At 37.0% G+C, this 124,186-nt stretch overlaps 4 protein-coding genes across 4 annotated transcripts; 1 reads left to right on the forward strand and 3 right to left on the reverse strand.

Annotated features, from left to right (window-relative positions):
• Positions 1–8,746: 8,746 nt before the first annotated feature.
• On the reverse strand, positions 8,747–80,206 carry LOC139716238 (uncharacterized). Its single transcript, XM_071627802.1, has 17 exons — positions 80,182–80,206; positions 53,096–53,218; positions 52,325–52,444; positions 47,282–47,401; positions 42,054–42,173; positions 39,382–39,498; positions 29,868–29,978; positions 22,653–22,772; positions 19,928–20,109; positions 19,218–19,437; positions 18,371–18,481; positions 17,183–17,373; positions 15,559–15,681; positions 14,448–14,559; positions 11,511–11,607; positions 10,880–10,979; positions 8,747–8,851 (listed from the first exon to the last, which is right to left on the reverse strand). Exons 1-17 carry the CDS (start codon positions 80,204–80,206, stop codon positions 8,747–8,749), a joined length of 2,097 nt encoding a protein of 698 aa, XP_071483903.1.
• A 13,469-nt stretch (positions 80,207–93,675) lies between these two features.
• On the reverse strand, positions 93,676–97,339 carry LOC139716239 (G-protein coupled receptor moody-like). Its single transcript, XM_071627804.1, has 2 exons — positions 96,584–97,339; positions 93,676–94,047 (listed from the first exon to the last, which is right to left on the reverse strand). Exons 1-2 carry the CDS (start codon positions 97,337–97,339, stop codon positions 93,676–93,678), a joined length of 1,128 nt encoding a protein of 375 aa, XP_071483905.1.
• A 10,825-nt stretch (positions 97,340–108,164) lies between these two features.
• LOC139716240 (G-protein coupled receptor moody-like) lies at positions 108,165–111,650 on the reverse strand. Its single transcript, XM_071627805.1, has 2 exons — positions 110,895–111,650; positions 108,165–108,536 (listed from the first exon to the last, which is right to left on the reverse strand). Exons 1-2 carry the CDS (start codon positions 111,648–111,650, stop codon positions 108,165–108,167), a joined length of 1,128 nt encoding a protein of 375 aa, XP_071483906.1.
• A 6,322-nt stretch (positions 111,651–117,972) lies between these two features.
• Positions 117,973–118,923, forward strand: LOC139716241 (carbohydrate sulfotransferase 11-like). The gene has a single exon (XM_071627806.1). The coding sequence runs from the start codon at positions 117,973–117,975 to the stop codon at positions 118,921–118,923; it is 951 nt and encodes a 316-aa protein (XP_071483907.1).
• Positions 118,924–124,186: the final 5,263 nt, after the last annotated feature.

A 124,186-nucleotide genomic window follows, 5' to 3' on the forward strand; every position in this document is an offset into this window, starting at 1 on the left:
TATGTAATGATTATTATTATTTATTTTCACAGAATATTAAAAGAACAATTAAGGCTGATTAGAATAATAGGGATAACAATCATTCTAAATGTAATAATGGAAATGATTGCAAGAGACATCATTTATCAATATTTTGGTCATCATTTTTATTGTTATCGTTATCATCACTGTCTTCATTTAACGTCATTATCACTGTTGTTACTACTACTGGAATAACTACTGCAGTCAACCTTACCTTTATGTTGACCTCACATTGGCTAAGTTGAAGAAAAATTCTACCCCACCAGATGGATATAAACATGTTTTCATTATCAGTATTGTGGAAGTCAAACCTCCCTTTAAGGAATGAAATCTTAAAATATCATCCAGAAATACCCTACGAATAGATCACTTCCTTATCATGACAACATTAAAATCTCAATAATAATACTTATAATAATCAAAATGACATACATATGGTGAAATACTAGAATATTAAACATTAAGATAATATTATTATAGAATATTAAAGTTTGAAATCGATGGTCTCAAACTACTTTGCATTTAATGGGCAAACGATTGATGTCACACTTTGTATATATATGGACCTTACAAGTTTTGCTTGTTATTGTATAGCAAAATCTACCCTCCATAATACAACTCGATACCTAAAGTAGAGGCAGAACTTGTTTCAATTACTTTCTCTATATCAGTTTTAGTTGAAGGTCAGTGTAGTCTAGTTTTAAGTTCCTTGTGTTTATTGTTTTTCATATCCTGAAACAGAACATACTGGATTTTTTTTTTTTTTTTTATCAATTTCACTGGTCAAGAACAGTCTAATAAGGTCCTCTATGAAGGATTTTTATTTGTTAAGGTAACTTCACAACAGGTCCAACAAATGTTATTTTCCAACAATCATGAAATCTTTTTAAATTGAGATTTCCATCCCCACCATTCTTTTTATCAGGTCTGTTACCTCTTTTGAAATGAATGTAATAGTACACATCCCTATAAAACTGAATGTACATGTACTAAAACATAAACTCTGTGGTCTAATTCGATTCCAACCATTGCTTTTCTTGAGGAAGGTTGATAGTAAACATTGACAAGTTAGTTCTATTCACGAAAGAATACAGTAGTTTAGAGTGCAACAAGAATGTGTACATGTCACATATACATGTTTTTACACTGCAAATAAATTGTCAAAAACATATCAATCTCTTTACACTATAGAAGACCTATATTTCACCGAGATTGTCAAAGTATAAACAAAATAATGATTATTTAACCAAACCCAAGATAACTGTGATTATTGAATACTTATATGCTAATTTCTTGAGGTTCACAAAGGTACCAACACAAAATTTGTCATGCTCTTTAAACAGGCAATAAAAAGTCTTGGGGAAAATGATGAAATTGTACACAGCTTGCAGTATTTCAGCAAAAGATACCATATGAATTCTCTTTAAAGCATAAAAATAAATAAATATCATAAGCTCTACCTTTTATGACTTCATAAACTACATAGACTTGTATACTTATACATCACATGACTGAGTAGACATATGTGTCTCTGAAAGGTCTAGTGGAAAATTATGGTACATATGTATTTATTAGAATCCCTATTCTGAGATGTGAAGTTCAAGGCATGAATAACAAAAATACTGTAAAACGTGATATTTTTGCGGCATAAGATTTTCGTGAATTAGAGCCAGCGGCCTTTTTCGCGGCACTAAATTTTTGCGAGTTGCCTCTAACATTCAATGCACAGAGTGTGGACAAGAATTTCACATGCATTTTAAATTTCACAAATCTTAGCTCTTGCGTTTTACAGTACATAGAAAACTCAGGAGCACACCAGCACTACAGGTGTATGAAATTCATCAGCTCATATCTTCTATTCTAACACTAGCTGACATAGAAAACTCAGCAGTACACCTGCATTAAGTGCATGCCGTTTGTCGACTCATATCCTTTGCTCGTACTTATAATATTGTAGAAAACTCAACGGCACAACTGTATTAAAGGTGTACTATATGAAGAGTTTGTTCGCAAAAACCGATAAGTCCATTTTTTAAGATTTTGAAGTACGGTCTCTGTCATAAAGTACAAAATAATACCTTTTAAATGATATATTGTTCACTACATTATAAAGGTACATTTTTGAAGATATGGTCAAAGGAAGCAAAAATTTTCTTATTATTCTCTTTATTTTTCTTGAACTTTAATAGCAAATATCAGAGCGGAGCGTGAACATGCACCCGCACATGCTCCTGAACATCTGCTAAATTTTTGTCGAAACTCAACATTAAGCCAGTCAAATCTGTGGACATTGGGCTAGTGACATATACGTTAACCCTCTTGGAATATATTGAAGCTGATTTTGGACCACCATCTCGAATTTTGAGGTATATTTTGGAACCTTCTCAATCCTGTCACGATGGTTTGGACCCGAGCAACCGCCCCTACGGACCCTAACTCTAATCCGGACCGACTCACTGGGGGAAACACGAAGAACACCGATAGCACCAACAGCACGTCCTCTTCTGGTCCGCCATTGCTGACCACTGGTGCAAGACCAGACATTCAACCTATTGTGGAAGCTATCATCTCAGCTTTCACTGACCAGCGGCTGATGGAAGAGCGATTAGCACCTGCCCTGGGCCCCGCTCTTGCCCCAGCCTTACACAGTTGCTTCATGATAGAGCTTGAAAAGAGAGATAGCCAGATCAAACAGCTTGAGAAGAATCTCAGCATTGCCGAATCCCGCATCGAGGAACTTGAGCAATACTCAAGACGAAACTGCCTTGTCATTCACGGAGTCAAAGAAACAACCGGCGAACGCACTGACCAACTGATCTGCGATCTCGCGAAGGGGAAGCTGAACGTCGACATCAAACCGGAGGACATCGACCGATCGCATAGGATAGGTGAGCGAGGAAGGAATGACAGAAAAGGACGGCCACTTCATCGCCCGATCATCGTCAAGTTCTGCGGCTACGGACCGAGGTCGTCAGTCTACGCCTCGAGATCCAAACTGAGGTCGACTGGCATCTACATTCACGAGAATCTGACAAGTGAACGACAGAGTCTCCTGAGAAAGGTGAAGCTGAAATACAACCAACATGATCACAAGGTATGGACCCAAGACGGAAAAATCAAAGTCAAAACAACCAACAGACTGTTCACGATAGCATCACATTCCGACTGGAAAGAACACTGCGAACGGTTTTTGAAGTAACTCACGCGACCCATATTACCATTTCTATGTTTCCTTACTCCGGCCTAATTTAACTTTAATTTATTCGATGTAAACATAGGAGGCTGTTGAGAATCCAGGCAAGTGAACTTTTGAACTCCTCTTGAACTTTTCTCTCTGTTATTCTTTTCAATTCTGCCTGCCTCCAATTCCGCAGGCGCGCTTGTGGTCACGGTGTTATGTAAGCATTTATTGTTGTATATGTTGTAATGAAGTGTTGTGTCTGTCTCTCCTGTGTACGATGGAATCAAATCAAACTAGTATGTTCATGTGGTAGGCAGTGTCATGTAAAATGTTCTGGTATTAACCTGGACTTGCACTCTATCCATTGGAAATGTGATTTTTGTATATTGAGTGAGCTTCCTTTCAATCATTACATCGACGATCAAGAATTTCAGAGCACTTTGTATTCATGTTTCCATGGCGACAGAAACTCTATTTCCCCAAATCTAAACTCTTATGTGTTTGATGCAGTGCAAATGAATGATTATCATGTTTCAGGTGATGATATGGAGACCCCATGTAATCATTATTTCAGTGACGATTTCAATAAGAATTTCTGTAATGTGAATACTGATGAATATTTTTCCATATTTCATTTAAATTCCAGAAGTTTATCCGCTAATTTTTCAAGTATTTCTGATTATATTTCAACGTTAGATCACAAGTTTTCGCTCTACGCGTTTACTGAAACCTGGTTCAAACCATTTGTTCCGTCTTTGTATAGTATACCTGGATATTCTTTTATTCACAAACCGCGACAAAACCGGAGAGGTGGTGGCGTCTGCATATATGTTGACAGCGCATTGACATATGATGAGAGAACTGATTTGTCTTTCTCAAATGATTTCGTTGATACCATATTCATAGAGGTGAAACAGAAACGCGATAAAAACATTATCGTGGGAGTTGTTTACAAGGCCCCGGACACTGATTCTAGTGCATTTAACGACTTGCTCGAAAATTGTATCTCTAACATAGCTAAAGAAAACAAATTTTGTTACATTGTTGGTGATTTTAATTATGATATATTGAAATATTCTACACATTCCGCCACTGGTGATTTCTTGAGCATAATGTATGAAAATTGTTTTAGGCCTTTGATTACTAAGCCCACTCGTTTAACTCAATCTTCCTACACCTGCATTGATAATATATTTACAAATGTCATGGATAAACCTATTATACCTGGGGTACTTTTCTCAGATATAACAGACCATCTACCGATCTTTCATATTACAAAGTCACATTGTGCTCAAGATACCCACTGCCCGAAAAGACATTGTAAACGGACCTTGAAAAAAATTGTGTGTGATGATCTCTTACGTGAATTGTATTCTAACAACTGGTCATGTGTCGAAAACTGTAAAGACCCCAATATTGCATATGAAGCTTTTATGAATGAATTTGAGTTCATGTGTGAAAAACATACGGTAGAATACAATGAGGCATTTAGGGGAAAGAAATACACTCCTAGGAAACCATGGATGACAAAAGGGATTATGTCATCAATTGCAAAAAAGCAGAGATTATATCGGAAACATATCACCTCCCCTTCCAAAAGAAATGAATTTTTGTACAAACAATTTAGAAATAGACTTAATAGACTTATTCGATTACGGAAGCAAGAGTATTACACACGTTTACTGGAACGAAACAAAAATGATATTTGTAAAACTTGGAAAGTTATCAATGAAATTCTGGGCAGACAAAGCAATGCCTCTAGATTGCCTCAACGTATTCTGAAGAGTCACAGATTAATAGAAGATGATAAAATGATTGCCAATATATTTAATTCTTATTTTGCATCAATAGGTTCTTGTATTTCAAAAAATGTCAACAAATCCTCAAACCATTTTTCAGATTATCTGGGCAATCAAGTAAATAAATCAGTTTTCTTTTTTCCTACTGATGAAAATGAAATCATCAAGGTCGTACAACGTTTAAAAAATACTTTGTCTGCTGGACATGATGATATAAGTGTTGTATTTATTAAGAAAACTGTTTTTGCAATTGCCAAGCCTCTTTCTATTATATTCAATTTATCGTTAACCACAGGTGTTGTACCAGATGCATTTAAGATCGCCAAAGTAATTCCAATTTATAAGAAAGGCGACAAACAAGCAATAGAAAATTACCGTCCTATTTCTCTTTTACCTGCATTTTCGAAAATCCTCGAACGCATTATCTATAATAGATTGTATGATCATTTGCTCCAGAACAAAATACTGGCCAAAGAACAGTTTGGATTTCGACCTTTATACTCAACTGAATTAGCTCTTTTACATACCCTCGAACAAATCCTTTCTTCACTCGACAACAAAGAAACCGTGATTGCCTTGTACGTTGATTTAAGTAAAGCTTTTGATTCGCTCGACCATAGCATTTTGCTGCACAAACTGGAACACTATGGTGTTAGAGGTGTACCCCTCAGTTGGTTCAGGAATTATCTGACAGATCGTAAGCAGTTCACATGTATTAATGGCACAAACTCTAGTACTTTACCTTTAACGTGTGGGGTCCCTCAAGGCAGTATTTTGGGCCCTCTTCTTTTTTTAATATACGCTAATGATATAATAAATACATCAAAGTTTTTACAATTCATTCTGTATGCAGATGACACAAATATATTGTTTTCACATAGAGATGTAAATACTCTGTATAGTACTGTCAACACTGAAATGATGTACGTTTGTGACTGGCTCCGAGCTAATAAGCTACAGATAAATGTTGATAAGACAAAATATATGATATTCCACTCTAACAGAAGTTTTCGGCAAGATGTTTCATTGGTTTCGTATTCAGAAATTAAGATAGATAATCGAATTATTGATCAAGTTGATAGTATTAATTATTTAGGAGTTATTATTGATGATAAATTGACTTGGACTAAACATATAAATAATATTCATGGGAAGATAAGTATCTCTATTGGTATAATGCATAAGCTTTGTTCAATACTGCCGAAACATACTCTTTTTATGTTGTATAATGCCTTTATCTTGCCTCATTTTGATTATTGTAGTCTCGTATGGTCTGGAACCAGCTTAACTAATTTGTGTCGTTTATTTGTTTTACAGAAAAAAGCAATTCGAATTTGTTCAAACGCCAACTCTCTTGACCACACCGCTCCACTTTTCAAAAAATTGAATACTCTCACTCTGTCTGACAGTGTCTTAGTCAAACTTGGTCTTTTTATGTATAAATACTCGAATGCAATTTTACCTGACATTTTTGATGGTTCTTTTACACTGAACTGTGCATTACATAACATTGAAATTCGAAATAAGGATAACATTGTGTTGCCATTTTGTCGCTTGAGCATAAAGCAAAAAAATTCTGTTTTATATAAAGGTGCTAAGTTTTGGAATAATTTGGATTCAATTTTTAAGAATGTATCCACTCAAAGTGCTTTTAAGTCTAGATATAAACAATATCTTTTAAATGCCTATTGAATTGTATCAGTCCATCTTTGTTAGTCTTGTTCTGTCTGTTTGTTTTATTTGTGTAATGTAGTAGTATGTCTTTTATTTCATCTTATTTGTCTATGTTATCTGTAACTGTCATTAAGTAATCTGAATGTAACTCTGAATTTGCATTTGCATGTATATTCTTATGTATCCAACTCTCCTAAAGGGGATCACTTGTCTCAAGCCTTTGGCTTTCTTTGTGAACTCCCCGACACATTTTACTCTGTATATATTTCCATTTTTATGATTATCAATAAAGTGAATTGAATGAATGAATGAAATATCTCCATTTGGCAAATATGGAATTATCGGTTTTTGCGAATAAACTCTTCATATTCTTCAGCTCATATACTTATACGTGTATAGTGAACTTAGCAGCACACCAGCATTAGAGGGGTACTGTATAATATTCATCAGCTCATATCATTTCTTCTTACTCTAATATCATAGAAAACTCAGCGGCACACCTGTATTTAAGTTGTATAACATTCATCAGCTCATATCATTTTGTTCTTACACTGATATGGAAAACTCAGTGGCACACCAGCATTACAGGTGTATAATGTTCATCTTCTCATATCATTTCTTCTTACTTTGATACACATTGTATGAGGTGAATTCACTTATGATACATAGGAAGACAGAGAGATGTATGAGAGTGAGCAACATTTTTGACAAGAAAGTGAGAAAACCTCACAAGTTGTTAAAATATAGTAAATTTGTACTGATTGTATATTCAACAAAATGATCACTGCCAGCAGTTGTACTAAAAAGCCTTTATTCTCTGGTTGATAACACATTAGCCTTCTCAAGTTAATATTACACAACCAATTACCATGACTACTGTAAAAAAGGAAAAAGCACAAAAATCCATGTTATGGTTTTGATATTATCATATTCTCAATATCTTATGTCCTCTTTATTACAAAACCTTAATGATGGTAAGCGTTAATGATGGTAAGAAAGCAGCCACCAGATAAAGCAAAGTTGGAGAATTGTTTTTTTTTTTTATTTATGTGTTCTCAGGCATGAAGTAGGATATGAATGTAAGCTCATTAAAGAAATTTAAAACAAGAATTTGTAAAAACCAAATGAAGAGTTTGTTCGCAAAAAACGATAAGTCCATTTTTGAAGATTTTGAAGTACGGTCTCTGTCAGAAAGTACAAAATAATACCTTTTAAATGATATATTGGTCACTACATATAAAGGTGCATTTTTGAAGTTATGGTCAAAAGAAGCAAAAATTTTCTTATTATTCTCTTTATTTTTCTTGACCTTTGATCGCAAATATCTCCATTTGGCAAATATGGACTTATCGGTTTTTGCAAACAAACTCTTCAAATGTTTAGCATTTTGTTACATTTGCAGAATTAAACATTTAGACACGAGCAGATACACTACATACATACACACAACATACATGTACATCAAGTAAGTATGTGTAGCTATCAGCATTATTGCCTTATTTTGCACTATTACAAGCTTTCATGTGAGCAACTGCACCATGGAAATATGGCAGCAGGTCACATAATAATACAAACTAATGATTAAGAAAAATTTGAAATCCTGCACACCCATGTGCATACCAGTAACTTTGGCACATCATATACCGTTATACATCATAAGGTGTGTTCAAAGCACTATTTTCAGGGTACAAAGTGTGAGTTGATGCATTTCACTAAATGGGCATCGATAGTATTATATGACATAAAGCTGCTTTCCCTACAGTTCCTCTAGACTGCTCAGCCTATTGAAACACCCTGTTTAAACAATGGTATATCCCAGGTACTATGTATACACTGACACCAATAAAATAGCATCAACCACAAAATTGTGGTCGATCCATTTCAGTAGAGGGATATTTGAGTCATCCACCCTGAGTCATGATATGCATATAATTTTCTCTACAGTGTCTTAGTAGTACTGTACTCCTGGACCATCTGACACACCTTATTTACATATTGGTATATTCCATATTTTATATACAGAGTAGAAGATGTGGGTTGATGCATTTCAGACCAGGGGTGTTTACACTCATCATGCGGGGGATAAAAATTCACCCTCAGCAGTCTCCTGAGATTGTTGATCAGGTTCAAGGTAGAGATAGTTGTCATCATTGAAGTCCGACATTTCAAGATAACCCTGTGGATAAACCAAACAAAAATGGATTTAAATAGAGTCTGAGCTCTTAAGCCTTACTAAATCATATATCAATTTTACTTGATTAGTATCATGCTTATAATCATAGAGCAACACTGAAAACAGTAATGCTGGTACAAATAATAGGCAAAATGTGACCCTGCACCTCAAAACCAACAAAAAGTCGCCAGACATGAATTTTTAGTTAAGACCATATTCTGAAAGAGCAGACTTTCAGCTTTAAAATGATCTATAACTCAAATCAAATGGACTCTCCTAACCTATCTAAATATTGGAAAGAAAGCACAAAAACTCAGGAAAAGTGTGAACTGAGAAAAGAGGCTCTAAAGTACAGTGTCTACTCAAGCGCTTAATCTTTACCAAACCGTGCTGGCTGTGTGATCAATGGGACAAAAAACAGGAAGTAAACCACCAGAGTAACAACAATGAAGGGATTATCAGATTAAACTGAAATTAAGCATGTCTCATTAACACATTCTGTCCATAACTAATCACAACTTTCAAAGCAGTAGCACTATCTTTTCAAAAGTTATTAGAGTTGAAAGTGAAGAGTGTAGACAAGGTTCTTCAGAAATGAAAAAGGGATTCTAAAGACACACCTAATCACACCATTCTACCAAAAATGTTCGAGATAAACTGCTAAAAAAACACACTTTCCTGCCCATTCTATGATACCAAATTTGAGCATAATGTAAAAGAAGACCTACTCTTTCAGAAAATATGAAAAAGTCAAGTTCGGCTAACTTGACCCATTTCACTTATTTTCAGTCCTCAAGCAAAATCAGTGTGTGCGACTTTATGTTCGTTTTGAGGTGCACGGTCACATATATCAATTTTACTTAATTAGTATCATACTTATAATCATCACTCTTATAGCAACACTAAAAACAGTAATGCTGGTACAAATAATAGGCAAAATGATTAAACTATGGACAAGCTATCTAATGAAGATGACAACATAAAAAGGAGAAAGGGGCAAAATGAGAAAACATTAAAACAATAAATGATGGAGAAAAAGAGAGGAGAAGCAAAGAAGATGAAGATATTTAAGTAAAGGATGAAAGAAGAGGAGGACAGAAGAAAATCAAGATCAAAATTACACATGATGAAGACTATGAATGAACATAGTAATGTTTTACAAATCATAGAAACTAAAAAATGAAGTTACTTCAGAGGAGAAGTAAGTCAAAGAAGAACAAGAAAATGGAAATTTAAGAAACACTAGAAAATATCAACATCTTTTTAGTGTTTTTTTTTTACTTACTTATACACAATGGTTTCTACTTAAGATTAGGAAATTTTGAATCACACCCTTATTTCAAATGCAGGAGAAAGCTTGAATGTGGCCCAAGACCTATGGAAACATTGTTACATGCAAACAGGATTTCAAATATTGAATAATGTATGATATAGGAAAAAGCATGCCAAGTAGGTTCTCTTATCTGGTTCAATGTTTAAAAAAAAAATATGCTAAACAGCTTTCTCACTATCATATCAAAACGGTAACACAACTTTTGCTCCTGAGACAATTGTTCCAGTCTTATTTTCTCGATCTTAGGGTTAAAGTTAGGGTTGTGATAGAGTTTCAGGGTCAGTTTGACGTGAGGATTAGGATTAGGGTTTGGGTAACGTCTGTGGGTAAAATTAATGCTTGGCTTCGCATGTAGAGATTTCATGGAAGCAACTATCACAGGAGCAAATGTCAACAGGGCAACAACTTAGACCTCGTATCTTCAAAATGTCAAATGTTGAGGAGAACAAAAAAAGGAAAAAACAGCAGAAAAAGCACAATATCAAGTGGGATAGCCTTTCATTCGACATGCCACGTTGGCTTCAGATTTAAGATTTAGACAGGATATCACGTAAATGATTATCTGACCATTAATCAAGAAAGTCATTTTCATCAAAATTTCAGATACCAAGATCTGAATTGTCACCCCAGCGACGAAATGTCATGGAAACCATCAAAACACTAAGAGAGAAGGGAAACACAAATCTCCATCTTTTTACCGCTGCATCTGCCAGCATGTTTTCCAGTCTGTTTCTCAGCTTGGCAAACGTTGGTCTGTCACTGGGTTCATGCAGCCAGCATTCCGTCATCATATCATAGCTTCAAACAACAAAAAGGAAGAGAGAAACTTTACAGAATTCCCAGCCCATTAGGGAAATTAGGGAAATCAATGAAAATTATTTTACATTTTTTTTCCAGCCAGGGAAAAGTCAGGGAATTTGATGAAAATGCCTCAAATCAGGAAAATGTCAGGGAATTTTGATTGGCCCAAAAATCGAAAGTAGCCAGCGAGTACGACTCTATTATATTTTGTTGCGTATCAAAACAACAGCCGTTGGATGAAACTGGATGAAAATTGGATGTGAAACTGGAAATGAGTGTATTCAGTAATGGCACTACAATCACTAATTCAACTACTTGAGACAAAATCAGGAAGTCCCAATTCGTGAAAAATTAGACTCGCTCTGCTATATATATGCTGTATACAGTAGACCTATATATTTCCTGATATATGTTCATCACTACATTTCTCTTTAGGGCAACGAAAATTTCAAAGTCAAATAAAAATTTAGTGTGAGACATGTGTTTGATTTTTTTTTCTTCAAAATCTCCATAGCAATTGATTCTTACATTTCCTGGCTGCAGTGATCTGGCTTCGGTAATCTGTATCCAACAGAGATCTCCTTGACTACCTGCTTGGAGGACATTCCAGGGTATGGATGAGAACCTGGAGAGAGCAAGAAGAGTACAAATCTTTCAAATATTTGAACTACTATGGGAGAAACTCTGATGACACCAAAGTAATACATTTCACATCAAACAAGACTTCGATAAAGATGATGGCGATGATGGCGATGATGGCATGATGATGATGATGATGATGGTGATGATGATCATGACGATGATGAAGAAGATGAAACTGCATTCACATAGCCCCATTTATCTGTAGAAACATTCAAAGGCGCCCAGCTCCCACAATGTGTCATACATCACTCACAAAGTTGCTGCAAAAGATAAGTCATCAGTTGATGTACTGAGGGTGTTGTCTACATTTGTTTCTAAACCTGTTGAATCTAAGGAGCAGAAAAAAAATCTAGCATCTTATTCCTGACACAAAGGGAGCACCGCATACAATTGTTGTTTCTTCTGACAGTGCATTTGTCCCATCAAAAAATAAACTCTTCTCAATCCATTTATTCTGGGAACCAAAGAGGCCCTGTGTTCACCCTGTTCTTTGCTAGAGACATATTGGACTGCAGGAACGGCACAGTGTTTTCAAAAGTGTGGGGGCCCACTTCCGGGTTTCATGAGCTAACAAAGTGATGACACCTTATGTATTCCTTTGTATGGTGCACAAAAAGTGTGGGGGCCCGAGCCCCCACGGCCCCCACGGCTGCGCCGGCCCTGTACTGTGTGTACAAAGCTATGAGGATCTCTTTGCCAATCAATGGCCACTCATAAGCACAATCTACAGTGAATCAACATGTTTCAGATTGATGCAATACAACAAATTAACTTATCCCTTTGAAGACTAGTGTAAAGGACACTTTGGCATGTGACTATGAGACACATGCCAGAGTACTGACAAAAAAGGTCATATTGATGGAAAAAAAGAAGATAATAGAATGAACATAAACTCATTTGCAATATGATAGATTATGTTACGTTTAATCATGTGAATGGACAGAGCCAAATTAAATATAAACTATTTAAATACACACAAATATATAAGGTTGTCCTCAATAGGCTATTGCTATTGTAGGAGGCAACACTGACACTGAGCAGTGATACTTTCACCAAGGACAGAGGCTATTGAAGTAAACAATCAACTGGTTTCCCTTTCAACAAGTATGGAGGTCAGTCATAATTATATATACATGCAGCAGGATGTAACTGTAATTTTCAAAGAAGTCCAGTAGATTACACATTGAGGACATGAAAACACTACACACTTTCCACTTTAATGGTATGAAAGCATTAACACAAATGTTTACAGCTTTGAGAAATGTCCCTACAGCTGCCAGTTTCGCTGTAAGCACTTATTATCTGAAGTTGCAACACTTTCATGCCTCTGATTTCTCACAGTGTTTTGATTCTGATCACAGTGGTGTTATGATAATCATTGGATGACTGCCAGCCTATCGTTTGCCACCTGCTCAAAACTAGTCCAAAGTATTCTCAGGCAGGTGTCTAAGTTAAAGGTGTTATACCAAAAGCAGCTCATCCTCCATACATTAAAGGCATGATTTGCCATTTGCAGATGAAACAAAAACCCAGCATTAGTGTATCAAAATAGTTCTAAAATGTGGGTTAAGCATGGAAACAATCAATGTAAAAATATGAACCACTATAACCGATGTTATAAGTATCGTTATATATACCAAATGTGAACAATAGTTATAATAGAAATGTTTCCAGACTAAACCATCTACAGTTATGGTTTAATGAGAAAAATAGTGATATTTCCTATTAGTTGGGCTTCATTGCAAAATTTTATATGGTAGGATGTTTTGTGATACAACTGACCTACACTTATGCATCACAAGTGATATATCTTGAACAATTTTTAAATTACTCCTCCCAAAGGTAAACAGGACCTTTAACACAATCAAGATAACTCACTGTGCTTGACAATATTAGGCTCAGTACTGTGCATCTCATCTATAAATCAGGTTTATTTGCCATATCCGACCCTTACATTGCCAGCAACCATGTCTTCCATTCTATTCTTGCAGTGCTTGATGAGCTCAATAAGCTTATACCAAGGAATGTCTGGAACCATCCTAAGTATTCCCATGTTGTAAGCATTGCTTTCCATGTGATTTTCAACCCTCTATTTTTCCTATGAGGGTTAGGTCCTCAAGATACTACATTTCTAAAAACATGTCCAAGAAAATTGACTTGTTTTGTAATAACTGCCTTGATAATCATTCACTCTCTAATTAAGACTGACTTAAAGACTACACATAAAAAAGTTTCATTGCTATCTTGTACTATTACTCTCTCTCTCTCTCTCTCTCTCTCTCTCTCTTTCTCTCTCTGGTTCTATTCTTGTGTTTTTATTCCCTTGTTTCATAGCTTGCCTGAAGTATCAAAGTCAAAAGTCAAAATGTTACGAAGATGGAACCTCACATCCTTCTCCAACAACCAGTATGATTTGTCATAATCAAACAAACACTTGACCAAATCTTCACTAATTTCCATCATTTTTAATTTCATGGACTCAAAGCGATTAAGAAATTATTCCCATCACTTCATACCAACCCAGAGATATTGTGATTAAAGGCCCTGAATGCATTTTCCAGGAGATGAATTTATTGTTGCTGAATTGTGACATGGAAATGATATTTAGATCACTTATTTGATGTTCCAATGATTAGGAAATTTGGTAGAATGTGGAAATCAAAATTCTGTCACCTTCTACATTCACATCCGTGTTCAGTGAAACTTCAGCCATCAAGATTGATCTACTTTATTGTTTGATCATTTAATAAATAGAATTATCAGGAAGAGTTTTCCCCTGATGATCACTTGGCCCTAAAGAAGAAATAGTGTCTGCTAGCTTACCCAGAGTTACAACCTCCCAGAGTAGAATTCCAAAGGACCAGACATCGCTCTGTGAGGTGTATGTGTTGTGAAGGAGTGACTCCGGTGACATCCATCTCACGGGAACTCGACCCTGGAAAAAAAAAAAGAACAACTATAATATACTGTGGTCAAACGAAACTTGGGTAATGATAATCTGGGGTCAACGAAATGAAATGAAATGAATTGGCAACTCTGCTCTATCTCTATAGTTCCCTAAACCGACCACAGGTCTCAAGGTATGACATTTCAAATGAAGAGTTTGACAGGGGCACATGAATGATGTGAGCAGTGCCTGCCTGTGTGAGCATAGCATTTAAATGTTGCAAAGAACCAGATTCTATGTGACAATATGGGAAAGAAACTACAGGCAAATAAATGGCATTTCACCACTGACAGTTTTTCATATTCCCATAATTAAAACTTCAGGATGTATGACAAGACAATAAAGTGTTGATGTTTTGACAAATGTTATGGTGACTAACATTTCACAAGTCATTTACTAATCCAATAGCCATGCACTGACCCCATCTTCAACCCTAAGTCATGACCACTGGTATAAACATTATACCCAACATCACCAGCATATCCCTTTAATAATCAACATCACAATCACATAATGGATCACAATACCGATGATCATCACTTTTATCGACTGAAACCATGGCCTACAAAAGCCAGAGTTCCCTTCTAGCGTCTCTTTCCACTGCAGGGTACCTAGGACTATTTCCATATGTTTGACTGCCCTCCAGAAGTCATCACCATTTGCACCGATACCAAAACAAAATTACAAGCATCGATCATTATCGTCAACATCAATAATACGTGCATCCCCATGACAACAGCCTTTACTTGCATCATCCACGTACACCACGCACAGACCTTCCCCTAGAGTCTCTCTTTGCTTTACCCTACCTAGGATTTTATCCTCCAGAAGTTATCACCATTTTCACCAATACCACAACCAAATATTACGAACATCATTATCATCAACATCAATAACACATGCATCACCATAACAACAGCAGCTATCCTTTCCGTCATCCACTTCACTCCCAAACCTTCCCCTCTCTCTCCTCACTGCAATGTGTACCTGAGACTTCATCTCATAAGTCTGACCGTCCTCCAGGTCTCTGGCCAGACCAAAGTCTGACACCTTGCACACCATCCCGTCTCCAAGGAGAACATTCCTGGTAGCTAGGTCTCTATGGATGCACTGAGAGGAAGAGATATAGGAAACAGAAGGAGTGAGGCATTAACCCATTGAGGATGATTTGATTTTGCTACAAATGAACACACATTTTATACAGACGCTTCCCTGAGTATCCTCAGGACTCATCCTCAACAGGTTAAAGGGATGATATGTGACCCTGCATCACAAAACCAACAAAATGTCATCAGACATGGTTTTTTATTCAAGGGTAGATTCTTAAAGAGCAAACTCTAAGCTTTAAAATGATGTATAATTCAATTTGAATGGACTCCCCTAACGTATCTGAATACTAGAAAGAAAGCACACACTCTGGAATAGTGTGAACTGAGAAAAGAGGCTCTGAAGTACAGGTTCTATTCAAGAGCTTAATATTTACCAAGCTTTGCTAGCTGTGCAATGAAAGGGACAAAACACAGGATGTAAACCACCGAAGCAAAAACAGTAAAGGGATTATCATGCAAATTAAGCTGAAATTAAACATGTTCTATCAACACATTTTGTCCATGGTTAATGCTAACTTTCAAAGCAGTAGAGTTATCATGTCAAAAGTTCAAAAAAAAAGTTCAAAAAACAAAATTCATCAAACAAACTATGAATTCCTCTTAGATGCATATGCTCTCTCATATTTCATAAGAGATTTCTCATTGTCTCACAAAAAAAGTTGGAAGCCTGAAGCTTTGATTCTGCTTCTCAACCAAGTACCTTCCCTTTATTAAGCATCTTTATATTTATCACAGATATTCACCGGTGGCAGAATAATCTTTCTTCAGGGAGATGGAGCTGCTCAAACCTAACTTCCAATAAAAAAAAGTTATTTCTTATACTGGTAGATGCATTAGAAATCAGGGACAAGGAAACATATAGAGACAGTTTGATATATTTCATATATTACTGCTTTCTTTACGATTGTTCAAGTCATTATTTTTGATGGGGAGCTAGCTTCTTCTTTTGTACATACATATGAGTTCATTCAACCAGATTAACAGACTGTCAAAAGAGAGGACATAGTGAAAAGTGGATTTGAAATCTTGAGGTTTAAATTGCTAAAGGTATCAAATTGATCTCTTTTTTGTAGCATTTTGGGGAAGGGAAAACTAATCTGGAAAACAGTGATACTATGGACCATAATACAGATAATCTGTGTAATATTTATCAAAATAATGATTGTTACAATTACAAATCCTCTCAGGAATAGAATGATCGAGGGCTGATATAATCTTCACTAATGGTAAGGTGCCTCTAACATATATGAACATTTTCAAAAATTAACACAGATCTGGGGGGTTTTCATCAAGTTAGTCAGCGCTGACAAGTTGTCAGTCTATGACAATAACCATAGTAATAGTCAGTGACCAGAGCATCTCAGCTAATCAAAAGCAAGGATTTTGCTGAAATTGACAGTGACTGACAACTTGTCAGCACTGACTAAATTGATGAAACATCCCCCTGTAATCCCAATACAGAGTGATCACAGCCAGGAGAAGTCAAAGGTCAAAACACTTACTGCTTTGGATGCAAGGTACTCCATTCCCCTTGCTATCTGGACTCCAAATGTCAAGAGGTCGTTTGGCGGGATTTTGGTCATCTTTCTCATGTTCTTGTACTCTGGAGCGCTAGATTCACCAGTCCTTATCTGACGCAGGTATCCCTGAAGGTTGCCATTTGGCAGGTATTCCATGATGAGGTACCATGGGTCTGAGAAGAGAATTCATAATGCTCAACATGATTTTCTCTTCTAAACCATGCATTTTTATGTCTCAAAAGACAAATGAACAATATAACAAGTCATATTATATTCCATTCTTCTTATTTCCTCTCCTCTGTTTATCAAAAGACTGTACTAATCACAAAAGCATAGTTATCTTTAATATGATAATAATTACAATTATAGTAGTAGTAATAGTAGTAGTAGTTGCAGTAGTGGTAGTAGTAGTAGTAGTAATAATAACTCATAATAATTATGATAATAATAATAATAACTTATTTTTCTTTAGTGCATATAATTACCTAAAAATTTATTTATGCCCTTTGCATAATTTCAGTCTTATTCATCTGCAAAGAGCCATATTTTCATAAATTTCTTAGCGTCAGTTTCATCCCTAAGTCTCTCTGGCAACTTATTACACAGAAAAGATGCTGCAACATATGAACAGTTTGTTTGCAAAAACCGGTATGTCCATATTTGTCAAATGGAGATATTTGCGATTAAAGGTCAAGAAAAATAAAGAGAATAATAAGAAAAATTTTGCTTCTTTTGACCATAACTTCAAAAATATACCTTTATATGTAGTGACCAATATACCATTTGAAAGGTATTATTTTGTACTCTATGACAGAGACCATACTTCAAAATCTTCAAAAATGGACTCATCGGTTTTTGCAAACAGACTCTTCATATAATTTCACTGACACATACATAAGAATCTTGCTTCAATCAACTTGATTCAAGAAGCCCTCCTAATAACTTTGTATAAATCAGGAAAAATATAAGATAAAAACTGCATCTACCTCTCTCTCTATCTCTCTCTGTTTTTCTATTTCTCTCACTCTCCTTTATTTCCATCTCTCTGTCTTTCCAGCTTTACTCTCTCTCTCTCTCTGACATTACAGCCATCTCCTGTTACACACTGCATATTACTAGCTGCTCCAACACACAAGAATTCTAATAGGATGGGACTTAAGCAACTGATACCTGACTCTGTGCAGCAGCCGAGGACGTTGACAATGTTGGGATGGGGATCAAGGTACATGTACAGACTCAGCTCTTTCGACAGGTCAGACTTGTCATTTTCTGTGGCAGTGGCTGTTAGAAACATATCATCAAACAGAAGAATCACTGTCAATGACAGATCGAGTCAAGATTTAGAAAACAATATCTGGATTCATTTCTTTCTAAATGGTAATATTTATTTGCGGTGTATCATCATGTTACCCATATATAATCAAAGACCGTAAGAGAAAGTTAAGAAAAATGCATGTAATGCCGACTTTGGCAATTCCATTACAGTTTTTCTTAACTTTGGATACCGTATTTCTTTAATATTTTCCTGCCAACTATAAGGTAATGAAGCTTAGCATTTGACAAATGCCAAATCTTCCCTTACCCCCCCCCCCCCCCCCCGAAAAAAAAGTAGGAAGAATCCTGGTCACAGGTTTGACATGGATCAAACTACGCCAAAACGGACAAAGACTGCTGAGAAAAATAAAGTACGACTAATCTTGAAATAACAAATACCCTTGCAATCATATTTCTGATGTTGTGAGGCAATTTTTTCTATACATATGCTCAGTATTAACCCGCTGAGAACGAGTCCCGGGTCTCGGGCAGGGGTCTATGGGAAATGTGTGTATTAGCAAACTCAGCCTGTCCTCAATGGGCTAACTGTCATCCTGTTGAGACATTGCTGCAATGATATATCAACACAATGCTCATGTTAACCTGGGTATGTGACCCCCTGAACTGTAAAGCACACTTCTATGGTCTGACGCAACAACTTCAAGCAGTGGATTAACTTATTATCCAAAGTAAGGCAGCACACCTTTCAGCATCTTAACTGCCACCATAGACTTGGTGTTTTGATTCACTATTCCCATGGCTTCAGCCTTGTAGACCTCGGCAAATGACCCGCTGCCCAGCTTGGTCAAGATGGTCAGCCGGTTGCGGGGGAATTCCACGTTCTGTCCCTTGCGGGCCTCGGACAGTCGCAGGTTGGGGATGGCAGGCTTCAGCTGAGGAGCTGGTGTGTAGTCATGTGATGCCTGTTGTCATGGGAACAGAGATTGACAGGTATATAATGGGTGTGTCCCTAGTACTATTGTTTGAATGGAAGACATTCTTTTACATTCCCTTATTAAAAAAATAAATAAAAATGCATCTGCAGCATAACTGCATACTTGCTCAAATATGCTGATGGAGATACGATATACATGTACTCAGTTACAATATTAGATTATGCAGACAAAGTTTTACCATTGTACGGCACACTGAATGTGTACTGTACTGCTGGTGTTTATTATATTATTTTCATTAGAACATCTCTCCATGAAAACAATATCAAAAATATTCCACCTTTTTAAACCCCACTCTGCCCCCCCCCCCCCCACACACACACACGCAGAAATAATAGACAACTACAATATCAAATCTAGTGCTTACACATTTGATCTGCAGCAGGTTGGGGTTGGTTTCAGCATACAGTCAGAAAAATATTTAAAGAAAACCATGTCTAGATTGAAAACATTTATTTACCCTCCTTTTCTGAACACCAGTCTCCAGGGCAAAAAGTTCCTTGTCTTGACTTTGCTGTTGTCGACGACAGCAGCAGCACGCGACCACGATGATGAGGACGATGATGACCACGGCTCCAGATGCTACTCCAGCAATGATGCCTATGGTGGTGGTGGACAGAGCAGTGCTTGCAGGTGGCACCTCTGGTAGGAAAAAAAAAACAATTAGAGTTCATGAAAAAAAAGGGTGGTCTGGAATCAAATAATTTTCTTTATCACATTCTATATTTGACATCTGCTGGTTAGGCATTGTGCTAATTGTCATTAGATTATCTATGTATACAACCAAGAACAGTCAATATAAAATGAACTAAAGAGGCATGCATAAATAAATGACAGAATTAGTTCAATATTGCGGTGAATGATTTATGAATCTATATTGTGATTCAAACGTGTCAAAATTTCTCAGAAAATAAAAGCTGCCTAGATCAGACATCTTATGACTGAAGATATCGATAGCTATGTCAAACATTTTTAGACATTTGTACCAGAGGCACTGGAGAATATCAGAGAAGAAAAATAATCTGATTAGTCAAAGTATCATTTTCTCAACTTCCTGAGAAGATAAACAATATTCTAGTGCTTTTCTATTTGGAATATATACAGAGATAATCATAAAACTAAAATAAGATGACATTATCATTAAAAAGAATGGTTTGGGGCACTGCATTTTGGTAGCTACTGGCTTCATATTTGGATCAGAATTTTCAAATATACGAAACTCACTCCAAGGGAAAAAGGAGAGAGAACAAGGTTTTCAAATTTGATATAAGGCACTAAAACATGCAGATACAGTAAGAACAGCATGGTATATTAAGGTGTCTATGTCATAGTGTGTGCATTTTTGTGTGTAGGACAAAGCTGCATCAAATAATATAATATTTTATATTTTTTAAAGAGCATTAGATGGTGGAGAGACAATGCAAGATAATGTGCATTTTAATCATGGAAAATTTGATACATTATCCACTGACATGTCACTTATGAAAGAAATAATATCTGGACTGAGAGCATTTGCAAGGTGTATAAAATATGAATGATCTTATTAAGATACACAAGGCATCAGTTTATGTTCATGTCAACTCAAAAGACAACATTAATATTTGATACCAAATAATCATAAAAGACAACACAAGAATAATTCATAGATTAATCACTCTAACATCAGCTAACTATGATATGAGACACTTTCTTTTTCTTCATAATAAGCAAAGACGTTTGTTTTCCAAAGTTAGAAAGCCTCTCACTTCAGGAAAAGGGCAGTTAAAACAACTAATATTGTTGCTACAGCGACCATTTTGAAGGTTAAAGGTGAAAAATGCTTGACAAGCTTGACATGCTAGACATACCTACACTATGTGACAAAAAGCTACGATATACCTCTGATACCATTGTTGCAACTATAAACTAAGTGAGGAATTAACCTAGAAGTTTCAGTATTAAATGAAAGAAGGATATTATTCAGCGGGGTGAAGGTTCAGGTGTGAGTTTCAGTATTGTTCCTTAACAGTAGAAGCCTTGAAAAGGTTTAAGCATGTGTATAGAAAACACAAAACACTTCCAACTTGATAATAGACATCTTGTCTAAAAGCTATTGAGAAATCACAGAATCAGCAGTTTCAAAGTGTATACTTTTTGGTCATGTAGCTTATAAAAGAACTGCAGGCTTTTCCCTTGGGAGAAGGATGTACCTCCAGATACATAAGAAAATTCATAACACTTCTGCAGCTACATCTTTCAGACAAATAGAAAAGAACAAACTACAAAATTCTATTCTTCTTTCTAGGTGCTCCTTTTGACTTAATGTGCATGCCATTAAAATTTACAGTAGTGCAATCTACAATCTGTTTTGCTTTATTTGTTTGTTGTTGTTGTTTTTTGCTTGTTTATTTTTGGCAGAAATTAAAACTTAATCTTACTAGAATTTCCTGATCTCGCAGAGGGAATATTTTTATCTAAATATTGAAAGAAGAAGAATGATATTATTGAATTAACCTTGAGCATGATATACGGTAACTTGAATCAACTGAACGTGCATGCCCCTATAATCAGCTTTTCATGGTCAAACCTGTGATAACATTGTGTGAGCCTGGGATCTCTTCTTTTTGAAGTCATGAATGCTAACATTTGGAGACATCAAAAAACAATAACAAAAATAAGGACATTTCATCTCCTTTACTATATATTTCTTTTGATTTCTACTACGTAAAGGGCTATTTGGCTAAATATCAAAAGCTTGACGATAAATTGTGCCCATTAATAATTTCAAATTGCATCACTGCTGTCTTCTTAACATTGTGTGTGTGTGTGTGTGTGTTTTTTTATTCTTTTAAATATTTTTTGCCTACATAGGTTTGGAGGGACACAAATGCTAAAGGTGATTTGTATTAATTGGAAATAAGTTTTTCATATTTCCTTCATTTTCCTGTGGGTGAATGTCACACTTCTGGTGTCTAAAAATAGGTAATGTTTAGTGTATTACGCACACTAGTGAAGACAGCAATCAAAATTTTGACCCAGATTTTATGTATACTATCAATTCTGCACATGATACAGATACTCACAACTTATTTCAAAACAATAAGGAATATGCCATTTTTCATCCTGTTCTAACACTCCCCCCCCCCCCCCCCCCCCGTATCACATCACAAAAACAAACAAATTGCATGAGTTTCGAACTAATTTACCATTTTCGCATGTATCTCCAGTAAAGTCTGCAGGGCAGTCACACTCAAAGCTTCCATCAGCGATATCAGTACAGATACCTCCATTAAGACAGGGGTCAGAGGAGCAGGGAGTAGGAAGCTCTTGAGACAACAGGAGGGAAACAATGAACAAAATGTTTTGCTTGAATAACACTTATGGGCATGAAATTCACACAATTGTAATAATGGCAGCACACTGGAAGACCCAGGATGACACACATGCACCTGTACAAAAGGGAATAAATTAATTGACTGATGCTGACATGCAAATCCTGTATGCTACAGTACCACAAAGACCCGACAAAATCAATATGATATTTGGCTGCAGAATAAACAAGTGTATGCTGTACCCATCAATAATAAAGTGAATGAGCATGTACACCAACAAAAGACAGTGAAAATGATGAATTTCCTTTTTACACTCAGGGATATGATGATATAGTTCCTGTAAATGCCACAAGGTTAATATACCGAATGCAAGGATTACTAAAAATGCCATCAAATGCCCATGAAATCACAGGTGTACAAGTCCCTCGACTGTGATCATGTAAATATGTGACCGTGCACCTCAAAACGAACAAAAAGTCGCACACACTGATTTTGCGTGAGGACTAAAAATAAGTGAAATGGGTCAACCTAGCCGAACTTGACTTTTTCATATTTTCTGAAAGAGCGGGTCTTCTTTTACATTATGCTAAAATTTGGTATCATAAAACGGGCAGGAAAGTGTGCTTTTTTAGCAGTTTATCTCGAACGTTTTTGGTAGAATAGTGTGGTTATGTGTGTCTTTAGAATCCTTTTTTATTTCTGAAAACCCTTGTCCACACTCTTCACTTTCAACTCTAGTAACTTTTGAAAGAATAGTGCTACTGCTTTGAAAGTTGCCATTGATTATAGACAGAATGTGTTAATGAGGCATGCTCAATTTCAGTTCAATCTGATAATCCCTTCATTGTTGTTACTCTGGTGGTTTACTTCCTGTTTTTGTCCCATTCATCGCACAGCCAGCACGGTTTAGTAAAGATTAAGCGCTTGAATAGACACTGCACTTCAGAGCCTCTTTTCTCAGTTCACACTTTTCCTGAGTTTGTGCTTTCTTTCAAGTATTTAGATAGGTTAGGAGAGTCCATTTGATTTGAGTTATACATCATTTTAAAGCTTAAAGTCTGCTCTTTCAGAATATGGACTTAACTAAAAATTCATGTCTGGCGACTTTTTGTTTGTTTTGAGGTGCACTGTCACATATAATGTTGACTGAGTTTGAAGAAAGGGACTTCATTCTATTTTTGTCATGTAGTATTACATAATATAAGAACAAGCAGAATATCGTACCACTTTAATATAATGATATACAAGTATACATATTTGTCTTTGGCAGACAGATTAACATTAAACAATCACCAACCTTACCACATTATGTACAAACCTGACACACAATTCACCCATTGCATGAATTTCTGTCTTAAAATTTATCAAAAGGAAAACAACAATAACCTTGAGGTGGCATCAATTGCATACTGTGGGTAGAATGGCATTCCAAACTGTTCTAAAAGATGGGAGAAGCTATCTTCACTTATTGTCAGATAAGCAAAGGATATATAGCGCTGCCCATATACACCCTCTACCCATAATTCACAGCATAATTAAAACTAATACTTGTACAGCTGTATATATCATGAAATATATAAGTCTCGATACAACTTTAAAGGGATAGTACAGTATTGGTGGAGATGAAAATTGGGCTTTTAACTTTTTGTGAGATACCAAGAAAACACTTATGATATAGTACAGAGCATGCCATTTTAAGAGGAATTCAAAGTTTATTCGATGAAAATCAGGTTTTGAATGACTGAAACATCCAAAAACAAAGTAAAACAAAGCGATCGTAATGAAGTGTGTACTTGGTCCCACACTTTATTAGAATCGCTCTTTTTTTTTTATATCTCAGCCATTTCAAAACCAACTTTCATCAAATAAACGGTGAATTCCTCATAGAATTACATGCTCTTTCATATTTCATGAGAGGTTTCTCATTATCTCACCGAAAAATGTTAGAAACCTGAAATCAGGCCTCAACCAAAACTATATGATCCCTTTAATGACACAGTGGATAGAAAATGTGTACTCAGCATTGCCAGCAAAAGAGAATGGATTGAATTTACAAAATATAGAGTTGAAAACGTAACAAAGATACAAATTTGTGTCCACAGGATCATGTGTCTTTTAGATATTATAGTCACTATATTCACTTATTGTCTCCTTAAAAGACATCCAAAGACATAACATAAAATAGTTTCCATGAAATTTGGTTCTCTAGTGTATCACCCCTCACCTTCTTCACAAAATGACCCCTCAAAGAAATCAGGACATTCACAAAAGATATCCTGGTTATTATCCAAGTGACAGGTACCATCATTCAGACAGGGAAAGCTCATGCAAGGATCCTCCTCTAACCATGGTGGATAAAGAAAATGAGAACTGACAATGAACAAAGCACTCCAATGGCACTGATGATGATAATAAAAATAGTAAATGCTAAATGGAGAAGGGATCCTCCTCTAACCATGGTGGAAAAAGAAAATGAGAACTGATAATGATCAAAGCATTCCAATGGCACTGATAATGATAATAAAAATAGTAAATGCTAAATGGAGAAGGGATCCTCCTCTAACCATGGTGGAAAAAGAAAATGAGAACTGATAATGATCAAAGCATTCCAATGGCACTGATAATGATAATAAAAATAGTAAATGCTAAATGGAGAAGGGATCCTCCTCTAACCATGGTGGAAAAAGAAAAAGAAAACTGACAATGAACAAAGCACTCCAATGGCACTGATGATGATAACGATAACTTTATCCTACTAAATACATGGGAATTAGGCCCTAGCCATGCATAACCTCTGCTACAATTCCCTGTAAACGACTGCTGACGAGACTAGTCAAAATGAGACAGTCAAAGAGATTTTCCCCAGATTTTCCTCCAAGTACTAGAGTGTGGAGGATGCATAGGCCCTAAACCCTAGCTGTACTATAGTTTTGTGAGCACACGGGGAGCACTGTAAGACGACAAGGTGGTAGGCTCACCCCTCATGCAAACATGCTAACAAATGAGCAACCGAGGAGCAGCCAAATCTAGAAGTGCATAATTGCTTAAAAGCTCAAAAGTTTAAATACGCGCTGTAACAAATGTTACTTCACTATGCAAAAATTCTGCCATTACTATAAAGTGGGTGATGGCAGCCCCCATGAAATCTCAGACACCATTGTATAGATCGCCCTCTCAGAGACTCCAACCACAAGCACCTTCTGATCGGGAGATTCTCCCGCCTGAAACCCCTAGCAAACGGGAGACTCCAACTTGATGTGCGCTTCGACCGCGCACATCACGAGCGCAAAGTCCCTTGCGGTCTAGGGTTCTAGATGTTCTCTCGCGCTATTTAAGGCTTATTTTTCGACATACAATGAAATTAACTAAGAAATCATTTCAAGCGGGAGAAATTAACTCTCAAGCAGGAGAACGGGAGATTCTGCAAAAATGGGCTTTCGGCGGGAGATCTCCCGTCGAAAGCGGGAGAGTTGGAGTCTCTGCCCTCTAGTGGTGGAGAAGAGAAAATGTCTTTGGAGGCAGTTCACTTAAGCATTGGGCGGTGCGTTTGCCTCCCAATGATAATCTCATCGGCAGCCATTAACCTTGCAATGATAGTCTCCTCGACAGCTTTTTACAGGGAATCGCAGCAAGGGGTTACAGTAAGAGGCTAGATGGAGACATGCAACGCAGGGGACTTACAGAATGATTGATACAAAGGAACTGATATGAGTATCAGACTAAAACAAATGGCAGACTATAGCTACGCATAACTCAAAGAAATTATCAAATTAATTACAAGACGGGATGAAATGTTAAACAAAAAGAAAAATGGAGAGAGTTGTTATTATCCAAAGTTTTGGACAAACCCCCCTGGTTAAGGGAAACATTAATTGCAATTCTGACAAAGACATCAACAACAACAATGTAAAATGTATTAATCCTTGTCAGCTGTTGAGGCATCAGGTCACAAAACAATAAGAGATGAGATATACAATATCAAAAGTGAAAATGTTTTCCAATGGAAAATAAGTCTCAAGAAGTATTATGAACAAGTGGTCCATAAGTGGTCCACTATCTTGCACTGTAAATGTGGAAATCTTTGTGGTACAATTATATAATTTTCGCACATTTCGCACTACTTTCAGCCAGCACAAATTCTGAAACCCCACGCAAATATCTTCACAATTTTCTCTGCAAATTTTGATCAGGTTGAATCTTGGGATTTATCAGTGGTACCTTCCTAGTAAGAGTGGGTGTGGGTGTTAGTGTGGGTGGTGTGTGTATATATGTGTGTGTGTGTGTGTTTGTGCGTGTGCATATGCCCTAGTATTCATTTAAGCACAAATGTGTGTAAATTACCAGGTATTTGCAGTTTCTGTTCAGGTCATATGGTCATATAGTTCAGAAGGTTGAAATGCTGTATGGTATTATTTTTTTGAACACCTAATGTGTCCAAATAATGTTGACATTATCGGTGTACATATGTCCATTGTCTGTACTCAAGTGCCTTAATTCAATGTGGACTTGAGTGTGGAGACAGATTTTCATTTTATTTTGTCATGTTATACTCAATAAATGTAAGAGCAAACACACACAAAAAATGGTACAAATAACCATTATACACATTTTGTGGGGCAGATGGATGCAAGCTAAGAGTTTCTGCCCCAAATTTATCAAAAGGAGAAAGAAAATAATAACATCTGTGAGGTAGTCAGAATGGGATCCCAACCTTAGAGACAAGAAGTTATATTTCTCAAATTATTGCCACAAACCAAGGACATCCTGATCTGCTTAAATGAATCCCCAAAAAGATGATAGTTTTTATATTTGCAACTTTTCACTAGCATTTACATTATCTACTTATCTATTTATCTATTTCATGATATAATTATGAAATCTTTGAAGTTTTTGGTGGTGGTAGAACTTTAGGTGGTAGAAGGCGCTTAACGGTGCACCAAGTATTCAGGGCCAAGCACATCCCCTAGAAAGAATATGTGGTGCACTGTTAAGCCTTCTACCACCCAAATATGTACTTTTAGCACCCCAACTAGCCTCTATTCTACAGGCAGTATGTACACAAATATGTGTGCTCATGAACAGCCTGACCCCCTGACCTGTACCCTCAAGCACGTAGTGATGAGCCCTTTCTGGGCAATGCGCAGTTTGTACTATATTGCAATCAAAAATGCACACAACTAGTATAAATTATGACAAATGCAGAAAAGAGCTCTCCACAATGTAGGCCCCATGAAGTTATGTTCTAGTTTGTAGTGTATGAATTCTATCACAGCAGTACGCAACTTGTAGGAACCACTGAAACCTTTTCATGCACAACATGACATTTATGTAATCACTAAGTGGAATTTCATTTACTGGGTAGTTTTATTCAGTGTACTAAGGGTACGTAAAGTACTGACTACTTGTAAAGGCTTGCATTTGATACATGGCTTGCAGGCCTGGCAAGAGCCATTGTACTGCATTGTCCACATACAATGCACTTACTATGCAAAAGTGTCTGATGGTCACCATGTGTGAACTGACCAAACTACATTTCATTTTAGTTTTGTTCAGTATATGAAGAGTTTGTTCGCAAAAACCAATAAGTCCATTTTTGAAGATTTTGAAGTACGGTCTCTGTCATAAAGTACAAAATAATACCTTTTAAATGATATATTGGTCACTACGTATAAAGGAACATTTTAGAAGTTGTGGTCAAAAGAAGCAAAAATTTTCTTATTATTTTCTTTATTATTCTTGACCTTTAATTGCAAATATCTCCATTTGGCAAATATGGACTTATCAGTCTTTGCGAACAAACTCTTCATATAAAACAGATATGCTTTTACTTGGGGAATGGTTGACATCCCTCAGGCAATAGTCTCAACCATGCACCAAAAAGAAGTCCATATTGGACGTATCTATGCAATAAGTGAGGTATCAATTGAAATATTACTAGTGTGTATATTTTCCCCTATCTAATGATAGACTTACTTTTGGTAATAAGATATGCTTGAAATACTGCTGAACCAGTGTAAAGATCAAACTCTTTAATAAATATGTATAACACATAACACACACACACACACACATATTGTAACCATAATGTATACACAAAATAGTTATAATGAGGTACATCATCCCTCACCATTTTCACAGTAAAGCCCGTCAAAGTAAATAGGACATTCGCAATAGGCTACCAGCAGGTCAACCAAGTAACAAGTACCACCATTTTGACAGGGAGAGCTCAGGCAGGGATCCTCCTCTAAACCATGGTGGAAAAAGAAAATGAGAACTGATAATATTTGGGGGATTCCAGTTGTACTGATGATGATGGAAGGCATACAATACAAATGGGAAAGTAACATTTTATCAGTTTTTTTAAGGAACTATTTTTTTTTTTGAAATGGTGTAAATAGATATGTGTTGTTGACTTAGAGATTCCTTTTTATTTCATAAAAAAAAATCCTTTACATACTATGAATCAGTGAGGAATGAATTGTACCTTAATCCATCAATCCCTTCATAGAGATTATCACCATTAAACATTATTCTATGTCCCATTCATGGCACAACATGTAACTTTATAGTGAGACTAAGCACATGGATAGACCCTAAACTTCAAAGTCTCTTATTTTTTCAGTAAAGTCTTTTCCAAAGTGTGTATGCTCTTTCCATTACATAGAGACGTTTATAGGAAAGTGCAGCTGAGTCGAATTACACATCATTCTAAAGCTTTAAGTCTCTGCCCATGAATAACATTATGTACGTCTGCTTGATTTCTTATTGGTTTTGCAAAACAGGAGAGTGTCATATAAAGAGTGTCATCACACAAACAAGGAATATATATCCATTCTTCTGAAATTGCAATTTTTACCACTAAACCTGCCAGGAAATCAGAAATTAAAGGATATTCTAAAAATAAATTCAGGACATTTTTTGGAAAGCACCAAGTCCATTATCAATTGAAAGATCATATTTTAACTATCTGATGGTAGAATTACTTTATAACATGTTTACAAATTGTGCATGATCCATTTTTTCATCATGTAATGCACACACATACATACATATATGAAATAGTTTTAATGAGGTTTTGCCATCTCTCACCCAGTTCACAGTAAAACCCGTAAAAGCCAATAGGACAATCACAATCGACTCCTTGAAAATCTACGTAACAGGTACCACCACTGACACAGGGAGAGTTCCTGCAGAGATCCTCTAACCATGGTGGAAAAAGAAACTGACAACTAATGGTATTTCAAGTACTCCAACTGTACTCTTAATAAAGGGAGGCATAACTACACAAATGGGAAATTAACACTTTACCAGTTTTTACAGAATTATTTTTCTGAAATGGTGTGTGTTGGTGACTTTTAAGAGATCCCTTTCATTTCATAAAAGCCCTTTACACACTGTTCACTCTGATAAGTTTTGAAAGTGCTACAGTATTAAAAGTTGGTATCAGGTACGAATGGAATGTGCTTAATCCTTGTAGCTGAATCTATCAATCACTTCACTGCATTTATCAAAGAGTTTTATATCCCTTTTTTGTTCCATTCACTGCAGAGCTTGCAACTTTGGTGAGACTAAGAACTTGAATAGACCCTAAACTTCACAGCCTCTTTTCTCAGTACTTTTCCAAAGTACGTATTTTCTTTCCATTAGGTTAGGAAGGTGCACTTGTATTGAATTATACATCATTTTAACGCTTAGTCTGCTTTTTTTTAGAATCTGCCTTCAATTTATCCATCTCTTGCCACTTTTGTCAGTTTTGAGATGTATGCTAACATATATGAAGAGTGTGATCACACAAACAAAGTATATCCGCTCTGGTCAATTTTCAATAATCACGACTAAACCTGCTCGGAAATCAAAGGAAAATAACTAGAAAATATACAGGGATATTCTAAAAATAACTTCAGGACATTCTTTGCTAGGCACCAAGTGCAGTATCAATTGAAAGATCATATTTTTCTCTATCTGATGGTAGAATTACTTTAAAGCAGATTTTAAAAATGGTGCATGATCCATTTTTTTAATCAAATAAATTCGTATAACATGCACGCATATACAGTGTGTCTCTAAAAAAAGTAAACCCAACTTCAACAGCAAATTTTCAGAAAACTATAAAATATTTGCACATTATTTTTTTATGGTTAGATAGTCCAATAAGTACTCTATCCAATGATACCACGTAGGTTATGTCATCCTCATGCATGACTGAGCATGATTCAACTTAGTGAAAGGGTGTGAAATCATCACTGTGGCAAGTTATTTCTTGCTATTGTCATGCATTCAGGGCATATTTGAAGTTAAATTTTTGTCACATGTTAGGCCTATGATTACATAACAACTTCAGCAAAGGTTGTTCCTGACACATTCACACTTCACATGCTTTCCAAACATGGTACAGTTGACATTTGAGCAGAGAGTATTCCTGGTAACTCGATACCAGGAAACAAGAAGTTTCGTGGAAGTTCAAGAGGCTTTTCGGGTGCAGTTCCCCGACAGGCAGCCTCCAACAAAAAGAGCCATCTGGTACAATGTGAGAAAGTATGCTGATCAGGGCGGACGTCCACTTGGGCGCGGACAAGCCCCGGAAGGGTTGCGGAAGCAAATTTTGTCATTTCGGCATCCTGTCCGCGACAGACGCGGAATAACTATGTTAATCGGCTTGTCCTGGGACATTCCTAGGACTGTCCGCGGACTGACTGCGGACATTCCTAGGAATCACTCCGAAAGAGCGCGAGATACCTCGGAATATGCTAATCGTAGCCGGGCAGTGCGGAAACATCTAGGATTACACCAGGAATGAACGCGGACAATCAGGATGCCTTCCGGACAACACAAGTTAGGCATGCGGACAAACTGCGGACAGTACCAGGAAAATGGAAAGGTATAAATTTGGCGCTGACTTTGACCTTTCCTCATTTGACTGCTCGCCGTCATTGATGCTCCTTGTTGTGCTTCTGCAGTAGCTGCTGATATTATATTGATATGATTGGTCAATATCATTTTATGAATGTGACCACCAAAAGTCGAAGAATAGGATTGTCTGCATGTCGGCTGACGACTCATCTTTTAAAAATATTTTTCTCATCTGGGAGAACAATCTTTTCTCTGCGTACAGTCACATGGATGATATTCGCAAACTTGTTGAACCATATATATATATATATATATATATATATATATAATATACATAAAAATGTAAATGTATATATATATATATATATATATATACATTTTGATAAGGTAGTCCACGTGTTGGCAAGATAAAAAGATAAGTAACAAAACTGCAACAAAGTTCATGCTGTATTCACCAACGGTTTGTTTCTTCACAAGAAATAAACCGTTGGTGAATACAGCATGAACTTTGTTGCAGTTTTGTTACTTATATATATATATACATTATATATATATAATTCTTTATTCCCTTTTTTTAGACCTGTGCTTTATCCATCGTGAAGTATATACATGTTTTGTCTGATACTTCTGCAGAGCATGCCAAAATGATCCTAATCATTAAATTTGTTTTTCTTTCTCTCATTTTTACCCTTGTGCATCTCTAACTCTCTCTTATTTTGATCACTTTTGAACATTTTGCAATGATTCAAGTCCGAGAAGTTTTTTTTTTTTCATGCTTAGAGCTTACTAGCCTATTGTCAATGAAGTGGAAAAATGGGGAAATATTTTAACCTACTTTAATTTACTTTTTTTTTGGGGGGGGGGGTTCAGCTGGGCTGTCAAATTGGACAATCGAGTTTATTTGCAACTACAACAAAAAGAGAAGATAAAATTATTAGGTAATAACAACTACGAAAATCATTCAGGTAAAGAATATTTCTGAAATGATCTGTGATGCTTAATGTGTACTTAAATATATACACTCAGCAAAAAAAAAAGACAGACAGAAATTTAACACTTTTTCAATTTCATAATTTACTGCTTTTTCTCTCATTTCACTCGAATTTTGAATTGACAGAAAATTCTTCATTTTCCTCCCTTATCTTTAGCTTTCATTGTTATTTTGGGCTTCAAAGATATTACATTGTAATGAGACCACAGGTATATCTTTGCGATTGAATTCATGCTTTTTAGTGTGATGAATTTGTCTTTTGTTCTAATATGTTGTATCATTAGAAAGCATTTACGTATGAATAACAACTTGTTCATGTTTATATAATACATTAACATTTAGCCAAAAATTCTATGCATCTTTTTTTTTTCTGAGTGTATTTCCACCTACTTTTGTGATTTTTCAGTTGGGCTGTCACATGGGACAACCTAGTTTGTTTGCAAATAAAATACGAAAACAACACAAAGGAAAATGTACCATAGTAAGTAATAGGAACCAGGAAAGTCACTCAGATGAAAAATAATTTCTGAAAAGATCAAATCAACATAAACTTACAAGGAAGTTAGGGGGCTGATTTCACTTCTTTCTGGTTGCTTTTGGCACAGTCTCTACTACCTTCTTCTTTGCCTTCTGCATGTTCTGGGACCGGAAATTCCTTAGATTTACCTGTTCTTCATCACTAGACGAATGGTGTGCCTGTGATGGGGATAATTGCATGGGGGCCTCGCCTCCCTTCTTGCTCATTTTGCGTTTCATTGGCCTGACGCTCGCGGAAAGTGTCGACATTTTCGTGTCTGGATCACAAAACTTCCGCATCGGTTCCGGACACTTGCATATATAGATCCGCATCGGCTCCGCGCTGTCCTAAAACATTCCTGGTGTCTTCCGCTTTCATTCGCGAAGCTTCCCCACACCGCGGGATTCTTTCCGGAGCGTGTGCGGAAGGAGCGGAAGGGTTCCGGACAAGCAGGACATCCTCAGGACAAGTCGCCGAAGGTGTCAGGAAGTTCATTTCCGCGTCCAAATTTTGGTCTCGATCAAAATTTGGACGCGGAAATTATTCTCTCTCCCGAAGGTGCGGAAACGCCTGGACATTTTAGGACAGTGAGCGGACACGTTCAGGAACGTGCGGACAGGTTGCCGAAGGAGTGCGGAATACCAAATTTGCATTCCGGGTCTTGTCCGCGTCTTGTCCGCGCCCTAGTGGACGCCTGGTCTCACGGAACTTGCCACAGTGATGATTTCACACCCATTCACTATTTATAAAGTTGAATCATGCTCAGTCATGCATGAGAGTTACATAACCTACGTGGTATCACTGGACAGAGGACTTATTGGACTATCTAACCATGAAAAAATAATATGTAAATATTTTATAGTTTTCTGAAAATTTGCCCTTGAAGTTGGGTTTACTTTTTTTAGAGACACACTGTATACATTTATGAGATAGTTGAATGAAGTTTTGCCATCTCTCACCATTCTCACAGTACAACCCAGAAAAGCCAACAAGACAAAAACAATAGAATCCCTGATCATAGATGAAACAGGTACCATCATTCAGACAGGGAGAGCTCAGGCAGGGATCCTCCTCTAACCATGGTGGAAAAAGAAAATGAGAACTGATAATGATCCACGCACTCCACTAGTACTGATGATGAGAATATGATTTATACAGGATGTTTTAGCAGCACACTGCAAATGCGCATTCTTGTTTGCTCCATTTTCACTGTGAAATACAAGAGATTATCAAGTGAAACGCACAGGCGAATGTATGAATTCCCCATTAGCTAGCGTTGTTAATGGCTTTGCAATGATACATCAAATGTTTCATTTCATTTCTTGCGCAAGTGCTCGCTGAGCATGATAACTAATAATCATTCACAGATGTCAGTGCAAGTCACTCATTTTTTTTTTTTTTAGCGCAGAGTTGACTTTATACATAGTAAAGTCCAGAACAGGTATGGTACTGTTTGATGGTTTAATATGCTTTCACTTAATAATGACTATGAAATAAATGATGATAATTGAATCGGATGGCTTTAATTCATGAATACCATGGAACACTGCACAAGTTACATGTAGGTCAAATATCGCACATATCGAAATGCAATTAATGTTGGCCTGAACTCAAGCATTAATAAGATTCCCTGGTTTCCCATTCATTGCCATCCGATACAATAAAAACAGGCAAAAGGACATGTTTACCTGCATAAACATGTGGATTAAGTAAATGCAGCAATATTAGTAGCCCACAGCAGTCAGAGTCTGAGAGAATTCAGACAATCTGTTCAAAAGTTATGAATTTTTGAAGTTTCTGCTCAGTCACTGTTGGATGAGAAGAATGCTATAGCTTGTGATGTCACATGTATATCATAGAACACTAAGAAGAAAATATAAAGGAAATTCAACATACTTTCATTTTTTTTTGCATATTAAATGAGCACTTGACTTCCCTCTTTCAGAAGGCAGGGGAATAACAGTATGAGCGTATCGTCAGCAGCCATTTATTTAAAAAGTGGATATTTTGGCGCGAGTAATTTTTTGTACTCGGCCAAGTAAGATAAATTTTGTGTCTGTGTCTTTGTTTCTGCGGAATCAAGACATTAAATACTGGAACAAAAGGCATGCAGAAATATTCCTGTGCTTTTATTTCCATGCCAGCTTCTGGTTGCGCAAAATGTGCAAGAATTTTCACACCACGAACATTTTCACTTTTACAGTACCTCGCAATGATATATACATAGTCGCACCGGCAGCCATTTGTGACCGTGCACCTAAAAACGAACATAAAGTTGCACACACTGATTTTGCGTGAGGACTGAAAATAAGTGAAATGGGTCAACCTAGCCGAACTTGACTTTTTCATGTTTTCTGAAAGACCGGGTCTTCTTATACATTATGCTAAAATTTGGTATCATAAAACGGGCAGGAAAGTGTGTTTTTTTTAGCAGTTTATCTCGAACATTTTTGGTAGAATAGTGTGATTAGGTGTGTCTTTAGAATCCCTTTTTCATTTCTGAAAAACCTTGTCCACACTCTTTACTTTCAACTCTAATAACTTTTGAAAGGATTGTGCTACTGCTTTGAAAGTTGGCATCAATTATGGACAGAATGTGTTAATGAGGCATGCTTAATTTCAGTTCAATCTGATAATCCCTTCATTGTTGTTACTCTGGTGGTTTACCCCCTGTTATTTGTCCCATTCATCGCACAGCCAGCACGGTTTGGTAAAGATTAAGCGCTTGAATAGACACTGTACTTCAGAGCCTCTTTTCTCAGTTCACACTTTTCTTGAGTTTGTGCTTTCTTTCCAATATTTAGATAGGTTAGGAGAGTCCATTTGATTTGAGAAATACATCATTTTAAAGCTTAAAGTCTGCTCTTTCAGAATATGGTCTTAACTAAAAATTCATGTCTAGCGACTTTTTGTTTGTTTTGAGGTGCAGGGTCACATTCACAGAGGACTGCACCTGTAAGGCACAGCTAGAGGCAAGATGGAGACATGCATAGTAGGGGACATACAGAATATTTTCCTGGTGCCATATTTCACCATATTTCACCACATTTCACCATATATTTCTGGTACACATAGCCCCATAAACAGTGTCTTTGCCATAACATTGTCATGACAATGAGAATGATAGGGGCATTAAGTTGCCTATAAAGCCACAGTGTTCAAGGCAACTTAGAGACCTTTTCAGTCTCTTCTGATGATATTATCTTGACCAGGTATATCATTTGTAATTTAAAATAAGTACTGTTAAAAGCATGCTCTGCATTAATCAGCATCATATGTAAATCAACGATAAATTGATCCAATGGTACCAGACTTAGTAGCCAAATTTAGCATTAACATGCTACGTTTGTATGATAAATTGGTATATTGGTGTTGTTATTGGTTGTTTTTTATGATATGGGATCCACTCTCTTTTCCATCTTCATCTTTACTTCTTTCCATTACAATAGCAAAGTCTGCATCATTCTTTTCTTCTTCTTTTTTTTTTGCTATGATATAACTTGTACATACATTGTATATGTTGTATGATATTCAATAATCTGTCCTTCCAAATTGTTTACATGTTGAATTGATTAATGTATCACCTTGAATTAGGTTGTTTTTTAATTGATGAAAAAATAATTAAATTAGAGGGAAATAGTTCAACAGAATGATTAATCCAAAGGACTTGACATGATAAAAAGAGGCATCCACACAGCACCAGATTAAAGCCCTACACCAAGCAAACAATACACAACTTAAGAAAATTATTCACTTATATTGAAATGAAGTCCTGATGAATGATGAATAGAAAGAAATGTGCACAGAATTGCTATTATCTTCAATTTCGGACAAATCCCATTGGTTATAAAGGTATTATTCTGACAATGATATCAACATTGAAAATATATCATGCATTTTGATAATAATCCAGTATTACCTGTTTAAACATCAGAATTTATAACAAAACAATATAAGAGATGGTATTCACAACATTGATTACAGAAACAATTAAGAGTTGAGAGTGTGTAATACACACTATTGGTTTAATGTCATTTGATCAGTGTAAACCAATTTGTGAAAGAAATTTCACTTCATAAAAATGCAAGGTTGACAAGAGAAATTACATTCCCAGAAGTGTTATGACGATGAGAAAACTTTACAAATTGTCCACTATCATGTGATCAAGTTTATTCAAACATTTAATCATTCAAAATGACATAAAATTGTACAAAATGTGAGCCATCCATGGGATTAAGTTAGTCAAATCACCGAAGAAGTGAGTAGCAACATCAAGAGCAGGGAAGGAAAATGGAGGGACAAATGATTGATTGAATGATTAAAGTGAGTGAAGGTAACAACTACAACTGGGACAATCCATCACAAAACAAGCAAAGAATCATTGACAAAAACTTAGTTAAGTTTTTCACAAGATTTCATATGAGATTATCAACTTTGAAATATTTATTCATCATAAAAAAATAAGGGTATTCCTAACCCACCAAAATAAATGATGCAAAATCAAATATTCAGGAATGCTTCTTTTAAGAATATATGAACAGTTTGTTCGCAAAAACCGTTAAGTCCATATTTGCCAAATGGAGATATTTGCGATTAATGGTTAAGAAAAATAAAGAGAATAATAAGAAAATTTTTGCTTCTTTTGACCATAACTTCAAAAATGTACCTTTATATGTAGTGACCAATATATCATTTAAAAGGTATCATTTTGTACTTTAAATTATGACAGAGACCGTACTTCAAAATCTTCAAAAATGGACTTATCGTTTTTTGCGGACAAACTCTTCATATGCTGAGCTTTCATTAAAGATAGAAAAAAGTTTATAGCCTTTGAAATACCTCAAAATGATTTGACTCAAATGGTATACTTCAAGACCTTCCGAAAAATCATCCCCCACCCACAAACACAAAAAAAAACACCCAACAACAACAACTTTTTTGATGGATAGGACTGGGAACAGGGTCACAGATTGATGAAACATTACAAATGAATGATATTAAACATAATGAATTATGGTGTATTTAAATGTGAAAGAGGCATGCACATGTCAGGAATATGTTAAGCATGAAAGTAATATCTATTATGACTAGCACTGAAATGAATATTGCCATGGATATACAGCAGTTTTGTATAATCATGGATAACGCACTCACACAACATACACAATATGACATTACAGGCGACAAGTATTTCAGAGATGGAATGAATGCTGTACTGTTACATCCTAGGAAACCAGAACCCACCTTGAAAAACTCAGTAAAGGCCTAGACTGTATTTTTGACAACAGAGGCATTCACCGTATGTCATTACTAAAGATTCACTGTTAGATTTCTTTCTTTCTTTCTTTCTTTTTACAGTGCAAGTCTATTACACTGCTACAAATCTGTAATTTCACAAACAATGAATTGAATAGATACTCCTATAAAAACTGATGAAACAAATTCATGGAAATTACAGGTATTTATGAACTAAAAATGAAGTTCAGTCATTTTGAGTGGTGAATAGCAGGCACTAACAGCGAGTAAAGATGCAATGAAATTTCATTTTTTTTTAAAGAAAATCAATAGACAAAAACAGAAAACATATATGTATGTACAGTGTGTAACACAACACTTTATAATGAAATCCCATTTGAAATGATTATTAGTGATTATTTTTAAAGGAGCACATCTTAATGAAAGTAGCAGATCAGAGCAAATTTGTTCTAAATTGAATGACTGAAGAAAAAAAGTGACCCATTTAATGTGAGTTTATCATCAACCGTGAATATTACATATGAAATGGCCATTTTGGACACACATCACCCCTTGCATGATACTATACTCAAAATGACCATGGATATAACTTGAAGGACTTGAGAAGTAAACATCGTTAAAAAGAAAAAAAAAACTTCCTTATCTTCAGGAGCAACCAAATATCCAACTTAATTGTTTATCTGTGCATTCTGAAATTCAACATTCTTTTATGATACTTTCAGTCATTTTGGTGTAAAGTACATCGTGTATTACTTCAAAATGGAAAATTGTGCTCTACAAATTGTAAATATCCTAATTAGTATCATTCTTTGAGAAGGGTCATAGGAATAATGTCACAGTTGCTACAAAGAAAGAAAAAAAATAGTAAATTTTTACAATCATAACAAAACTAAGGAATATTATAGCTTAGGTAATTTATATGCAAGAAAAGCAGGATTTACAGTGTAAACAAATGAAGTGCATAAAGGTCATGTGAAGAATGGGCTCACCTTCACACGTAGGTCCAACATAATCAGTGTTTGAGCAGTCACACTCAACACCAGTGGCCTCGTTTAGACATCTGCCACCATTGCGACATGGATTCATAGGCTGACAGGAGATGGGCACTGTAGGAAAAATAATGGGGTGATTTCAAAGTCAGTTAATTCCATTATTCTTACAGTCAGACCCTTTATTCTACACCATGTGATGTCGATCTGGGGCCTATTGCATTAACTTTTTACCCGAGGAAAAAAAAGAGAGTTTTTGCTGTGTAAAAGTCAATGGGGGAATCATGATAACCAGAATCTCAGTTATTACCAGAGTTTTTCTCAGGTTAAAGATCTTATGCAACAAGCCCCTGATGTACAGTGGTCAAAGCTTAATTGGCAGGGGTCAGGAGACCAGTTCTTATAACACTTCAGCAGAGCTCCCACTTTTAGTGGTGGCTGCCAGTGCGTGGCTTTGCAAATCATCCGACATGAAACCCAGTATGAGGGATTGCTTAGCCCATTGAGGACGGACTGATTAAGGTTTTGCTACAACACGCCTTTCCCATAGACACCTAGGCCCTAGCTACCAGATACTCAGGACTCGTCCTCAACAGGTTAACAAGAAAATAACCCTTCAAGTATTAAGGAGCTTAAAATCACCGTAATTACTTCATAACACATTGAAGATGAGTCCCAAGTAGACTCAGGCGAGTGCCTATGGGAAATGCGTGTTGTACATCGCAAAATCAGGCCATCCTCAATGGCTTAAGTTTTACCGAACAATTCTAGAATTACTGATAGACAATGGAATGGTTTCAGCCAAAATATGTCCCCATAATCCAGTCTGTAGTTCTGATTAAGCAGTGAAAATAACAAAGACAAATATCAAAATTTGTTGTCCACACTTTCTGGCTTCTTTCTCTCAGTTATCAGGTCAGCACTATACACTTTATGTGACTGAGGTGAAGGAAGAAAACTGAGGGTGACTTATATCAAATCCATATTACATATTATGTTATTATGGTGCATACGTTACCGTATGTTAATATGAGTGAGTTTCATTCGTACTCATATGTCTGTGGCGCACCTGTGATGTATTGAATGTTAATTTTGTTGCGATATCCAATGTACAAAGAATTTCCAGTGGACAATAAAAGTAATCAATCAATCAATCAATCAATTGTAAAAAAAAAAAGAAAGATATCTGAAGACATAAGAGTAGACTGCACAGGAGTAGAAGGAAAATGGATGTAGGCGTGTAGGATTGAGGGGGAGGTGTGCAGGGTGGACAGGGTAGAGAGGGTTGGTCAAAACCACGTCATGAAATAAAAAAAGACTGACAGGAGAGGTTCCTATAAAGTGAATATCAAAGGAATTCAAATCGAGCACTGAAATATTTTCAGGGCTAAAAATGCAATTTCTAATGGTGAAACAGTAAAGCTTTTTAACTTTCTTGTGATAGGGCATGTGGACTAAAGCAAAGTTGAAAAAAAAACAGAATTTTCCATGAGACTTGCAGTAATGTAGGTTTAGTTAAAACAAGCACTAAATACTGCCAAAAAAAAAAGAACATTTGCCATCTCTACCAGCCTGCTTTCTGCAACATTATAGTTGCTATGGTAACATCACAAACTCTCGCTGATGACCTATCAATTCCTGTCAACATCAAGACTTTTCAAAATTAATTAATTTCCTCTGCATGGTAGTCAGAAATGAAAATCACAGCCCAGATAACTGTCATAATATAGCTAGATTTAGAACACAAAGGAGATGATTTCGCACTGGTATTGCTTATCAGTCTCTCCATCATCTCCCTACTCCCTATCCCTGAATTGTGAGATGACTATCACCACTCTCCGCCCACTTTAACAACTCTAGCTGATTATCATCTTGGATCCCATACAAGGGAAAAGCCTTAATCATCAATTTACTGATGCCCCTCTCTCCTCTTGATCTGTTCATCCTCTGAGGTTGGAATGCCTACCACTGATGATCGGTGCTCTTGCTAATGAGTGGATCGGGTGAAAGGAATGAGTGACAGCGATGTGCATTAATATGTCACATCATTATCAACCCCATTTGCGTGTCTGACAATGCAAGCAAGCTTTAAATTTGCTCATGTCTGGCGAACAGTGTCCACACATGATGCTCATTTCACCTGTTTGCAATTCATAGGAATAGAGTTGTTTTAGATATAATTGCCACTATGATATTTCATTCTTATTCCACCTTGCAATCCTAGACCACCATAAGTACCAGTTGTTTTTAGATATCTCAGCCATTTCAAACCTTTACCAAACTTCTACATCTAATTCTTCTAAAAGAAATAGTATATTTTCAACATTTCATGGTTTTTAATCATCTCGCAAAATGTTATGTACTGAATCCCCATCTCAACCAAACTTACACCATCCCTTTAACACATTGAGGACAAGCTGGTTTTGCTATAACACATTTCTCATAGACACCTGCTCAAGTATACACAGGTCTAGTCTTCAACATCTTAACAAAATACTGTCCTGACCAGGGGCTTATCCAGGAATTCCATAAAGAGGTGGCACCTTTATAAAATTAAAGGGGGGGGGGGCATGCACCCCTCCCCCATTTTTTTTCTTTTTATTTCTTTTGTTTTAACAAAAAAAATAAACGGGGTGCGCTTCCCCCTGGATCTGCCACTGCTGACAACTCACCTTCACAGATGTCCCCTTCATACTGATCATTGCAGTCACATGTTACCCGCACTCCCTGGCCCTCATTGACACAACGTCCTCCGTGGAGGCATGGGCTTCCATCAGCACAGTTTTTATATCCTGTTGGAGAGACAGACAGGCAGACACATAATCAGACACAAAGACAGACAGACAGACAGATGGAGGCAAAGAGAAAGGGAGACAGACACAGAGGAGTAGAGAGATGAATAGAAATAGAAAAAGATACAGAGAAGATAGGTATATACAAGGAGAGAATAGAGAGAAGGGGGAGAGATAATATATAGAGAGAGAATGGGGAGAGATGAGAAGGGGAGATGTAGAGAGAGATGGGGAGATAGTGTATATTATATACATAGAGAGAAGTGGAGATATATGTATAGAGAGAGAAGGGGAGAGATACAAGAGAAGGGGGGAGAGACATATTCATAGTGAGGGGGAAAGATATAAAGAGACAGGGGGAGAGGGAGAGATAAAAGAGCAAGGATAATATATTCTGTCAATCCACCACTGTCAGTATTTCTTTTGTTATAAAGCGTAATTTTCACCCCCTGGTCACAGTTAACCCTTTCTGTGCCAGGGACTTTGAACAGTGTGTATAATAATATAGGGCTTTCTTAGTAATACCAACCAGCATTCACAGCTCACAAACGGTCGGAACCATGGGCAGATATCATAACGTTTTGAACTGCTTTCTATGATTCATGTCTGAATATAGAACTCCACATGAAGTAAGGCAGATATGGTCACTTTCCTTTCAAATCCATTGTTGATATGTATCAGCTTTGACATCTATCAAATACTATATGATCGTATTGAACAACTGATCTGAAAAATCAGACCTGCTGAACAGGTAAATCCAAACTTGTGATACATGTTTATTAGAGTACTAGTCTTCAGGGCACCATTTCATGAAAGTGTCAGCCCTGACAGGTCATCATTCTCTGACAATCGCCATAGTAACAGTCAGAGACCAAAGCTTCTCAGCCAATCAAAACCAAGGATTTTATTGAAATTGTCACTGACTGACAACTGGTCAGGAATGACAATTTTCGTGGGGTGAGAATGAGAAGGGTGTTGTTGCCACTGAACCCATCTAGTCTGGGTGCCAAAGCCACTTTTTGGGCCTAACCTTGTTTTACCGTCCACCCAATGTTTTTTGATGGTTTTTCCCTATTTCGGGGGTGCTGAATCCGAATCTGGATGATGCAACTCTTGCATCCTTGAGGGTTTTGAGATATTCAAGATGGCCGCCAAAATGGCCGCCAAAACCGGAAATTCCCACGTATTTCCTTCTAAATGGTGAGATATTGAAAACAATTAATGGATTTACCCTATTTCGGGGGGTGCTGAATCCGAATCTGGATGATGCAACTCTTGCATCCTTGAGGATTTTGAGATATTCAAGATGGCCGCCAAAATGGCCGCCAAAACCGAAAATTCCGACGTATTTCCTTCTAAATGGTGTGAAATTGGAAATAATTGAAGATTCTCCCTATTTGGAAGGTGCTGAATCCGAATCTGGATGATGCAACTCATGCATCCATGAAGTTTTTGAGATATTCAAGACGGCCGCCAAAATGGCTGTCAAAATGGCCGCCAACTAAAACCGGAAATTCCCATGTATTTCCTTCTGAATGGTGAGAAATTGAAAACAATTGATGGATCTACCCTATTTCTATGGTGTTAAATCCGAGTCTGGATGATGCAAACCTTGCATCCTTGAGGGTATTGAGATATTCAAGATGGCCGCCAAAATGGCCGCCAAAATGACCGCCAAAATGGCCGCCAATCAAAACCGGAAATATCTATGTATTAGCTTTTAAATGGTGAGAAATAGAAAACAGTTGATGGTTTTATTCTATTTCGAGGGTGTTGAATCCGAATCAGGATGATGCACCTCGAGATAGTCAAAATGGCCGCCAAAATGGCCGCCGAAACGGAAACTCCAATGTATTTCCTTCTTATAAATGGTGAGAAATTGATAGCAATTGATGGTTTTCGTCAATGGCACAGTTTGAACTTGCCGTATATACAGTGAAACCAGCTGTACTGGATATCTTTGAGTTGGTACGATACAAGTGTGCCAGCAATAATTAACCCTTCAAGACTACAGATGCGGTTGAATAATTGCAAGATTACACTGTTTCATCACATATAATGGATAAGTTTTGAACACTAACAATTAATGGACAAGACATGTTCATCTTAATCATATTGTGATAGTGATGTAGAGAAGTGTACTGAAATTACCCAACATTACCTGCCTTAATCCATGAGCATTTTTAATCTCTTTATCCATGAACACTCAAATTGGTTATTTGATTTATATTGGTGGTCTTGATGACATTGTTGAAGACACGAGTGGGACATTTTTATTGTTATGCTTCGATATTTTCTTCAATATGATGTAATATTACGTATGTTATGTATATATAATCTATTACAAACACACTCGAGGGGACGGACAAATCACAGGTAACGCGCCTTGGAAAAAAAAAACTAAATAAAAATCAAACGACAACATGGAAGGTAATAGTTGATAATCCAGTACTTACGAATATCATAATCGCTCAGAGTGCTTTTAAAATTACCCTTATTGATATCTACTATAGTGGTCATGGATGCAACCATTTCCAATGACCTAATCAGAATATGCGACAAGTTTCACAAGAATACGAGGCGAGACTCGCTAGAATACAAGACAAGTTTCAACACCAAATACCAACTTGCCATAATTTAATTTTACTCTATTGATAGCCGAAAAGGATTAACTTTACTTCTATGGAGCCATATTATTGGAGACCACAAGTATTATTTCATAACAATTATGCATAAAGACATTTTCAATCGTATCTTTCTTTGCGTTTGTACGTTTCAGTATGATGTCAATATCACTTCTTCTTTTTTCCAGTACGTGTTAAAGTTCCGTTTGAGACATGTCGGAATATCTCAGTATATTACAATACCATTGTGACTGTCATTTTGACTTTCAAAAAATTTTGGCTGATTTGACAAATTCGCTCAACTGAGTTGAATTCAAGAATACGAATTATTGCTTTTCACCCTGCATGGGTTTAATCTCCCGCTTCGCGTTGGAGCACAATACTTCACCATTTCAGTATATGAACACGTTAAGGAGTTTCCGTTCATACAGGACATTTATAGATGTCCGAAAACCTTCAAAGACCTTCAGCACCCTCGAAATAGGGTAAGACCATCAATTTATTTTAAAAATTTTACCATTAAGAAAAAATATATTGACATTGGAATTTCTGCCACTTATTTTGGCTGTCATCTTGGACGTCTAAAAACCCTAAAGAATGGACGAATTTCAACAACCAAGTTTCGAGGGTGCTGAATAGGGCCTAAAATTTGAATTTTTGACAGTTATTTTGGCGGTCATCTTGGACATCTCAAAACCCTTAAAAAAGAACACGACAGTTGCATCAACCAGGTTCGGATTCAGCACCCTCGAAATAGAGTGAAACCGCCACTTGTTTTCAATTTCACACCATTTAGAAGGTAATATAGGGCTCACATGGAAATTTTCGTTTTTGACGGCCATTTAGGGGCCATTCTGGCGGCCATCTTTATTATCTCAAACCCCTCAAGGAAGTAAGAGCTGTATACTGGAGCTTCAAATTCAGCAAACTCAAAATAGTGTAAAACCACCAACTGTTTTATATTTTACACAATTTAGAAGGAAATAGGGGTTCTACATTTCCGTTTTTCGCGGTCATTTTTGGCGACCATCTTTATCACCTCAAAACCCTTAAGGATGCAAGAGTTGTATCCTGAGCTTCGGATTCAGCACACTCAAAATAAGATAAAAACCACCAATTGCTTTCAAATTGTCACCATTTAGAAGGAAATACATGGGAACTTCCGTTTTGGGCGGCCATTTTAACGGCCATATATCTCAAAATCTTCAACAATGCAGGAGTTGCACCATCTAGTAGATTCTGATCCAGGGGGCACCCTCGAAATAGGGTAAAAGGAAATCAATTGTTTTCAATTTCTCACCATTTAGAAGGAAATACGTGGGAATTTTCGGTTTTGGCGGCCATTTTGGCGGCCATCTTGAATATCTCTAAAACTTCATGGATGCAAGAGTTGCATCATCCAGATTCGGATTCAGCACCCTCGAAATAGGATAAAACCATCAATTGTTTTCAACATCTCAACTTTTAGAAGGAAATCCGTGGGAATTTCCGGTTTTAATTGGCGGCCATTTTGGCGGTCATCTTGAATATCTCTAAAACTTCATGGATGCAAGAGTTGCATCATCCAGATTCGGATTCAGCACCCTCGAAATAGGGTAAAACCATCAATTGTTTTTAATTTCTCAACATTTAGAAGGAAATACGAGGGAATTTCCGGTTTTAATTGGCGGCCATTTTGGCGGCCATCTTGAATATCTCAAAAACTTCATGGATGCAAGAGTTGCATCATCCAGATTCGGATTCAGCACCCTCGAAATAGGGTAAAACCATCAATTGTTTTTAATTTCTCAACATTTAGAAGGAAAGACATGGGAATTTCCGGTTTTAATTGGCGGCCATTTTGGCGGCCATCTTGAATATCTCAAAAACTCCGTGGATGCAAGAGTTGCATCATCCAGATTCGGATTCAGCACCTTCCAAATAGGGAGAATCATCAATTCTTTTCAATTTCACACCATTTAGAAAGAAATACGTGGGAATTTTCGGTTTTGGCGGCCATTTTGGCAGCCATCTTGAATATCTCGAAACCCTCAAGGATGCAAGAGTTGCATCATCCGGATTCGGATTCAGCACCCTCGAAATAGGGTAAGACCATCAATTGTTTTCAATATCTCACCATTTAGAAGGAAATACGTGGGAATTTCCGGTTTTGGCGGCCATCTTGGCGGCCATCTTGAATATCTCAAAACCCTCAAGGATGCAAGAGTTGCATCATCCGGATTCGGATTCAGCACCCCCGAAATAGGGTAAAACCATCAAAAAACATTGGGTGGACGGTAAAACAAGGTTCAGCCTCTGGCACCCAGACTAATCGTGTTCAAGACAACTTAACGCCCTTCTCATTCTCAGCTGATGTTTTCATAAGACATTTCCCACCACATCATGGAATAAAGCCTGGAGGAGGGGGTTACATCTTCAGCCTTTTCAGTGCTGTGGACTTTGGACATTATGCATGCTATTTTCACACAAGGATTAACAACTCACTTTCACAGAATGCTCCTCTGAGGAAGGGCTCACAATCACAGTAAACTTGATCACTTGTTTCCTGGATACAGGATCCATTGTTGCACAGTCCCTCATAGCATGTATCGTAATTCCGCAAATCTATGGGAGCAAAAGAAGGCTACACATGTCATAGTCTGGGCTTGTCAAGAAATTGATGACTTGTATGGCCGCAATACCAACATTAAATGATAATGATGATGATGATGATGGTTAATGGTAATAGCAATGATGGCAATGAGTGACTAGTTTTAGACATGATTTTAGGCAGACAAGCTATTCAAGCAGATGATGTAATATTCATGTTTGAGATAATGGCCAGAATGTTCTTAGCGAATGACATACTAGTAAAAGCTCATCATAACGCGATGAAAGATACAGAGATTTTTTCATTGATGATGGCTGTTAATGAAACACAAATGAACAATTTTGTAGGCAGCAATGCAGCATGACATTCTGTTAGATCACAGTGGCTTTATATACTGTTTGAGAAAGTAATCCATTGAAGACAATCACCAGAAGGTTGGAGGTGGTGGAAAAGGAAGAAGGTTACCCATGGGAGTGCTGGGCTCAGGAACACAAATATTTTGTCCTTGAGAATGCCTGATTATGGACACATAGGTATGAACTATTTTGCAGGCACAGATACAACTTGCAAGTTCCATTAGACCATGGTGGGAAAAAAAGGCTTTATGTATAGTTTGAGAAATTCTTTCATGGAAAATACTCACCCAAAAGTTGCAAGTATCAGAAAAGGGATGACAGCACTTATAAAATTATTTGTTAAGGAAACAAAAAGTGTTTGTTACTGAAAAGGACTGATCACGAAACACAAAGGAAAAATTTTGCGGCTAATAATAAAACATTTTTTTAGATAGTTACCCAAAGAGTGAAAGGGGTGGAAAAAAGATAACAGAAATGTTTGTCTAAGAAACACAGCCTTATGTGAAAGATGGGGTGCTTATAAAACACAAAAGATGTAATTTAGAAAATGCTGAAAATGATGAAACATGAAGACCTTTAAGACCATGGAAAAAAAAAGGTTTTACAGCTTGAAATATATACCTTCATGGAAGACTACAATCCAAAGGTTAAAAATGGAACAAAATGGAGCATGGTATCCATTGCATTTTTGTAGTTAACAGTTTATCATTCCACATTTGTTTTTCTTAAGCTTTGTTAATCTAAAAATTAAATAAGGTTCCTTATTCCAAAAGTCCTGTATTCCATATTAGGTTCATTCTTCCAAAAATGAAGTAAGTGGAACTATTCTGATGTTTTGATAATCAGAAAGTAAAATGGGTTTCATTATTTCCTAACTATTGTTGATCAAAATATGAACAAAAAACATCTTATTTCAAGAAAGGTTCTGAAGGTACATGTACATTAATGCACACATTTTATTTCAGGCCCAGATTATATCATCCCAAACATTGTGCGTACTCACATTTACAAAATCTGCCACTACGGGCAGGTCGACATTTACAGCTCACAACACCATCACTAGACGTACAAGTTCCTCCATTCAAACAGGGGTCACTGTTACAAGGGTCCTCACTGACTGGAGCTGCCGGACCGACAGGACGGGGACAGGAAACGACAGTGATGATTAAGAGATGAAGGCAGACACAATTTTTTCATGGAGATGTAGGAATGAAGGTAGAAAAAAGACCTCATATCGACAGATAAGAACACCGGATTCTTGGTAGAGGAGATAGATTCCAACCATTTACTTACATGCTGTCAGGCTGGTTAACATTACCAACAGAAAGATGATCTCCATTTTGGAGAGGAAAATATTAGTGTGCTTGAGAGGATAAACTTCCAGGAATATCTAATATAATATTTTGTATTAAAAAAAAAAATATTGAAATTCTTAGGGATGTTATTTCCATGAATATTCTTTGCTTGCATTTATCAGACTGACATTTCTATGATGTCGCTGAATATTACCCATGGCAATCCACAGCTTCAAAATTGTTTTCTTATGAAGGTGCATCACTCTAATCATAGGTATGGGAGTTTAGCATAAAAGTCCTTTGACCTCTGAAACACATTTGAACTGGTTGGGCATACTCTTATTTTCATTGACTGCCATCAACAACCACCCATTCTTCACATCCACACATGAATTTGTTAATAGATGAACATATTATTGCCCAAATGCTGAGCTTCATCACACAACAGATGGTACAATGCATTGTGTAGTTTTCAATCTGTGTTGAAACCTTTTTCAGCAATGAAATGCTGCATTGGCTCACAATGACGCATCTTCAATGAATTAACCCGCTCCCCACGTGAACATGGTGGCCTGTGTACTAAGTCTATAGGGATTTCAGAATTCATTTTTGAATAGGTTATAATGTCATAATTGATGAGCATTATTTTCTGTATAGTCTGGGAACCCTTTTTCAGTGTTAGATGCCCTATAGGCAAGCAAGCATGTGAGGAAGAAGCACCACCAAAGAACGAGAAAGTTGTCAGTAGCAAGCAGACACATTGGTTGGTTGTTGGTACTGGTATCAGTGAGGCAGGTGCTTGGGAAGCCTCTGATAGCCTTCTAGATGTTGCGGAAGTAACACTTAGAAGTTGCAGCATAGTGGTAATAAATTGAGATGAATCAAGTAGAAATTAATGTTTGTTAATCAAAGAATGTTAATTGTTAGAGAGAAATGTGATACAGTATGACTGTCATCCCTGGGTGTCAAGCTAGAGGTTAAGTATGCATTAAAAGGTGTGGGTGATGAGTTGTGAGGCACAGAGAACCAATTCCAGGGATAGCAGAGCCTGAGATACTCCATGTTCCAGGCCAGTCAACCTTTATATAAACAAGTAGGTTGTTAATCGAGGCAAATTTTCATGGGCCCTATACATCACACATACAAATGTACTCACATTCACAAAACTTGCCGGTGAAGTCATTTCTGCAATAACAGGTCAACACACCACCAGTGGATATACAGGTTCCTCCATTCATACAGGGGTTACTGGTACAAGGATTTTCACCTACTGAAGCTGCCAGATTGCAAAGCCATGGAAAGCGAGAATGATAATAAGCAATGATGGCAGATACACTGGTTTATCAAAGCAGTGAAGGAATGCAAGTGAAATAGGAATTCAAAGCAATGAAGGAATGCAAGGGAAATAAGAAATAATGTCTACAGAAGAACTACATAAGAAAAAAGCATTCTGTGTAAAGGCAGCGAATGCAAATCTAATATTGGCAACTTGCTTGCTAATCTTTTGTAGATAAAAGAGAAAATCCAGTCCAAATATGAGTTAGTCTGATAAAAAAAGAGTAAAATTGGAAATGTTCAATGGTAAAAATTTGACTGAAATCTTTTGCCATTCAAGTCAGACCCTCATAAAGTTTGGATGCTCAAAGCAGACTTGAAGCAAGATAGTGGATACAAAGCATATTCAAAGAATAGAAAGTTCGTTGGTATAGCAAGCAGATACTGCAGCATGTCACCAAAAGCTGATAAAGGTCAGGTAAGTTTTTGGGATGTCTCAGGTCAGCCCTAATGATGTTGCGGAAACACTTGTGTGAAATTTGAAGGCATCCAGGAGAAAAAATGTTTTTACTAAAGTACTGAGGGCTGGAAGTACAGAACATCATGTCAGCAAGATTTTATCATTCAATGGAAGGCAATGAGGTTACAAACATAACATAGACTTCTGTGTATTCAGGGTTGATGGTGAATTGTGAGGAATCATATTTGCAGGGCAAGCATAGCCTCAAGATACAGAATTTCTATGACCTGTGGCAAGCAAAGCTTGTGCATACAATGATAGAAAGCAAGACATACATGCACAAATGTACATTCCAACATCTCTCACATACAAGATTCAGAGACTCCAACTCTCCCGTTTTCAATGGGAGATCTCCCGCCGAAAACCCATTTTTGCAAAATCTCCCGTTCTCCCGCTTGAGATTTAATTTCTCCTGCCCTGGCTCTGTGTCTCCCGTTGGAAAGGATTTCTTACTTATTGCTATTGTATGTTGAAAAAATAAGCCTTAGATAACACCAGAGAGCATCTAGAACCCTAGGAACTGGCGCTTCGTACACATCAAATTGGAGTCTCCCTTTTGCTAGGGGTTTCAGGCGGGAGAATCTCCAGATCAGAAGGTGCTCTGGGTTGGAGTCTCTGCAAGATTGTACAATGTACTCACATTCACAAAACGTGCCAGTGAAGTCATTTCTACAATAACAGGTCAACACACCACCAGTGGATATACAGGTTCCTCCATTCATACAGGGGTTACTGTCACAAGGATCTTCAGCTACTGAAGCTGCCAGTTTGCAAAGCAATGGGAAGCAAGAATGATGATGAACAATGATAGCAGAATGATGCAATTTTTCAAAGCAATGAAGTCAGGAATGCAGGTGAAATAAGAAATGATGTCTTCAGAAGAATCAAGAATTGTTGCATTCTTAGTAGAAGCTATGGATTCAAGTCGAGGACTCCCCTTGGTCAGTATACACTAGTACTTCTTCTGTTTTATAGTTGGACCCTTATTCAGTTTGGATGCTTAAAGGCAGACAAGCAAGCTTGTTGATTGGTAGAGCATACAATTGTATTCACAGAATAGAAAAGTTGTCACTATAACAATTAATAGATAGCATGAAACTGATTACCAATCAAGGTAAAGTCTTTGGGATGTCTCAGGTCAGCTTTACGGATGTTGCAGAAACACGGATATAGGTGAAATTTAAATGCGTTGAGGAGAAGAATTGTTTTTAATAGAAAATTCAGAGTTGGAAATAGGGAACATCATGTTGGCAAGATTTAACCATTTATGGAAGACAATAAAGTTATGAATGTTGCACACACTTCTGAGCAACATCAGGGATGGAAACTACTCAGGGTGGATGATATTGTGAAGCATCTATTTGCAGGGCAAGCATAGCCTCAAAATATAGAATTTCTATGATCTGCGGCAAGCAAAGCTTGTGTACATGATGATAGAAAGCAAGAAATACATGAACAAATTGTACATTCCACCATCTCTCACATACTCACATTCACAGAAAGTACCAGTGAAGTCATTTCTGCAGTAACAGCTCAACACACTACCAGTGGATATACAGGATCCCCCATTCATACAGGGGTGACTGTTACAGGGGTCCTCACCTACTGAAGCTGATGGATTGCAAAGCAATGGAAAGCAAGAATAATGATGAAAAATGACAGCAGATGTAATTTTTCAAAGCAATAAAGTCAGGAATGCAGGTGAAATGAGAAATGATGTCTAATGAAGAATTGACAACAAAGCATTCTGGGCAGAAACTATGAATTCAAGTGTAATACTTTCCTTTTCATCGAAGAAAATCTTTTGTCATTTAAGGCAGACACTCACTCAATTTTAATGCTTCAGGCAGACAAGCAAGCCAAATGTCACTGATTGCTAGTCAAGGTCAGGCAAGTCTTTGGGATGTTTCAGGTCAGCCCTATTGCAGAAACGCTTGTGTGAAATTTGAATACATGGAGGAGAACATTTGTTTTTGATAAAGTATTCAGAGTTGGAAGTAGGGAACATCAAGTCAGCAAGATGTAATCATTCATGGAAGACAAAGCTATGAATGTTGCACAGACTTCTGACCAACATCATGGACTGAAAAGTATTCAGGGCATATGATGGCTTATGAGAAATAATATTATCTTTACATGGCAAGCACAACCTCAATGTACAGAATTTCTACAATTTGGGGCAAAGCAAAGCTTGTGCATACAATGATAGAAGGCAAGAAATACATGAACAAATGTACATTCCACCATCTCTCACATACTCACATTCACATAAAGTACCAGTGAAGTCATTTCTGCAGTAACAGCTCAACACACTACCAGTGGATATACAGGATCCCCCATTCATACAGGGGTGACTGTTACAAGGGTCTTCTGAAGCTACTGAAGCTGCCAGATTGTGAAGCAATAGAAAGCAAGAATGCTGATGAGTGAAGATGGCAGATACAATAACATGCAGGGTTTTTTTTTTGTTTTCTTTGTTTTCTTTTCAAAGCAATGAATGAATGCAAGTGAAATAAGAAAAGATTTCTGCAGAAGATCTAAGAATAAAGCATTTTGGATTGAGGTAACAAATCCAAGTCTATTATTGTCCTTACTGTTAAGGGAAATCTTCTGCCATTAAATCAGACACTTCCACATCTCATACATACTCACATTTACAAAAACTGCCAAAGTGACAATAAGCAATACTGTAAAACGAGAAATGTTCACGTGCATTTCAATTTCGCGAATTTCGCGAGCATGAAGATTCGCGAAATTAAAATGCACGCGAAAGTTCTTTTGTACACTATTTGTGACCCTGCACCTCAAAACAAACAAAAAGTCGCCAGACATGCATTTTTAGTTAAGACCATATTCTGAAAGAGCACACTTTAAGCTTAAAAATGATGTATAACTCAAATCAAATGGACTCTCCTAACCTATCTAAATATTGGAAAGAAAGCACAAACTCAGGAAAAGTGTGAACTGAGAAAAGAGGCTTTGAAGTACAGTGTCTATTCAAGCGCTTAATCTTTTCCAAACCGTGCTGGCTGTGCGATGAATGGGACAAAAAACAGGGAGTAAACCACCAGAGCAACAACAATGAAGGGATTATGAGATTAATCTTAAATTAGGCATTCCTCATTGAAACATTCTGTTCATAATTAATGCCAACTTTCAAAGCAGTAGCACTATCCTTTCAAGTTATTAGAGTTGAAAGTGAAGAGTGTGGACAAGGTTTTTCAGAAATTAAAAAGGGATTCTAAAGACACACATAATCACACTATTTTACCAAATATGTTCGAGATAAACTGCTAAAAAACACACTTTTCTGTCCGTTTTATGATACAAAATTTTAGCATTATGTAAAAGAAGACCCGCTCTTTCAGAAAATATGAAAAAGTCAAGTTCGGCTAGGTTGACCCGTTTCACTTATTTTCAGTTCTCACACAAAATCAGTGTGTGCGACTTTATGTTTGTTTTGAGGTGCACTGTCACATTTATGCACTGAATGCCAGTGGCAGTTCGCGAAAATTTCATGCCGCAAAAAAGGCCGTCGGCTCCAATTCGCGAAAAATTCATGCCGCGAATATATCATGTTTTACAGTATAACAACAGTTTTGACAAAATGCAAGTGAAAGAAGGAACAATGCTTAGGTACTGATAGAACAAATCATTCTGGGTAGATATGATGAATGCACATCTAATGTTTGCTGAAGAAAGTTTTGCTGTCTGGGCTGGAACCTTTCAGTCCGACAATGCTTCTAAGGTACAGTACATGTAGGGCAGACAATTAAAGTCAAATGGACATGAGACACATTAAAATCATGGAAAAGATGTTGGTGGGAAGCACATGCCACTGATCACGATCTAGGTCTAGCAAGTCTTTGTGATGTCCCAAGACAGCTCTGAGGATGTTGCTAAAACATTTGTGTAAAATTTGAATACATTGAGGAGAAAAAAAAACAAAAAAGATTTTCAACAAATTGCAAAGAGTTCGGAGAGAGGAGCATCATGTCAGCAAGATTTCATCAATTTATGGAACTCAATGCAGTGATGAATGAACCTACTGTATAAACTTCTGAGCAACATCATGGATTGAAAATGGTAGGTGATGAATTGTGATGCAGACATTTGCCGGGTATTATTTGAAGGGTTTGTTTGCAAAAACCGATAAGTCCATTTTTGAAGATTTTGAAGTACGATCTTTGTCACAAAGTACAAAATAATACCTTTTAAATGATATATTGATCACTTCATATAAAGGTATTTTTTAATTTATGGTCAAAAGAAGCAAAAAATATCTTATTATTCTCTTTATTCTTCTTGACCTTTAATCGCAAATATCTCCATTTGGCAAATATGGACTTATCGGTTTTTGCAAACAAACTCTTCATTTGTATAAGCATATTCTCAAGATAGTTTATTTTTATGATTTTGGGGGCAAGTAAAGCTTGTGCAGGCCTTTGTTGGTGTTTATGCAAGGCCTACACTGCACATTCCATCATCACACATACTCACATTCACAAAATGTGCCAGTGAAGTCATTTCTGCAATAACAGCTCAACACACTACCACTGGATATACAGGTTCCTCCATTCTGACAGGGGTCACTGTTACATGGGTCTTCGCTGACCGATGCTGCCAGATCGCACAGGAGTAGGGAGCAGGAGTGGTGATGAGCAATGATGGCAGATGATATTTTTCAAAGCAATGAAGAATTTGCAGGAGAAAGAAGATATGATTTCTACAGATAAGAGCAAAGTATTCTGGGGCAAAAGCGCACGACTTCAACTCTAATGAAGAGTTTGTTTGCAAAAACCGATAAGTCCATATTTGCCAAATGGAGATATTTGCGATTAAAGGTCAGGAAAAATAAAGAGAATAATAAGACAATTTTTACTTCTTTTGACCATAACTTAAAGAATATACCTTTGTATGAAGTGACCAATATATAATTTAAAAGGTATTATAATTTTGTACTTTATGACAGAGATCGTACTTCAAAATCTTCAAAAATGGACTTATCGGTTTTTGCAAACAAACCCTTCGTATATATATATATATATATATATATATATATACATATACATATTTTTTTTTTGCAGAAGAAATTTTCTGCAGATATTCTGCAGATCCCCATTTCAGTTTGGTGGTGTCTGAAAAGTAGGCTAGGAGGCAGGCAAGCAAGTGGGTGTGAAGCAGTACTAAAAGACTAACAAAGATTATGATAGCCAGCAAAGGTTATGATGGTGATTATTGACATGTCAGGCAAGTCATTTGGATGTTTCAGATTAGCTTTAAATACAATGTATGGTGTGGAAACATTCACTGATCTAGGCGTGATCTTGAGAGCTGGTCGACATTTATAGGACAATGCTGTGATGAATGTTGTACAAGCTTCTGAACAACATCACAGATACAATATGGTGCAGCAATGAAATATGAGGCACATACAATATACAGAGTTGCATTTGCAGCTTGCAAGCAATTCAGCCAACATTTTACATTTGAAGAAAGGTTAGACACTTTTTTATACAGAAAAGGCTCCATTTTCATGGTTGCATGTGTGTGAGCTTACATCAAATTATGTACTAATTAATTACTTTCAAGAACCTGGAACATACAACTTTAATAGCGCTTTGTATCCAGTGGAAAAGGTACTCTAAGAATATCAACTATTATTTCATCTACATGTGAGGATGAAAAGTTATGCAGCAATGCTTTTTGTATAACATAGAGGATTTAGTGTAGACAAGTACATGTATGATATTCCCAACATCTCAACAACATGCATACATCTGTAAGTCTTTAAATACCAGCATGAATTATTTGGGTATCATCATTTTGCTACATGTACACTTTCATAAATGCAATAATATTGTTCTCATGTATGCATGCAATATACATTGTAAAATTTCCACAACGTATATACACCAGCGAAGAAGAAAATGTTCAACAAAAATGCACATTACACAATCCAAGACTGCCTTAAAAAAAGAACATAAATGTCTATATGTAATAATTCAGAGTCTATGATACTCCAACTGTATACACTATTAAGGCAGTATTCTTCACATTATAGGCCTATAGTACTACAAGTGCTGCATATTATTGGACCACTGAATGAACGCCTTCATACTCTCAGTAAACATATTAATCTGTTTGCTTTTTGAGTTTTATTTTTTATCCTACAGGTCTATTTATCTCCACATCAAACCAGACCGTTCTTCTGAGTCAGAAGAATACGATGTAGATCTTTATACTGTTTCTTACTAACTCAACGTTTGTGGGTTTCCTGCGACCACACCTACAATCAATCATTTAGTAACTGAAATTCTTTGTCCCTGGATCTATATCTCATTACCCAAACTCCTATTCCTTGAATGAAACAAATAAACTTATAGTCCGGGAGCCAGCGGGGGTCAGCCTAGCTGAAAAGGTTACCAATTTTTATGTGTATAGCAATTTAGTACATATGCCCCTGAGTATGGAAATGCACGTCTGGCTGGTCATCGGTGGTGGGTGTGGCCAGGAGGGCCACAAAAAGGACCCCCCAAAATTAGGCTAGCCTAGCTGGAAAAGTAACACCATGAAAACAACTGGAACTTGTTCGTTACACTTACAGGATAAATGAATGACCATTGCCAGACGTTTTAAGTGGTGGGGGGTAGCCGCCAGACGCTCTTAAAGGCCCAACTCCAGCTAGGCTAGCCTAGCTGAAAAAGTAACCTCATGAAAACCACTGGAACTTGTTCGTTACACTTACAGGATAAATGAATGACCATTGCCAGACGTTTTAAGTGGTGGGGGGTAGCCGCCAGACGCCCTTAAAGACCCAAAAATTTCCAGCTAGGCTAGCCTAGCTGAAAAAGTAACCTCATGAAACCTACTGGAACTTGTTCGTTACACTTACAGGATAAATGAATGACCATTGCCAGACGTTTTAAGTGGTGGGGGGTAGCCGCCAGACTCCCTTAAAGACCCAAATTTTTCCAGCTAGGCTAGCCTAGCTGAAAAAGTAACCTCATGAAACCTACTGGAACTTGTTCGTTACACTTACAGGATAAATGAATGACCATTGCCAGACGTTTTAAGTGGTGGGGGGTAGCCGCCAGACGCCCTTAAAGACCCAAATTTTTCCAGCTAGGCTAGCCTAGCTGAAAAAGTAACCTAATGTAACCCACTGGAACTTGTTCGTTACACTTACAGGATAAATGAATGACCGTTGCCAGACGTTTTAAATGGTGGTGGTGGGGGGGGGGGGGGGGGGGGTAGCCGCCAGACGCCCTCAAAGCACAGAACTCTTAGAGTTCTGTGCCTCAAAGACCCAATTTTTCCAGCTAGACTAGCCTATATAATTATAGCTGGAAAAATAACCTCTTGAAACCCACTGGAACTTGTTCTTGTGATACACTCAAAGGATAATTGAATGATTGTTGCCAGACAATAGCCGCCAGACACCCCAAATTTTACCAGCTATAAGGTTCACATATTTCAGAAATGATAGCAGTGTAATTCCATAACAATACCGCTTGCTTGCGAGTTCACCCGTCTATAATCTATGCATGCCTTATTCTTTTGTTCTGCTTCCTTGAGCCCCAACTCATGCATTCTTATGGTGACTCTCCCATGTCATCATCCTTGTTCATTGCAATTTGTTCTATTTTTTGAAAATATTCTTATTCTTCATCCCAATTATCACAAATTCTGAAACTCTGTCCTGAGTATAACTAATTCATAGTTGTACAAATGTAAAAATCTGAGAATCACCCGGAGGTCTCCTTTAATGGGGGAGTTTCTTGAGCGCACAGGGAAACATGCTTTGAAATATCAATAGGGCAAGTGTTGAGACGAAATACTGTAGAAATATGAGAATATACAGTGCTGTGGTTTTGGTAGAAGAAATAGGGTATCTGTATTTGTCCTCAGTGATAACCAAAAAACTTATTAGGAAAAAATGATAGACATCAAAAAAGAATTGCCCAACCAAACATGTCGGGATTTTTCTCAAACATCAGTGTTCTCATTTTCTTTGCAGTGTAAAACAAAAAAAAACAAAAAACAAAAAAACAGGGCCGGGTACAGTATCCGGATGGAAATTGGTGGGATGCGCGTAAACCCGCGGGTATTACAACATGCTGACGTGAAAAAAAAAAAAAAAAGACCAAAAACTACTTTCTTTCTGTGCCCTGGGGAGAAATATTCATCAATTGCATTTTGGAAATGTTGAAAATCACAACTTTTGATGAAATTGTCAGTATCTCTTCTTATATGAAGGCTTTTTTATAATTAAGTTTCTTTCCTCTATGACCACGATAAAACAAACCCCTGATGATTAAAACAAAAGACAATCAAAACTTGGCAAATGAACTCTTTGGACATTAGCAAAAGGGAATACATTAACAGTTTTTGCAAACACTTTATACAATTGTCTAATACTCCATCAAGCTCATAAAAAATACAATTCTACTGCAACAAGAAATCCATTCAGTAAGACTCGTCCTCGGTGCACATAGCTTAAAATGCCAACTTTTAAAAAATAATTCCCCAGCTCTTAAATTTACTTTAAAAAGGGGAAGTAAAGCTCAACACCTTTGGCCTATGACTTTTTAGGTACCGTATCACCTTACGGTTGAGGAGATGGGTAAAGAAAAATTATTAACGAAACAAAGCTTATAGGAACATGCTTCACATGACCTCACCGTTTTCTTCTCTTAAGAAAGAAACGAAATCTGAAAATTGTTCAAGAGTGTTTTTGAACATAGTACATTGCAAAAGCAGAAAAAAATCAGTGTTTTTAAGAAACATAACTCACAACAACAAGGAATTCCTGTCGTGTCTAGTATTGCACGTTTTTGGTTTGGAGGGTTTTGGATGCTAATATTTCAAGACAAGTTTATGCTCCGGCACTTCAATGAACTTAAATGTAAAGTAATGATCAACTCTCTTGCCAATAAACTAAACATTTGCTGTTCTTCAGTAAAGCATATGACAGAAACATATGAGAAACATGTCTAAAATTCATATGAATAAGCTCACAGCAACAACAAAAATATTATGTTATCTATAAACTAATACTGCATGTACTTAGTTTCGAGGGATTAAGATGCAAAATGTTATGACAAAAGCCCCTACGTGGCTACCAGCAATTAAACATCCTTCAACTTCTTTAGCAAATGAGCTCATGTGTATCATCTTCTTGTTGAGAAGACGAAGGTGAGTAATGATAAAATAACCAAACTATCAACTTTCCTTAACATGTTTTACATGAAATCATTATTGCCTTCTCGTAACGAATTTGAAAAAACCAGAACATCTGAAATTTTTCAAAATCGCTTCTTGATAACGATGAAAGCAAAGGAAACTTAGTGTTTGTAGCCACTATGACACGTGTCTACAGATCTGTCATGCTCATAAGAAACGTAACTCACAGGAATATAATTTTATACAGTAAGTACTTGGTTTGGAGGATTACAGATGCCAACTTTTCAAGAATAATACACCAGCACTGACATTAACTGATGAAAAAAAGGAATGCTCAGCTTCTTTATCCAATTAGCTCATAGGTAATTCCTTGTAGTTGAAAAAAAAAACGAGTACACATAAAAATATAGACTTTCCGTAACATATTGTATCACAGGTCATGATCTCCACATTTGCTCCTCTTAACTTAAAAGAAATAAATATATATTTAAATTTGTTTTAAATGACCTTTAAACAATATGAAGAAAAAAATTCTGTGTCTGCAAAGGCTTGACACGTGTCTAATGCTGGGTCAAGCTCATATTAACCGTAGCTCACAGGAACAAGGAATTCACGTGTGTATAAAATAATACTGCAGAGAGGGTACAAAGTTGAACCCTTTATTGAGGGTGCGAAAATGTTCCCTTGGGTAACATCTTTCCACCCACACTAAGTGGTGCTAGATTGCACCTCTTCTTGAGGGTGCATCTTTCCACCCACACTAAGTGGTGCTAAGTTGCACCTTTCTTGAGGGTGCGATCTTGCACCCTTTACCTTTCAGTGCACCTTTGCACCCCGTGTAGCCTTTACATCTTGGTGCAACTTTGCCCCCTTGAAAAAGGCGCAACCTCGTACCTTTAGGTGCAACTTTACGCCCAAAGGATGCAAGAATGTACCCTCTCTTGAGGGTGCATTCTTGTGCCTTATTGGTATGATGTTGCACCTATGTGGTGCTTATTTGCTCCATGACTGCTGCAAAATTGCTCCTTTAAAGGAGCAAGTCAGTGTCACTGCCTGCTCCTTTATAGGGACAATATTGCCCATCATCTCAAGGTGCAACTTAGCATCACATAATCGGGTACGATTTAGTTCCTTAACTACTCTAAACCTTGAATAGTGCGAACTGATGTAAGCCTATTTGCTCAGTATATAACTTATGTTGTTGTTGCACTCTGCAAAGTAAATAGGATTAGTGTAACTTGGATCTTGAGAATCATGAAATGTGTGTGCGTGTGGAATTTGTGAGTTGTGAAAATGTTAATGTAAAAGTTAACTTAGTTGTGTTTGAATATTATACTGAAACCAAAAATTTACCCAATTACCTTCTCAATAAGGTGAGCACTATATCTATCAAACATTTAAAGGACAAGTTCACCTTCATAAACATAAGGATTGAGAGAATGTAGCAATATTAGTAGAACACATCATTGAAAGTTTGAGGAAAATCAGACAATCCGTTCAAAAGTTATGAATTTTTGAAGTTTTTTTGCAGTACCCGCTGGATGAGAAGACTACTGCAGTGTATGAATAACTTAGATGTCACATGCGTACAACAATATAAGGAAAATATAAAGAGAATTTCACAAAATTCCATCTTTTGCAAAAAGTACACATTCCCCTGACTCGTTATCGATAAATGTTATGGGTAATATTATTCCCCCTGCCTTTAGAAAGAGGCATGTCAATTGCTCTTTTATTATGCGAAAAAAGTGAAAATATGTTGAATTTTCTTTTATATTTTCTTTATACTGTTGTACGCATATGACTCACAAGCTGTAGTAGTCTCCTCATCCAGCGGTTCCAACACAAAAATTTAAAAGATTTATAACTTTTGCATCGATTGTCCAATTTTCCTCAAACTTTCACTGATGTGTTCTACTAATATTGTTGCATTTTCTCAATCCTTATGTTTATGAAGGTGAACTTGTCCTTTAACCTTCTCGGCAAGAGTATACATCTGCATGAAGGAAGAGGTGAAAATATGATATGCAGTAGTCTGGATACGTTTTATTCAAAACGTTCTTGAATGCGTACTTATTCACATAATAAGAATAACATATTATGCTTCTTACCAGTAGTCAAAGCCTCTAAAACAAGAGCATGCTTCTTACACTTCTAAAGTATACACCATTATCTTAAAAGCAAAATGTAAGAGGATTTAAGAAGCTGTTTGTATACATTCAAACGAATCCATATTTCTATCTAAAATCTAAAGCGTGTCTTGTAAAATGGGAATTCGTTTTATAATGACGATGCCAATTGTCTTAAAGTCCTTATCACGACATGTCTTGGAGTTCACGCTTATTGAAAACATGAGATTCTTGGCACGTAGATTACAACTATGGTTTAAAGAGTTAACTGAGATACGCATACCGTATACGGGCATTTCGATGAAAACATTTAAATACAAGGTACTGTAAATGATATGAATATCAAACTTGATACCAGCCCTTATCGGCAACCAATACAGACTATGGAGGACTGCAGTTATAATTGTGTTCAGATATTGTTTTGGGTGATACACGCATGCCGACTGATTTGGGATCAATTCGAGTCCCTCGAGCTGAGATTCCGGAACTGCAATGAGCAAACCATCATTATGCATAACAAAGTGACTGAGAATAATGCATGCACCAGTTTCTGTTTCGTTGTTCTATACACAGAAAGTTGTTTCGTTTTCCAATCCTGTGCAGGCACACAGAGATTTACAGAATTCAATCATCCTTGGCTATAACGCCATGGTCGCGTGCAAAATGAATGCAGCTTATCTAACTTAACCTGTAGTTACTGAATAGGGGACTACTGTATATTCAATTTATACACTTTTAATCGGATGATAGAACCTGTCAAAGAGTAAATTGCGGATATCATATTATACCATTGTCAAATTCACTTTCTGTTCTATACATAGTATCAATGGAATGTTATGAACCACTTCAGCATTACCAATCATCATAATTATTTCCCTGAAACGGCTGCATTTGTATGAGCGGGAAGAGTTTGGCATCATACATAGCAAGAGTCGTGACTACAAAACTAAATAGGGCCTACATGTATTATACAAGGTTTTAGAACACTTTGAATCATGCCCCCCCCCCCAAAAAAAAAAAACAAAAACAAAACAAAAACAAAAACAAAAACAAAAACAAACAAACAAACAAACAAACAAACAACTTAGTGAAATGTTGTACAATGTATGCCCTACTTCCATTAACCTATGATCTTTGACCTTCGAATACATGGCCCGCATTTTTTCAACGAATAGGCATTTGGATGCAACGTAGGTATTATATAAAAGAAAAAATGTTTTAGGACAATACATTTAACCACTTCAGAAATAATTATGGAACAAATAGCAAAATATTGACACGTTCACTTCTTCCGTAATGACATGACAGAAAACTTTCCTCACCGAATCGTTCTGCCGTAATTCATGAGCAAGTCATGGATATAATTATACTTAGTTCGATTAAAAGTATACATTGAGTCATTGCAAAAGCATTTAATGAAAAGTATGCTTCAGAACTACATCATTGTCATTTATTCTATAACACTAATAATATAGAGCTATTGGTCCGCCATATTGCCTAATGACAGGTCGTTGTCCTCCTACCACATTTGTTTAGCAAATAAGGCACAGAATTTAATTTTGCACTTCTTGCCAAAGACTCTAATCTTCTTTACCGCTATTCTCAGACATGACATTGTATGCTGGTGCTGTATGAATAGAAACGGAAGCTTACAAATATTCACCATCTAACAAGGCAAAAGCGAAGTGATGTCTCGTCCACGTATATCGACTTTGTGATTACAGCTAGAGATTTTCAAATGGAATAGGCCTAGTTCATTGACTTTTTGACTGTTGTCGTAGTCGGACTTCACCAATATTAACACTTGACAGCAATCATTAGATGATCTGAGGAGTGAATTTGGTGGTCTAGCTCAAAAGTGTGGAAAGTTATTGAAAGAACACCAGAATACTATGTCGACAGTGTTTATCAGGTGAGATACAAACATAGAACAAGTTCCAGTGGGTTTCAGGAGGTTACTTTTCCAGCCAGGGCTATAGTCTAGCTGGTAAAATTGGGTCTTTGAGGGCATCTGGTGGCTACCCTCCCCCCCCCCCCCCCCCACTTCTTAAAACGTCTGGCAACAGCCATGCATATATCCTATAAGTGTAAATAACAAGTTCCAGTGGGTTTCATTAGGTTATATTTTCATCTAGGCTAGCCTAGCTGGAAAAAGTTGGGTCTTTAAGGGCGTCTGGCGGCTACCCCCCACCACTTAAAACGTCTGGCAATGGTCATTCATTTATCCTGTAAGTGTAACGAACAAGTTCCAGTGGGTTTCATTAGGTTACTTTTTCAGCTAGGCTAGCCTAGCTGGAAAAAGTTGGGTCTTTGGGGGCGTCTGGCGGCTACCCCCCACCACTTAAAACGTCTGGCAATGGTCATTCATTTATCCTGTAAGTGTAACGACTAAGTTCCAGTTGGTTTCATGAGGTAACTTTTTCAGCTAGGCTAGCCTAGCTGGAAAAATTTGGGTCTTTAAGGGAGTCTGGCGGCTACCCCCCACCACTTAAAACGTCTGGCAATGGTCATTCATTTATCCTGTAAGTGTAACGAACAAGTTCCAGTGGTTTTCATGAGGTTACTTTTTCAGCTAGGCTAGCCTAGCTGGAGTTGGGCCTTTAAGAGCGTCTGGCGGCTACCCCCCACCACTTAAAACGTCTGGCAATGGTCATTCATTTGTCCTGTAAGTGTAACGAACAAGTTCCAGTTGTTTTCATGGGGTTACTTTTCCAGCTAGGCTAGTCTAATTTTGAGGGGTCCTTTTTTTGGCCCTCCTGGCCACACCCACCACCGATGACCAGCCAGACGTGCATTTCCATACTTAGGGGCATATGTACTAAATTGCTATATACATAAAAATTGGTAACCTTTTCAGCTAGCCTGACCCCCGCTGGCTCCCGGACTATTAACCCACATCTCACAAAAGCTCTAAAATATAACAAAAGTTCTCAACAGCCCCAAAAATTTGTCATCACAGTGCAACTTCCACATTCCAACAAAATATTTGTTGCCCTTTTTGATAGCAACCCTTCGGCACTACAGGAAAGAAATAATTACTCAGCATAGAATTTCAAAAGGCAATATGTTTTCGTGGCTCTGCAAATTGTTATGTGATAGCAGTCCTCTGGATCAGTAACTTTTAACAATACAGACTTTTTGGTCTCTGGCGGGACATGGTGCAATGAGGGTGAATATATTACAATTTGTGTGTGTGTGTGTGTGTGTGTTTGCATTTTTTGTGGTTTGTCTGTGAGTGTTTGCGTGTTTGCGTGCGAGTGTTTTGTGGCCACATCAATAAAAGCATTGAAAGTAGATCACTGGTCAGAAATCTAAAATCACCGCCTCTGAGATTCCATTCCAATAATAGTGAGAGCGAGTCAAGGGCTACATGCACTGTACTCTGCCAATAATTGGCTTTTGTGATAAACTTTGTCATACCCCATGTGTCTACATGTACACGAGACAGGCTCACGGGGCAAATTATTTGTATAGGGCTCCATTTTTCTCTCTCCTCTTTCTTTCTATAAAACAACAACAACAGGCTCATGCAGTTATGGTGTGCAATGGACTAGAATTTGATAGAAAACGAACTAGAAAGATACTTAAAAGAAATTCCTTTTGGATAATGTGTAGAAGTATGCAAACACATACATGTACATAATATACAGACATAGTATGTGGGCAAGCACACATAAATATACACTAACTGTTCAAAAGAAACAGACACACATCATACATTGTGTATATATGCATCATCATCATCAGAAAAAGAGCAAGAAGTATAATCTCTATGCTTCCATCTTTTTTCTATGGATCACTTATTAAAGTATCTTTTTTTTTCAATATAAATTGTATTTTGTGTGTGAAGACAACTTCCTGATATGAATGGTGAAATCTGCCAACTACAGGGCCTTAAAGGACCCACTAGCACTGAAATATGATGGAGCTGGAATTATAGGATGGTCCACCTCAGATGTATCAGATTATCAAATGCCCATAACAAATTTCATACAATCAACTTTACCACTGATCTCTATGTAAGTACATGAACATCGAAAGAATTTCGACAGGAGTTAGCTGTTAGCCATGACCGTAATTCATAGATGCACTCTTTCACTGACATTGGCTATTAAAGGACAAGTTCACCTTCATAAACATAAGGATTGAGAAAATGCAACAATATTAGTAGAACACATCAGTGAAAGTTTGAGGAAAATTGGACAATCGATGCAAAAGTTATAAATTTTTTAATTTTTGTGTTGGAACCGCTGGATGAGGAGACTACTACAGCTTGTGAGTCATATGCGTACAACAGTATAAAGAAAATGTAAAAGAAAATTCAACATATTTTCACTTTTTTCGCATAATAAAAGAGCACTTGACTTGCCTCTTTCTAAAGGCAGGGGGAATAATATTACCCATAACATTTGTCAGTAACGAGTCAGGGGAATGTGTACTTTTTTCAAAAGATGGAATTTTGTGAAATTCTCTTTATATTTTCCTTATATTGTTGTACGCATGTGACATCTAAGTTATTCATACACTGCAGTAGTCTTCTCATCCAGCGGGTACTGCACAAAAACTTTAAAAATTCATAACTTTTGAACGGATTGTCTGATTTTCCTCAAACTTTCAATGGTGTGTTCTACCAATATTGCTACATTCTCTCAATCCTTATGAAGGTGAACTTGTCCTTTAAGCCAGAGCTACATTTGTTGATTTTTTAATGGACTGCACTGGGCAATGAATGAATTGGGCCTCCCATGATGTATGAATCCTATGCTACTGGGTCATTTATAGAGCAACAAGAGCATAGACACAAAAATACAAATACACATACGTACACACACTAACAAATATACATATTGTGCATCATAAATAATCTTGATCACTCACAATCACAGTATGGGCCACTGAAAGGTTGAGCACAAATGCAGGTCCCATTTCTCATCGGGTCACATGTTCCCCCATTCTGGCAAGGTGGATTGGTGTTATCCTCACAGGGGTTTATATCTGTTCACAAAAACCACAGATGGTAAAGAAAAGTAAGCATTCAAAGAGAACATAGAACCTAGAATATCATAATTACTTCAAAAGTAAACATTTTCCATAATTTCACTAGCACACACTTAAGGTCAGACAAGCTGTACTTAACAGAACCCTGCAGCTACAGTGTAGGATTTTCTTCAAAATAGAAATTATTTGTTTGATAATGCCTTTTAGGTACATACAAATGATTTGCACACGAATAATTACATTTTGAGATTTAAGCAAGCAAGAAATAGGAATAGCAAGATATCATGTATAATGATACATCATGCTACTTGTACATTGTATTTTGTATAATAAAAGTCTATTGAAGCAAAACCTCTTGGAACAAGACCACCAGTACTCAGTTCTGTCAATTTTGCCATCTTAAAAGTGTGCTGCCATTCAGTTCATCACAGAAATATACTCATACATATATGTACAATGTATATCTCAATTCAAACAAATTTCAGGACAAGCTACAATAAATTTGGCTCTCTGACACTTCCACAAAAAAGAACTTACAGACAGTGTAATGATATTGCACTTATCTTATTGACACACTCAATTTGGTGTAAAGCAAATTGACTAGTAGGTTGTATGCCTAGTGCAGTAATCCCCCCCCCCCCCCCCCCATCAATGACCTTGTATGGGTAAATCTGATACTCCATTAGCCACTCAGGTCTGTTAATAACACCATGCTGATGTAGGCCTTACACTTATGACTGTGTGGCACCAGCATGTCCATCAACTGAGCGGGCAAAGGAAATCCGGGTTATCTTCATTCTAAAGAACTTACACTGCTTTTTTAATAACTGTTGTTTGCTTTAAAAAAAAAAGGAGGCAGCACTCTCCGCTTTTGTTTGCAAACAGACATTTACATGTATGTTCGCATGGCATCAGATATTTCATAATTTCATCTCATTCGCTGTCACAAAAAAAGGCCATAATCTGCTGTATTTTTTTTTTTCTTACCCAGGCAGAGGAGCCTAGTATAAAGTTAATAACTACAAGGGATGTACACCACATGTACGTATATTACCACTAATTTTCACTGGCAAATGTTTGAAATATTACAGTTGTACATGTACATGACAGTTATCAGCAAGCACTTCATAGATGCTTCAAATGTAGTTATCTAAGTAATGTCTCAACATTTGGTAACATGGTCAGAGGTGACATTTTATAAGCAAAAAATACCAAAAGAAAAAGAAATTAAAAACAACAACACAGGGCACTTTGCTTCCACAGTCTTATATCACACAAATGCAACAGAAAAGAATATACCGGCAAAGACGAGACAGTGTATTTTCAATGAGATAAACAAGAACAAAAATAAGATTTATAGATCTATCACATACAATGTACAACTACAATGTATGCTTTTCCCCTTGATCAAATTGCAATTTTAAAAAGAACAATCAAATAAATCCCAAAACAATATAACTGAAGGGGCAAAAAAGCACCATGCATTTTAGCATTACTACATGTATACTGAATGTCATAGATCACATAAAATCAAATTCATGAAGAGTTCAAATATGTTCCTTATCATCAGTGTCTCAAAAAAAGAGCTATAGCTCTGCATTTTAGTTGCATCCAGTTAGCAGTTAACACCTGGATAAATTCAAGAAACTGTTTAAAACCTATTTGTTCAAAATGTCAGATCTCTTTATAGCTTTGACTTAATTTCATTGCATACATACTATAGCTGGTTAAGTGATCGGACAATTTTAACGTCACTGTTTGTTCCATTTCACTGCACTGTCTTATTACCAACGTCCACAAGATCATGCCTAGATCAGTGAGTGTTTCCACACCATATCTAAAGCTGATCTGAAACATCTAAATGACTTGCCTGACATTTTTAGTTCTGTAAATATTGTTGATTTCTTGTATTTGAATCATCAAAGTTGTTGAAGCACTTTGATTCTGTGTAGAACAGGCACTGTATAAATATTGGTTATTATCACTAAGGCCAAGTAAAAAAAGAAACCAGTTTCTCGTCCTCGCGCGCATCGATTTTGGCCGCCGCATCGATTTTTTTACTATTTACTATTTTCAAAATGGCGCTGAAAATACCAAGAAATTCATAATTCTCGTCCCAGCCCGCTCCCCGCCCGCATCGATTTTCAGTTGCCGCATCGACTTTTTTGATATTTACTATTTTTTCGGCCGTGTCTGTAACTTGCTAGCTGTCCAAATCGGGTCCCCAGGCCATCGCACGCATGAACACATTCGAATGTGTAGAGGCCCGTACACTCTGCTCTGTAACGTTGCACCTGACGGCGATGTATTTTGAAGAGAAAATGAGTGCGCTTTTCCAGCAAATGTGGAATTATAAAATGGGTGTAACTACAAAATAAATAACTTTTCCACGGATTCTGGTTTGTATCGTATTTCTGCGGGATACTTTTCTTTACGGCGTAAATTCACGGACACGGCCGTGAATCGTAACATCTGTAGTGTGGTATACAGGGCAGGGGAAGCTCGGTTTATAAAACGAACACTGCTATAACGAGATATCGGTTATTACGAGGAAATTTTCCCGGTCCCAAATTTCCTTCCACACAAGTCCATGTAAAATGCTACTCTTACAGCGAGATTGGCTATAACGAAATAACTGCTATAACGAGATAAATTTTGTGATTTCCAAACAAAGAAAAATATAGCCAATCAAACCTGATATAGCGAGGTAAAGCAAAATGTCTTCGGGTAAAGCTTAATTCGCCTGTGCTATCACGGTCCGAGATTGTAAAGCTCGATGCGCCAAAAACTGTCTTGTACACACACATTTTCTTCATGACAGTTCACTCTACAGCTAGCACCGCATGTTGTACGTGTATGTGTGTGTGTGTGTGTGCGCGCACTGATACATGCAGAAAATGTGGTGGGACGGCCGTATACATGACATCATCATGACGTTTGGCAAGTGTGAGGCAATCTGATGCTGTGATTGGCTTTCTACGTAGGGAATTCCCCATCTACACACACACATGCAGTCATAATGTACATACAGAATGTGTCACACACACACACAAAACATCGTGCAGACCATATTCAAGCTTTCCACACACAACACCCATACCATAAACCACATGCCAATCCACAGACGATGTTCACACAATCGCAAGCTATGTAGATTTACAAATTCAAACATCTATTCTACAATTAATAAGAAAAACATTCTTGATATCGGATTTCATTGGCGAAAAAAAATCTTCTTAACCATAAAGGTGAGTAATTACCTCACACACATTAGCAAGTTATCAGTATTGATTGAAAGATGATGGGTAGTCCCACGTGTGCAAATTAATGTCTTTATGTATGCCTTCTTTTATGCCTACTGATATAACGAGATATCGGCTATAACGAGGAACACGACTCGTACCCGACCATCTCGTTATATCGAGTTTCCACTTGTACAATCATCATCCAAATGATGAGTGATTATCAAATGTCTTTTTAGAACATGAAGAAACATCTTTGTTTAATGCTATAATGCCATAAATCGTATCATTTTGACATCCATCTGCAATTGTACAAGCCAGTTTCCAGTTGAATGTGCTACAATTGTACTGTGAGGAAATGCATATACAGTGTACATACACTGTACCAGCTGTGTGGACACAGTGTCACAAACACAATAATAAATAAAGCAGTGTTTTGAATATCATGGAATTTATTTCAGTCGTACATTTGTTGAAAGACATGTTTTATACCTGTTTCAATTAATAGCACAATACATCAGAATTGCAAGTACACTGGTATCAGAAATGCCATTACAACACTAAATACCAGTATTAAGTAGTCATTTTCCCTTGACATCTGTAATGGAAAGAAAAAGCAAATGTATTTCTGCATGCATGAAGTTTCATTTCAAGTATGGTACATATATCTATTTGTTTGAATATGTTTGAGAATGCAGGCAAGACATACACTTGGGACCTGGTTTTTCATAACACAGCTACCACTTAACAGAGTGATATTTCATTTCATAAATTGGATATAGAAAATAGTAAAGCCCTCTCTCGTTACTTTTCTCAGAATTACCGGACGAGAAACACATATTACTTTCATTTTGACAATCCTCGAAAAAATAGTAAGATATCAAAAAGTAAGGACCTCCCTCATCGCCTTGCTCAAAAAACCCGGACGAGAAACTACTTTCTTTTTTTACTTGGCCTAATATTAGTTACTCCCTCATATTAGAGTGGTTGGCTGTGAAAAAAGGGGGCCTGTCTAATATCAGATTCTCGCATTTTGAGAATGTGAATTCTGGTAGAAACACACACATTAGTTGACTCAGTGTCAATAAAGTTGACTCAACTCATATTTTGTTGCCTGTATGTTTTAACAGAGAAATGGTGCCCGAGGGAGGAAAAAGCTTGGAGATACACTGTATGTCAAGCTAAAACAAATGACTTTTCTCATCAATCTCTGTTTAATGAAAACTGACTACTCACACAATCACTTAGTAAAAACACAACTAGCACATAGTCAGAGGGAAAAAGGAACAAGTGCCTTATTGCTTGGATGAATAGAAAAAAATATATAATATACAGCAATGTATTGATACAGACCTGTGCATATTGCATACACACACACAGCACATAGAATTTTAAAACATCAATTGGAAAACTTTTGTAAAGGGATGTAACAAATTATAAGCACAGCTATGATCATATCATGCAAAACTATTTAACTAGAAGCACAAAATCAATGCAGCAGATACATATGTACATCAGCAAAATACTGGTGCTCCTCAAACATGCTACAGTGTATGTTCACATGAAATGCAATAAAATACATAAAATCATGAAATTTGAACACAATAAACTATAGAAACAAAACGGAACACAGAACATCAAACACACAGTATAAACATATTTGACTTAAAAATCATTGCATTTATTTTCAGAGTAACAGAGGAATTACAGAGGTAACAATGAAATTGTGTCACAGTCGGTTGACAACAAATAAAAGAGGTATAAAGTAAACTAAAACCATGGAAAGATGCTTTATTGTAAAGACCGTTCCAGATGAATAACTGTGGAAATTGCATGGGATATACATTACATGTAAAAGCCAATTCAAGTATAAACATAGTGTAGCAAATTCAAGTATGACATGTTTGATTTTACTATAAGTAAACATTTAGAGGAACAGATTCACAATGACAGTGTAAAACAAACAAACAAAGGTCAAGTCAGAGACTAAAAATATTTTTTGTCCTACGTCAACATTTCAAGCAAATGTATTAGAAGCAAACAAAGAAAAATCAAATTCAAGATTCAAAGATTCAAATCTATTTCCATTTTCAGCAAATAAGCATAGAAATTATATACCATTTATGCAGAGGATATATTTGTAATATCTCCAAAATGTGATTGCACAAAGTTTATGTGAAAATGAGTAAGAGATGGAGAAAACACAATTTCTCAATATATACTATGCATAAAAAGATACATTACATTACAAGTTGATTAAGGATGGGGATGGAAATTGAGGGTCCCACTAAGAACTAAAGCTTGCACAATATGGGACCCTCAGAAAATACACTGGACAGCGAATACAAGTTTGACTGAAATTAAGCTACAAATTGATATAAATCAAATATATCAATTGATATGAAATCAAATTTGGAAGGGGAAAAAAGAAGAAAAAAGAAAAGAAACTACAGCAAGTCAAATCAACTTTACCAAAATCAAAATACACAGTTTCCATAGGAGACCATGTAAATAAAAGAAAATAAATGAACATGCAACATCATCCCTCATGACAACAAACAAAGCACAAGTAGATCACTGTTTCACAAAGAAACAAGATACATGTACATACAGATGCATGATTGCATTGCATATAGACTATACAAAATTTTGAAAGAATACCATAACACACTCACACCCATCTATGGGTGCGTTTATAAGATTTTGCGAGCCTAGAATCACTGTTTTGAAACACTGTTTTGAAACACTGTTTCAAATCACACTTTCATCAGGAGAGCGTTTATAAGATTTTTTTCTCCGAGCGTGTTGGGGCTCTCGCTCAGACTGCCATTGCGCAACTCACTCTGCACAGTTTTTCCTCGGCAAAAGGCCAAACAGGGTGCGCGCAAGGCATTGACGTCATTATAAACAGTGTTTGCCATCGCAGTTGCGTTTATAAGATTTTTGAAACACTAATTCTACAGAAACACTGTTTACAAACGCACTATTTTGAGCGATTTGAATCAGTGTTTCAAAACACTGTTTCAAATCACGGCGAGCGTTTATAAGAATTTTTTTCGAGCTAGAATCACTGTTTGGCCAGAAACAGTGTTTCAAAGCACTGTTTCTGGCCAGAAGAAAAATCTTATAAATGCACCCTATGTACAGTATAAAGACAATCTTGTGATAAACATACTGTATAGACTTGAACACCGAAAGGTGGACCTGTGTGCTACACAAGATGTGCTACACAAGACAGTTACCAGCCACTATTAATATTCTCATTATTATTATTGTTATCGTTATTATTATTATTATCATCATCATCACCACCATCATTATTAGTATAATCATTATTACTATTACCACCGTTAGCAGTATTATTATTATTATTATTATTATTATTATTATTATTATTATTATCATTATTATTATTTATTGATAAAGGTTCAAAAACAATAATGAAATCTATGAGGTAGCAATTACTAAGGTCTGCCCTTAATTTGTGAAACTTTCTGTTTTCAGTGTTGTCAGTATTTCCAAGGCAACTTTCATCAGGATAATTATTTGACATCATTTTTCAGTTTGTCTGGAATAGCAACAACTGATATCAATTTTCTAAGTTGCAGTACAGCAATGAGTTTTGCAAAGTGATACATCCATTGCCTTTGATGAATGTCAGGCAGGTTGAAATACAAACTTCAGTTGCACCACATGATGATTGAAATCAAGTTTCTTATATTTTTTTTTTATATTCTACAATGATACATGTACATTTTCTACACATATCACTTGTTTCAATCTCCTCTAAAGAAAAAAAAATACTGAATTAGTGTATTGCTGCTGGATTAATTTGAAAAGATTTGTCAAAAGAGCTAAGTATTGCCAGCATGATATAAGAATCCTTTTGATCAAAGTCACTCAGAGAACTGGTTGTGGTAGAATTTCTTTCTATATATTCTATTACAGCACATACATACAGGTACATGTAAGTATGTATAGCTTCCACAGTTTTTCCTTATGCCCTATCCACTGCATCCCAACTAATGCAAGCAAAATAACATTTCAACCACAGACCTGATGTAAGCTGGTGTGATAATGATAATGTATCAACATACTAAACTGAAAAAAAAAATAAATTGATTAAAAAAATGTCACTTTTGAGATCACTGGCCCAATATATACTGCATTGAAAATGACAATTTCTATCAATGACAAGTGCATTGCAACATGTCTTTATTTTAATAGTAAAAAAAGTACAAAATTAGAAACAAGGAACATTGATTTTCATTACACTGACCAAGTTTTAACACTGATCTTAACCAGAAAGGACAAAATCAAATATCTTGCTGGTCTTTATAGAGAGGTGGACATCATGCATGTATGATGTGCATTAAACATTCCTGGGGGTGTTTCATGTTCTTAGAGTTACGAACGACTTAAGAACAACTGGAACACGTTCTGGTGTGCTATACTTATCAGAATTTCAATAATTCAGCACAAGAACAGATCACTAGTTGTTTTTAAGTGGTTCATAACTTGAAGTTCAACAGCTTTGTGAAACACTCCCCTGGTTCTGTGTCCGCGGAGATATGGCAGATTTCTCCAGTCCACGGAGCAGGACAAATGCACATCATCCCGTGGTTCATCACGTCCTCAATACATGTACCACCATGCAGGCAGGGGGAAGAGGGACAGCCTGTCACTCCTGTTAAAAGTGTGCCACAATTCAAGAGAAAAGTCAGGTGGTATGTGAGAATATTCATAACCATGCAGTCATACATCTACCTTATGAGCTCTCTTCTTGTCATTATCGTTTTGTCTTTTTTGTTTTTGTTTTCTATTTGAGACATCAAAGGAAAACTTCAGCCCATTACAGCCTTGATTTCTACAAACAGGGTACATTCATTGCTGCCTTATGCTTTTGAACATGATATAATAAAGTTTTGATGAAGATACCGCAGTAATCCTAACATGTCTGAAATTAGATAGATCACAGGTGAATGACCCATTAACCCACCCAACAAGACTAATTAGAATGCATCATTTGCATCAATTTAATTTTCTTTTCTTTTTTGGCAAAAACTTTGAAAAAGGTGACCCAGTTAGAAGCATGTTTAAAATAATAATAGGCTATCATGGTTGAAATCATCATTACATATCATCTTATAGTGGTTGCAGCTGACATACTATGTATCACCCATATTTCAACCAAGTGGAACTTCTTGAGAATTTCTTGCTCTATGTCTAACTTTGATGATATTGAATATTCAATCCTATTTCATTTGTCACATTCTACATGCACATACAAGTAGGTGCAGCAATTCAATTAAAAGCTGGATTTTGAAAAGGACAGGTTAATTTGTGAACATCACCATCCACAATCCATGCATCTAATTTACCCATAAATCAAGACACTCTCCTTCATACATTGATCTATCCACCTGTCCAGTCATCAATCCCATCAAATGAATTAAGCTCAAAAAGGTTTCACTAAATCTCTCTCTAAGGAAAGCAAAGTTATAAATGGAACATGGTATCATTATGAAAGTGATTCAGTACTCCTACCAGATGATTGATCAATAGAGCATTTAATCTTATTTTGTTAATACATATATCTTTTTTAATGAAAAGTTAAGAGTCAGAGCGACACATGTACAAAATGTATATTAAAGTTGATTACAAATGCATAAATTGTGTTCAAAATTTGGCTTAACTTCAGCTGCACTACAGGCTACAGATGTACAAAGATGTAGGATGAATGCACGGGCGATGTAAACTTAGGGATCCACTCAGTCATTATACAATTATGTACTGTCATTAGGGCCTATGGTATATCACACTAATTCTGGCTAGCACAAATTTGTACATCTACTTAGTCAAATGGATGACCTCATGCTAATGTAAAGTTGAGTGCTGCAATGTTGTAGTGGGAAAACAACACATGGCAGTTTTTACCGGATTCAACTTTAAAGCTGGAACTCAACACAAAGTGAACAGGTGAAGCACTTAACCCTCTTGCAACTACCTCACGCAAAATTTTGTGGACTTAGCACCTAACAATACTTTATTCATTTACATAATTTTCCATAAGACTGAAAGGGTTAAAGGAAATCATATTATTTTATTAACACAAATAGGATATGACATTCTATGCATCACTTCATTGCTATGGCACAGTGTCTACAAAATTTGAATAATAACATTTAGATTTAACAAAATTTGAATAATTGTTAATTTGAATAATTTCTAAATTTGATAAAATTATATACATAACAGCTTCTATACAATCTATCTCACCTGCTGGGTCCTTTAAAAAGGCATGCAAGTTAGAATTTTTCCTTTACAAATGGGTCCTTGCTTCTGTATAAGGATCTCTTCACTTTTTGATAAGGAAAAAAGAAATTGGGCTTTGATCTGAATGCTATACATGTAGCCATTTATCCATATCCATAATATGCACTCGGTGTGACCCCTCTGGAACTGCTACTGATGTGCACAATGTAACATCCCAATAGAACATGAAATATGATGAAACTACAGCAAGAATGAAGGACTTCGAGTTTTATACCTAGCGAGCAATGAGGACCCTCAAAGCCAAGAAGACACATGCAGGAATATTCTTCTCCTTCTGGTTTACACAAACCCCCATTCATACAGAGTGACGACACACACGGGTCGGGTGGAGGTGAGGTAGGCGTGACAGCTGAGGGCAGCAAACATATTCAACATTAATATTTCCACTAATCACAACATTATATATCAGACACACATGGGGTACGAGTTGAAGCATGATATCGGGAACTACTATAGATTATAAGGTTGATTGTGTCAATTATGCATTTTTACCATCAATGTGCTATCATTCATATTCCTCGACACAGCATGTATTGCTTTGAATTTCTTTTCTGTTTTTTCCACAAAATCCTTTATTCATCCTCACCCCTCTCCAAGAAAATGATAATAATAATAATAATAATAGCAATAATGATAATGATAATAATAATAATAATAATAATAATAATAATAATCTTGGTACCATATGATTAACTGCCTGCATACAGTGTAGTTAGTATTCATGTTTCTCTGAATAAACATGAAGTATAACATGTTCATTCCAAGTGATGGAGGTGATTAAAATACACTGTACAAGCAGACTGATTATTTGTATAGTGCAACAAACCAAGTCTACAAAGTGATTCATTTCAATGTGAATTCTCTTTTTACTTAATCTCAATGGATATTGGCTTTTTGGCAGTTTGATTTAAGATTTTGTAGTTTCCTACATCAGAAAGTAGAGTAGTCACAGACAGGTGTTAGGGCCATACACTGAATTGCTTATCCATAAAATGTATGTACAGCTGTACATGTAAACTGATTTAAAAAAATAAGAATAATGTATTTAATCCATTGAGGACGGGCTGATTTTGATACAACACACATTTCCCAAAGACACTTGCAAGAGTAAACTCGGGACTAGACTGGTCCTTAATGGGTTAACACTGCACATCATCACACACATATTCTTGACTACATCTTTAGCAATTTGCTAAATTTCATTATGATCAAGTCGACTTAGGCCGACACAACTGAACACACAGCATATTTCATTTGTTCTGGCTCACTTAAAATGGCAAACTTTGTGAAACTGATTTGACTGTTACAGTATTTTGGTCCATGAGTTTTACTCCATTTATAGCTGAAATTTTATCATACATGTATAGCCATTTTATTAAATCTTTGAATCAGGAGTGCAGTGTACAGTATCTCTATAGCAAAGGAAACTTACCTGATTCACAGTGACTGCCGGTAAACCAAGCACTACAGATACACGTGTAGCTGTGGTTGCTAGCAATGTTGCAGACGCCAGAGTTCATACAAGGTTCGGAGTAACATGGACTTATTACTTTCAGAGAGTGAATCAAAGTGAAGTCCACAATATGGGTATTCCAGCATAGGGTGCGTGGAATAAAGACAGTAAAAACTTTGCAGAGTGAAAAACATGGACTGTATTGAAACTCTACTGCCAGTGATGAACACCGCAACAGAGGGTTAACAAAACAATGCAGCAATCAAAGTCATTCAAATGATTGTCAATAACCTAGCTGTTAGCCACAAAACTTTGCAGGATAGTAAAAAACACACACACACAAACAAACATATAAATGAATACATGTAAAACTCATTGTCCCATATTGCACACCATCGAACCTTCTGAATAACGAACAGCTCCCCAGGATACTATGAGAGCTACATCAGCACCTTTTGTTGTCAGCCATGTCAGCATGTCACTGCAAAGCTTATAACAACATTTTTGTCTGAGTGGCTGTGTTTATATTATCTTTCCCATGCTTGAGACCTGTTTCAATACCCACTATCAAAACGCATAAATTTGCAAAGGCCTTTCGGATCAAATACTGTACAATGTATGTTACGTTGTTGTATCGTTATTCCGAAGGTTCATTCATCAGAAATACACAAATTCTCTATACCTAGAGGTTCGTTAATCCGAAAATAAAAAAGGGTTCGTTAATCCAAACATTTGTGGCGTTATTCCGAAGGTTCGTTATTCTGAAGGTTCGTTAATCCAAAAATGAATTAGGGTTCATTATTCCGAAGGTATGTTTAAATAATTTCAAAATGAAATAAGGTTCGTTATTCTGAAGGTTCGTTGAACCGAAGTGAAATAGGGTCCGTAACAAACCTGCGGACAAACAAGCTTTGTTCCATTTTCAAAATAAAGAACCTTCATTTTCAGATTAATTAATAAACCTTCGGAATAACAAACCTTATTTCATTTTTGGATTAATGAACTTTCAGAATAATAAACCTTATCACATTTTCGGATTAACAAACCTTCGGAATAACGAATCTTCGGAATAATGAACCTTCAGAATAACGAACCTTCAGACAAAAGAACTTTCGGAATAACAAACATTCGGAATAACAAACTGTAACCGTATCCTGAAGCTGCCTGTTGAAAATGTACCTGGCATATCACTGTAAATTATTTTGCTTGTCAATTGTGATTATTGAATTGGCAATGACTTTAGTGGAACCATTGCTGTAGACCCCATGTAATTTTTTTGCAACAGATATGGATAAGAATATTGAAAAAAAAGGTTCAAAAACATGAATATCTGCAAAACTACCAATTAGTAGAATGCTGAAAGGTAATAAAAAAAATAATGTTACTTGTAAGTAGGTACCTACATTGCTGACTACACACAGAATTTTGAGCAGCACCATACTACATGTACCTACAAATGTACAGAGCTTCCATCCTGTTCCTGGTCCAAGTCCATGAGACTGTTTTGAAAGGCAAGGTGACGGGCGAGCTGTGTCCCCAAAAGGCACTCAAAACATTGGCCAAGGGACAATCCCAGGGTGGAACGAAGCATGACATTCACTGAGACAATTGGCAGTCGGTAAACATTCACGACAGGGAGAGTGTGATTTCTGTCACACGATGTTTAGATCGCTACCCGCGGCAACACACAAAATGTGCAGCTACAGTATACGCTTACTAATACAAGGCTACCATCACGGCCAAGATGTGGGCGCAGAACTCTGCTAAGTAGACAATTGGTCATGCAACTCTGTTCGAAAGCATCCTAAAAATAAAATCATCTTTTTTTTTTTCGTTGGGCACTGTAAAAAGAGTTTCCAAACTACAGATTTTGAATTTCACAATTGATATCATAATTTCCTGATTGGAAGAATGGGCCTGTAAATGGGGTGCTATCACTGTACTGAATAAACAAAAATGGATATACAACAGTTTGCAATATTGGTTTGTTTTCTCTGGACTTACCTGAACACGTTGGACCAACATACATCGCCGGGCAATCACACATATCTGTCTGCAAGTTACACGTTCCTCCATTCTGACAGGAGCCACCAGTACCAGTACATTGACCTGATAACAAAAGAATATCATAACAGAACATACCGGTAATGGCCCGAATCCACAAAAGTGGTACACAAATGAAATCATGGTTTAAACCATGGACAAAAACCATGGAGCACCAAGTGTCGCACAGAATATTTTGTTACGAAATAAGTCATTCCGTTTAAGACAAAATGACCGTTTCATATGCAATTATCATTTCATGGACGAAATGTTTAGTTACAAAATGTCATTTCGCAACAAAATAATCATTTCATCAACAAAATGACTGATTTCGTAACGAAATATTCCATGCAACACTTGGCGCTCCATGGTTTTTGTCCATGGTTTAAACTATGGTTTCATTTGTACCAATTTCGTGAATTCGGGCCAATGACTTCAAGCTAGACAGCATTCCATTTTAGCATCAAGTAGCATCATGCAGTGAAATGTAGTAAACAAGTTTCTTTAAATAGGTTAAAGGGATCGTTTACTTTCGATTCAGACCTACAACTTCATGTTTCGAACATTCTTTGGTGAGATAATGAGAAACCTCTTCAAATGAAATTATGAAAGATCATGTGATTCCAAAAGGGATTCACCATTTATTTGATGAAAACTGGTTTGAAAATGGCTGAGATATCCAAAACAGGGTGATCCAAATAAAAGATGAGACCTATCTTTTATTACAATCTTTGTTTTATTTTGTTTTTGGATTTCACAGCCATTCTAAAACCAATTTTTATCAAATAAACTTTGAATACCTTTTAGAATGGTATGCTCTGTACTATTTCATGAGTAGTTTCTTGATATCTGTCAAAAAGTTAAAAGCCCAATCCTCATCTCTACCAATACTAATTACTATATACCATCCCTTTTACTACAAAGGTACAAGCTGGTATGTAGGCCTACAACAATGATATTGTAAGAACATTGTTACTTGAATAATCTCTCTTCTTCTTTTTCCTCTTGTTTCATTACTTATAGCTTTCTGGATTGATATCATTCTGTACATGTATGGTTCAAATTTTTCAGCATTTTTTTTTCACTCATATTTGCCCTTCCTTCACACCTCTTTTTTGTCTGGCCACCCTGTGTACCCATTCTTCGTCTGACCTTTTTCCTATAAATCCCATTCTTTCTTTCTCCTTCCGTTATGAATGCCTATCACCTTTTATAGGTTCAGTTTGACATAAGGATTAAGATAAGGGTTAGGGTTATGTTTGTGGGTAGAATTTATATTTCACAGGAGCAATTACTGTATCACAGTCCTCTGAGCAAGTGTCACGGAACACTGTGAAATACCAGTCAGATTGATATTGCAGCTGAATCTTAAAGGGTGTGTGTACAGTTCTGGTCGAGGTGAGAATTTAGCTTTAAACGTTTTGCGAGATATTCAGAAACCACTCTATGAGATGTCAAAGACCATGCAGTTCTAAGGGGCATCCAAAGTTTATTTGATGAAATTTGGTTTTGAAATTGCTGAGATATCCAAAAACAAGGTGAAACGAAGAGATCCTAATAAAGTTGTGGCATGTCGCCTTTTATTATTAGCACTTTTTTGGTGATATATCTCAGCCATTTGAAAACCAATTTTCATCATAATGTTGAATCCTTCTTAAGATTACATGCTCTTTCATATTTCATAAGAGGCTTTTCATTATCTCACTTAGGAATGTTCAAAACATGAATCCCCACCTCAACCAGTATTGTACAGTCCCTTTAACCTAGAATTATCTGAATTCTTTAGATCAGTATAACATTTCAAAATCATTGGTGTTTGTACATTCCTGTTGTCATAGCATCCTTCTGACCCTCTAATCACATTGAGGAAAAAACAATTATTGTAAACAGACAATTGTGAAATACTGTCCCATTTGAAAATGTAGGCCTATTGATATTTTCCATACTTATGACCATCAATCATCCCTAATAAAGTGAATCACTTTCATTTAATTGTATTGGTAATGAATGGGTTCAACGCTCAATACACAGTGGATTTGATTGAATTCTCAATCACCGCCTTCCAAATATTGGAAGACAGGGCATGGTGTCATGCATATAATACACTGGCTACATACTCTACCAGCAAAAATTTTGTTTGTCAAATTGCGGCATTAAGTCTGATTCCAATATGACCTCTAATAGTACGTCTGGGGCAACTAAGCGGAAGTTAAAGTGTGTATGAGTTGACTAGGAAAAATTATCCTGATTCTATGCAGGCCTATACATTAACATTTTTATCACGCATCAAAGTGTTTACCATGAGCTGTTAGCACCTTGATGATAGGAAATCTTTATTTTATATTTACTCTTTCAGCTTAATTACAATTTACCCTTTTCTGTACAATGGAGACCTTTTGAAAAAATTAATAGGATACAACATGTTGTACATTAGGGATGCCTAACTTCAATAACAAATCTCACAGAAACTTACATTCGTACCAGGCCTTAAAAATGTATGATCAGCTATACAATTTTAAAACTAGTAAAAGGACATACAAATGCATGTGCCATCCTAATCAACTTTAAAAGTTAAGCCTACTGCAAGTACTGAAAGTGATAAAGATTTGAGAATTATTTTAGTATGCCCCACACAACATACACACACACACACACACACACACTCACTCTCTCTCTCTCTCTCTCTCTCTCTCTACTGACTGGATGTTTCAAGCAGTCACACAGAACAAAAATCTTTTGAGAACTGTGTGAAATCCATGGCATACTGTACAGTACTTAATATAACATGAATGCATGGTAAACATAATGTTCTAGTTAGTAGTGTGATTTCATGGGGGAGCCATTGACTTCATGATTGTGATGAACTTTTATCTGATGAATTCAAGGAGTCAAAGTGGTCTCCTTGGTTAGAATTCTGCTCTGCAAAAGCTAGATCTTGGTTTGTTTATTTAATCTCCTCTTGGTAATTTCATGGGTATCTCGTGGGTATGGATCCTCCATGGATTTCTTCAAAGCCTAAAAGTCAAAATCCACCCTTTATTATACTATCTACATACAGATATGTGGATTTCAATGAATAAAGGTGTGTGTTTGATTGAACATAGACATGTAAAGAGAAATAATATGTCAATGTTTCAAATCTTTTCTTGAAAAATATGACAGCAGTGTTTTACCTGGTTGGTCAACAAGGCAGTTTATTTAAGGTGAAGATGTAAGAAGTCATTCAACTCACTTGTACACATATTTTCACACTTTCCATTGAAAAGGGGATTAATGAGAAAAAATGCATTCATGAATGAAATTATGGAGTTGTAATGATTTACATGTAGCAATGGGGAATGATAGCTTGGTGACATGCAGGGAGACTATACAGCTGTACATGCAAAGTGTACATGCAGTTGACTTATGAGATGCCCACGACAATGCTTAGTTCTGTATACTTTTATTTTTTTTATAGATCTGAGAATTGTCTGATTTGCGAGTGTGGTTGTGGCACTCCATCCCCATTGCGAGGAAACAATGTGCTCCCATAACTCACTATGCCTACATGAATTGTTAACCAACCTTCCTGAACTAATCCTCTTTGATTTCAATAAAAATGCTGTTTGGCTACAATGTTTGTATATCATTGAAGTCAACCACAGATGTGCAGGGTCAAATAACAAACAATGTATTTCATTGAATGCTGTCTTTGTGGTGTAATTGAAGAGTTTGTTCGCAAAACCCGATAAGTCCATTTTTGAAGATTTTGAGGTACAGTCTCTGTCATAAAGTACAAAATGATACCTTTTAAATGATATATTGGTCACTACAAATAAAGGTACATTTTTAAAGTTATGGTCAAAAGAATCAAAAAATTTCTTATTTTCTCTTTATTTTTCTCGACCTTTAATCGCAAATATCTCCATTTGGCAAATATGGACTTATCGGTTTTTGCAAACAAACTCTTCAATTCTTCATTGTCTTGCACTAGTCTTTTTTTAACCATTTTTTTAATGTCCCTGTATGCCTATAGTTAAAATCTCTCTCCAACAGGGGGATAATTGCTGGACAAATTATATCTGTCACCACTGTGTGTGTTTTGTAAATGTTTTTTAATCATTACTCTATTATCTTACCAACAGTTGAAGTTGTTGATCCTACATGTGTAGTACATGTTTCTCTCTTTCGACCCAAGTGCTTGATTAATTGTTAACTAATGTTGGGGAGGCTTAGATATTCACAAGCCTTCAATTCCTCCAAGAACCATGCATACCGAATGGCCCATATGCACATTGCAGAAATCTTGTAATACCACACGTCAATTACTTTTTTGACACATACATCATTGTATTTCATATCATAATGAAATAACCACATCTAACTCTTCTCTGGAATTCAACTGTTCCAATTTGGAATAATTATTCACATTACACTGATAAACAGGATATGAAGAGTTTGTTTGCAAAAACCGATAAGTCCATTTTTGAAGATTTTGAAGTACGGTCTCTGTCATATAGTACAAAATAAAACATTTTAAATGATATATTGGTGACTACATATAAAGGTACATTTTTGAAGTTATGGTCAAAAGAAGCAAAAAATTTCTTATGATTCTCTTTATTTTCCTTGACCTTTAATCGCAAATATCTCCATTTGGCAAAAATGGACTTATCGGTTTTTGCGAACAAACTCTTCATTTCTTCCTCTGTGTCATGTGTTGTATGCATGTGTTTGAATACATACATGTACTTACACATAAAAAAAAAAAGTTTGGTAACAGGCATCTAGGTGGTACTCACCAAGCACATCATTGATACAAAGTGCCGCCAAGCAGGTACAAACTAGCAGTGCTGTCCGGCTGACACTCCAACCCATGTCACTGGTAATTCCACTTAGCTTCCAACTGGCAGCTAATTCCAGGGAGGTGATCCCCTGCTAATTCTCAACTCAAGATTCACACCCCTCCAGTAGAATGACAACGTTAGGTTCGCTCGCCGCCTACCGTATACTAGGGAGTGATGTATGGATGTAATGGGAACAGTCCGTACCAGCTGCAGTGATCAATAAATGGTACACCCTCCTCAGCACTGTGGCAGCAAAGTCCAAAAACTTTTTGATACTACACGCTGTGATTTCATGTCAAACAGCAGTTTTGCTATTCCATGGTGGTTCAGAAAGTCGTCGAAGACCCGAGACCTTTCTCGTTTCTTTAAGTACTCCTTCAAATGTTATTAGGCGAAATGAGTAATCACGATGGAGCAGCGAGTAGGTAATACGTGAAATTTACGACACAACGCGACCTCAATAACCATAGCTGCGGGTTGATATAATCGACTCTCACTGATCCTTTACAGATGGGAGATTCTCCGCTGAAAGAATTTTGGAGGTGTGACGATACTGGGCGTGACCAGTGATGCGGAGAGCAGGTTGAATGGAACACGGAGGCAGACAAAAGCGGCGCCGCTGCCGCTAAAAGTGTACACAGATATGACGTTGTACCATGTATAGACCGGTAGAAAAGAGACAATCATTTCGGAGACTTGATGACTACTCGTGGCCAATTATGTTTGGTTGTTGTTGTATTTTTTTTTTCTGATTTGGTGGGCGGGGGGTCTCTCTCTCTCTCTCTGGTGTCTGAGAGGAGAGACTGATGGGAAAGGTTAAAGGGATCGTATCGAGTTTTGGTTGAGACCTAATTTCAGGTTTCTAACATTTTTTGGGTGACATAATGAGAAATCCTCTTATGCAATATGAAAGAGCAAGTAATTCCATGAGGAATTCAACCTTTATTTGATGAAAATTGGTTTTGAAATGGCTGAGATATCCAAAACAGAGCGATTCTAATATAAGTGTGTGACCCACATTTTATTACGATCGCTTTCTTTTACTTTGTTTTTGGATGTTTCAGTCATTCCAAATCCGATTTTCATCAAATAAACCTTGAATTCCTCTTAAAATGGTATGTTCTGTACTATTTCATAAGTGTTTTCTTGGTATCTCGCAAAAAGTTAAAAGCCCAATTCTCATCTCCACCAATACTGTTTCGTCCCTTTAAATGATATATCAAAATAGTAAGAAGACTTCAACAATTCGTGATGTCAATACATTTTATTTTCCCCATGATGAAAAGAGCTCTTGACTCACTTCTTACAGAACGCAGGAAAATTAATGTTACCATATCATTATTTGGCAGCTAGTATAACAAGCTCATAGAAGGAATATGTACTTGTAACGCAGAAAATAAAGTTTGTGGAGTTGTCCTATTATTGTTGCTCTCCTGTGACATCAGGAATGCTGTCTTCTTCGTAGAGGGATGACTGTTCAAAAGTTTATAGGGCGGATGATTCTTACTGACGCCTAGTGTGATATGCACTGTTATACTTTTAAGCCGGCACTTTACTTCACAGACTAAAAAGAAACAGCAATGTTGTTAGGTATGTGGTGCATAACGGGGTGCGTTTGCCATCCCCATTCCCAATGTCCTGTATACGGTCTTGCTATTATCATCGAACTCAGTGTCATAGACTAAAAGGGGAAATCCATTTCAAATATAAGTTGGTCTGATAAGAAAGAATAAACTTTTACGAGTTCAACGGTAAAATTTGGATCGAAATCGGATGAAAAATAGGGAAGTTATGACATTTCGAATTCTGCTAATGTTTCAGGAAATATTTCTTAAACGGTCGATATGAATATGCAAATGACAAAATGAGCATGTCATCCCCTCATAGCTTGCCATATAGTTACTTTGTACATAAAATTTTGATATTTCCAGTTTTTCATTCAAACGCAATATGCCCGGGGATGGGGGGGGGGGGGATCTGCAGCCCCCCACCCCACCCCACCCCACCCCACACACACACACACACAAGCACATAAACACACTCGCACACCTTTGGCTCCTCAAAAAAGAGAAAACAAAATCACAAAACGCATGAATTTCAATTTCCGAAGATTCATTATTATTCTCCCCGTCTAAGCAGGGGGGGGGGGGGGAATTGAACTTGCCGTAGTATTAAAAAAAAAGTAGTAAAAGAAGTACAATTAGAATACTTCAAACAGAAGCAGTGGTATCAGTAATAGGACCATCTCATACTGGCTTCGATGAATAGTGTATATCGGCCTATAGTAATCTCTGAAGACCAACAAACTAGTAAAGGTTTCATCCGCAGCCAGCAAAGTTGTGTATTGTTGAATCTTCGCATGCTTCTGCGAAAGAGCAAAGTTGGAGGCAATTGAGAGGAATGATGACGTCATCTCCTTCCTTGCCTCCCATTGGCTTTCATGGTTTTCACGGAATAATGAACCTTATTTCATTTTCGGATTAATGAACCTTCGGAATAACAAACCTCATCACATTTTCGGATTAACGAAACATCGGAATAACGAATCTTCGGAATAACAAATCTTCGGAATAACGAACCTTCGGAATAACGAGCTGTAACCGATTTAGCTAGGGGTCAAAGGGAGACTTGGGAGATGCATTATGAAATCAAAGGTGCATGATACGTGTTGAAATTTCTTAACATTCCTATGTTTTATTCGATTTGCTGAAACCTCACTGGAGGGGGGGGGGTGGGGGTTAACAATATCCTTCTGACTTGACAATGTCAAAGAATTGTACATAAATCGTTGCTCCCAAACGTTTAGGATTGTTGTGGTGATCATCGAAATACAGCTGAAATAGAAAAAGTTTCCCATCGTGATTGGATAGCCTGATTTACAGTTCGCTATTCTGTATTATTTGTTTGAGCTGGTACAATGCGATTTCATAGGCTCGTTTAGATTTAGTTTATTTATTTACTTATTTATCTATTTATTGATTTATCTATTTATCTATCTATCTATCTATCTATCTATCTATCTATCTATCTATCTATTCATTTACCTCTTTATCTATTTATTTAGGCCTATTTATTCATTTATTTGTTTGTTTGTTTGTTTGTTTGTTTGTTTGTTTGCAGGCTTGCTTGCTTGATTTATTCTAGTGTTATTATTTCCTTTGATTGATTGCCAATCTTTTCCGAAATTCACTAATGTGTGTAAAGGTGTGTTTATTCAGGGTTTCATCGCGAAAAAAGTGTTGCAACTGAACATGCCACAAGATAGATAAGATTTTAAACAGTAGCATATGGGATATTTCTAATCATCATCATAATTTATCAGGAATATTCAATATATGAAATATGTTCATTCAACAAGAAAGAAATCATTGGAAAGGTTTATTTTACTCTGATAATGGACTTACATTAGATAGTTTGAATAAATGGTTCTTAACACGTTTTGCAATCACACTCATTCAATGTATAGGCCTATAATAATATATATTCATATATTCATATAATCGTATATTCGTATATTCATATCTTCAATCTTTATTTTTGTTACAAAAGAAATTAGTGCGTGCTATTTGTTTCAAAGGACCTAGAGAGCATATTGGCCCTTTACTTCATAGTTTACAAAAAAAAAAATGCTGAATGTTTGTAATAGACTATACCAATTCGAAATTGGAAGTGTAATTTTGACCTAATCCATCTTACTTTACCGCACGAAGTTTCCGATTATTGTCTTAAAATTGAGCATGATTGTGATAAACTACAAGGTTTAAAGAATATATGAATTGTTAACCAACAAAAATCAGATCTGAAACTGGTAAACACTCTATGTTATATGCAGGCAGTATGATTTGGAGAGGATTTTCACAACATGTATAAAAAGATTTTCGGAAATCATTACGAAAGTATCCCCTATCAAATAATGTATAAATGATCCCTTATGAAAACCTGTAAATATGTACGAAATATAATATTGTTTCTGTGAATGTTGTAAAAACGTTATCATTGAAAGGACTGGCCTCGACTATTCCGGTTCGTTTTTGCCAAATCTGTACTTTAACTATTGACTGTTTTGATTACCATGACGATGTTTGTTTGGTAAATAAATTTCTTTTCATTTCATTTCATAATACTGTCACAAATACCCGAACAGCGTATCTCACGGCCGAAGTTAGTGCACGTTTTGATTTTAAAGACTGCGTAGATTGTTGAAGGTAATATCCGTATACCTTGATCTGACTTGATCCCAGTATACCACTGCATATTATAGATTTGGATAAATTCACATTTTATAAAAGGAAGCTAAGCTTTGAGGTTTTCACCTGAACAGAGGAAGTGGCGACATGCATCATCTTTGTTTGTTTGTTTTTTCCTTCAGGACCAGTCTAGAAAAATTTCAATCATATGTGTTACTGTTATGGTTACCGTCGGTTTATTTTCTGTTTGTTTGCTGTTTTTCAGTGTTTTCTTTTGCTTTGTTAATTATCATATTTCGGTGCTTTTCGGTCATTTTACCAGTCACGAAGTTTCGAGGTACGGCGTGCCCCTTTTCCCCATCAAATATACCAGTGGTGACTCATTGCTATCGCCGTGCAACTCAGCGTGCTCCAAAGGACATAACAGATTTTTGATAATAGACTAATATTATACAATAATATTTCTGACGTTAAATTCTATGAAAGACAGTAATGTCGTTCTGCGTAACCATTGATGGTTACTGAAGGCAAAAAGTCATATGCATTAAAGGGCTTTTAGCTGTAGGATAACGCATTGTTTATTTATGTGTTTATCCACTTTTATAGCTTTGAGTATTGGCACTGATAAAGAAGGTTGAAATGTAAAAGGGAATGTCCTGTATGTACCGTAGATATTGCAGTTTGCCAGACCAAAATTCATTCAAAATACTCAGTACTGTATGCTTCACCTGAAACGGGGGATAAACTCGATGAGTGTTTGTTGTATCTGTTGCCCCTATTCACAATATTTCTTCTCTAATTTTCACTGTTGTGATATAAATGTGGTTTATGGCCGGCGCCACGTTTTTAAAAGTGCAGGGGCAGTTAATATTCTGCTGTCACTTCCGGGTATTATCAGCTAAGCAAAAAAAGAAAAAAAAAGAAAGAAAAAAAGCAAGAGAGAGAGAGAGAGAGAGAGAGAGAGGGAGAGAGGCGGAGAGAGGTCTCAGCAGTTCAGAGCAACTCTCTGATTCCACTTCCTGGTTTCTTCAAAAGTTTTCTTACCCCCGCCAAAATTCCTCAGGTACAACTTGCAATCGGCAAAAGCTTTAATAATAACTTTTTATTCTGTTCTCGTACCACTGCCGGGATTTAAAAAAAAAAAAGAGAAAAGATGGGGGAGGTGAGGTCCAAAGTCGTTACACGCTGAGTAATTCCTGTGTATTGTGAAAAACAAACAAACAAACAAACAAACAAACAAACAAACAAACAAACAAACAAACAAACATTTGGGGGCCCGAGTTCCCTCCCTCCACCTCCCCCCCCCCCCCCCCCCCCCCCCCCCCACCTCTTGGTTCCGTTAGCCCTGGCCCGTTTTAATCATGGTTATGATCACGTCGCTCTCAGTTTCCAGACATTCCCACTCTTTCGAATGTGAAAAATGTCACAGATTTCTGCTGCAGCTCTCTCGGGTAATTATTAGAGCGCCATCAGTAGATGGCGTCCCGCTGTATGCACGCAATAAAATGCATGCAAAAGAAGCACGTACAGTTTAAATCCATTGCATTTATTCTATTCCACATGATAGCAAAATTTCAGAGGTTCTTCTCTATACAGACGACAATACTAATACATTCATCCCATTGGAATCCAATGACTAAACGTGGAAAATTAAAATGACAGGCATAGAGTATGTTTAAAAAAAGAGGGCTGAGGTAGCTGTAAGGAGGGCGTAAAGACAGACAAACATTGGACTCATTTTGGCAATGTGTTATACATGAACGTTAGACTGCAGCTTTTCTCTTCGACATTCCCCTTAGATTTTGTTGTTGAACTTTAATGGATTTCATTGGTCAATGATATGAAGTGTAATGATTAGTCTAGATATCACTGATGTTACTACTTATCATGAGAATTGAGGGAATGATATCACAAGGAAAACAAAGACTTGTGTTAACTTTCACTAAACACATTCACTGGCTGTATGGTGCTGTATCCGGGTGGTACACTATGGAATATACAGTGTATTAATCCATATAAAATCAGTTTGACCCTGGATAGTTGGATTCTACAGTGTATTCTGGGAAGTGTTATTTTTACTCAATGAAAGCAAAATTACGAAATCTTGTAGCTATAATGCTGAATCCATTAATAATATAGCACCGAGGACTTCTGTTAATAGGATTATCTCGATCGATCATTCATTCTTCTTTCTTTTTTGCTTTGCTCTGAAATATTATCATTCTTGAAATATTGCATACAATCTACATTAATTCCCGAAGAGTCCAAGAGAGATTTATCATTAATATTTTCCGCAGATTTTTCAATCATGGTCTGGTGGTTTGTTTGTTCTATCAACAGTTATGTGAGTGAGGCACAAGAACAGTGGCGGGTCCAGACGTGGGCGCACCAGGCGCCACCCCTTTTTTAAAGAAATGATAAGAAAATTTTTAATTTTGTAAAGGTGCCTCTTTTACATTAATTGAAGTAGATTCGAAATACTTTCCCCTGCTCTTTTTTTTCTGCATACACATGGTGATTACAGAATCTTGATAAAATCAAGATGAAAATGCGACTATCACAACTGTCGAACGGATTATGGGCCAATATAATCTTCCTTATATTTTAACCGTATGGTGTATATCTGTAGCAAACTTATATATCGGCATAAAATACAAACGCTAACAGATGACAGAGTAGAGCAACAAAATTTCAGATAAAAATGAATCATTCTGACCTTTAAAACCGTTTTGTGATATTTATACACTGGGAAGAAGATGAAAACGACTAGTGAAGACTTATTTCTTATCTGCCATCTAGAGCAAGAGATTTAAAAGAGTTGTTAGAATTTTTTAGTAAAAGGGGTATGTTTTATTGATTTGGGTTTTTTTTCTGGATTCGTGGTAATTCCATATTTGATATATTCTATATTATGATATACACACGTGTATTTCCTGTTTCTCACTGTTGTGCGTGTATGCGCACAGTTTATTTACATGGTATGTCCAATTGCATACTACCACCATGTGGTATATTCTTTTTCTGAAGTGCAGTGCAATAGTAATATGATACCAATGATATATAGAGCTGAAAGGTGATTTGATATCAGTTTAGTGGAATGTCTGTTTGTTTGTTTTTTGAAGGATATGAACTGTTGTATTTTCGTTCTTTCCATATATAGTACTATACATCCGCTGATTTAATGTTGTTGTTTTTTATTCGTTATGCTGCATATGGAAATTTATTCTGCTCTAGATAGCTATAGCTAGTACATGATTATTGTCTGTTTTTGAATGTCTGCATCTATATGTATGTTTACAGCAATATCACCACATGTGTATCCAGTTTTAATCTTGTGTAAATGTAATGCGTAATTATAGGACTGTAAGGAATATGATATTGGTATGACTGAATAATTCAATAGGTTTTTTAACTTTTTGATTCTTTTAATTGTGAATAACTTACTGTTATGCTTCTTTTGATTTGAAATAAAACCGAATTGAATTGAATTGAATTGAAAAAAAAAAAGCAGCATGATAATAAATGAAGCATTCTGTTAAATCATGTAGATGAAAAATAAACTTGAATATCATTCGTATCACAGTATGCTCTACTATTCTTCTGAAGCGAAATGTTTCCGGTTATTTGTTCATCCAAATACAAAGGTCAGATAATCTTAAGGAATCCGACAAACGACAATCCGACAGACTTTGTGTGTATGTGGGAGGACGAGGAGGAAAAATAAGGGGACTACTATACTCCTACTCTCTAAAAAAAATCGAGTGAAAATATTCACTCCTAAAAGAGTGAATACAAAAAAGAGTGAATTTAAAGTGAAATTGGAGTGAATTTTGAGTGAAAATGTTCATTTTCACTCGTTTCAGAGTGACCTCAGGGATCACTCCAAAATCTTCGAGTGATCCCTGAGGTCACTCCAAAATGAGTGAAAATGAACATTTTCACTCAAAATTCACTCCAATTTCACTTTAAATTCACTCTTTTTTGTATTCACTCTTTTAGGAGTGAATATTTTCACTCGATTTTTTTTTTAGAGAGTACACTTGTCCCAACAGATACTTTATTCATGATATCATTGGCAACTTTTTCTTGGAAATACTTGGTGACCATTTCAGGGTATTAATGACAATAACACTAGGCTCTCATAAGCGATTTTTCTAACGTGCACGTGTGAGAAATCGACAGACTCTTCTCTAAGGTGGAATTTTGCTGCCAGGTGATTTATACACGCAAAGGTCTACAGTAAATAGCGTGATCTAGAGGGAAAGAGCTATTCGACATTTCCCAGTTGGAGAGTCTTTTTCTATCTCTCGTGATAACAGACTACACAGACTCACAGAGAAACAGCCACTGGCTGAGCAAGAAGTGGAGTGACCCGTAGTGAAATGAACTAAACCGTTGCGATATATTCTGTTCTCCTGTACAGTCGTCATAGTTATTCAGAGTCACCCGTTCACGATGTTTGCTTCACTCTGGGATAGACTGGGAGTGGCCGTGGTTCGCTTGCCAGCTTGAGAAGTACCACCAGGGGTGACGATGATGTTGGAGTCGCGGCTGAACCTCGCCTGGATGATGTTGAGGAGGGCGGTCTTGAAGTGTGGGTGCTTGGTGCCGTAGATGACTGGGTTGAGACAAGCGTTGAGGAGAAGAAACACCATGGCCAGGGGAACCCCCCGGAAGCCAAACTGGGCCAAGATGCACACACCGTAGGGGATGATGCAGAGGAGAAATCCTAGGACCACAAAGAAGCAGTTCTTGGTGATGCGGGAATCCATCTCGTACATTTGGCGAGCTCTTCTCGATTTCTTTGTAGCAGACTTTGGGGAACGAGAGCGGGAGAAAAATGAGAGGCATTAATTTCGACAGAAAATATGATATATGAATGAAAGCAATGACATTAATCCTTACAATTGGAATGGTTCAGACGGGCAAACGTATTGTTTTTGCTTTACAACGCTCATCAACAAGTTAGTGGAACTATTTTCATCGAAAATCCGCTTCATGATAAATGCAGTGAACAAACTGAACGCAAACGCTGGCCTTAGCTGTTCTTGTTAGTGTGTGTGTGGGTGTGTGAGTACGTGTGTGCTTATGTGTTGGAAAGAAGAAAATAAAGAAAATTTGAAACAAAGTATGCATAGTCATGATGAACTTGTAATACTTTCCTATGACGTCACAAACGGGGGGGGGGCGTTCACCAAAAACTCAGTGCAATGTAAATACCAACACACAAAGAGCTCCTGGAAACTGTAAAATGTCTGTTCAAATATTAACAACAAAACAAATGACTTATATTGAGAGCATCTTCTATGATGACTTTTTTTTGTTTGTTGTTGTTGGGTGTTTTTTTTTTTTCATTCTCTTAAAAACGTTTCCGAAGCGTTAGGCTTAGCCGGAAATTTCAAGAGTTATTCAAATCAGCTCTAGGTTCTGGTTTCCGCCGCAATTCTTCTATGATTTGACCAGGCCTCCCAAAGGAAAGTCATGTCCGAAAATGGGAAAGAGGATATCGCTTCCTTGCACCATTCCGTTAAACATGTGCAATAGTGATTATCGTCACAGCGGTCATGAAAATGTTGCATGACCAGGCATAATATTATACAGCCGTGCAGCGAAGCGTCTATAATCACCTAATCAGGAATATGCAACTCCAACTCTTGTGACAATGTCTTAGAATCAAAATTATATAATATTCATTTAGATTGATTATCAAAATTTGCAATGGGGTCCTCCCAAAAGACATACACCCACGAGTCATACAGCCCATGAGTTCGACACTATAGGCAAATAAGGCCCATGAGTCCGACATTAGGCAAACTATCGGCCCGCTATCAGACGAAATTCAGCACAAAGCAAAAAGACCTTTCGAATTCGACCCTTGATAAAAAGAAAACAAAAAAAACACACACACACACACAAAAAAGCCCACGAGACCGACACCTACATCATGGGGTTTAATGAAATGACTAATAAAATTAAAGACTCCGGTAATATGCAATCTGAATATCACATGATAAGGCGCTCAATTCAATTCAATTCAATTCAAAGTTTATTTCATTTTTCGACAAAACATATGTTTCACTTCTTTTGGTAACAGAAAATGAGGTAAATAGAACATAGTGAAGTGAAAAGACTGTACAACACATGAGGACCTATGGTAGTCATACATAGTATAGTACAAAAGAAACATAAGTGATCAAAGTGAAATACATGTATACCGTTGCATAAAGTGCGAAAAATGGAGGGACCCACTAAAAAGACAGAGCTTGTAGTGTGTGGGCCCCTCTGAAAAGGAACATCGATGGAAAGATAAATTGAATCATCTTAGATACAAAAAGTAACAAAGTGGAAGAAGTCTGGAAGCCCACTGAAAATTAGATTACAGATATACACTTTCATAGACGCGAACAAACATGAAACAATCTATAGATGGTGTAAAACATTTTGTATAACATTAATCGAGTTGAATATACAAGTCTAGTAGATTTAACGGGATGATACAATATTGGGGGAGATGAGAATTGGGCTTTTAACTTTTTGCGAGATACCAAGAAAACACTAATGATATATTATAGAGCATACCATTTTAAGAGGAATTTATTTGATGAAAATCGGGTTTGGAATGACTGAAACATCCAAAAACAAAGTAAAACAAAGTGAGCATAATAAAGTGTGGGTCCCACACTTTATTAGAATTGCTATTTTTTGGATATCTCAGCCATTTCAAAACCAATTTCCTTCAAATGTTGAATTCCTCGTGGAATTACACGCTCTTTCATATTTCATAAGAGGTTTCTCATTACCTCACCAAAAAATGTTAGAAACCTGAAATTAGGTCTCAACCAAAACTATACGATCCCTTTAGATTAAGTGTCATCACGACTTTTTCCAGCTTTATGCATCATAAAAAAAGATTACAAAGTCTGATAAATGCTAGTTACACAATCATGGATTGTTCGAGCCATTATTGTCATGAAACTTTTTCCTTGGAATGAAGAAAACGAATGAAAGCATATAAAGAAGGCTTCAAAAGATGATGATTTGAATATTGATAATACCGATTGTCTAATATTGTGTCGACGTTTGTTGTATTGGGCATGTTGGGCGGTTTAACAAAATTGAGCTGCACACTTTTGTCTATAGGGCCGAGAGAGTAAACCTTTACTATCATAAGTATGATATATGAATGAGTTTCATTTGCTCATACACTTTGAATTAAACATTATGATTTACATCACTTTGAATGATCAACAACAGTATGTTTTATCATATGTGTTATCTTTTGCTGTTGAATGGAAACGAAAATATTTTGATGATGTTCGTAAGCAAGGGAAGCAGTATTTTAATATGTACCTTACTCTCCACCACGTCAAAGGACTCTGATCGGGAAACACCAGGGGACGGACCGAGGTCGATTTGTGCCTGGCTTCGTCGCCGAAGATGACGCTTTACGAAGACGAAGATGCGAATGTAGGAGGAGAGAACGATGGCCAGTGGAAGACAGGACAGGAAGATGCCTTCGATGTAGGCAAGGAGAGTGGTTTCCCTCCCGCTGGCATCGACCTCGAGGTCGCTGCATAGTTTCGTGTCGTGGTCAAAGCCCAGCGTGATGGCGCCGCTGATGCACGGAATGATGACGACGATGAAAGGTATGAGCCAGGTGGCTGCAATCATGGCCGTGATCGGACCACGCTGATAGATTCGCTGGTAGACGACGGGCGACATCGTGACGAGGACCATGCGATTGACCCCGATGGCTACGAGATGCCATACGCTGCTCCCGAGAGTGACAGCCCGGGCGATGGCGATCGTCACGCAGAACCAGTCGGACAACGGCCATCCTGTGGGAGACAAGATACCCACCACCATCCACGGGATCACCAGACAGGTGGCGATATCACTGACCGCCAGGCTGCAAATGAAAACGTTGGTGACGGATCGCATCTTCGTGAAGTTGATCACGGCCGCGACTACCATCAGGTTGCCGACCAGCCCAAAGAGGCATACCGCGATGAAATACGTGGATATCGCGATCCTCCCACCATAGTTTGTGAAATCGACATCGACATCATTATCGTCACTCATTGTGTCATTGTGATCATCTGCCATAATTAGTCCAGCAACTTTCATCCGTCGTCCTATTCTTTTATAATAATTCCCTGCCAAGTTTTTTCTCAAAGTTTAATTCTTCACATGCAGGAAGAAATGGAGCCTTCGTTCGCGTCCACCAAGTCGTATTTATTCACGTCATCCACAGTCACCAGAACAAGTGAAATCAACACCGCCAAGAAGTCCATTAGATAGGGACTTTCTAATTTTCCTTTTCCCAGAAGAGAGAGTAAAATGCACATAGATGCACAGCGTATCTACACAACCGAGTCGGAATATATACCACTTCCCACTTATAACACGGAAAAGTATCAAATAACTGTAAATGAGATTACTGAGAATGGATCGCGTTCGACAACCAACGTGTACATCAATGCCAGAAACCACTACATGGCGGCTGTCACACTTTACGGGATATTTCGTGGCCAAAGGTTGCTTGGCTGTAGATCCTGTTCATATTTTCATATCTAGACCAACAAGGCTTCAGCGTGTGACTACTTTTTTTTTCGGAAAATAGGAAAGTTGCGGGCCATCCTGTCAAACGTGCCCGCATGTTTGTTTGGCTGTAATACATTTTCCTCAGATACATGAACCGCAGTAATAACAGCGACCAGTATGTTGCCATTTTACTGATTTCTCTTTAAGTAATCCCAACTTCCGCTTAGTCTATCAATATTTGTAAATACAAAGGCTAGTGGCACATGATCGGGAAAAATATGAACGATAGCGCATTGCTGAGCTGGCGAGCAGCTTGATCAAGAACAATGCCTTATCAGAAACTCAGCTTGAAGCTACCTCAATTCTATTCAAAGGTTTTATTTTCACTTCTTTCAACAGAATGTACAAAAAAAATATAGATTCGACATGCGTTTGAAGGAATGATACATAGATAGCAAAGAATAACATTTGTCAATAATCATTACAAAATTACAAAACCTCCCCCCCCCCCCCCCCCTCCATTTCACTCCTAAAAGATCGATGCTCAAATAATTTTCTCGAAGCCGGTCTAGAAGCCCTTCAAGGCTCTACTTGACAAATCATGCATAATGCAGCTTTACTTGATAATAGCATTATTACGAATTAAGCATCAGCAGCAATACAATACAGGCATAAATTCAAATAAGGCAATACCTTTTATATTCCTATTTTTTGACACATTGTATCTGAACATTTGGCACTTTAGTTATGTTTCCCTTTTTTGTACTATTCGAAAATAAACATGAGTTAAATTGCCTTTTTCTCCTCCTTTTGTGAGTGGGGAAATAGTAAACTTGGTTGAAATTTGAAAAAATAATCTACAACTTTCCACGAGTCATGTAAAGGCCAATAGTACTGTCACTAACACTCGAACACCGTACTCACGGTCGAAGTCAGAGCGTGCCTAATTGATTTCAAAGATTGCGTAGATTGCTGAAGGTAATGATATCCGTACTTTGATCTGATTTGATCCTAGTACCACATAGCATAGAAAATGAATTCTCATGTTATAAACCTTTGAGGTTTTCACCAGAACAGACTGCCGAGGAAGTGGTGACGTGCCTCATTCTTTTTTTTTTTCTTTTTTTTATTTCTTCCTGGGCTAGTCTGGGAGAGCTTTAATCATTTATTATGTGTTACTGTTGTTGTTACCTTTGGTTTATTTTGTTTGTGTTTTTATTTTTTATTGTTTTTTTTCGTTTTCTTGTTTGTTAACATACTTCGGTGCCTCTTCGGTCATTATAATAATAGTTTTATATATAGCTTATATATAGTTGTAATTTATTATATATATATATATATATATATATATATATATATATATATATATATATACATATATGCAATTCACGAAGTTTCAAGATGAGGTATTCCTTTTTCCCCAGCAAAGATACTGGTGAATCATTTATATCATAAATAACTGCCGTACAACACAACGTGCTCCAAAGGACATTGAACGTTTTGATAAGTATACACTATAGCCCTGTCGCTGTACACTACAGTCGCGCACGACGTTTGGTTGGGCTAGTTTTCATATGACTATTATGATAATAATGACGTTATATTCTATGAAAGACGCTAATGGCGTTCTGCATAATCATGTATGGTTAAATAAGGGAGATATAAAGTCATTAGCATTAAAGGGCTTTTATCTACATTGTAGAATAACGTATCTTTATTAATGTGTATACACTTTGTTATCAGTAGTTTTGTGTATCAGCACTAACCAAGAGGGTTGAAAAGGTACAAAGAAAATGTCCTGTATGTGCCGTAGATGTTGCAATTTCAAGGCCAAATCTCATTTAGAATACTATATGCTTCAGTTAGAACGGGGGATAGACTCGAAAGTGTATTTTAGATCTGTTGCCCCTATTCACAATAATTATTTCTTCTTTAATTTTCACTGATTGTGATATAAATGTGTTTCATGGCCGGCGCCACGATTTTAAAAGTGCGGGGGGGGGGGGGGGGGGGGAGGTGCAGTTTATATTCCACTTCCGGGTTTCCTCAAAGGTTTTCTTACCCCCCGCCAGAATCCCTCTGGGGCAACTATCTATCGGCAAAAGCTTTCTGTTCTGGTGCCACTTCCGGGGTTAAAAGAGTGGGGGTGCAAAGTCGTTACACGCATTCCCATGTATTGTGCAAAAAAGAAAAGAAAAGAAAACAAAACAAACAAACAAACAAACAAGTCACCTGCTTGTTTGTTTGTTTGTTTGTTTGTTTTTCGCACAATCATTGGGAATGGGGACCCGAGTCCCCCCCCCCCCCCACCCCGTTCCGCCGGCATTTAGTCCGTTTTAATCATGGTTCTAATCACGTCGCTCTCAGTAGAGGCATTCCTACTCATTCGGAGGGGAAACATTTCACAGATTTTTGTTCCATGCAGCTCTATTGATGGCGTCCCGCTACAAAATAGTACGCATATTAAAATGGAAACTTGATTGTGTAATTTACACTATTGTATTTATTCTATTCCACATGATAACAAATTTTACAGGTTCTTGTCTATACAAACGACAATGCTTACAGGGTCGGCGCAGCCGTGGGGCCGTGGGGGCTAGGGCCCCCACACTTTTTGTGCACCATATAAAGGTAAGGTGTTATCACTTTGGGCCCCCATACTTTTTCAACCCGGAAGTACGCAAGTGGCACTAAAATAGAAATAGATAGAGATCTTCAAGTATTGCGGCGGTAAGGTTATGTGTTTTCTCTGAAGACATTTTTTTTTATAACCCCCGGAAATGGGAGGGGCGAAAATGAAAATGAGTTGAGGACCTTTCTTTTTTTTTTTTTTTTTTTTTTTTGCTTGTCAGCTGCAGAAACCCGGAAGTGGACGGGGAGAGATGAGCTAAGGACCTCATTTTTTTTTTTTTTTTTTTTTTTTTTTTTTTTTTTTGCTTGTTAGCTCATGAAACCCGGAAGTGGACCCCCACTCTGTTGAAAACACTGCACCGGCCCTGACTTATACATTCATCCCATTGGAATCCCATGACTAAGCGTGGAAAATTAAAAGAACAGACATAGAGTATATAATATAAGACTTTAAAAAAGGAGGGCGGGCTGAGGTAGGTGCAAAGAGGGCTTGTAGACGAAAGGCTCATTTGGCAATAAGAATGACACAATGCTCAGCTTTTCTCTTTCAGCTTTCCCGTAGATGTTGTTCTTGTTCTTCAAATGGATTTCATTGGTCAATGATATGAAACGTGAAGATTAGTCTAGATATCACTGGAACATAAACATGTTACTTTACATGGAATATTACAACCACAAAATTTACTACAACAAATGACTCGTGTTAAAGGACAAGTTCACCTTCATAGACACATGTGGGTTTTGTGAAAGCAGCAATATTAGCAGAACACAGCAAAAGTTTGAGGAAAATCGAACAATCTGTTCAAAAGTTATGAATTTTTGAAGTTTCTGCTCAGTCACTGCTGGACGAGAAGACTGATATAGCTTGTGATGTCACATGTGTACAACGATATAAAGAAAAAAAATAAAGAAAATTCAACACATTTTCACTTTTCTCGCATAACAAAAGAACACTTGACTTCTCTTTTTCAGAAAGCAGGGGGAATAATATTACCCTAACATACATCAGTAAAAAGTCAAAGAAATGTGCACTTTATTAAAAAAGTAAAGTTTTGTGAAATTCTCTTTTTATTTTTCTTATATCGTTGTACGCATGTGACATCACGCACTGTGATAGTCTTCTCATCCAGCAGTCCCTGCACAAATACTTAAAAAAATCTTCACTTTTGAACGGATTGTCCGATTTCCCCCACATTTTCGCTGATGTGTTCTATTAATATTGTTGCCTTCACTCAATCCACATGTTTATCCTGGTGGACTTGTAAACACATTCACCGACATCTGTATACATGGTGCTGTACCCGGAAAATAGTACACTATATTGCTAACGTAGAATTTTATCTTTAAATGAATTTATATAGAATTAATTTGACCCTGGATAGTTGACTGTTCAGTGTATTTGGGGGAATTCTATTTTCACCTATATATCAAAATTTATAAAATCTTGTATCTATCATGCTTGTTCGATTAGAAGTAAAACACCAAGGACTTCTGTCCATAGGAATATATTGAGTACTCATCAATTATTCCTCCTTTATTACTGAATTGCTCTGAAATATTGTTCTAAAAATTCAATAATAAATAAATATATAAATAGATATAGTATACAATTTACCTTACCTGAAGAAGCGTCCAAATGGATTTTATTAGTATTTTTCCCTCTCGTGGTTGGAAGAAAAAGAAGGGTAGAATTTTTTCTCATCGTCCTGTAGTTTGTTTGTTCTATCAACAGTTATGAGAGCGGATCACAAGAACATTACTCAACGTAGTTTCCAAATACCTTCCCCTGACTTTTTCTTTGCGTAAACATGGTGATTAAAATTAATTTGAAATAGAATCAAGATGAAAACGCGACGACCACACGGTCAAAACGATTATTAATCAGTAAATTCCTGGTCATATGAAATTTTAACCGACGGATTATCTCCAGCAGAATCGCATAACTAATACAAAGGCTAACAGATGACAGAGTAACGCAACAAAATTTAGACTGCGTGAAAATTTATCATTCTGACCTTCAAACCCGTTGTGTGATAAACAACCTATCTCATTATACACTGAGAAGAAGTTTCATTTTGATCAACTTAATACACACAGCAAGAAACGAAAGTAAGCACTATTTTGAGGTCATATTTTTCGTAGAAGATTTTGATATAATTTAATGTATTATATACCATATTGTACATTAAAGGTAATTTCATTGGCTATTAAGCTAATAGGTTAATTAGAATGAAAGCTTTACGCATAAGTGAGCAGATTCGTTTTTGTCCTCCAAGACACAAAATAAAAAATTGCAAAAACTGGTATGTGCTCTTTCATTTGCAAATGCCCTTCACGATAACATTAATAACAAAAGACTACTTTTAGTGGAGCGGCATAGCCGAACAATTGTGCATTTTGTGATAAAAGCACCAAATTTCGTACACAGGTTGACAATCATGTTCAGATTAAATTTAGATATTGGGCCATCGTAAATTGCGCCCTCAACGGCCATGGTAGCCATCTTTTTCAAAATGGCCGCCATAAATGCCGTTTTTGTTAAAAAGGGAAGGCCATTTTTTTTTTCTTCTTTGCAAACAAGCGGGAAATTACATCCACAATAAATCCAGATATTGGGCAATTGAAAATTGCGCTCTCAATGGTTATGGCAGCCATTTTTTTTTTTTAAATGGGCACCATAATTGAAGTGCCACTTTTTCCATTTAAAAAGTTTGCTAATTTCAAAAGGAAAAGTCAATGAAATTTTGGTTATAAATGGGAAATGACATTTAGAAATTAAAATAAATCTCGATATTGGGCCATCGGAAATTGCGCCCTCAGCGGTCATAACAGCCATTTTTCAAAATGGCCGCCATAAATGCTATATTTTCGAAAAGATTTACTGAAATCAGAAGGGAAAGCCAACGAGATTTTGCAAACAGGTGGGAAATTACATTCAAAAGTAAACTTATTGGGCCATTGCAAATTGCCCCCTCAATGGCCATTCCAACCATTTTTCAAAATGGCCACCATGAATGTTTTTTTTTTTGTGTTGCAGACGTCAATCAAAATTTCCACAAAGGTGAACAATTACATTCAAACTGTATTTGATAATACGCCATCCAAAAGTGCACCCTCAACAGCAATAGCAGCCAAGTTTCAAAACAGCTGCCATGGATGCCCCTTTTTTTTTGCAAAAAAATTGCTGATGTCAGAAAGAAAAGTCAATAAGACTTTGCAAACAAGTTGAAAATTATGCTCAAAAATAGAATGAAGTATAAGGTCTTCTTAGAAGGCGCCCTCAAGGGACATGCTAACCGAAAGATGGAAAGATTTGCTAATTTCAGAGAGAAAATCAATGAAATTTGTACATATGTTAAAAATCATATTTAAAAGAAAATAATATATGAGGTCATTACAAATGGCATCATCAACGACCATTTTCCAAATGGCCACTATAGATGCTATTTATTTCTTGAAAATATGATAATGCCAGAAGAAAACAATACAATTTCTTGTGCAAATTGACAAAAGATATTCAAATAAATTTAAGTTTGAATTTGAATTTGAATTTGCAATGAAGATATTGAGCCACCATTTAAACATCGTCCCCAAAGGCTATGGCAGCTCTTTGTCAAAATGGCTTCCACACACTCCCTTTTTTTATTTGCTTATTCTAGAAGGAGAAAGCAATAGAATACTGCTAAACAGCCATTAATCTAATGCAATCTGGTGTTCAAAGAAATTTAAATTTAAAAAATGATTTCATTGACGGGTTAATTCTAAATTCATGTTTTCAGTTTAGTTCTAATTGCAGTATTTCGCGTGTGACGGCTAACAGTATGGATATCAAAGGTATATGTGTTTTTATGGAAGCACAGCAAGTAAATTAACGTTTTCGTAAAATGAAAGGCCATTTTTCGTGTCTGTCTTAAGAATATTTAGGAAGTTACATTTTAGAATAGATACAGGTCATATAGTCCCATATATTCAATGATATGGTGTTACTGTCAAGTTAATACATTGCGCCATTATCCCTGGATATTCATATTACTCTTTTTCGGAAATTTTTCGTGTTTGCCACCTAAAATATGCATTCATTATTGGTGAGATATAATCGCTAAGCATTTTCCTTGTTTATTTTAGTTGTTCCTTAAATGATTTCTTTAACACCATATTTCAGATTATATAATGTTTCTGTGAGTATTCTACTGTCTTCTCCTGATGAAGTTATGCAAATTTTCAAGACAAAAAAAAAGAAGAGTGTATTGTAACCATTTTGACAAATAGCTGAAATAGCCATTGAGAACACAGCTAATGATGGCTCAATGTCTAAACTTCTTTGTATGTAATTGTCAACTTGCGCAAAAAAATGTTTATTGTCTTCTTCCGGCATTAGGACATCGTCATAAAAGAAAAATGGCTGCAATTACCGATATTACCCAATTGCCGAACATCTGAATATATTTTGAATTCTATTTCCTACTTGTTTGTAAAATCTTGTTGATTTTCCCTACTAAAATTTTATTTTTTTTTTTGGTAAAAAATTGCAGTTATGGCGACCTTTTTGAAAAAAAAAAAATGGCTGCCATGACCGTTAGGGGGCGCAATTTGCGATGGTCCAATATCTAAATTTATTCTAAATGTTATATCCCACTCGTTTGCAAAATCTTATTGGTTTTTCCCTTTTGAAATTTGTAAATTTTAACGAAAAATGGCATTTATGTCGGTCATTTTGAAAAAAAAAATGGCTGCCATGACCGTTAGGGGGCGCAATTTGCGATATTCCAACATCTAAATTTATTTTAAATGTTATATCCCACTCGTTTGCAAAATCTTATTGGTTTTTCCCTTCTAAAATTTGTAAATTTTAACGAAAAATGGCATTTATGTCGGTCATTTTGAAAAAAAAAATGGCTGCCATGACCGTTAGGGGGCGCAATTTGCGATATTCCAACATCTAAATTTATTTTAAATGTTATATCCCACTCGTTTGCAAAATCTTATTGGTTTTTCCCTTCTAAAATTTGTAAATTTTAACGAAAAATGGCATTTATGTCGGTCATTTTGAAAAAAAATGGCTGCCATGACCGTTAGGGGGCGCAATTTGCGATGGTCCAATATCTAAATTTATTTTAAATGTTATATCCCACTCGTTTGCAGTTATGGCGACCTTTTTGGTTTTTCCCTTCTAAAATTTGTAAATTTTAACGAAAAATGGCATTTATGTCGGCCATTTTGAAAAAATGGTTGCCATGGCCGTTGAGGGCGCAATTTGCTATGGCCCAATATCTACATTTATTTTGAATGTTATTTCCCACTCGTTTGCAAAATCTTATTGATTTTCCCTTCTGAAATTTGTAAATTTTTACGAAAAATTGCATTTATGGCGACCATTGTGAAAAAAATGGCTGCTATGGCCGTTGAGGGCGCCATTTACGATGGCCCAATATCTGAATTTATTTTGAATGTTATTTCCCACTCGTTTGCAAAATCTTACTGATTTTCCCTTCTGAAATTTTTGATTTTTTTGGGAAAAATGGCATTCATGGTGGCCATTTTGAAAAATGGCTGCCATGGCCGTTGAGGGCGCAATTTGCGGTGGCCCAATATCTAAATTTATTTTGAATGTTATTTCCTACTCGTTTGCAAAATCTTAGTGATTTTCCCTTCTGAAATTTGTAATTTTTTACGAAAAATGGCATTTATGGCGGCCATTTTGAAAAATGGCTGCCATGGCCGCTGAGGGCGCTATTTACGATGGCCCAATATCTGAATTTATTTCAAATGTCATTGTCAACAAGTGTGCGAAATTTGGTGCTTTTATCATAAAATGCACAATTCCTCTAATTTTTCAAGCTATGCCGCTCCACTATTTAACACTATGAGAGACGTGAATGAAATAGCAAAAATAAGTTTTCGTTCCCTTTATCTCTTTATAACCTCTAAGAAAAGAAAAGTAGGGAACTAAAGGGGAAAATAAGAATTTTCTGTCAAGTCAAACGTCAAATGACATAGGGAATAATAAGCATAAAGATGATTAAATGAGCAGAATTTCTTTATTTAATTCTGTTAATCTAGCAATTTAAAAATTCATGAGACAAATTCAATAACCAAACATTATTCACAATTTGCTAATTTGAAAAAAAAAACCCTCAAATTTCTACCAATTTTTATCAATTATTAGGTCTTCTGGTATTTCAATTGAATTTAGATTTGATAAAAGATTGTTTTATTTTCCTCCCTCTTTAGGCTTCATTGATCATTTTGGCTTTAAAGATATCATAGAGATCAAAGGTCTATTTTTGCAACTTAAAGATAATAAAAAGTTTTGGTACCTCAAAAGCTTCCCTGAATTTCCTTGTCTTGGTTTGTGTTTCAGGTTAAAGTACGTTGTCTGTGAGAATTACTCGCCCCAAAGTGCTCTCATGTCTTAGTAATCATGCAATAATGGTTTCGTACCAGAGCCGACGCTGTACAGCGTCGATAAATATTGTACGAAACCTCTGACTGCGACCAGCAGCGTGCAGCCCATTGTACGCATAGCTAACTGCGACCAGCAGCCCCATACGCATAGCGTAATGGGGCTTCGCATTGTAGCATTCAGGATCATGACAGAATTAGTATCGCGGGTAAATGTCAACTTAAAATCCAAAAATTTCTTCGATTTGAAGACTTACCAATTAAGTTGAAGTATTGAAAACAGGCTTCGAACAACGTTTGGTTCTGTCCCTTTCTGTTCGAATTGATGACTGAATGTGACTCGGTCGAGAGGACCTTGGGAGAGCTATACACTGGATACCATGGCCAGCGCATGCGCACACAAACATCTTATCCGTTCATGGATTTGAAATTTGTGTGCATGTGATGTGTTCGCATGCACTGGCTGTATACTAGTATTCATTGTACTGTATGTAGCTCTCCTAAGGTCCTGTCGACCGAGTCTCATATGCAAGTAATGTGCAGTTTAATGTTTCCAGATTAGCATGCCTGTACAGTGACAGGGCGATCGTTAACGAGTAACTGCACATTTCTTGAATATGGGACAAGTCTGAAGCAAATAATTGCCACACAACAATAGACATATAATGCACTCTTAAATGAATCCCACAAGGATTGTAACAATCATCCTCCAGTATTCCAACTGATACCTACTGATCAGTTACTAGCCATCCTCTTTAATATTGTAAATAATCCATTAACTTTTAGCGAAATAGTCTATGAGAAAAATAAACTTTTTTTTTGCTGAGTGTACAAAGATCAGATAATCCTTAGGAATCCGACAAAGGACAGACTTTGTGAGTTTGTGGGAGGAGGACGAGGAGGAGGAAGAGGAGGGGGAGAAATAAGGGGAACACTTTTAATTCCACTCTTCTTTCTCTGATGTCCTCTGATAGGCCTATGTTATACAAGATTTCATTGTCAACTTTTTACTTGAACTTTTTCTTAGTCAACATTTCAGATTATTGATGACAATAACACTTTCATAAGCGATATTTATAACGTGCACGTGTGAGAAATCGACAGGCTCTTCTCTAAGATGGAGTTTTGCTGCTAGATGATTTTTACACGCGGGGGTCTACAGGAAATAGCGCAATGGAGAGGGAAAGAACTGTTTCAACCTTTGCTGAGAGCTCTTTTTCTATCTCTCGTGATAACAGGCTACACGAACTCACAGAACAGCCACTGACTGAGCAAGAAGTGGAGTGACCCGTGGTGAAATAAAATAAACCCTTGTGATACAGTTCTCCTGTACAGTCGTCAGAGGTATTCAGAGTCACCCGTTCACGATGTTTGCTTCACTCTGGAATAGACTGGGCGTGGCCGTGGTTCGCTTGCCTGCTTGAGAGGTACCACCAGGGGTGACGATGATGTTGGAGTCGCGGCTGAACCTCGCCTGGATGATGTTGAGGAGGGCGGTCTTGAAGTGTGGGTGCTTGGTGCCGTAGATGACTGGGTTGAGGCAAGGGTTGAGGAGAAGGAACACCATGGCCAGGGGAACCCCCCGGAAGCCAAACTGGGCCAAGATGCACACACCGTAGGGGATGATGCAGAGGAGGAATCCTAGGACCACGAAGAAGCAGTTCTTGGTGATGCGGGAATCCATCTCGTACATTTGCCGGGCTCTTCTCGATCTCTTCGTAGCGGACTTTGGGGAACGATAGAGGAGGAAAGTGGAAGGAGTTTGACAGAAGATATGATATATGAATGAAATCTATGACATTCACTGTAACAATTGGAATGGTACAGCCGGGCAGACGGATTGTTTTTGGTATAAAACACTCATCAACAAATTAGTGCGACTATATATTATTTTCATCAAAAAATCCTCCTTACGACATGCAGTGAGCATACCGAACACAAACGTTGGCCTTAAATACCTGCTCTTGTGAGTGAGTGTGTGTGTGTGTGTGTGTGCACGCCCATGTTGCATTTGTGTCCATGTTTTGTAAAGAAGAAAACAAAGAAAACAAATTGGAAAAAAATCATGAATATAACATAGTCATGGTTAATTTGTGATGTTTTCCTATGACGTCACGAACAAGGACGGCATTCGACAGAAACTGCAACGCAATACCTATACGTGTAATTCAATGATCTCCATCAAACCGTAAAGTGTCTGTTCAAATAGTTACAGCAAATACATGACATAGATATTGAGAGCATCTTCTTATAATGATTAATAAATTTTGTATTCTTATCATTCTCTTGGAAACATTTCCAATGTGTTAGACTTAGCCGGATATTTCAAGAGTAACTATTATTCATATCAGCTCTAGATTCTGGTTTCCGCCACAATTCTTCTATGATTTGACCTCCCTTAGCCATGCAGGAGGTAATAATATTATCCGAAAAGGGGAAAAGAGGATCTCGCTTCCTTACACTCTTCCGTTGAACATATGCAATAGTAATCATCACAGCAGTCATGCAATAAAAGACTTTGCATAACCAGACATTATTTCACAGCCGAAATACGACCGAGCGCCTGTCACGGTGATCACTGATCCTAAGGAATAAGCCAACTCATCTTGTCTCGTCACAATAACAGCTACAGTTCGACCTCGATCATTCGGCTATGTCGGGACCGGCGTCCATCCGGATAAGCGAATTGGCCGGATATGGATGACACAATGTTAACGTATATAGCTGCCGTCCAAGCTGCCGTCCAAGTGCACTGGCAGCTAGGCAGGTAGCGTACCCCGCAACGGTGGTGTAATCTATGCTAGCCTGCGCAAAATTGTAGTCCCTTCTTCACAAAAATAAAGTTTATCTTTATGTGAAAATCATACATGTTTTACCTCATTAGATATTGAGAAACCTATCATGCACATCTTATGAAATTAGTGAAATAGATCATGAAAAGGTGTTTCAAAATCACTGTTTTTTCTCAATTTTTGGATGATAAAAAAAGTCCTTCACTACGTGAACGCGTCCGGATAATAGAGATTTCCGGATAAAAGGAGGCCGGATAATCGAGGTCGAACTGTACTTTCAATAAAGGCGCATTGTCAGCAACAAATCACTCCATTTGATTTGAGGCAATTAGTCCGCGCACATTCAGTTTAACTTAAACGAGATCAATCAAACAAATAGAAAAATAGATATTAATGAAGTCAGACGTATAATGAAAAGTGGTATAGATATAAGGTGCAGATGTCCCTTGTTTTCACTATCATGACAATGTCTTAATATCAATCACAAGCACACATAATAGGCCCTATACAAATTCGTTGATGTGATCTTTTCATTCCCTTTGAAACAACTCTCCTCTATTTCACAGCCTCTTCTCAAGCATCCTCTTATTGTGTAGGAGTATATCATTGATTAACAAGCTGTTTCTTTTTAAAGATTGCTTCATATTTTACACATTCTCAGTTCTTGCTTGTAATTTTTTCTTGGTATTTTAACGCTTAAAGTGAAGAAAGGATTCTTCGTATGTTATTAGTGGTAAATACCGTTTGCACACACACACACACACACACATAATGGCATATACATATACATAATATATTCTTTTTTCTGGGCAGATATTTCCATTTGCTTCATGGACAGAATGTTGTTGTGTATCACCAACATCAACAACTCAAGAATGATGTCTTGCACGTTTATATTGTACATAATTGTGAAAACGTATGGCAAGTCTCAAACGAATTGCTTAAATTGATATGCATGTGTACATAACATGTATAATATGAATATTATGTTTACATTGGTCGTCATGATAAATGCTAGTTACACATGCATGGTTCGAGCCATTAATATTGCCATGAGACATTTCCTGTTTATGAAGAAAACCAAAGAAAGCATGTAAAGAAGTCATCAAAGATGGTAATTTGAATATTGATAATACCGTCCGATTGTCTACGTTGTCTTGACTTTTGTTGCATTAGTCAGGTTAACAAAATGAAGCTACATGCTTTTGTCTTTGTGTACTATTTTTTGTTGTTGGATGGAAATGAAAACGCACAATCAACCATTTTATGAGAAACAGCATTTTAATACGCACCTTACTCTCCATCACGTCAAAGGACTCTGATCGGGAAACGCCAGGGGACGGACCGAGGTCGATCTGTGCCTGGCTTCGTCGCCGAAGATGACGCTTTACGAAGACGAAGATGCGAATGTAGGATGAGAGAACGATGGCCAATGGAAGACAGGACAGGAAGATGCCTTCAATGTAGGCAAGGAGAGTGGTTTCCCTCCCGCTGGCGTCGCGCTCGAGGTCGCTGCATAGTTTCGTGTCGTGGTCGAAGCCCAGCGTGATGGCGCCGCTGATGTACGGGATGATGACGACGATGAAGGGGATGAGCCAGGTGGCTGCAATCATGGCCGTGATCGGACCGCGCTGATAGATTCGTTGGTAGACGACGGGCGACATCGTGACGAGGACCATGCGATTGACCCCGATGGCCACGAGATGCCAGACGCTGCTCCCGAGCGTGATGTCTCGTGCGATGGCGATCGTCACGCAGAACCAGTCGGACAACGGCCATCCTGTGGGAGACAAGATACCCACCACCATCCACGGGATCACCAGACAGGTGGCGATATCACTGACCGCCAGGCTGCAGATGAAGACGTTGGTGACGGATCGCATCTTCGTGAAGTTGATCACGGCTGTGACTACCATCAGGTTGCCGACCAGCCCAAAGAGGCATACCGCGATGAAATACGTGGATATCGCGATCCTCCCACCATAGTTTGTAAAATCGACATCGACATCATTATCGTCACTCATTGTGTCATTGTGATCATCTGCCATAATCAGTCCAGCAACTTTCATCCGTCGTCCTATTCTTTTATAATAATTACCTGCCAAGATTTTTCTCAAAGTTTAATTCTTCACATGCAGGAAGAAATGGAGCCTTCGTTCGTCAACCAAGTCGTATTTATTCACGTCACCCACAGTCACCAGGACAGACGAAATCAACACTACCAAGAAATCCATTAGATAGGGACTTTCTAATTTCCCTTTTCCCAGTAAAACAGGGGGCAAGATGCACATAAATGGACAGCGTATCACAGCCGAGTCGGAATATATACCACTTACCACTAATAGTAGGGAAAAGTATTGAACAACTGTAAATGAGACAACTGAGAATGGATCACGTTCGACAACCATGTAGATCAGTGTGGAAAACCACTACGTGGCGGCAGTCACACTTTACGGGATGTTGAGGTGGACAAAGGTTGCTTGGCTGTAAATCCTGTTAATTTTTCATATCTAGACCAACAAGGCTTTGGGGGTTTTTTTTCGGAAAAAAAAAAGAAAGTTGCGGGCCATCCTGTCATGCATGCCCACATGTTTGTCTGCTTGTTTGTTTGTTTGTTTGTTTGTTTGTTTGTTTGTTTGTTTAACTGTAATACATTTTCCCCAGATATATGAACCGCAATAATAACGGCGACCAGAATTTTGCCATGTTACTGATTTCTTTTTAAGTAATTCACAGCTGCCGCTGCCTGTCAATATTTGTTACAAATACAAAGGCTAGTGGCACATGATCGGGAAAAAAATATGAACGATAGCGCATTGCTGAGCTGGCTAGCAGCTTGATCAAGAACCATGTCTAATCAGAAACTCAGCTTGAAGCTACCCCCCCCCCCCTATTTCACTCCTAAAAGATCGATGCTCAAATAACTTTCTCGAAGCCGGTCTAGATGCCCTTCAAGGCTCTACTTGACAAATCAATGCAGCTTTACTTGATAATAGCATTATTACGAATTAAGCATCAGCAGCAAAGCTATACAACGCAGTCGTAAATTCAAATAAGGCAATACCTTTGATATTCCTATTTTCTTGACACATTGTATCTGAACATTTGGCACTTTAGTTTCGTTTCCCTTTTTTGTACTATTCGAAAATAAACATGAGTTAAATTGCCGTTTTCTCAGCCTTTTGTGAGTGGGGAAATAGCAAACTTGGTTGAAATGTGAAAAATATGAATTACAACTTTCCACGAGTCATGGATGCGTTTTTGAATTATGTACTTAAAATAAAGAAAGATACTGCAAGAAAATTCGATACAAATGAATAATTTTATGGCCACCGTTGCCATTTCTAACAATTATTCAGGGGCGGATCCAGGGAGGACCGCAACCAGCGCACGCCCCCCCCCCCTTTATTTTTTTGTTGAAACAAAAGAAATAAAAATAAAAAAATGGGGGAGGGGTGTGTGCGCCCCCCCTTTAATTTTGTAAACGCGCCCCGAGGCTCTTTACGGAATTCCTGGATCCGCCCCTGATTATTTATCCGAACGTAAGAAAGACTTGGCATGTTAATGTCATGAAGAATCAAATTCACTTTGACAGAAATACTTTTAAGGAAACTCCATCACGTCTGTTCGACTTTAGGGCATGACATGAAATTATATAGTTACATTTTGCTGGTATGCTCGACAAAGGCGAACGATCAAGCGATGGGATATTGTTTCTGAAGTCGGATATGGATACGTATGTTGTTACTTGAAGAGGCTATGTGGGAGAGGTATGTTGACAGTCTCAAGTCTTGATTTCATAGAAAATTGCACTGGGCGGTGATCATTGGTGAGTTAGGGTTCCTGGGAGCGTGGGAAGCGTGGGCAAGAAGTGGAGATTCAGAGATCATTATAAGGAAGCAATTATAAGGAAGCAAGGAAGCAATAAGGGTAACCATAATCAATTCTTATTTGTTGGTATAATGTAAACCGCATTGATTACTTGACCGATTTATAAGGTATGTTATGTTAGCTCAAGTATTTCCTCCATTTCTTCTGGCAGCAAAGACAATGTTTTATAATGAATTCCTCTGAAATTCCTTTCACATATCTTCCTTAATTTCTAAGAAATTCCTTTTATGTCTTCCGTCAATTTATTATTCTCCTTCTTTCGCATCGTGAATTATTGCAGGGTTACATCCGGAGAGTGTTGTGTAGGCCTACATGGAATGTTCCAAAACTTTAAGAGCCTTGATAAAGCTTTTTTGACAAACTCTCAGATTTCCCTTAAACTTTTACTGATGGTTTTGCAAATATTTCTGCATTTACAAGTTTCTACTTGTAATAGCTTTGGGGATATCTCGCCTTTAAAACACAATACACACTACTCTGCGTAGGACGCTCCCTTAATAAACACAATACACACGACTCTGCGTAGGACGCCCCCTGTCGTCTGTGAACCAGTTATTTCGAAAAGGAAATATTGCGAGGGGTTTTACATTTCCATTTTTATTATATTTGTGCGCAACGCCATCACATTTTCAATACGATTATAAAATCATTCTGTTACAGTTACACTTTAAGGATACCGAAACAAGGCTGAGTGCAGATTGCCTACTGTAAGAACAGTATGGTAGCGGTCAAACTGTTATACACCAGCTAGCTTTCATCATGTTCATAAGTTCTACTTTGCGAATTCATCGGATGAGCAGGAGAAGGGTCATTCGTACTAACAAACATGTTGGTTTTTAAATTCACTGGGGTAAGCATCTGTGATGTAATAATTATTCATGTAATCCTTATAAATGCTACTTTATAGCACGTCCACCTGACAGCAAAAGTGGTATTTGGCAATGTAATCTAAATAGAAAAGAAAAACAACTTTGTAGACTTTGAAAGTTTCACCGATGTGATTTGGCTGCAACAAAAAAAAAAGAAATGTATATATAGGCATAATTATAATATTTGGAAAGACGTTGACCTCACACTTCACAATTCTCCAATTTATCTGTACACTAAATCTTCACAAGTATTTTCTACGGCGATAACATTGCATCTTAAAGAATTTTCTCTATAAAAGTAATTTATAGATAGGCCTGCTACGTTATTACTAGTCTATTATGCTATAATCAAAATCCCCATAATAGAATTTATTCTAATTTGTTTCATGTTTGAATAAAAAAAAATAGTAATAAAAATACTTAAAGTGGACATCAATGTGCCGGCCAATGGGAGCCCGGTGCACTGAGAACCTCCCCATCCAATGTGGTCGCTCCTAATAGTATTCTCTCGTATAAATATGAGAAAATTGAGAATTTCATAATTTTGTTTGTCTGGGCTTATTTTCTTTTTCAAAATCACTGTCATTCTGTTTTTCTGATTATTCTTTATTTTGCCCTCATTTCAGTGTATTAAGCTATAACAACTTGAACATGAAGGTCCCTATGCGGATGCTCGTGTTTTTCACCGATATCCTTTATCTTCTCAAGTAATACCTTTTTGAAGGCATGGTAAAACTCGCCCAACTATATATATATATATATATATATATATATATATATATATATATATATATATATACATATATAGAAAAAAATAAATTCCTATCGCGAGAAGCTATTTCAAGTTGCTTTTTATCCCCCAATGAATGTGCAAATTAACTCTCAGACCGCTCCCATGCACGCGAGCACATCGACCAAAAAAGACCATAATAGACATTGAAAGAATGTGCTCTATTTTGACCTTTAAAAATAAGGCGCACCATTTCCTTCCTGAATGTCTGGTTTCTAAATTCTACCTTGATGGATATCCACCCCTCCCGCTCCTCATCGTTGTCAATGTACAGTTCTCACTCAGTGTCAGTGTTCATGAACTATTATACTTTCAGACTTCTTCCCTCATACTCTTTTTGCCTCGTCCTTTACGCTGTGACAATGCGATATAACAGACTGACAGAATGAATTACATCCCTCCACATACACACCAACACACACACACACACACACACACACACACACACACACACACACACACAAACAAACAAACGAGCGCAATAAGGGATGGCATGCCTTGAGCCTCTGGACAACACCATCTAGCACCTATAGCTACCAGCTTGTAAAGTCCGTGTTCCATGGATCGATTTGTAAGAATAAAAGGCATTATTGCAGTGATGGGGAAACGTCGACAGCCTTCACCCATCTAAATCCCGAAAGCCCGACCCTCACAGCTTTTGTTCCCCACTTGAATGAGTAGACTGTAAAGGGGGAGGTATAATCGTGGCTATTGACGCAACTTCGAGTCTTCCTAACAGGAGTTCATGTACTCAGCGAATGAACTCCCCGGCTTGGCTACATCTTAAGCATCGGAATATTGTTGACTGCATTAGATAAGAATACAGATTGATTCCATCAAGAGAGTGGATTGATTATGCTACCGTAATGGCCTATGTTCCCATTCGAGTGCGTGTGTTCAGAGCGCTAATTCTACTATGGATATTATTTGTAGCACTGCTAGCTATCTGGCACACACGCTTCCCCAACAGACAAGAAAATGGTAAGTGCATAACAATAGTGATGTTTTCCTATTGCTTTGACTTGCAAGTAGACTTGGAAATTTTAAGAAAGCTTAGTCACCGGCGTGTCGTGTCGATCACCCCATCCCGTCCCTAATTGGGCCTACTCCAGTACAAGTTATTATTATATAAGGTGCACCAATGGCACTATATTCTTAAACTAAGTTAGTCGTATTATACGATTAGTGCTGGTGTCAAATCAACTAATCAATATGGTGGAAGTGTACATCAAAATCGGAAATGAAATGATGAAGTTTTGGAATGATAAGACATTTAGGCCTACAAGCACTATATAATTCTTCACGCAGCGATATGTAGCCAAACAGGTCGCTACCTCAAGGCTAAGATGCATAAGGGCGTACATGTATCTTCATCCCACAGCTATAGTCTCCTATCAGATTGTAAATAAGGGTCATTATATGAAACTCAAAGCTTTGTTCACATTAAAAACTTTCAACCCCCTTCCTTACTGAAGAAATGATGATGTTTGGTAAGTAATGCAACGTACATAGAGAAAATGATTTCACCAACTCTGAAATACATCTATATCATGGCCAATTGCAATATAAAGCGGCTTGTAACAGAGGATTCAGCTTGTTATTCCATATCGGTCATTGTCAGTACTCAGCAGGTTCTACCCCTATTAATCCATAAATGTGATATTTCTCATGTTTCTGATGTACACTCTCTGCCGTCATGTAGGCCTACACATTGTATAGGCCGATACACTTTGTTGGAATACCAATCTTAGCTCTCCCACGACTGCAAGCGCATTGCCAACACGAAGATCAAATACTACTACTGCAGGGGCGGATCTAGGAATTCCGTAAAGGGCTGGCGTAAACAATATTTCTGGTGCTACTTTCGGGTTTCATCTCATTTTTGTCTTCTTATTTCTTTTGCTTTTACAACAAATAAAGAGAAGGCGTGCACCTGACGGTGCGTCCCCCCCCCCCCCCCCCCCGCCCCCCGATCCGCCACTTACTGTATCTGGGTATCATTACCTAAGACTTTGTGTTTCGTTAAATTCTATTCATTTTACTCGGTGTACCTGTATATACTATTCTTTGTTATAACTGCCACGAATTAAGCCAATTCCCCCTCAAACATGCCCAGTACTTCCATCATTAGAGGTTAGCTTAAAGATTCGTAATGACATGATATTATCTCACAGGTATTGTAGTAACAATCTCGGCCATGATTGATTCTGTCTTAATAGATGATTGTATTACGTATTTACAATTCTTATACAGATCTGCCGTTATTAAAGATATATCGCTCAGGTTGTAATCACATATCCTTGAATTATGTTTGAGGCTTAAAGTCCAAAAAATTAGTGGGAAATTCCCTTCAAGTTTGAATATGAAGAGTTTGTTCGCAAAAACCGATAAGTCCATATTTGCCAAACGGAGATATTTGCGATTAAAGGTCAAGAAAAATAAAGAGAATAATAAAAAGCTATTTGCTTCTTTTGACCATAACTTCAAAAATGTACCTTTATAGAGTAGTGACCAATATATCATTTAAAAGGTATTATTTTGTACTTTATGACAGAAACCGTACTTCAAAATCTTCAGAAATGGACTTATCGGTTTTTGCGAACAAACTCTTCATATAATTGCAGGATTGTTTTATTTTTTCATCAGTGAACTAATCATTAATCCAGGCATTTTCTGGCCCTGTATAATCTGCACCGTGCCTGTAGTTATAGTATGGACTTGACCAAAATAAAATGCCTCATAAGATCACGAATGACATATGAGACCCGGGAATGAGACTTTAGTGATAACCGATGGTATTTCTTGTTCAATTCTCCAGAAATGATAAAAGACCAGGAAGTAAGAGCTTTCGGACAACTTGAACAGCGGAACGAAGGATCTCCAACAAGTAGAGCTCCAGTTGATCTTAAGGCCAAAGTGGAGAGCATCCAAGCAAAGCGCCACCGCATCCTTGCTGAGCGGTGTCCGAAGAGAAACGACAACGAGACGCAAATAAGTACCTTCTCGCTGAAACATCTGTTAGTTCTCGAGAAGCACAAATTAATATATTGTCTCGTTCCAAAAGTCGGTTGTAGCAACTGGAAGAGGATTTTGATGGTTCTGGATGGACAGAGAAAATCGGTGGACGGCTTGACGTCTGATGAGGTTCATAAGAGGTCGCGCTTCAAGTATCTTTACTCTTATTCCGCTGCGGATCAAAATCGCATCCTCAGAGAGTACGAGAAATTCCTTTTTGTGCGACATCCATTTGAGCGGCTTCTTTCTGTGTACAAAAACAAACTGGAGGATTTGGCGTACTACCGTCACAATCGCTTCTTCCATCAGTTTGGGCGGGAAATCATCAAGAGGTGGCGTCCGGATGCCAGCGACGTCGCCGTGGTAACGGGAGAAAACGCCACCTGGCCAGAGTTCATCAAATACGTCACGGACACAAAGCATCGACAAACGTTCGAGAAGTCGACCGCATACCTCAGCGACCACTGGACAGAGATGAACAAGATATGCTCGCCCTGTGATGTCCACTTCGATTTCATTGGTCACTTGGAGACTGTACCGGAAGAATCGCAGTACCTCCTAAAAAAGTGGGGCGTTGAGGATCGGGTAGCCTACCTTGGAGCGCAAACGAGTCGGCCGACGAACAGCTCACATTCGAGAACTTACGAGACGTATTTTAAGCAACTCGATGATGGCGAACTAACAACACTGTGGAATTTATTCAGGGACGATTTCACCCTCTTTGATTACCCCAAACCTTGGTTTATACCTTCGTGACATTAGTATGCCTCATGCACTTCAGTTAGCACTTACATAGCATGTTTTCCATTCATTGATCAGCACATGTAGATAGAAAACTTTGACAGCCCATCTATCGACAGCATATCCATGTTTAACAAGTTAGTAGGTAACTTTTATGAAAGTGTCTCATTTTTAACATCAGTTGTGACAAAAACGTCATGACTGCAAATCAAACAATAATAGTAATAATAATGATAGCGCGATACTGACCAGTTCTCTCTTTCATTTACGGTGGTGGCCAAACGCCTTTCCTTATGGATAGGTGTAGATTTTTTTTCATTTTTGTGGCAAAAGAAACACAAATGTGGTCTCATGTTTCACTAACAAAATCTTAAGGCATTGTAAGGACATTGGTATAGTGCTACGATTTTATTGATTTTCTGTTAGCTCTCCATTATAATCATACTATAGAGAAAACCGGTTATTGTTTTCAAACAATACAGACAGGTGTACTAAAACAGATGAGGACAGACTCGAGCTTTCATTAATTGTCGAAATGTTTGAATTAAACGAACAACAACAACAACGACAAAAATGAGACCGTGATATCTCAATCACTTGATCATACAGTGTAGCTCAACAAATCACACAGAATTCGCTAATATTACACTGCAAAAAGTCCGGTGTTAAATAGTGAACACCGAGCTGGTGTTAAATTTTCGGTGCTCATTTATGGTGTTAAATTAACACCTCCTGGTGTCATTTCCAAATTTTAAACTGTTTTTTGAAGAGTTTCTTCGTAACTGCACTTCTTGTTGATTTTTAATTTAAACAAGACGATCAAGAATTTTACATTAAAATGCTAGATTTTTGAAAAAATGTGCAAATAAATTTACACCACAGTAACACCAGCTAGTGTGGTCTCTTATTGAAGCTGGACGGGTGTTAAACCATTGATATTAACACCAACAAATATCAAATCAACACCATGTGGTGTCATTTTTTAATTAACACCAGTACAGTGTCAAAATAACACCAGGTGCAGTGTCAAATTAACACCACGAAGTGTCAGGTGAACACTTTTCAACACCGTCACAGTGCATTTTCAACACCTGTGGGTGTGGTCCTTTATTGAAGTTTGACCGGTGTTAGATTTAACAACCGTGGTGTTAAATCTAACACCGATGTTTTTACAGTGTAGGGCACCATTCCTGCCCTTGATTGTCATATACAATCAGCACAAATTTATAAAACATCCAGCATTGTATTTTTTTTTTGTATATTCTTTGTTGTCCACCCCATCCCCTTCTCAAATATTGTACATGTAGTTCTATTTTTTGTTTTTACATGATTGTATTGTATTTGTTACTAAATATTCAGTATACATAAGGCCTATTACCATGAATCTCATCATACTGTTCTTGCTGTTGTTTTTAATTCTGCTGATGCTGGTCTATCTGTGGTTTGATATAACACCCAAGAGTATTTTGCATGAAACGCGTAACAAGTGCCTTGGCTAGGGAATTCTGCACAGGTTGAAGCAATATCCGTCCATATACTATTCTAAGTTATGATCATCATAAAGAAAACAAAATCAAACAAAATATCATTTTGAAGGCTGGGACAGTTGCTTCTTTTGAAACTTTTGGAATACCATTGATACAAAGCAGTGACTTAATTTTGATGGTGAAATGCCAAACATCTAACCAAGGATCAGTGACTTAAAGGCGATTTCACAAATCATACATACATGTCTATACATTTAAGAATAAAAACTTGCCACTGTCATTTTGTATTGTCTACAGTATTTATGCAGAAAACTGGCATTGTTTATCGTTGACATGCTTAATAGCGAGCTGGACTACAGGTAATAAGTTAGAGGGCTAGCCCCTACATATAACGCATTACGTATAAGAAAATCAGGTTCGCTACGCTAGTGTTGAGGACAAACACGACTTCATGCAAGGAAAAGAAATTCTAAACTGCTGAAATGCGTTCGTCTTTGATGTTAAAAATTGACGAATCTGACAATCACTTTTTCCTTTATGATTCTAAATGTTAGGAAATGCGAACTTGGGCCCTTGGCTTCGAGTCTGCTCTGAAAATCTAGTGTATTATAGTATACTGTACCTGCAACCACAAACTTTTTTAAAGATGTTTTTAATGTACATTTTTTTCAACGAAAGAAATATGAATAGAATTAGGAAGTACATGTTGATAATCTTTAACAGATACGTTACGTACCGACTTTCGTAGAGAAAGAGTGGAAAAATAACGAAACACTCACGAAAAATATTGTAATATTTTTATACTTTTTGCCCGGATATTAGTCAGCATACTATAATCTTTAACGGCATTAGGTTCATTGGAAATATGAGGATTTATATGTAATCTGTTTGACAGATTTACTATTTGTGACAGATATACATACGTTACCGTGAATCAAAGTAGTTATATTGACATAACATGAACGACATCAATATTAATTAGATTTTATTTGAAAAGTGTTAACATTACACATTTAAACATCTTTTCCTGGAATTAATGACAATAGAACACGTGATGTATTCTCTTAACACATTTCAAAGAAAGTATATTGATGTTCCGTAACAGATACGTTATCAAAGACACCTTGAAGTTTTCGGGTACTTATCTTTTAACAAAACTGTAAATCTATGTTTACATGACCCATTTCAGATCGGATATGCCATTTTCCATGATATTTTGGCTTCAAAACGCTACTTGTTAGCGATATGTCGATCATCCTCTCTAAAAAAAAAATCGAGTGAAAATATTCATTCTCAAAGGAGTGAATACAAACAAGAGTGAATTTAGAGTGAAATAGGAGTGAATTGTGAGTGAAAATGTTCATTTTTCACTCGTTTTAGAGTGACCTCACGCAGGGATCACTCGAAAATCTTCGAGTGATCCTTCAGGTCACCGCGAGTCCAAAATGTGAAAATGAACATTTTCACTCACAATTCACTCCAATTTCACTCTAAATTCACTCTTGTTTGTATTCACTCCTTTAAGAGTGAATATTTTCACTCGGGATTTTTTTAGAGAGTAAAGTCAATCTTAAAGGGATCGTATAGTTTTGGTTAAGACTTAACTTCAGGTTTCTATCATTTTTGGTGAGATAGTGAGAAACCTCTTATGAAATATGAAAGAGCATGTAATTCCATGAGGATTTCAACGTTTATTTGATGAAAATTGATTTTGAAATGGCTGAGATATCCAAAACAGAGTGATCCTGATAAAGTGTGGGACCCACACTTTATTACGATCGTTTTGTTTTACTTTGTTTTTGGATGTTTCAGCTATTCCATACCCGATTTTCATCAAATTAACTTTGAATTCCTCTCAAAATGGAATGCTACAGTGTATGTATTATTTCATAAGTGTTTTCTTGGTATCTCGCAAAAAAGTTAAAGCCCAATTTTCATCTCCACCAATACTGTGCTACCCCTTTAAGCTTATTTACTTTAAAAGAAACCTTAATTCAAGCCCAACGCACAGAAATAATGTCTGGTATTAAGCGCTTGCTTTAGCAGGAACTTCTAAATGTTTTTATTCTTTAGGAGGACTACATCCTCCAAATGACCAGTACTTAATTTCTTACAAAGAAACTGAAACAATAAAGATGAATGTATGTCCCATTTGTAAGTACATTTCAAATTGGTTACTTTTGGTAACGTATCTGTTAGGAAGTCATATGCTCTACTTCAAGTCATTTTTACTCTTTGAGTGGCCAACTTTTAGAATGTACCATTTATTGTTTCGTATTTTGCATGTTCTCCGGTTGAGAACTTTCAACAGGATGAGTGTTGGTTATTTTTGGGAGTTTGCTCGGACTGAAAATGAACGCTTTATCTGAGAATGGACCATAACCTCCTCCCTTGGCGGAGGTAATTGAATATACTGCGTTCCAGCTGCTGCACGTTTGTGGAAAGAGCGCTGTATAATTTTATGATAAAATGTTATTTCAAGAAGTCAGGTACATGTATGTGAAGAAGCGGGTGGTTTCTTAAGAGGAAACAGTAAAAAGAAATATCTTCCATAATACACGATCTATAAACAGACTTTGCCTGCGTCATACGGATGTTGGCCTATCAAAATATGAGACATTAAAGTAAACGTATAATAATTTTATGACTGGATTCAGCGAATGTAAACGATATGCCTTCGTAGGTGAAAGGTTGAAAAAAAAAACCCGAATTTCTGAGAATGTCTGGTTATTTCAATGTGTCACCCTCTCTCTATAGGGTGAGAACTTTACAACACATGCAGACGTTTAGGCGTATTAGCTGTATACTCCATTAGGCCTATAACCACAACACCCAATCATGTCGGTCTTATAGTAGATTATAATACAATGTTGTTTTGATAATAATGATCAGTATTTTTTTATTGTTTGTTTGTTTGTTTGTTCGTTCATTCGTTCATTTTCCATCTGAGAAGATGGCTGGATAGCCCATATTCAGCTTTGCTAAGTTGGTCTTCCATGGGGTCACACCAATTGGATGTGAGGCGGGACCACTTCACCAGGTTTAACACCCAGCCCTTTGCGATGAATGAAACAATGAAGCGGAATAATTATGTAGAACGAGAGAGACATGATAGGAACGGGGGAATAAGATATACAATACATAACGTGCATGTGCGTGTGTTTGTATATAATATAATGATAAGTGTTTCTCAAAGGGAATTTTAGAAGTTTTCTGTAGGCCTACCGGGACATCGAAGAGCAATTGATCTAGGCCTATGAATATCCTCCCTCTATCCACCTGCTAGCTCATGGAACATACTTTCTATAGTATACTATTAATATCTTGGTTGTATCTCACCTCCTGTATCATGATAAATGTCTCTATTATCAGTGATAAAAGGGTCGAGTGTTTGCAATTGCATCTGACAAGAATATATGCATGATATGGTTAATATAATTATGATATTTCAAAATGCCGACAACTACGTAAAGGCAGTCATGGCAGTATTCGGGTCTATTTATAGCATTATGTGACACGTTAACTGACAGTCAGCCACTTCCAATAACGACTTTATCATCTTCCATTTACACATGAAGATGCGTTATTCAAAGCTTACATGCTTATGCAATTCCCTTAATTTAGGGATGGTATACGGTATTTGTGAAGATGAGGATTGGGCTTTTCACTTTTTGCGAGATATCAAGAAAACACTATAAGGAAATGATACAGAGCATACCATTCTAAGTAATACTGTCGGAGATAATAATGTTCCGCGGAGACTACGTCTGGCTTTCCGGAATCCGGAGGAG

Source organism: Diadema antillarum, unplaced genomic scaffold (genome assembly GCF_040938485.1).
Source record: "Diadema antillarum isolate AM-2024a unplaced genomic scaffold, OU_Dant_1.0 scf00000063, whole genome shotgun sequence".
Lineage (NCBI taxonomy): Eukaryota > Metazoa > Echinodermata > Echinoidea > Diadematoida > Diadematidae > Diadema > Diadema antillarum.

Coding starts and splice junctions, on each gene's coding strand:
- LOC139716238 (XM_071627802.1), bottom strand. CDS start 80,206: ATGTATGTTGGTCCAACGTGTTCAG. Junction 11,608..14,447: donor CTGGGAGGTTGTAACTCTGG/GTAAGCTAGCAG, acceptor TGCTCTCTCCAG/GTTCTCATCCATACCCTGGA. Junction 10,980..11,510: donor GATCACTGCAGCCAGGAAAT/GTAAGAATCAAT, acceptor TGTTGTTTGAAG/CTATGATATGATGACGGAAT.
- LOC139716239 (XM_071627804.1), bottom strand. CDS start 97,339: ATGGCAGATGATCACAATGACACAATGAGTGACGATAATGATGTCGAT. Junction 94,048..96,583: donor TTGACGTGGTGGAGAGTAAG/GTACATATTAAA, acceptor CGTTCCCCAAAG/TCTGCTACAAAGAAATCGAG.
- LOC139716240 (XM_071627805.1), bottom strand. CDS start 111,650: ATGGCAGATGATCACAATGACACAATGAGTGACGATAATGATGTCGAT. Junction 108,537..110,894: donor TTGACGTGATGGAGAGTAAG/GTGCGTATTAAA, acceptor CGTTCCCCAAAG/TCCGCTACGAAGAGATCGAG.
- LOC139716241 (XM_071627806.1), top strand. CDS start 117,973: ATGATAAAAGACCAGGAAGTAAGAGCTTTCGGACAACTTGAACAGCGG.